Genomic DNA, 144,179 nt, shown 5'->3' with positions numbered 1-144,179 from the left:
TTGCATATGCCATCCTGCCTCTCATGAGATAGGATTTATCGTGCTCCAGGTAAGTACCCACGGTGTTCCCTATGCATCTAAAGATATTTTGGACGAGAACTGAAGTGGTAGCCCAGGTAGACAATCCCAAATATGGCCTACTCCAAGTTGTTCCCTTTCTGGATCGAAGAGGGGAGTCCACCTGTGGAGGAGCACAAGTGCCTGTTTCAGATGCCAAACCATTGAGAGTACCCAATTGGTATGCTCTACCCTGGCGAAACGAAGTGCGAACCATCCCTTGAAAAAGGTTTGGACAAATGGTGGTTCAGCCAGATGATGACCCCAGACCTCTGTTGCCCACTGCTTCAGCCTTGAGGCACTGTAGAACCGACCCCTGACTCTTCCCACCAATACTCGGTCGGTAGTGTCCATGGCTTTGCTCCAATGAAAGTCCTCGCCTAAATGTAGGAAGACCTCGATAGCCTTTGATTTCAAAACCCTCTATTTTTTTGCTTTCAAGAAGTTTTCATCAGGTAGGGTAGGCTGGGAGTCGCTCAAGGGAGGGTTTGTCATGGGAATAGGTATGTCCAAAAGGGGCTCAGATGAGAAAACACCAAAGATGGGGGGGATCTCAGTAAAATTTCTAGATGAAGGGGCCGTGAAGGGCGATGCAGAAGGATGCCCTGGTGCGATGGGAACAGGCTCGTTGGATTGTGCAGCCGATGGGACATGGGAGCTAGTGGAAGGTGGAAAAGAAGTGAGGCCTGCCGAGGAGGTTTCGTAGCTAGATTCCAGGGTTTATTCCACAAAATTTAGGATGGAAGGTGACACTGGCTGAGTAGTGAGGTCTAAAAAAGAGGGGGAGATCACCGAGAGGGTAGCCACCGAACATAAAGGCCCTGAGATCGAGGGCAATGAAGCAATGGTGTCAGAGAACTCACAGTCATAGGTGAAGACTTTTGCCAGATTTATCTGGGGAGAAGTCCAAATGGAGGTACCCACTAATGGGTCCTCTGAGTAGTCGACAAGCTCCTCCATAACCATCGCGAGTTTCCTGCGCCAGCTGCCTCAAAGACCTAGGGATGCCTGTCACTATTGTGACTGTGAGCAAGTGGTGTAGAGTCGGGGAGGAAGAGGGTAAAACTTTAGGTAGTAAAAGTGAAAGGTTAACCATGACAGCTGAACGACAATGTGAAAAGAGAAACAGGGTTGTCATACAGGTGAGCTGGGAGGTGTAGGCACAAGAGTCATGTGATGCTGCAATCTTCAGTGTCTAGTCGAAACCCTAACCCAATCCTTGTTTCTGTTCTGTCTCCTCGGACTCCATCCTCCCCAATCCATCTCATCATCATATTTTTTTTTTATAATCTAGTTTTTTTGTAATTTATTTTTTTAATTAGTTTTTGTTAATGTTTTTTTTAATTTTGTTTTTCTTTTCCAAATTCTTTTATGGTTATATATATATATATATATATATATATATATATATATATATATATAGATATATATATATATTTTACATTTTTTTTGTTTTTTTGTTTTTTTTATACACACACACATATATATATATTAAGTAATCAACATTTAAAAAAAGAAAAGAAAACAACTTGAAAATTCGTTAAGTAATCATGATTTCATAAAACATTGGACATAATAAATTTTAAAGTGTGAAAAATAAGCCCTCTAAAAAAAAAGGTATGTTGCATCAACATGTTTCAAAATCAACATGAAAATCACTAACATTTAATTTCTTTTTTTATATTTGATACATAAGAAAATTTAAAGTGTCAAAAATATGCTCCGAAAAAAAAAAAGTGTATTCTGCATCACCACTTCTCAAAATTGGGTCACTTTTTTGCTACCTCTGTTAGTGTCAGTCTTTGAAACCTTCCTCCAGTGATCAAACATGCTCTTACAAAGTGATTTTAAGGTGTCAAGGTCAAATTTTGTCATTTCATTGAGTCTTCAAGCAAAAGCTGGTCACTAGGTATTAGGTCTAGGGTTTGTTTTCACTCCTTTAAAACTTGTCCAAATGTCGGTCCATGTCACCATTCATCTGAGTGTACCATCATTCAGAGGGTTTTCATCATCATGTCAGGTTCCAATGGGTCATTTTACACCTTGTTCATGCTTCAGTTGTGCCTAAGTAAGGTTCATTTCCCTCTCCTAGGGTTTTGAAGGTAATTTCTCTTGGATGGTCAAATCATTAGCAAAACTTGTATTCTGATGTTCATAAACCTTCCCCTATCCTTAATGTACCTTATTAAACACTTCCCATCACTGATATCCCTCAAATTCCTCATTTTCGCACAAACCCTAGTTTCTTGCTACAATTTGACAATTTTCTAGGCTAGGCTTGTCTTTTGCCCTTTTGGACCCCTTCCCCTCACCAAATATTTGAAATTCCACTTTCCCCTGTTTCCTAACATCCCTCTCTACTTCCCAAAATTTTCTCAAGAATTTAGAAGCCCCTTATCCCCTTCATTTCACTTCATTTCAGCAAATCCCCTGTTCCACACATCGGGATAGGTTTTACTCCAATGATGTTTCTCAGCAAGAAAAGATGAATTTGGAAAAAATGAGAGAGGCTTTTGTCTAAAATAGGCCAAGGAAGAAAACCTCCTTCACTTTTTACACGGGTGTCATGGTTTTAGAGAAATGTCAAAAATACAGTTGCCTCAGGAGAATTGATGCACCTTTGAATTGACCTTGGGAAAATAAAGGTTTCTCCTAACTTTGTTGGCCAAATGACTTACTTGATGAGTCAAATGATAACTATACACAAAGATCTTTCCAGTGAGCTATCATGAGCTCAATTTGGGCTTGATAAAGGCCTTCACAAGTTGACTGCAACAACACTCTACATTTAGGCAGCCTCATTTTGCACATTTTTACCAGTATTGGGAGATTTGACTTTTGATAGGGAAAATGAACTCCAAATTGAAAAATTCAAGTTGTGTTGGAAATTAGACTCAATAAGATTTCCAATGAGCTATTCCACGCCCAATTTGGACATCGAGAAGGCCTCCAAAACGGGTCTGCAAAAAGTCGCAATGCACTTTTTCGTTGGCACAGCGCACCTGGGTGTTGGCGCGACGCACCTGTGTCTGGGCACAGTACACCTACCCTCCAAGCGCAAATTTCGCCCAAATACTTGCCCAAGCTTCAAAAACTTGCAGACTTCATTCCTCAAGTAAGTTAAGCATCCCAAATTTCCATTGCAAGAGTTTTCATCGTCATTCATGGTGTTCTAATAGGTTCAAAAACAAACCCTAGTTTGTTGCACAGTCCATTGAAAAAGTTGTCTAGGGTTTTGCAAAATTGTCATTTTTGCTGTTTTATCCCCTGCAATCATTTTTACATTCCCCTCCACTACATTTCCCAAGTCTCATTTCCCTTTCCCTCTCTCATTTCCACTCATCCTACCCCCCTATCCCTAAAACCCTAATACCTAATTCCTACTATCCCCAAACCCTACAAGCCCTACTCACATCACCAAACCCTATACACTCTCCCTAAAGCCATACACACTTATCCTACTCACTCCCTAAACCCTACTCACATCCCTAAATCCTGTTCACACATACATTTCCACACTCCCTTCCCCATAAACTCTGCCCATTCCATTCCTCCATCCTATTCCATACTATTATCCACAAACCATTCATATATAATCACATTTTTCAAAACCAAGGGAAAACAATGGAAAGAGACAGTGAATATGACTATGAAAAGCGGAAAAGAAAAGGTAAAGAGAAGATGCATAAGGATAATATAGATAATGAACAAGAAAGAGAACAAACAATTGGAGGATAAGCAAAGCCTAATGCAGCTAGAAATGTTGAAATTGAAGAGGCAAAATGACAAAGAGGACCATGTCACTTTGACTTTGATCCAACAAGAGATAGAGAATGAGAAGGAGTCTTGGTTGGAGAAGATGAACATGCACTTGGAGAATCTTCTAGAGAAGACCAACAAAGAGAAAAAATTGTTGAGGCATATGGCCTATCACTATTTGACGAGAAACAAGATTTGCAAAGCAAGAATAAGGACTTTGAAGGCCAAGTTGAGGAAAGCTTTGAGGAGGAAGAAAGAGAAAGACAAGCTCAAGATTTTGGCTAAGGCTTCCTCAGCCCAACATAGCACTTGATGCAAGTCACTTAGCCCAAATTTCAAGAAATTTGGCACACTTTTTGTCAATTTTGAAATTTTGAAGCAAGACACAGATTTTTCGCTTTTGCTAGGGACCTCCTCTAGAGGAAAACTCAGCATTTTTGGATTCCTCATGCAAAATTATGAATGCCCAGAAATGTATAGAATATTTTGTCAAGTTTTGAGCTTCCAAAAGGGTCAAAAACACCTCAAAAACACCCTTTCTGCCCCTTTTTGGCCACACAGGAAGTAGTGTTGGGAGAACTAACTTTTGGAGGGGAAAATGGACACCAAATTTAGAAATTCCACTTGTTCTAGAAAGTAGACAGATATACCTTTCCAACAAGCCCACTTGGAGAAAATTTTGTGCACGGGAAGGCCTCCAAAATCAGCTGCAAAAAGGTGTTATGCACAGGGACAGTGGCGCAGCACACATGATGGAAAATTGTCATTTTTGCCAAAAAACTCTGTTTTTCGCCTAGTTTTTTCTCAGTTTGACTTTTCTCTCTCTCATGGTCAAACTCATGATGTAATTTGATGTAAATTGATGGAATTTGATGTAAAAATGTTAAAAATTCACTCATGGAGGTAGATACATCATGAAAAGGTAGTTTTGAATTGAATGAATTAGTTTCCTAGGTTTTAGAGGCAAGTTGTTCCACTACCTACTTTTCAGTTCTTAGTTTAGATCTTGTTGAAACAGCTCCTAAACTCATGAATTCGACCCCTAAATCCTAGCATGAGTTGTTTTTTGCCTATATCTAGTATTTTTTCAGTCATTTGTAAAGGTTGGACTCTTGTGAATGCTTTGAGCATTATTGTACATTCATCTCTGCAGTTTGGCAAAGGAATAGACCAGGGTTTGCAGCATTTTGTGGGATTCTTGTGGCAACTTGATTTGGTATTGTTTTTCCTTCTGTAATGCAATTTTACATGTGTTTATGTATGTCATCATCTCTTTCTGTTCAGCTTAACTAAATGAATCAAGGATAAAGGTAGAATTCATTGATGTTGCAGTGCTCTACCTAGGGTTTGTTTAAGTATTCATGTTTTCAACTGTTTGAAGAGGATCCCTGACACTTTCATGCCCTCTCCAACTCCTCACCAGTCTTAAGACTCGCCATCTCACTCAATTTCGAAGTACTAAACCATTTGCCTACCTCGCCCCATAGAAACCTCTGCAAGACTATGTCCATTCCCCAGACCCAAATCTACCTTTCACATTTGAGCTAGCAAACCAAAATAAAATTCAATCAAACTCCTCTGAGCATATACCTAGCCTAAAATTAGTCTTTATATTAGTCATATCAAGCCTCATTGATCATATTTTCCTGATATTGACAAGGAAAGATCCCTCTCCCAACCTAGTAGGGCTAGCTACTAGGTTAAGCGTGGTTTGATGTTACCCTAGATCCTGCCTTTCTCAGCCTGAGGTAGATTTAGGCCATTACAACCTCTACAAAATGGGTAATCGTATCGGTTATTTAAAGTGCCAAAAACCATGCTCTAAAAAAAACATGTGTGTTCTGCATCGCCCCTTTTCAAAATTGGGTCACTTTTTTGCTATCTATATGAAACAGATAATAGTATTAGTTCCCGTTTCAAAGTTTACATTGTTGTTGTAATTGCAGGAGGTTTGAGGTTGCATATCAGGTTGCAAGTTTTCTTCAAGACCGAGAAGATGGCTTTCAATGGACTAAGGATTGAGTATGCCCTTGAGGGAAGCTCAGATTATGTTGCATGGAAGGACCAAATGGAGGTCGTACTAGAGGAAAATGGGTTGAAGGAATTCATTGATAATGATATTCTGAAACCAACAACAACTGATATCAAAATCTAGCAGATTGGAAGAAGTGTGTTGCTAAGGCGAGGAGGATCATATTGGAGGGAGTACGAGACCATATTGTCTATAATCTCCATGGGAAAGAAACTCCATATGAAATATAGGAAGGACTGAAATATTTGTTCTAGAATAGTACTGACCACAGGAAATTGGCACTCAAGGACAAGCTTTGAAATATCAAGATGCAGAGGAACACGACCATTCCATAATACCTGAGTAGCTTCACACAATGTCATGATGAACTTGGTCAAGTTGGAGTTATTGTAGAAGAGGATGATTTGGTGAGCCTAGCCCTTATAGGCCTTCCCAAGTGTTGGCACAACTACCAAGATTCAGTGAATGGGAGGGAGAAGCTACAAAATCGGGAATGCTTGTGGTCTTATTTGGTACAGGAGGAGATAAGGTAGAGCACCAGAGAGGAGTCCTCATCAAAGGGGGAGAATGAGGAGAATTGTTCCTTGGATGGAAATTCAAAGAAAGGGAAAGGGAATAAATCCCAATCCAAATCAGATTCTAGTTGAGGGCGCAAGAAGAAATAGTTTTCCAGAATCAAGTGACTTCACTATCATGAATTTAGGCACTATGCAACGAAGTGTCCACACAAGAAGTAAAGCAAGAAGACTGTAGGAGGAGAAACAAGTGAAACCTTGGCTTCATAGTTTGAAATTGATTTAACCCTCATTTCATGCATGGCTAGCAAAATGATGGGTAGTGTGTGGTATCTCGACAACGACACCTCATTCCAAATGATGGGCAACAAAAACAATTTCAGTGACTTGGAGGAGAAGGATCTCCAGATGCACATTGATATGGGAGATGATGGAAGGTATAACATGATCCATATTTGGACAGTCACTTTTCAAAGGGAGTCTAGCTCCCCTCTCAGGCTTGAAGATGTGATGTTTGTACTAGGTTTGGAGAAGAATATAGTTTCCATAGCTGTGTTAGAGGACCATGGCTACGATGTGATATTCAACAAATGGAAGGATTTCTTAAGACATATCGCCATAAGACAAGTGAATCAGATCAACTTTTGAGTGAAGAACCTCTACAAATTAGATGTGGAAGATTGTGCGACATTGAGCTCAAAAGCAGAGAAGGTGTAGAACTGAGATGTCGATGAATTATGGCATATAAGACTTGGCCATTTTCATTAGGGCGCTTTTAATATCATGCAACATATTTATATAGGCCTCCCCAAAGGAGAATTAGAGCAATGGGATACATGCAAAGAGTGTACGTTGGGGAAGTACAAAAAATCCACCTTCAATGATTGGGACATCAGGGCACATGCAGTCCTTGAAAGGATCCACTCTAATGTTTGTGGGCCTTTCTCAACAGCTTCCATTGCCAATCACAGGTATTATGTTATAGTTGTAGATGATTTCTCATGGAAGTGTCATATATAATTCATTTAGAATAAAGGCCGGATATTTTCCATATTTGTTGAGTTTAAAGCACTTGTTGAGAAAGAGACTAGCAGGAAAGTGAAGGCTCTCAGGAGCGACAATGATGGTGAGTACTTATTGAATGAGTTTAAAACGTTCTGTGCAAAGGAAGGCATTCAATGGCAGTTGGAAATACCCCATAACCCACAACAGAATGGGGTGGTTGAGAGGAAGAACAAAAGTATTGTGGGAGAAACATGGATGATGTTGCATGACCAAAACCTACCTCTACACTTGTGGGATAAAGCATGCAACACAACAATATATTTGCATAACAAGAGTCCTCACAAGATTCTTAGCATGAGTGCATAAGAGGAAGATTTTTCAGGGAAGAAACTAGATGTGTCACACTTGAGGATCTTTGGATCATCAATTTACTGTCATGTTTCCAAGGAAGCGAGGAAAAATCTAGAGCTGACAACAGAGTTGGGAATATTTGTGGGGTACAAAAATAAACCTCGCAACTATCATGTGTACTTTACATCCCTCAAGATGACAATGGTTAGAAGAGATGTGAAATTAGATGAGGAAAAGGAAATGAGGTGTTCTCTTGAGAGGGAGCTCTAGTTGCAGCCTGATCAAGAGCTTTTGGATCCAAAGGAAGAACCACATGAAGTCGTGGAGCAACCACAAGCAGAGGAGTAGATAGTGGAGATATCTATTCAAGCAGAGACATTCAGAGAAGGAAGGAAGCGAGCAATGGAAGATGATAGATTATTGTAGGATTCTAGAGAGAATGTGGGAGAACCCACATCACAACATAGGCAGAGGAGGTCATTGGATTGGTACACTGGCTACATGGCTTTGATGAGTGATATGGTAGAGACAGAGCCATCCTCATTCAAGGAAGTAGTAGAGTAACCAATATGGTTGGATGCTATAGTAGAGGGATATGATTCCATTGTTAGAAATATTTTTTGCGAAGTGGCCCCAAGACTAGTAAACAAATCAGTGGTTGGTTCGAGATGGCTTTAACAGGTAAATCATGTAATAGACAAGAGCATAAAGAAACACAAGGAAAGTTTTTTGGCCAAGGGGTTCTCTCAGGTGGAGGGAATTGAAAATGAGGAGACCTTTGCTCTAGTAGCAAGGTACTCATCCATCGGGTTAATTCTAGCATTGTCAACGTAGATGGGGTGGAAGATCCACCCGATGGATGTGAAGACAACATTCCTCAATGGAGTTATTGAGGAGGAGGTGTATATTGAGTAGCTAGAGGGGTTTGAGACCTTTGATAGAGAGTCGTATGTGTGTAGACTCAAGCAAGCATTGTATGGACTCAAGAAAGAAACTTGTGCTTGGTATACCAGGATCAATATCTATCTCACTAGTTTAGGCTTCGCCAAAATTGAAGCAGATGAAAACCTTTATCACATTATGGTAGAAGGTAAGTTATTGATTTTTTTTTATATTTTGATGACTTGATCCTTACTAGTGATGAGAAGTTGATAAGGTCTTTCAAGGAGGACCTTGCAAGAGAGTTCGATATGAAGGACATGGGACACATGCACTACTTCCTTGGTTTGGAAGTATGGAAAGGAAATGGAGAACTAATTTTCTCTCATGGAAAGTATGCCAACGAGATACCTCAGAGGTTCCGCATGGATAGGTGCAAACCCATCGAGACTCCTCTAGTAGGAAAATGGAGGAAATAGGATGCTATTACAGGTTAAGTAGTGGAAGCTACTATTTATAGGCAGCTTGTGGGTTCACTTATGTATTTGGTGAACACATGACTAAACATGTGTTTTTCAGTTAATCAGCTTAGTCAAGTAATGGTTAAGCCAACCAAATTATATTGGAAGGCAAAAAAGCATGTGTTGAGATACCTTAGAGGCACTACTCAATTTGGTGTTTGGTATAAAAGGACAGAGGGAGTGAAGATGCAAGGCTTCATAGATGCAGATTGGATGGGGAGTCCATCATACGGGAAGAACACATAAGGAGGAATTTTCAGTGTTGGGTCAACAACAATTTGTTTGTACAACAAGAAGCAGAGTTACGTGGCACTCAACTTAGCAGAAGCAAAGTACAGGGTTGTAATCCAAGCAACATGTGAGGCTGTCTGGATGAGAAATATTCTTGTTGGGTTATTTGGTCATAAGATGGATCCCACAGTGATTTATTGGGACAATCAAATTTGTATCAAAATCTTTGAGAATGTAGTATTTCATGATCAATCCAAGCATATCGACATCCGGTATCACCATCTATGAGATTGTGTGCAAAGGAAGATTATGTTGTTATGGTACATTATGACATAGGAACAAGATGCCAATATTTTTTACAAAGGCCTTGTCAAGAGGAAAATTTGAGTTCCATAGAAGCAAGATTAGGTCTAGTTTTGAATTTACCTTGGTCAAACAAGATTAAAGTTCAAATTTCAATTTCAGTAGAATAACTGGAGGTAGTTAACTGAGGTGACATGGATCTTGTCACTCAGTTAACTCAGTAAATTCAAGTTGGAGACACTTGAGTTCAGTTCTACATGATTGATTTCTAATTTGTAGCAATCTGTTTTAGTTAATTTGAGTTATTGTTAGTTTAACTAGTTCTAACTATCAGAAGAACTAGTGGAGGTCAAGTTGTGGATGTGTAACTTCAACCACATTGAGTGATCAACCAGTTAACTGATCAATCTGTTGGAAATAATACTGAGAGGGGGAGGGTGAATCATTATTATCACATCAATAAAACTTTTTCATTGCCATATTCAGATTCATATATACTACTTCCACAACTTCTTATGATTCAGTTAGTTGATCCTTAATGAGTGCATTACAACATTATCAATCATATTAACAGTAAACAGGTGCAGTAAAATAGAACAGATCATCACACATAAGCCACACACATGAACACCATGATATAAGGTGGAAACCCAATGTGGGAGAAAACCACCTGCTGCAAGTCATCTCAATCTTCTTCTTAATAAGAAAATCCTTTTACAATATTTCTATACTGGTGCAGTCTTATACCAGTACGCAGGCTTCTACCTGCAGAGAGCTACAACTCCCATAGATCTTGTACTAGCCGATCCATTTACTAGTACGCAGGCTTCTACCTGCTACAATGCTCCAAAGTTTTCAACTGCTACTAGAAGGGAGCTACCACCCCCTTAGCTCTTGTACTAGCTAAGATACTAGTACGTAGGCACTGGCCTATAATCTTCTCTCCTCCGGGTACCACGTTTCATACATTTTCAGACTGAATACACCTGAAGCACAACACATAATCTGAAAGGCCACGTTTCATCCAATTTTCATACTGGACCCATTAATATCATTGAAGCACATAATCAATCAATCTTCTGAATCACCCAATCACCAAATCAATACATATACAAGGATACTATGCGTGTCAGCAATCAGATCTAGTCCATGAGATCATATAAGGATAATTCATTATGAATCTTGATCCATTCATCCATCAATACTGAAGCTAATCATAATCATTCAATCAATCACTTCTCAGAATGTTGTTATCAGAACATAATACCAGTAACCAGACATCACTTCAAAACCCAGAACACTTCAGTAAACAACAGAAGTAGCTAAAACATATTTTAAGAAAAGTACGCAGCTTCTTCAATGGAAACCTGTGGGTATCCACTCCTGCACCATCTATTGATCCGCGGGTATCTACACCTAAATAGGCTTCTGACCTGCGAGTATCCGCAGCTTACAGTCTTCTTCTCTGTGGGCATCCGCACCTACGGCTGTGGGTTTCCTGCGCACCTCCGCACTGTACCCATCTCTGGCCTGCGATCCTCCTACAATCCTCCACACCTACACCGATCTTTGGCCTACGAACCTCCGCACCTTTTCCTCGATCTACCTTCGGATCTCCGCGCTTTCTCCTTCAGAGGCCTACAGATCTTCGTGCCTGAAATGTGTCGTACCTGCGGTCCAGTCTTCAAATACGCCACAGACTATCAGATCTACAGATCTGATCATGCGCAAAGGAGATCTCGACCCATCAGTAGATTTGCCCTATAAAGCTCAGGTTTCTCCTTGATGTAGATCTAGATATCACTCACCAACCAGAATTTCAGATCTTGCTCTCCTTAAGATATTCAACCCATAAGCATGCTCTAGCCAAATGATCTCCTTCCTCTTTTATAGCCTTAGGCCTTTCACAATACCATGGTCCAAAACCATAATAACAAAATACCATGGAACCGACAAGCATAAGATTCCCACACGTGCACTTTTCTTTGCATGAAAGTGTGTGAACTTTTAGGACCGCACCTTTTGTTCTGTTAACCTACGAATATGTCCGCACCTTCTGAACGGAGTACCTACGGACCCAGCCTATGACCGCACCTATTGCATGACGCACCTGCGAACTTCTTATTTTCTTCATTCTTTGTGGGCTGATCATCAATCTCTGCTACTGACCTGTTGTACTGTGATCTATCACCTGTATGAGTTGCCATCAAGGACAACACTTTAGCCATAATGCCAACAATCTCCCCCTTTGGACTTGATGGCAAAGCTTACTTGTCATACTAAGGACTTGTCATTTGATTCCTTTGAGCTATCCTGCATCCCATGTATTATGTCACATCTGATATCTCTTCTGTGGATTCACTTGATTGTATATAAGTGAGATGTTCTTCTATGAGTGGGTTGCCATCAAGTACAACACATGCATCATAATGCCAACAATCTCCCCCTTTGGACTTGATGGCAACAACACCAAATCACTCTCCCCCTTTGACATCAAGGGCAAAGGGCGGACCAAGATATTCTCTTCCTTTGCTGTCCATACTCCCCCTGAGTACCTGCTGAAATCTCTGAATGAGCTTCCCCTTTGTATATGCCAAGAAGTACCACTCTGTCCATGCTTCCTCTGAGTACCTGCTGAAATCTCTGAATGAGCTCCCCCTTTGTATATGCCAAGGTGTACCAATCTGTCCATGCTACATGCTGAAATCTCTGCTCTGCTGACGTGTGTTGTTCATGCTCCCCCTGACTGTAAGCAAGGTCTGCAAAAAGATGTTCTACAAGAAGAACATGACTCTATACATCATAAATGACCTTCCTATCACCAAAGATTCATACATACATCTATCTCCCATCACAATGGTGATATACCAAGAGTTTACATATGATAACATAAGAGAATAACATCATTCATCCCAGGCATAGTGGGGAAACCAACATAGGTCGTTACATGACCTGAAGAGATCTCATCAAATGACTACAATAGATAGAGACACACTATTACATCATGAGTCTTGATATGACCTTTACAGAGACCAATCACCTAAATAAGATCATGATAAACATCAGCAACGACACTGTATGATCTGCTCCATAGCATCGAATCATTCACATTCTATCATATGTGAGAAACACCATAGCCATCCAGATCTGCATGGACCAAGTATCATCAATTGGGAATATCTGCATCAATCAACACATGTACGAAACAACCTATCATCATATAGGTAAGAACTCATCATCATCATGTCTCCAACAATGCAACTTTGAATAATCATCCATGTATCCAGCCAACAATCCTCATCCATATATGTGCCAAGAACAATAGGAATCCTGCATCATAACTGTAATATATGATCTTTATGCATATGACGACAACAACATATGAGTGACTCATCAAGTAAAGAAGATGTGAATTCAAGCTATGTACTTCTCCTTATCCTTATGAAGATCACCATGTAAGCACCATTAGGGAATCATCCACAAATCTGATCTAAATATCCACTATGTAACCCCAAGAATCATCTGAACAACTCATAACCATATCATAGCAAGATGAATCATTTATCCATATAAGCATCATCACCAAGGACTATTAACCATAATGCCAACAATGCATTAAAAGCATATGCTCCCCCTAAACCTGTGCCATCTGTTAGATCTGATCATGCATATATCAGCAATAAGCATCAAGACATCATCATCATCAAGTTAGGATCAAAACACTTCTAAACATCTTACAAGTATCAAAACATTTCCACATGTCCTCAGCAGACTGTAACTATTAACCAATCAGATCCTTTTTCTGAGCCTGTCCCCACTGCTTTTCCTCAGACTGAGATATACGCGACTTTGCAGTGTCTAACTCGCGTATATACGCGACTTCCCTTTAAGAAAATTTCATATGAGATTCAAGACACTGAAGTTTTACACTTTCATCTCCCCCTAAAATTGTTATGTCTGTGTTGTGCTGTGTCTCAGTACATTGTGTTGTGCCACATCTTTCTGACTGTACTTCCTTCTTCTTCCATATCTTCAAGTGTGATGATGTTTTCTCCTTTTGGTGTGATGTTCGTCCTTTGTTCCTGCATTCCTTTGCTATATGTCCAAGCTTGTTACATTCATAACATCTGTAGGAATTTACAGGGTAAGTTCCTCAGAAAGAATACCAAAAAGACACCGCTCACAACCAGATCTCAAATCAATACACCAGTATTTTTGACGTGGTTAAAACCCTCAGAGTGCAAGGAGGGAAACAGTCCACGGCCTGTCCCAACGTGGGTACAGACAATTTATTAATCAAAGAATGAAAATTTACATAAGCTTCTCTCATGCACGGATTACCCGAACAATGACCCTCCATGCGCTTTAAATAGAACTCATGGACCAATCGGGTGTCAAGCCACGGATCAAGTGTCGATAATACCGAGGTGAGAGTGAACCGTCGGATCACTACATATCGTGACCGTCGGATTGTAAGTTACAAAATGTACAACGGTAAAGAAACACACTTTACCTAACTCTAACCTAACTCTATGCTAGACCAAGTTGAACTTAACTATATCCTATGTGTCGGAATATCCTAACATCCCCCCTTAAGAACAACTTGGGATAGGATTGAAGGATTTACAAATATGACACAATAGGAGAAGGAAGGAGGCACTAGAGCCTATCCCCCCTTAGTGACAACTTCCTGAACTCCAAGCATATATCGAAGTTTAGTGAACTTCGCCTCTGTGAGAGCCTTTGTGAAGATGTCTGCAACCTGATCATCCGTTGGACAATATTGCACTTCAAGAACATGGTCATGAATGAGCTTTCTGATGAAGTGCATGTGTAGTTCAATGTGTTTGCTGCGCTGATGCTGGACTGGATCTTTGCATAGCTGAATGGCACTTTGATTATCACACCAAAGTGTGGTTGGATGCTGCTGCTCAAAGCCAAACTCTGATAGGATCTGACGAAGCCACAAGGCTTCCTTACTAGCTTCCACGGCACCACGATACTCTGCTTCTGCTGACGAAAGAGAAATGGCAGCCTGTTTCTTACAAGCCCATGTAATAGGTCCTGAACCAAGAGTGAAGACATAACCGGCAGTAGACTTCCGATCATCAAGGTCACCAGCCCAATCAGAATCAGTGAAACCAACTAACAGAGGAGCTGCTTTGGCACTGTAATGAATCCCAAACTGTACTGTACCTCGAACATAACGAAGTATTCTTTTAGCTGCTTTCCAATGACTTTCACGGGGGTTTTGCATAAAACGAGCAACAAGGCCAACAACAAAGGAAAGATCAGGACGAGTATGGGTTAAATACAAGAGTTTTCTGACAAGTTGACGGTATAAGGTAGCATCAACTTCAGGAGAAGTACAAGAGACTGAAAGTTTGACTCCAGACTGAAAGGGAGAAGGGGCTGGCTTACAGTCTTCCATGTGAAAATGACGAAGAATATCACAAGCATACTTGGACTGGGAAAGGAAAATACCTTCTTGGGATTGCAAGACTTGAAGACCGAGAAAATAGTGTAAGTGTCCTAAGTCTGTCATTTCAAATTTCTTTTTAAGGCTGGACTTCACATGGTTTATAAGGTTGGGATCACTACCAGTAAGAATAAGATCATCAACATAAAGAACAAGGATGATAAGAGAGTTGCCCACTTTCTTGGTGTAGACAGTATTGTCAGAATGACACCTAGAAAAGCCAGATTCTAAAAGAAAGCTATCCATTTTGGCATACCAAGCCCGAGGAGCTTGCTTGAGGCCATAAAGGGATTTCTTAAGTCGACAAACGAGGCTGGAGTCTGTTTGTATGAAGCCAATGGGTTGTTCCATATAGATTTCTTCCTGCAAGTCCCCATGCAAGAAGGCAGATTTAACATCCATTTGATGGACTTCCCATTTTAAAGAGGCAGCAAGGGAAAGAACAAGGCGGATAGAGTTCATTTTGGCAACTGGAGAGAAGGTTTCAGTGTAGTCAATGCCTTCAACCTGTGAAAAGCCCTTAGCAACTAGACGAGCTTTATGTTTATCAACTTTCCCATCTGGTCCATACTTGGTTCTGTAAACCCATTTGCATCTAACAAGTTTGCGTCCCTTTGGTAGAGGAACAAGATCCCATGTATCATTTGTCATCAATGAATGATATTCTTCATTCATAGCTGCTTCCCAATGTGGATGGCCTGAAGCTTCTGCAAAAGTGTCAGGATCATGATTTACTGGAGCTTGAGCCAGTAAAGAAGAGGCTCTTTCAAACTGAGAACGTGTACGTCGCTGATCTGTAGGATCACCGGCAAGATCACCTGCTGCATCCCGAGTAGCACGGACCCATCTTGGAAGTTGAGGATCCTGAGAAGGTGGGGGAGGATTATCATCCTCGCTTTCATCATCAGAAGAAGAAATGTTTTCAAAGATAGAAGAGATAGGAAGAGGTGGCACATCCGCCGGACTAGGCTCGCAGGCCGATTTATTTTCATCAAATTTTACATCTCTTCTAATGATAACATTTTTGGACTTAAATGGAATAAGTCTATAACCTTTTACATCTTCAGAATATCCAACAAAAGTACATTTCTCACTCTTAGGTTCTAAAGCTTTATGCTTTTCATCTGGAATATGGGCCCATGCTTCACTTCCAAACACACGAAAGTGACTTACATCTGGTTTAATGGAACTCCAAGCTTCTTCTGGAGTGATATTCTCTAGAACCTTAGTAGGAGTGCGATTGATTATATAATTTGCACAATTAATTGCTTCGGCCCAAAAACTAAGACTGAGTCCTTTAGATTGCAGCATACAATTAGCCATTTCCTTTAAGGTGCGATTTTTTCTTTCAGCTACACCATTTTGTTGTGGAGTGTATGGAACAGTATGTTGCATTTGAATTCCATTTTCGGTGCAAAAGTTGATGAATGCGTTTTTAACATATTCTCCACCATTATCAGTTCTTAGCTTAAGAATTTGATGTCCAGATTGTTTTTCAACAAATGCTTTGAAGGCCAAAAAAGTGCTAAATACTTCGCTCTTGAGTTTTAAGAAGTATACCCAAGTGCGTCTAGAGAAATCATCAATGAAAGTTAAGAAGTACTTGCAGCCAGAGAATGAAGCAACAGGAAGAGGACCACATAAATCACTGTGCACAAGCTGTAAAGGGGCTGAGGCGTGCCAAGAGGCACGTTTGTCAAAACTGTCCCGATGATGTTTTCCGAGTACACATCCGGAACAAACACCATCTTTGCAAGATACCATAGGAAGACCTGTCACCATATTTTCTTTACATAGATGCTGAAGGGAGCGATAGTTTAAGTGACCAAACCGCTCATGCCAAAGTTTGCTCACTTCATCATTATGAGCAACAAATACTGAGGGAAGATGGGATGACCCAAAGTTGTGAAACTTATACAACCTTTTGGAATCATCAGCAAGACCAGTAGCTAGAATCTGTTTAGGATCTTTTAGATCCTTGATTACAACATCATGAGGTGAAAATTCAACAATTTTACCTTCACCTGAATGAGTTATCTGATAGACAGATAGAAGGTTGCAGGATAAGTTTGGAACACATAATACATCATTGAACTGACCATTGTCTAGATGAACAGTTCCAGTCCCTACAACATTAAGAGATCTATCATCACCAACATATATATTTTTGGTGTTACAATCATTTAAAGAAGAAAACATGGCTTGGTTTTTGGCCATGTGACAAGAGGCTCCAGAATCAATGAGCCACTCATGAGAATGAGAAGAAGAAGAAGATACATTTAATGCATAACCAGACTGAGATGATTGACGATGACATGCAGAAAGTGCCGTTCCGGAAGTTGAAGTTGAAGTAGGCTCCAGATGGATGTTATGTTTCTTCATTGCGGCTTCCAAGGCTTCCATCTTCTTAAAGCATTTAGATTCTAAGTGGCCATCTCGATTACAAAAGTTACAATGTCTGTCAGTCTTCTTCCATTTGTTTTTATTGGTCTTGTCATTTTGCTGAAATGATCTTTCATCTTGAGGCTGAGTTGGTTTAGGACCATTCCTTTGAGGATAAGACTTCTTAGGATTCTTTGAATTTGGTTGCTGCTGGGCGGCTAACGCTTTCGAGGAAGAGTTTCCAAGATTAAGAAGACCAAGGTGTAAGAGTTTTTCTTGTTCTCTTATTAAGGAATCACAAAAGGAGTCAAAGGAAGGGGGTTTGTAGTCTTTGCCTTGACAAATGAAAGCTTCCCTTGTAGAATGGAAAGTGGAAACAAATACAGAGTAGGCTGGTCCCAACTTAGTAAGGATGGAATAAATAAGGTTACCATCTTCTTTCTTAACTTTAACACCTTCCAAGAGATATCTAAGGGTCTTGAATTTGGACAAGAAATCTTCAATGCAAGAAAAATTATTAGGATCCAAAGTAAGCAACTCATTCTCAAGTTGATGGGCTCTAATTTCATTTTTAATCCCAAAAACTTTAGCAAGTTTTTCTAATGCTTCATGAGGAGTTTCAATTTCTGCAATGTGGAATCTAAGATCAGGAGAAACAGACATTCCTATCAAACCACGTGCTTGATCTTGTCTATTTTCCCATTTTTCGGCCTTGTCTTCATCTTTGGGTTTCTTCTCTTGGTCTGTGGCTATTCTGAAGAGACCTTTACTTCTAAGTAAATCTCCCATGTAGGCTACCCATTGGAAGTAGTTAGTGCTGTCAAGAATGACTTGGCATGGACTTTCCATTTTTTGAAAAAAAAACTGAAGCTGAAGATGCTGAAAGTAAGTGGTCCAATGGATAGATCTCGAAAAAATAGGCGGTTTTAAAAAAAACGGCTCTGAAAAAGGCTTCCGGATGAAGAAGATATGGCTTTTTGAAAAAAAATTGTTGACGTTGCCGGCAAAGTGCGCGAATGTGCGGGAATGAAAAAAATCCGCCCCCACAAAATGGAGACTTGAACCCAAGACCTCTACTCTCTTAAAAAGTCTTTGAACCAATTGATCTATACAAAATATTTGAGAGAGAGAGAGAGAGAGAGAGAGAGAGAGAGGGGGGGGGGGGGGGGGCCTCGATTTGCGTGCTTGCCTTGGGAAGGCTCTTTTCCCCTACAAAACACAAAACACAAAACCCAACACGAATATGCAAAGAAAAACGAACCTTACGGCTCAAAGTTAGCTTTAGCCAAAAAACTAGAATTTTTAAAAAAAAATCTCAAAGTTAGCTTTTAACCGAAAAACTAAATATTTTTCTCAATGTTTCTGATTTTCCAAGATCACACTAAGGTGCAGGGAAAAGAGCATACGCATGAGAAAAATCCTTTCTTTCTGTTTCTGATTTGCCCAGATCGCACAGAGTCGCAGGGCAAAGAGCATACGCAGAAATGAAAGGTATAGATCCGGGAAAAAAAAGGCTAAATAAACCGAAACCGAAATAAGCAGAGAGAAAATGACAGTAAACTGCAAAAAAAAACACTGTATACCTCCCGATCTGAAAAATGACGCAGCTAGGGCTACCGGAAACCTTTTCGCGTGAAACGAAAGGGGTTCCTCACTGAAACAGATGCTCCGAACACAACAGAGCAGTCCTCTCGGCCCGAAAGCAGTCAGAAACAGCAGATCTAGGAAACGACAGCCGCATGCAGTTCTACCGGCTTCAGATTTGGATCACCAACGGACGCGGCCCTCAAATGGCTCTGATACCATGTAGGAATTTACAGGGTAAGTTCCTCAGAAAGAATACCAAAAAGACACCGCTCACAACCAGATCTCAAATCAATACACCAGTATTTTTGACGTGGTTAAAACCCTCAGAGTGCAAGGAGGGAAACAGTCCACGGCCTGTCCCAACGTGGGTACAGACAATTTATTAATCAAAGAATGAAAATTTACATAAGCTTCTCTCATGCACGGATTACCCGAACAATGACCCTCCATGCGCTTTAAATAGAACTCATGGACCAATCGGGTGTCAAGCCACGGATCAAGTGTCGATAATACCGAGGTGAGAGTGAACCGTCGGATCACTACATATCGTGACCGTCGGATTGTAAGTTACAAAATGTACAACGGTAAAGAAACACACTTTACCTAACTCTAACCTAACTCTATGCTAGACCAAGTTGAACTTAACTATATCCTATGTGTCGGAATATCCTAACAACATCTTACATGTTTCATATTCCTCCTGTAGCAATCAACAGCTTTGTGACCAAACATATTGCAAGAAAAACAATATCCATTAAAGTACCTGGAATGTGATGATCTTTCTGTGTGATGATCTTGAACCATTCTTCTTCTACATCTAGCTGCAACATGTCCAAGATTATGACATTCACAACATTCAATATTATTCATATGAGTAAATGGCCAACTATTACTTCCATAGATAGGAGTAAAAGATTTTCTTTGAAGAATCTCTTTCCTTGATTGTTGATGGGGTTGACCTCTCATCTCTCTTATCTCCTTGTTGATCATTTTAGATTTCTCTTTAGAGTTCCTTGCCTCACCTTGTGAACTAGATTCACCTTCAACAGATTCATGAAAACCAAGACCAGTCTTGATAGCAAGAGACCTTTGACTACTAAGAATATCATCCAAGGCTTTAGTACTATCTTGAAATCGTAACAATTTATCCTTTTCTTCCAATTTACCTTTCAAGATATTTACCTCAACTTGAAGTTGTTCTTCCTTTTCTAGACATTGCTTCTTCATGTCTTCTTCAGCTTTCATTCCTTCTTCCAACTGTTGCCTTAGTTTGAGAATCTCCTTTTCTTGTTCTTCATTCAGATCCTGCTACATTTGACGAATTCTAAAGGCACATTCCAGCTGAGATTTTAAGCTGATAACTTCGTTTACCTGTTTTTCAATAGCTTTGAGTAGATCTTTATTCTGTTTCTTTGATTCTTCAAGATCTTCCTTTAGTAAGCGGATCGTGGCTTCAAGAATTTCATAGTAACTGGATCTATCTCTGAGTTTCTTGATGGTTGTGCTTCTTTCATTGACTTCATCTCTTAGTGATGTCACTTCATCCTGCAACTTTTGATATTTGTCCTTGAATAACTTCCTTACCTTGTTTCCTTCTTCTAGTTGGGCCTTTAGTTTGGTAGCTTCTTCTTTGAAGTCACATTCCCTTTCGTTCAATAGATCTTGTTGATCCCTGATTTTATCTGAAAGCCTTTTAAATTTTGCCTCTATTTGATATCTTTCTCGTTCACCCATAAGAGAAAATTCAGTTGTTTCGCTATCACTTTCATCTTTTCCAAATGGATAGATAGCTGGAACATCAAAGGATAGCAAATTCATACCTGATAGTTCATCTTCATTTTGAAATGATTCTGAATCTGAAGAGCTTCTTACACCTAATCCCCAATCGATTCTCCCACTGTCATAGTTCTTCTGACATGTCTTCTTCTTCTTAGGTGCTTTCTTCTTAACCTTCTTTCCCATTGTTCCATGGATCTCCTTCAAGCGATCAAGCTTCTACCAAAGGACCTGCTCTGATACCAATTGTTGGAAATAATACTGAGAGGGGGGGTGAATCAGTATTATCACATCAATAAAACTTTTTCATTGCCATATTCAGATTCATATATACTACTTCCACAACTTCTTATGATTCAGTTAGTTGATCCTTAATGAGTGCATTACAACATTATCAATCATATTAACAGTAAACAGGTGCAGTAAAATAGAACAGATCATCACACATAAGCAACAAACATGAACACCATGATATAAGGTGGAAACCCAATGTGGGAGAAAACCACCTGCTGCAAGTCATCTCAATCTTCTTCTTAATAAGAAAATCCTTTTACAATATTTCTATACTGGTGCAGTCTTATACCAGTACGCAGGCTTCTACCTGCTACAATGCTCCAAAGTTTTCAACTGCTACTGGAAGGGAGCTACCACCCCCTTAGCTCTTGTACTAGCTAAGATACTAGTACGTAGGTGCCGGCCTACAATCTTCTCTCCTCCGGGTACCACGTTTCATACGTTTTCAGACTGAATACACCTGAAGCACAACACATAATCTGAAAGGCCACGTTTCATCCAATTTTCATACTGGACCCATAAATATCATTGAAGCACATAATCAATCAATCTTCTGAATCACCCAATCACTAGATCAATACATATATAAGGATAGTATGTGTGTCAGCAATCAGATCTAGTCCATCATATCATATAAGGATAAGTCATTATGAACCTTGATCCATTCATCCATCAATACTGAAGCTAATCATAATCATTCAATCAATCACTTCTCAGAATGTTGTTATCAGAACATAATACCAGTAACCAGACATCACTTCAAAACCCAAAACACTTCAGTAAACAACAGAAGCAGCTAAAACATATTTTAAGAAAAGTACGCAGCTTCTTCAATGGAAACCTGCGGGTATCCGCTCCTGCACCATCTATTGATCCGCGGGTATCCGCACCTGAATAGGCTTCTGACCTGCGAGTATCCGCAGCTTACAGTCTTCTTCTCTGCGGGCATCCGCACCTACGGCTGCGGGTTGCCTGCGCACCTCCGCACTGTACCCGTCTCTGGCCTGCGATCCTCCTGCAATCCTCCGCACCTACACCGATCTCTGGCCTGCGAACCTCCGCACCTTTTCCTCGATCTACCTGCGGATCTCCGCGCTTTCTCCTTCAGAGGCCTGCGGATCTCCGCGCCTGAAACGTGTCGCACCTGCGGTCCAGTCTTCAAATATGCCACAGACTATCAGATCTACAGATCTGATCATGCGCAAAGGAGATCTCGACCCATCAGTAGATTTTCCCTATAAAGCTCAGGTTTCTCCTTGATGTAGATCTAGATATCACTCACCAACCAGAATTTCAGATCTTGCTCTCCTTAAGATATTCAACCCATAAGCATGCTCTAGCCAAATGATCTCCTTCCTCTTTTATAGCCTTAGGCCTTTCACAATACCACGGTCCAAAACCATAATAACACAATACCACGGACCTGACAACCATAAGATTCCCACACGTGTGCTTTTCTCTGCATGAAAGTGTGTGAACTTTTAGGACCGCACCTTTTGTTCTGTTAACCTGCGAATATGTCTGCACCTTCTGAATGGAGTACCTGCGGACCCAACCTATGACCGCACCTATTGCACGGTGCACCTGCGAACTTCTTATTTTCTTCATTCTTTGTGGGCTGATCATCAATCTCTGCTACTGACCTATTGTACTGTGATCTATCACCTGTATGAGTTGCCATCAAGGACAACACTTTAGCCATAATGCTAACACAATCAACCCAAAATAATTGCTGCATTAAGAGAATTTTAGTTACCTAGTTGATATTGGAGTTCAAGGGAAGTGTACTATCAGTTCTAAACTAATCCAAGTTGTACAGGTGATGCATGCAATCATAGGATTGGCCTATAGTAATTGCACAATTCCTTGGTGTGAAATTCCTAAATAATAGGGGAAATATCCCAAGAGAACAACACAAGGAAATAGGATCTTGGGAAGGATTGAAATTAGCTAAGTGTTGGCCTAGGTTTAGTCATTCAGGCAGAGAGATAGTTTATACTAGTGCAGGGTGTGCTCAGCCTTGAGCGAGCATTTTATTTATTCTCTATTCTTTGATTAATGCAATACAGATAGTGAGGGGTTTTGAGTAGTTTCTTTTCCCTAGATAAATATCTTTGTATGTGTGATATTTCCTTTTGTATGTCAATGATTCTTTTTTAGATGGTGAATTAACTTCCAAAGATAAGTAGAGTAGCTTCAAGTCTTGTGATTTATTAAATTTCATGAGAAATTAAGAATCTACATACTAATTTCTATATCTTGGTCCAATTTTGTTTTTGCATTAAAATATCAATTATATCCTTTGAGTTATTGATAAAAGGCTTTGATGGAATGGAAATATTTAAGACAAGGCAAGGGTCAAAATGTGAAAATCTTCACATAAGAGTTTAGAAAACAAGATTTAAATTTGGGCATTCCACTTGATTCACCAGAAATTGTAACAAAGTATATTGGTACTTTACATAGTTACATCATGCATTCTTTGTTGTTATTTGAGCCTACTACTATTGATATGGCTAGTGTCAAGGCCATTCACCTTGAAATCATGGGTAAGAATGACAAAGAGGATCATCCCAAAAATCATCTTTCACTAGTACAAAATGGCTAATTAATTACTAAAACAATGACTAAAATTTGCATATAAACGACCATTTTTCAATCAGTGACCAATAGTGGCTAATTTACAGTATCTTATAACCTGACCAACTTTTAATAATTTTTAGTTTAGTCATTAATTAGTTGTCTCAATTTTATCATCTAGTAGTATATTTAGTCATAAATTTGGTCACTAATTTAGTCATTGATTTAGTCATTAATTGCCACAATTAATGACCAAATACACAACAAAATATACTACTATATGATCACCCGAGAAAACCAATTAATGACCAAATAAATATGACTAAAATGTTGGTCATGTTATAAGATACTGTAAATTAGCTACTAATAGTCATATATATGCAAATTTTACTCATCATTTGAAACTAATTAATGACCAAAGAAATATGACTAAATTTTGGTCATGATTTGAAACTAATTAATGACAAAATAAATATGACTAAATTTCGGTCGTGTTATAAGATACTATAAATTAGCTACTAATAGTCATATATATGAAAAATTTAGTCGTTATTTGTAATCACAAGTTTATCATTTATAGTAGTCATATATATATATATATATATATATATATATATATATATATATATATATAGATATATATATATATAGATATATATATATATATATATATATATATATATATATATATATATAGATATTTTTAGTAGTTTCATATTCATTATATAAACGATTGATTTAATAGTTTATATTCATGTCATTTACTTTAATTAATAATCATTATAAACGGCTAATTTAGTTGTATATTCATTTTATTTGTGTTCATCGTTAATCAATACAAACTTCTAATTTAGTATTTTTAGATTGATTTTATGTGTTCATTATTAATCAACATAAATTAATTAGTATGATTTTGTGACTAAATTAAAAAATGTCATACAATGTTCACCTAATATGAAAACGAAAAGTTGCATATGTTAATTACAATATTAAATAATATCAAATACAACTATAAATAATTTCAACCACATAAATTATATTATATGAAATGTCAAATATTACAATATGAGTTTCCAACTTAATATTGGTTGGACTACAATTTACACATGAAATATTATTTCATCGCTTCAAAACATTATAATTGTGCTGCCAAAGCATTATAGGTGAATTTACCAACTCTGAAGACTTGACCATCAATATCTATGTGTGTGTCTCATGGGGGCTATTGGATTTAAAGGATCACTAGACTAGTTCTCTTCTCTCTTTTTCTGCATTTGTCGCTCCAGTGTTATTGTTCTCCTCTTTCTTCAATTCTTGCTTTTTACCATCAATACTGAGTTCCTCTTATGAAAACGAAAGAAGTAACAATGTAGAGTATAAGACATAAAATACGATGAACATTGGAATATAAACTAAAGTAAACTATAAAGGATTTATATGACATATACCTAACATCAACAATGTCAATGCCATATTTCCTGAGAAAAGCAAGAAACTCGAACAAGTTTTCTTCATTTGGGTGATAGTGGCCACTATGTGGCCAAATGACCTATATAAACAAAGAAAATAAAACATCACCATATAAAATAACACCTTAGTAACTTAGTATTCAACCTTTAGGATAATTTTAGGCACAATCATGCCAACTAAGTTACATGCTAAAAATCTTAGGTTGTAGATAACTCATGAAAATAAATAATTTGAGGTGTGATGATTAATCCTTGTCGTTTTATTCTCAATAGCATTTCATTATCTAGTGCATCAAGTGCTCAAATAACAACATGAAATTAAACATTTCTAATAGTCATGAAAATATTTTAACACAAACAACTAAAAGGATTTCACTCAATATCATGTAATACTAAGTTCATATTCAAGCTTTGGATGTTGTTTAAATTAACATGATACTGAATATTTTCTATTTCATAGTTAAAGAAAAACAAAATCAAAGGAAATGTTCAAAATAAAATCAACAATAAAGAGAGGATATCATGGAATGGACATTGCAATTATAAAAAAAAAATACCTTTCCATCGGTGTCTGGAATTCATATAACATTTGTTTTCTCAAAATAACCATGAGTTGAAAGAATCAAAACATTAAAAACCATAGCAATCCCTACTAGAAACATTTCCAAAGTTGATGGATCATATGCCTGAAGGATCTCCAACAACAAATGAATCATATCCAAGACATGTTATACATGGTCTCCCCAACCTTTTTCCAATCCCATTTCCTATAACCTACCCACACCAGAGTAAAGTAACAATCAAACATAGGCATTGACATTTGTTTTTATCTTTTATATCTATAAACTTTGAATCTGATTTGTTTCAAGGACATATTAATTCATATTTAAAGTCGTCTAGTCATGAGAAGGTATCAATCAAGTAGGACATCAGAAAAATCAACCTCAATGAGGTCCTCAAACAATTCCTACAATATCAATATTTTTCTTGCTATGATATCTTAGGTAGAAAAAAGAACATATCTGCAAAAGAAAAATCCATATATTACTTTTGTTCAAACTCATATATGGCATACTCTTAGGAAAATTTTTAAGATGTTCCTCTTCCTTTACCAAAGGAGACTGTAGCTTGGTTAAACTCTGTATACTTTCATTCAACATCAATTCCTGCAAGATAAATTTCACACATTATTCTTTCCCATTTCTCAACATGCTACAAATGATAAATTGAAAGTCACATAAAACCAAGTGCAGACCATTTTCTAACCAAAACAAACAAACAAACAGTGTCTCTAATAAAACTTCACACCTCAGAAATTACTCTGCCACATGCTTAGGCTAAAGGTGAGATTATTTGAATCATCTTTAGCTCATACTTAATGGGATATTTGTATTGTTACCTTGATGTCAATTTGGTGCTGAAATAAATATATAAATCCATGTCATTATTAGTGAAATTCATGTATAATTCAGAAAAATAACATTACAAGGTATTGGTAAATCTAGAGATGCATGCATATATTCATAATGGTAAATGAGGGTGCACACTCTCAAACTGTTGTGATCAAGTGACACTATCCATAAATAAGTTATTGGTTGTATTTAACATTTTCATTTAACCCATTTATTCTAAATATTCAATCATAGAACACACAGGCAAGGTCCTAGAATGTCCATGGGCTTGGCAAGAAACAAAGAGACATTCACTCTATGACAATTTCATTATAGAGAAAAAAAAAAATCCTAGGGCTAACCCAAAAACAATAAAACATAAAACAAATATGGAAAAATACACATACAAGTTGTGTTCCAAGTATAAGATAAGATCATTTAATTTGTGTCCACCAAATGACCACAAAAGTATGTCAAAGGAACAAAGATAGTACATCTATTGTTAGTACAAAGTGTGAGTGCTAAGGCATTTACGAATTGGATGTTAAATATCTAGCAAAATAGAGTATAAGCTAAGATATCATTACAAATATAGATGTTATAAACTAAAAAGCTCTAAAAATATCAATATTGAGCAAGAGAAGAAAGGACAACAAGCCCTGTTATAGATTACAACTGAGGATGAGTGAGGGGACCAAGAGTAAGACAAAAGAAGATATATTAAGAAATGCATCATAAAACTAATATGAATTCTATATTTTGAGAAACTTCTACACACATTATATTAAAGAAGAAAATCACTGTAGTTGGCATTTTTCCAAACAAAAAGCTAGGAAACCAATCTGTAACAAAAATCAAACATGCAGGAGTATGTCTTTCCTTTTTTATTAAATCAAAAGTTAAATTTTGAACATAAGAAGGAGCATTTAGATGGAGAAAAAATGGAAAATGACATATTGAAACTACATCTAATACCAAAATTTCATAATTAGGCATACACTAAGTTGACATACCTCACATTGATGAGCTAATACTGAATATAGTGGTTTATTAGTTGCGGATGTACAAACGTCCCATATCAACAAATGTTTATCATATCCAACAGATCAAAAATGTACATGTGCCTTAAATTCCATTCAACATCTTCCGCAACACCCTCATGGACCTACATTAACATGAGGTCATCAAACATTTTCAACAAAGATAACAAAATTGACATTGTAAAGTAAAAAATACACATAAACAGAAACTCACCAACAAATCCCATTAAATTTATACAAAAAAAAAATGATAATAAACATTAAGAATAATCTTGGCATCTTTTAATGGTCACATTTGTGGGGTTGTGAGCTCAGTTCTAACAATGTATTTACCCTTTTTTTATTCCATGCTACCATAATGTAAAACCAATGAACTTTAGGATGAAAATGGCTTTTGACACAACTTGAATAGCATGAAACATTAACAAACCTAAAGAAAATAACTTTCAAAGCCTAAAAACCTGTGTGTGTTCAATTTCATATAGAATCCTCTGCTAAGCTGCAACTAACAAACAACAAAATATGAACCAATCCTATTATATGGAAAACTCATCCAACTCATGAACTATATTCAGATTCCAACCTAATGATAATAAGAGGGAATTATGATGGGTGTATTTATTTGCAGTCAGACACAAAGTTACTTTGAATAACATCTGTCAAAATAACTCACCTTATATATTTGTTGGGCCTCAAGCACTTTGTTTTTGGTAGGTGCATTAATGTCCCACAAACAGATTTGTGTGTCATCTGAACCACTTAGAATATGGCCATGCTTAAAATGGCTTCATGATAATTACTTTTGAGGTTGAGTATCACATATTTTAATAGCCCCCTCCTTGAAATGCTTTGCTCCCAAATTAGTTGTAATTTTTGGTATTGTGGAATATTTAGACCTCACTATGTCACCTCTTCTACTGGTAGATATTTCCTCTACCCAATGGTAGTCAATGGCATAGGTCTTGGATGATACTTGCAAATTCATCAATCAACCATTGCTCCTTTAGTATTGTTATTTTTTGGGTCCTTACCCTACTATGCAAACCCTTCGTGGAATTAAACAGGAAAGTGAAACTTAGCTCATTCTTAGCAAGCTATTTGGACATTTTTTTGGTGTAATCAGGTCATTTGCACTCAGTTCTAGTCCTCTAACACTAATCAGTTGTTGTCCTTCCTCAAATTTTATGTAAAGTTCCTCCATAGTCATGTGGAATCCGCCCAAGGTCTTCAACCATTGAGCTCCAACAACAAAATCATCCCTCGTAGTTGTCCTATTTCAATTTCATCACTTTGACCATCACTTTTCACTCCATCATACTAGCATTGGCCACAGATTCTTGGAAATTATCTAACGGGACTACTTTTAGGTGCAAGAATTTACTAGCTTTGCATCAATGATGTTACGAGCACTCTAAGAATAAATGAGAGTCGTCCTAATTTACCCTTCTCTAAAGTTTTAAACATTGGATTGCATAGCATCATTTCTTATGGATTTTGCAACCAATCACATTCCTCAGGTCCTCCCTCTCAGAATGAGACATTTATCATCTTTCTTACCATTCCTAGTCCCTTCTCATCTTTATTCTTCCCGCTAATGACTACTAGGCCATTCACCTTCTCCACTCTAGCTGCCACCCTTTCTCAAATAATTTCTTCCTAGATATAATTGTACCAAATCCTCTAAAATATGGGTGTGTTCATGGGTGCAAATAATTCATACAAAGGTTCCAACATGTACAGATCTAATACCATCTAAATTTCAAAATTATTGATTAGGTCTGCACTCAAAGAATGAAACATATAGGAACTAAAGCTGAAAATTTAGTTTCCCCCTATTAAGCCTTTAGATATATATACACTAAATATTTTGTAAGGTAAATTCAAGATTGAAAGTACATAATCTTATGAGAAACTCAAAATAGTAAATAGGAAATGACTAATCTATATACATCTGCAATCAGGAAATTAGGACAACAAGCCACAACAACTAGATAAGGTATTAGAGCCTGATCTACATGACACATTGAACTGAAACATTCCAAACAACATTGCATTAACTCTGCCTTACTTAGAAATAAATAAATAAATAATTATTACTTCCACTTGGCATCACACTCAATCTCTATGTACAGCTTAAATATACCATACACATTAATTGTCACTGCTAAGCTAATGTGCCCCTTCTCCCTTTATAGACTCAGAGAGTGAAGGGAGGTCACAACTAGCTCATAAAACTCTTTGAGGAATGCACCCTCATGGAGTTCATGTCATCAAATAAGACTAAATTCCACTCATGATTGTAATCTCAACATTATATGCATAGAAGGAGTGTGTTACATGTACAAGGTGTCTTCTACCATCAATGTGCCCATGTTCAGGTGTAACCACGAGCATCTGAAAAACCCCTTGGGAAGTGCACCCTACCTAACTGATGCACAATAACTCTTGCAAACAAAAAATAATAGAGATGGTTTATAAAAAAAAATATACCCTTCGTGAAGATCTCTCTCATAAGATCACCCTCTCCCAACATTGCAATGTTTGGTCCTATAGCACACCCTTACTAAAAGGTGAACTATGTTGTTGCTTTGCCCAGGCTGAAGAAGAAGAACACCTCTGAGCAATAGGTAATATAAAATAATTGATATACATAAGACAATTAGTTTTCACAAACGTAACCATTGAAGTTGGTTGACACACCTAACCTATATTTAACTTTTTAAAGTTCAAATTAACATGTCATAAACTTAATATTTATTCCTAGCACTCACCAAGAATGTCCTAGTCATTTATTTGTAAGACTAACATTTAATGTTGAAAATATCAACACACAGTAACAATCCTAATAATCTAACCTAAACTACCTACTTAGAATCAATAAAAAACCTTAAAGTAGTATAAAAACTGTAGTCTGATTTTACTAGAAACTGGAGCACATCAAACTGAAAATTATAATAACAAATTACAATAGATGTGAAACTCAAATCATGTCACTATTTTATTACTCTTAAATACGATAAATCCAGACACCACATCCTTGGTTGTATGGGACATCCTGTAAAGAAGATAACATCTCCATACAAATATCAAGATAAGTGTTTCACATCTATCAAAGTCACACAAAAAAAATCCACGCGTCAACTTTTCAATCCTAGAATAACAAGCTCATGTTATAGGCTACAACCTATGCATGGCCATAAACAACGTATCAAAATTAAAATCACTCTCATGCACACCTCCAATCCTTTGGAAACTAAACCAACCAAGACTAGGTTAGCTTCCTCATCCCAAGAGGATTTTAAAGGAAGAGTAACATCATGGTCTACTTCCTGTGTCTGGGAGAATCCATCAACCCAGACACTTTACTCTACAATAATCCCATCAACTGAAAACTTGGGTTCAACCCCAACATCATTGTCCATCAAAGGTTCTAAACCTCTGTCCATATCATCCCATAATGCAATATCAATATATGCCTCCCCAAAGCTAGAAGGCTCATCCAACCTCTCACTGGAATGTATAAGTGCCATTGTATCAACAAGTACCCTGTAATGGTCACCCTCTCTGATCCCTCTTGCCAAAGTGTTTGAAGTATCTAGACTACAATCATTAATGGTTCATTGTTTTCCCTCAAAACAAACTCTCCACTATACATCAATCATACAAGAAACTAAAAGAAAATTCTTCTTCTAACCAAAAACAAATAAGACATTATCCAACTCAAGAACATCACCAAAAGGCATCTGAAAGGAAATGGAGACAACTTCTCTTACAGAATAAGTAGCATAATCACTAAGCTCAATGAACACGTTTCTGTATTATTCTTGAATGCTATGGAATAAATTATTGTCGTGTGATATGTCTTGAAGCTCCACTATCCACATAGCATCTAAGTTCCAACTTTCAACTGTAGACATAGAGTTAAAGGACAAGCGAGAGACCAAATCCAATTCCATCTTGGAAATTTTGCAATAAGAAGAATATCCTCCACCTATCACAAGTGAAAAACATCGACCCCTGTCAAAAAATTCAACCACCTATCACAAGTCCTCCTAGGCATCTCACCTGCTGAAAATGAAACTATGCCATCCAACAATCACATAGATCTGCCACCTCTCACTCCTTAAACAAATCGGACACCTATGGTAGGTCCTCCTAGGTATCACACCTATAAAAAATACATACATAACCATCATTAATATGGTGGATTCATCATCTCTCATCACAAGAGAAACCAGGGTTTCAACCTAGCAAAAGCATCTCATAGGTGCAAGTGCTCATCTCAAGCAACCTACAACTATTCCCTATTTTGACTAGAAGTATAAATTTTGGGTTGGGCAAGTGAAGAATGATATCAAGATTCTATTGTAGACCTATGATCATCATGTGCAGGTAGCCAATTGGATTGCAAGGATTCTCTGGATAGGGAAAAAATATTTGAAGAGGGACCCTACTTCTTCTACTCCAATGGTATCTATTTCATATGTTCATAGAATTGTTCATGATGTACTATATGCTCCCACAAGAGCATGATGTGAAAAATTCCTTCACCATTTGGTCAAGGTTGTGATAGATTCATAATACTTGAGTAATTGAGCAACCACATATTGCACAAGGACTTGAAAGTAAAAAGTATTCAAAAGTGTAATGAAGCACCCCAAAATACCTTTGAAGCAAATATTAAGGACAAAGGAAAGTAGAAGAAAGAAGGAACTACTAGCAACAACTACAAGCCTCTTGCTTCAAGATGAGTAGTATAACAATTGGAAATTGAGAAAGAAGTAGATCAATGTCACAAAACATGAAGAATAATTTATGCTTTCATTTCATCTTAAGCAAGAGATAAGTCGACAGAGTGATTCTTTGATTATGGAGCTACTAAGCATATCACTAACCACAATGATTGGTTTATTGCATTTGTAAAAGACAAAACCACTTTGTGGTGGTTCTAGGTGATAAAAAGAAGCACTCTATTGAATGGAATTGTAATGCGTAGGTCAAGGTGAGAGGTATATACCTCCATGTTGATGAATATGCTTTGTTTTCCTATTTTAAGTAAAATTTTCTTTTAGTTAGTGAAATTATAAAGCCTACTCTATTTTTCAATGTTTTGGAAAGAAATATGCTTTGTAATTGATAAGTAAAACTAGATACAAAGGAACAATGGTTGTACAAGATTATGGATGATAAATGGTGGTTGATATCCTTGATATCCATGAGAAGAAAGAATAACAAGCAAGCAACACAAACTACCCTTTGAAAGAGGGAAGGATTGAAAATCCAAAGGTGTTTTGAATCTTTCCCATGATGATATTTGTAATGTATGTGGACAACTTTAGTGGTCAGTGCAAGGTATGTCCTATTGCCTATTGCATTTATAAGGATAATATGTTGTCCCAAAAAAATTGACCACAATTCTTTTGAGGAGCAAGGTTTGGTTCTAAATGTTATTTCCAATGCCATTGGTTAAAAGCAAAGAGATATTAAGAAATAAATTTGGTCATGAAAAGGACAAATTTTATGAACATAGAGAAAGACAAATAGTTGAAAAGGGCTCCCTAGATGTACATTATCCTTTAAGGAAAATTCATAGTACAAAAGAGTTGAAAGATGGGATAGACCCAGGGTCACAAATGGATGGTGAAAAACATGCCAACATTAAAGGGGAAAAAATATTGAAGTTGCATGGAGGGAAGATCAGTTTTTTGGGACATGATGAAAAAATGTATTCTCAAATTGTAGGTGCTATGCTTGATGGAGAGTTGAACATCAAAGAATGAGATAACTCAAATTAGAGAAGTGTGCATTTTTTTAGAGTAGCGTCAGTAGATGAAGGTGCAAAAAACATTGCATATTTTCAAGAATGTTTTGGAGAAAATAGAGGATTCAAGAGTACAATGCAAAGTCAAATTCCTTTCAGCCCATGGAAAGAATATTATTTTTAGAGAGTAATTCCATTCCTCTTCCATGATAATTATGTTAATGGTGAGAAATTATTTGAAAACCAAGAATTTTAGAAAGTAGTTAATGTGTACCAATAAGGAATTAGATGAAATGGAATGAAAGGTTCTAAAAATATAGAGGAAGAAATTGATAATAAATGGGAATCCATGTAAATATTTTATAGTCAAGAAGCCTATTTTATGCAAAGTCACAAGAAGGGCCGACTTGTGTATTTTAATGATGAGAGTCTGGAATCTAGTCATCTCTGAATCCATACTTTCTAATATGGAATCTATGATGCTCCTCTACATATATAAATCTAATAGATCTAAAGTTTTTCTTTCGCAGTGTTTACTCAGAAGAATCATACAATTTTTATAGACAGAATATGGGATCATATGTGAATGGAAAGACTTATTGTGCATGTAGGAAAGAGGAAAAATAAATTTACAATCAGTAGCAATAGAGGATCAAATAAAGAGGCATATTACTAATCCTTACCTCCTATGCTCATCCAATTCACAGAATTTAATATTGGAAGATTTACAAAGGGCTACTTTCCATTCATCAATCTTCTCCTTGCCATATCTACCATTCAATTCATGTTTGTGAAATGCCGTAAGACCCCGTACACCAACAAATTTCACCAGGACTAACATACCAAAATACTGGTGGTAGCTACCACCAGTTACATGTGTGAAATGCATGTATTGTCTAACTTCGAAGAGAATAAGAGAGAAATAGAGAAGAGATAGAATGTCCCTTCTATTTAGTGTTGAGATTCCAATATACCCTAACACTATTTAAAAGAATGAAAGGGAAAAAGAATTGACGACCTTCAATATTTATCTCCAATGTCCATAATTTACAGTTAGTCATATGCTCACCTTAAACAAGAGCTTAGAAGTCTACCTCTGCCTAAATAAGCCTAAACCTAAAGCCAAGAAGATGCCCATTCAGTGAAGGGAATTAATCATAAGAACCACAGAAATATCCATCCAATAAATACCGGTTTGATGTGACCTATTCTTTCAAATCCTCAAGACTTGTAGCTTGCTAGAGAAGGTGATGGTGACCAAATCGAGTTGAGTGGAGGACCACTAAAACTGCCTGATCTTGGCCCCAGCAGTGTAACCAAGAATAAGATCGAGGTCATTGTCAACAGGTTTTCTCATGGAAGAGAGATCCCATATGAGGGCTTGCAAGTTGTCTCCGACAGTGCATATGTGGCAGGGGCTGTTGGGTGCCCAAGCAATGGCATTGAAACTATTCGGGTGCCTCTAGAGCTCTATGACAGGTAGGGTTGGATATATGATATCCAAGACTACAACCTTGGGGCTTTCCATGATGATGGTAGCCATGTATCTAGGATCTTGCTTGTTCCACCCCAATCTAACCAAGGGAGTATCGGGTTGAGAGCTCCAATAGATAATTGTAGAGTGCTCCTTGTCCCTCAAATCAAAGACCCTAACAGACCCATCTACACCGACAGAGGAAAAAACACTGGAACCCCCCAAGAAATTTCGTTGACTTCCTTATCGTGGGAAATCAACTGGGTGTTGACGAACTCCTTGTCGATGTCCTAGATGGTGCAGGTGGTATCGAAGCTGGAAATTCCAATCCTCTTGGGTTATTTCTGGAAGGGCATATAAATCAAATGAAGATGGACCCACAAGCTAACCCAATGACCATACTCCTTCACTTGGTGACAATTGAATGAGATCTTTGGGATATGGAAGATGGAGAAATCGATCAGGTAACAATCTCAATCAATAGGCATATTGAAACAAAGGTATCCTCTTGTTTCACCAATGAAATTTTCCATCTTTCAAACCTAAAAATGTATGAAACTTGATGTTATCAGGGTTCAAAACACCTACATTTATATGATTAAAAATATAAAGAGCATACAAAATAGTGCACAAACACAGAACCAAACCTTGAGCATGGTCTCACTGTTAGAAAATATATTTGTCATTTGAAGCACCAAATTGATCCAGGTGGATATTGGTGGCCACCTGCCAATACTACTTGGACCCTTACCATCGTTTCTTTCAGCTTTTTAGTTTCCTTAATTGTAGCACAATTTACTATTTTTAACAGTTTTTCGCGTCCTGAACTTCCAGTGCCGTTTTGAGGCCTTAAACGACGTTTTTTGGGAAACCTAGGAGCAACATGGGTCCATGGACTGAAGTTTCTCTTCCCAAAGTTGTAGTTCTCATATATATATTTCTAACGAGATATTATGCACGTCAACCAGAGGTCGTATGCCAAAGTTACGACCCTGAGAAGTGGATGTACCAATTTACCCAAATGAGGCCCACATCTTGGTGTTTCATCTTCTAGGGTTAGGTTTTTGGATGTTTAGGGTTTTCCATTGTTTCTCAACAATAAAGAGGCATTCGAACCTCATTGTAACACAGTTCAGAGGTAGGTAGCCGCCACATCTCTTCTTAGAGATAAGCTACCATCGCCCTAGCTAGTTTATTTCCATTTCTGTTTATAAGCATATTTCAGTATTTTACAATAATGTAATGAAGTATTATTTTTGCTGCATCTCTATATGTATGGTTATATCTGTAATTTGTTGTGTTCCTATTTAAATCCAGATCAGTGGTATCGAAGGGGTCTGCTCTTTCTCTATCTTTCTTTGCATGTCCCCAATGAGGTCGTGATATAAGGAGTTAGGGATTGAACTGGTCGAACCTTTGCAAGACCAGCCTCACAAATCTCGATGGCCTCCCATGGAGGATGAAAAGAAAGACGAGGGGGAAGGAGATCCTATCAAAATCTTGCTCGAAGAGGCCCTCGAGCGACAAAGGAACACGATGATGGACAACTTTGCCCAGATCCTTCAGCGTGATGAGCCTCATAAATGGGTAAATATATGGGCTCATTTTACCTCCTAACCTAGTCAAATCAACCATTCTCTTAGCTTATTGCATGATTTTTTGATTATATTTATGCTTATAGAGTGAGTTGAGTTAGTTATGATGCCATGAGGTCTAATATGTGTTTAATGCAGATTATTGATGATTTTTGTGGTCAAATTCAAGGATCCAGTGGACAAATGGTAGCAATAAATAGAAGTGGACAAAGGAGAGGACTTATAGGATGGAATCCCCCTCATTTATTACTCCTCACTTCTAACTTCCCTTCATTCAGCTCGGAGTACAAGCAGCCAAGTCATGCATTAGCAGGCAGCCTAGCAAAGTGGAGGATAACTGATGTTTATCTCGAGTTTTGGGAGCCAAGCCTCCCTGATTTTGAGGAAGTTGTTGGGAGCTTCATTTGTATAAGTAGAGAGGCCTAGGGCCTCACTAGGGAGTTGGTCAAATTTTTGTTGAATTTTTGCTACAGTTTTGCCTATGTAAACTCTGCTCAACTTCGAGCTTATTATTTTGACAGTTCATGTAATCTTGCTATTGTTTTGGAAATAAAGATGGAATCCTTTTTGAGTTAGCACTGAGTTACCTCAGAGGGCTGAAGCTCTTGGGTTAGGGCCCAATCCAAGTAGCCAAGCTCCTCTTTACTTGTATTTATATGTTTCATTTCAGTTTGTAGATTAGGTTGTTGTTAGATGCATTCCTTTTATGGTTAAGAATAGGTTGCTTTTGATGATTCAGTAGTTTGCTTCCATTTATGCTTTCTATAGTAGGTTAAGAAGTGATAAATAAAAGATTCAAAGGGGTAGCATCAGTGCCTTGGCCTCTCTTCCTCCCTTTGGGACAATGATTTGAGGTAAAGACCCTCTTGTTGCCCCAAAAACATAGATTTTCCTCCTTCATAGGACTTCTAGTGTTTGCAGCGTTCTAGTTGGTTCATAGTCTAGTTTACATTACTTTAGAACTTATTCATCATGTTCATTTCCTTATTTGCAACAATATTCTTTCATGCAATTGTTATCAGTGTTTTCTTCCATATATCATAGTTTACTTTGATGCAAAAACTCTATTTTTTTAGATGCACTTATTTCCATGCTTGCTTAATCTCATTGGTTGACTGTCAATTGTTTATGTAGTAGATATCTTCTAGCAGCAGTCCAACCTATTGGCCATTCCATCATCCATCTGATCCATGCCCTACTGGTTTCCCAAGTCTCCCCTCAATTCTACCTTAGTTTCATGCATTTTCCATAGACTTTCCTCTCTCTCCTTGAGAAAACCCAATCATCTTTCTCTCTCCTAATGATTCTTGGTAGACCCTAGGTGCCCTAACACTTCATTCCAACCTTCATCTACCTTCTCCACCCACTCTCACACCTTCAAAACAATGAAAACTGCTCTCGACCTCCTCTTGTAGGCCTCCTGTAGAACGTTGTTTTTCCTCCTGTAGATTTCTTGTGTCCTCCTGTAGATTTTCCTGTAGGCTTTCTTTTGAAGGCCGAGTTTGGGAAAAGCCTCTAGAAGGCCACCTGAGACCTCCTAGGACCCATCCACACCATCCTACATCCTATCAAGTCCCAAAACTGCCCTCTGTCGCCACCTATTCGCTGCCACATCCACAAACAAATAAATTACATGCATGACAAATTCACATAAAAATACATAAAAATCCAAAAAGATGTTTTTTGCTCATTTACTTTTAGAAATAGCTTAGGTAGATGTTGTTTACTTCCTTGAGTAGATAATGGCATTCTTTTCATGGTTTTCATAGTGTTTTCTGCAAAAGTAGGATTAATGGTTAACTAGGATTTCCTTAGTTTGCTTCACATTTCAGTCTTCCTTTCTGCAAGTAGAATAGCATCAGTAGAGTAATCTCTTTTTCCTTCCATCACATATAAATCTTCTTCTAGAATCCATAGAAGTTGGCTTGAGCTCCTAGTGATCTTGCGTTGGCTGACCAAGTGACAACCTGCAGTAAGAACTAGTACTTGTGCATATAGCACTGTCACTTCCAAGTTTGTTACGAACTACCAGGTTGATAAGAGTAAAGTAGGTAGCCCAAGAGTTGCAGCATTATTGCTGCAATACTGGTGCTCACCACTTTTTGGCACCATTGCCGGGGAAGCGTCAGAGTATTCTATGATTACTGCTTTCTTCTATTTTCTCTTGCAACATTCTGCTAATAGTTTATTTCAGCAAAAGTAGAATAGACATTTCCTTTCTTTCAGTTCTGCATTTCTTTTGCTTTCCTTTTCAATTCTGCAATTTTTATTTCAGCAAAAGTAGAATAGACATTTCCTTTCTTTCAGTTCTACATTTCCTTGCTTTCCTCTTCAATTCTGCAAATTTCATTTTAGCAAGTTCATTTCAGTTAGTTGCAATTTTTTTGTTCAATCAATTTCAATTTTGCAGGTACTATCAGTGTGGGGAAAAAGAAACAAAAACCAACCAAAAAGATTTCATTTCATGCCTCGTAGGAATAGAGATAATTCAGGTAAATTTTTTCCCAACACCCCCACTACTCCACACAGCCAACCTTCTCTCTTCTTCGGTGGTTGCGATCAAGAAGAACCCTTAGGTGAATAGCTCGACATATTTGAAGAACCTATAGGGGAAGAAGAAGAAGAAAACATTCCTTTAGAGCCAATGGCTGAACACAAAAATGCTAGGGGGAATGGAGAAAGAATAGAGGGTACCTTTCCCATTCGAGAGACCAATGGGGACACCAAAATGAAGAATATAAGCCCTTCCACCCTACCTCATTTCCATGGTTTGACTACAGAAGATCTTGACACCTTCTTGTTTGAGTTTGCTATTATCTGTCGAACCTATGACTATGCAGAAGATGAGAAAAAGTTGAAACTGTTCCCTTCTACTCTCAAGGATGCAGCATTGCGCTGGTTCATGGGATTACCTGGCAATAGTATCACAACTTGGGCTCAGATGCAGCAAGCCTTTAACAACAAGTATTGAGACTATTGTAGGTCAAAATATACTAAAGAAGAAATTTTTCGAATGACTATAGGAAGTGATGAGTCCCTAGAAGACTATGAGGAGAGGTTCCAGCTCAGTTACAAAAGGGCCAGGTGTACACTTGACCCTGAGTCTCTGAAGATGGTTCTGCTCAGGGGAATTTGGGAAGATCTTTTAGACACCCTCCATCTACTAGTTGGGGGAGACATCTACCAACTATCATATGAAGACATAAATACTGTTTTTAGAAACCATTCTAGAGCAGCCAGAAAGAAAGGTAGGGGGAGTCAACCCATAGCCAGTACCTCTTCCTCTAACTCATCCATCAAAGGAGAAATTGGAAACATGTTGGAAGACTTCAAGAGTGAGATGCTGCAGACTCTTGCCATGCAAATGGATACCTTGCATATCAAAAGGAAACAAGAGGAAGCAGATAGGGCTTTGGCCATCTTTTGCCCTAGATGGACTAGGAGGTATCCTAGGAATGAATGCCCATTGAACCCTATAGAGGTTTGTTTAGTCTGTGAAGAAAATAATTCGACAGATAAGTGCCCTTCCTTACCCAGACTTAAAGTTGTATATCAAGGGGCTGAGGGAGTCACTGAACAACTCTATTACATAAACCAAAGAAGGCTGCATGGACCTAGACCATACCAGCAAGGGATGCAAGGGACATCCCAGGCATACTACCACCCCAACCAAGTCACTTCCATACCTTCTTGGGCTCCCCCTACTCATCCTTCCTGGTCCACGCCTCCTCCTTGGTCCTTCACATCTCAATATCATGCCCAACTAGCCAACCATTCATTTCAATCCTATGCTCAACCATCACCTCAATGGAATGCACCTCATCAGGGGTGGAGGCCCCAAAACAACTCTCTCCCCACTCTTTTGCCTCCACCACCTTCCCAACCACAACCGTTACCTCCTGCTCCTCCAAATCAACCCCAAATGCCTACCCAGCTGAATCCAAACCCGAACAACAGACAGGCTCAGCAAGTGTATAGTGGGGAACCATCATGCCCAACTTATGTTGTGGAGATTCAGGAGATCAACCTGTGATCTGGGAAAGTTCTCCCAGATAGTTAACCTCCACCTAGGGAGGTTGAGGAAGATAAAGAGGAAAGTGAACCGAAAGCAATTCCACCCTTTCCTGAGAGACTATCCATGATAGTCCAGCCTACCCTCGAAGAAACTGAACTCCTGGGGGAATTGAAACATCTATGTGTAAAGATACCACTTCTCCAAGCCATAAAGGATGTGCCTATCTACAATAGGTTGATTAAAGAGAAGTGCTTTAGGCATCCAAGAAGGCGCAAGAGAGATGCCCCAACCATCAATGTCATAGGGAAGCTATCCGACCTGATGTTGGGGCAGGTAATCTGTCCAAAATATCTAGACCCTGGAAGCCCAGTAGTTGATGTCCACATCAATGGCACCATGATTCCACATACTTTGATTGATCTGGGAGCTACCATTAATGTGATGACAAAGGACACAATGCTCAAACTCAACCTTTAGGGCTCCTTGAGGAAGACCACAACCGTGCTACAGTTAGTAGACCACTCCACCGTGACCCCTGAGGGGATTATGGAAGATGTGATAGTCTCCATTGATTCTTGGGAGTACCCTACTGATTTCTTAGTTCTCTAGCCCAAGGCAAAGCTCACTAGGTATCCTCTCATTCTGGGAAGACCCTAGTTGGCTACCACTGATGCCTACATCAGCTGTCGAGCTGGGAACATGACCATAAAGAACGGGCATATGTCCAAGCAGTTAATCCTATATCCTCCTACCCAACCTTCATTAGAACATGATCTACCTCTCTAGTTGGAGGAGGAAGATGAGGATGAAGTTTATTCTGCACCACTTTGTACATTAGAAATCACCATGGGAGGAAAGCAACAAGATGATGATGATATGATTGAAAATCTAGTTCAAAATCCACCTCCTAGTGTATCGCCTTTAGAGGACATAGTAAGAGAAACCCAAAATAGCCCCTCAACTAATCTCTGTGCAGCTGACTCCACTTCTCTCCATGTTACGAATATAGAGTTCGGTCCAGAAAGAACCTTGAAAATCAATCCATCCCTATCCACTTCCCATGAGATGGAAATGTGTAGCCTGTTGAGAGAGCACTTAGATGCCTTCGCCTAGAGTTATAAGGGGATGAAGGGAGTGCACCCTTCAGTTTGTACTCATCATATATACATCAAGGAAGGTTGCAAGACAGTCAGGCAGCCTCAAAGGAGGATGAACCCAGCACTTAAAGATATTATTAAGGAAGAACTGCAGAAATTGCTTGATGTAGGGTTCATCTATCCCATCTCTGACAGTGAATGGGTCTCTCCTTTGGTGCTAGTGCCAAAGAAAAATGGTAAGTGGAGAATCTATGTCGACTATCAAGAATTGAACAAAGCCACTGAGAAGGACCATTTCCCTTTACCTTTCATAGATCAAGTGTTAGACAGTCTGGCAGGGAAAAAGTTTTTCTCTTTCCTAGATGGGTTTAGTGGGTACAATCAGATTCAAATCAGCCCAAAAGACCAAGATAAGACCACTTTCACTTGTCCTTGGCATACCTTTGCATACTGGGTCCTTCCTTTTGGTTTGTGTAATGCTCCAACCACTTTCCAAAGAGCGATACTGAGTATATTCTCTGAATTGGTTCATGATGCGGTAGAGATATACATGGATGACTTTACTCCTTATGGCTCTAATTTTCAAGAAGCTTTATCTAACCTGGGAAAAGTTCTAGACAATTGTATTGAGATGAACCTGTCGCTCAGTCTGGAAAAATGTGAATTTCTTATGATTGAAGGGACCGTGCTAGGGCATGCAATATCTCAACAAGGATTGCAAGTGGACCCCAACAAAATTGCCATTATCCAACGGGTCCCACCTCCTCAAAAGGTGATAGATGTCAGAAGTTTCTTAGGCTTAGCTGGGTATTACTGAAGATTCATTAAATATTTTAGAAAGCTAGCCTCTCCATTGTTGGGTATTTTGGGTAAAGATTTCAAATTAATATGGTTGGAAAATTGTCAAGAAGCCCTAGATACCTTGAAAAGCAAACTTGTGACTGCCCCAATTTTGAGAGGCCAAAACTGGGCCCTACCTTTCCACATTCACACAGATGCCTCGAACAAAGCTATAGGAGAAGCCTTGGGACAAGTCAATGAAAATTTACCTTATTCCATATACTTTATAAGCAAAAACTTGTCAAAGGCAGAGTTGAACTATACGGTAACTGAGAAGGAACTCCTAGCTGTCATACATTCCTTGAACAAATTCAGACATTATATCACAGGCTATCAAACCTTTGTGCACACTGATCATGCTGTAATTAGATATTTAATGAAAAAACTAGATGTCAATGCTTGCATTATTATATGGTTGCTTTTACTGCAGCAGTTTGATTTGACCATTATTGATAAGCCTGGTAAAGAAAATTTTGTTGCTAGCTTTTTGTCTAGAATAAATTTTCCTGCAGGTGAAGAAGGAATGGTGGATGATCAAATGCCAGATGAACACCTGTTTGCTATCTCATTACTCTCTCCATGGTTTGTTGATATAGCAAACTACTTGGTTTTAGCATAGTTCCCACCACACTTATCCTCAAAAGAGAAGAACAAGATAGTAAGGAAAAGCACCCCTTTCACCTGGATTGGGGGCAATCTCTTCAAACTTGGCCCAGATCAGATCTTGAGAAGATGTGTCAAGGAGGAGGAAGTTTTTGACATCCTCCTGACCTGTCATGATGGGCCTTGTGGAGGTCATTTTACAGCAAAAAGAACTTCCTTCAAGATACTGCAAGCAGGCTACTATTAGCCCACTCTTCATCAGGATGTGAGGAGATATACCAGCTAGTGTGATCGGTGTCAAAGGATGGGGAAACCTACTCCAAAGGATTAAATTCCCATGCGGCCTCAAGTGACGATTGAGCCATTTGAGAAGTGGGGCATGGAATTTGTGGGGCCTATCAGCCCTCCTTCAAAACAGAAGCAATACATCATTGTGTGCACGAATTACCTGACAAAGTGGGCAGAGACAAAAGAAATTAAAGCAACGACAGAGGAAAAAGTAGCCAAATTTTTGAGGGAGAACATATTCTACAAGTTCAGGTATCCAAGAGAGTTGGTCACAGATCAAGGCATCTAGTTCACTTCTAATCTGATTGAAGACCTTCTCACACATCATAGAATCAAGCATAGGAATTCCACCCCTTACCATCCACAAGCCAATAGGTAGGTGGAGGTCACTAACAGAGCACTGGAAGGGATCTTGACAAAGGTAGTGAGAAGTAGCAGAAAAGACTGGGCAGACAGATTAGTTGAGGCCACTTGGGCCTACAACACAACATGGAAGACCACTACAAGGTTCACACCCTACGAGATGGTCTATGGGAAGAAGGATTTGCTGTCAATAGAATTTGAATTCAACACCCTAAGGATGGCAGCTCAGCTGGACCTAGACCTTAGCCATGCATAGAAAGAAATATTACTCCAGCTTAATGGATTGGATGAACACAGAATGCAGGCCCTTCTCCACACAGAGGTAGTTCAGCTTCAGAGGAAGATATGGCATGACAAAAACATCAAAGAGAAGCAATTTCAAGAGGGAGATTGGGCACTCCTCTATGATTCAAGGTATAAATATTTCAAGGGCAAGCTGAGGACAAGATGGCTAGGACCCTACACTGTGGAGAAATGCAATGACAATGGTTCAGTTCTGATCAGAACCATTGATGATGAAGCCATCCCCATGCTTGTCAATGGACACCAGTTGAAAATCTACAAGAAACCCCTCTCCAAGCGAGAGTTCATTGAAGGATTGAATAAGTCAGTGATGGTAGTGGAGCATGTCTTAGCCTCCACTTCACCCACTCACTGAAGAAAAAATAAAAAAACAAAAAAATAATAAGGACTCAAGTGAAAACCTCCATGAGGCGCTTGAGTCCCATCATTGATTTGAAAACCTATACTGAGGTGCCCTGGTGGTGTCAAAAAAGAGCAGAAATAAAATAAGATCCTTGGGTGAAAACCTCCCTTGGAGGCACCCAGGGCAGGCAACTAGGGTGAAAACCTCCCTGAGGCACCCTGGTTGTTTTCAAAAAAAAAGAAAAAGAGAAGAAGAAAAAGAAAAATGAATTTCCAGTTGTATTGCAGGTTTACAGGAGGACTACAGGAAGCAGCAGCAGGTGCCAAGGGAGCTCTGAAACCAATACTAGCACCTATCCTACCTTCCCTCACCTTTCTCCATCATTCTTGACATTCTTTTCACCTCACTATGCTTCTTTTTTGAAAACTGTGTTTTCTATAGGAGGCCCTGTGTTTTCTACAGGAGGCTCCTGTAGAAATTACAGAGAGCCAGAAATGGATTTTAAAGGCAGTTTGAGGAACAGGGAAGCTTCATAAAGGATTTATAAATCCTCCTACAGTCTTCAAACCTCTCTTCCATCATTTCTAGACCTGCATCATATCCCAAGCACCATTCTTCTCCCTGCCCAGAAAAAACACAGAAAAAAACAGTTTTTTTAGGAAAAGGAAAAAAACAAAAAAATAAGAGAAAAGAACAACACCATTCACCTCACCTGAAGCCTAACCATTACCTCTCCATCTCTATCTGCATTTTTGGCATCATCCTCACAGCTCCAAGCACAAAAAAAAGCTAAAATTTCAAAGGGAGAAGCAGCTACAGGAGCTCCTGTAGGAATTCCTGTAGCAGCTGATCCCATTAAAATCTAGCATTAGCAGCATGAGGGTGCAAATCTGAAGGTTGAAGCAGACACCTGAAGATCAAATCTAGCCAGAAAGGAACCTGCACACAGCACAACCATATCTCAGCAAGCAGACAAGCATGCATCAAAAGAAATAAAGGCATGCAGCAGAAGGAAAGGCCATAGCACCTCACAGCAAATGCATTCGGATCCCAGGTAAGTGACTAACCTGCTCCTCTATTTGCATTGGTATAATGAGAGAGCATGCAACAGAAATGAGATGGTTGAGGCTGGTTGGGGTTGAGGTGGCCAGTTAACTTGGTCACCTTCACCCAGTTGACTTCACTCATCCGAAGATGTCACCACACGTGCGCTTAGTCAAACTCAAGAGAGATGTCGAGGACAGGTAGTGGAGGCGGTGGGAACTCCGATGCAATCATGAGGGGTGATTACAAGGAAAGGGAAATGATGACAAGGCAGGTGGGGACCAACGGTCCAAATGGGGCCAACATACACTTGGCCAGCTCACCCTCCATCACTAGAAATATCCATAAAAAGACATAAGTACTCCTCGCCGAAGCACTCTCACCACCTTTCTCCTTCATTCTCTCCTCGAAACTCCACTCCTGCTACCTTCTTATGCCCCTATAAGCCTCGTACCCATCATTCTCTGCTGATCTCTCCAATATCCCTGCTCTCGGCATTCTACAGGAGCACTTACAGGTTCTATAGGAGAACCTACAGGAATCCTACAGGAGGGTTGGCAGTGTTCTACAGGAGGGCCAGTAAGCTGTTTTGGAGAGGAAAAACATGGTTTTTAGCACAATTCTCGGGCTGCAGAGGTAGGTTCTTGGCATACCTCCATTGAATATCAAAATATGCTAACAATGGTTTAGTTTTTGAGGAGAAAATAGAACTGTTGGGTGGAGGAATTTCATAAAAGAATTGTTGCTTATTTCTTAAAAAAAAAACACAGTCTCTGTCTCTCTATTTCTCTTGAAAAAAAAAATGTTCTCCCCATTTCCATAGTTGGTTTTCCAAGGAAGCATAGAAAAAATGATAGGAGGTTTCATGAGGAAGGATCCAACCAACTCCTCCAGGCTCCATGCACACCCCCAAGTAGTGGACATATTCACAAGAGCCAATTGGATGAACTTTTTTGAGAAATTCTGAGGGTTTGATGAGGAAATTGCTCAGGAATTTGCCCACTCTTTGGTCCCTCACTCCAGAACACATGCCACTGTCACTTTTAGAGGCCTTTCCATGGAGTTAACCCTTGAATTTATCAGTAGGGTCACTACCCTTCCTCTTGGGTTGCCTTGGAGTAAGGATGAAAAACCAATTGGCCAGGCTGCCAAGAAGAACTTCTTCCAAAACAATGAAACCCCTATAGAAGATAAGAATGGCATAAGAAGGGCTAGCATACCATACCCTTGGGATGAAGTTAGCTATCAAATAATCAAGTATATTTCCTGTGAGGGGAGGTATAGCATTGTCTATGGTTACCACTTTAGAATCATGCATGAATTAAGGTATGGCATGGACACTCCAACCCCTCAGAAGCTCAACATCCCTTACTTCCTCTTGCAGTCCCTCATTGACTCCAATACTAAAGTAAAAGAAGGAAATCTAGACCAGCTAGCTCACCATGGGTTAATCAAAATTTTAGTGGAAGAAGCCCTCCATACATTTACAATCCCCATAGCATGGGAAATTTTCCAAAACATGACTGCTGAAGATGACATAAAGGCCCTGACCTATGATATTAGCCCCACTAGTAGTGAGGAGGAAGAGCAGCAAGAGGGAGAGGGTGGAGAAGAAATTGGTGATTTAGAGGAACAAGAAGGGAAGAAGAAAGAAACCAAAAGAGAGAAGGAGAAAACAGAGCAAACAGAGACAAAAGGAGGAAAAGGGGAAGAAAAGATAGAAGTGTCTCTTGAAACCCTAGAAAGAGAGGCAGCAACTACTCTCACTACCCTCAGCACCCCAATTAAACCAAAACAAAAGAGGAAGAGGCAGACCTCAATGTATTTCAGGGGTAGGAAAAGCATAAGGATCAAAACAGGAAAACCCCAGCCTTCTTATAAAGTGCCTATTGTTATTGAAGATTCACCCTCTGCCCAAGGAAAATAATCTCCTTCCAAGGCACCTATTACTTATGAAAGGGGGACTCCTAGATCTCCCACATGGAAAGAAAAAGTAGAACTACAGGACTCAAAAACAGTTCTACAGGAGGCACAGACTGTTCTACAGGTGACCCTGTCAAAACTACAAGAGACCGAAAAACTTGAAAAAAGGGTAGAAGGACAGCCACAGGGGAAGGAGGAAGTGACAGAGGCCCAAGAACCTGACCCCCATCCTAGTCTTGGCTCTTACTACAATCTTTTTCAGGGGGGAGAATCATTCCACAAAAAAATGCAAATTCTATTATTCTTTGAGTTGGAGAAAGAAAGAATAAGGACCCATAGGTTGATGCAAATAGCCAAATCCAAAGGAGTTGAGGATATTGGCCACATGGGGGACAAACTTAGAGAAATGGGCAGAGAGTTAAGTGCTATCAGACACAAAGAAGAAATCACAAGAAGTCACTTGGAAACTGAAAATGAATTGCTAAGAAGACAACTACAAGAGAAAGAGACCCAACTGGCATGCATGGCCATCTAGTCCATGGAGGCATTGCAATGTAGGACATCGGAAAAATCCTATGGCCTGTATCTCAAGGACCAATGGATGCAATTTCAGATCAATACTTTAGCACAAAGAGGCACAATGACTTTCCAAGATTACAGGCAGTTTATGGACTTTTGTGACCAAAGCATGTCAGAAGATGAGGCAAAGATGGCAGAATTCTATCTGCATAACATGGCCCTCATAGAGATGAATATGTGGGACCCCAATGCTAGGCTAGGGGACCTGCAACTAATGGTCATGGCCTCATGGATGAACCATGAAGAGCTAGGGCAACAAAAATAAGAAAGTTGATGATAAAGGAGCAAAACGAGCCCTTAATGATCAGAGCTGAGCCATCAGACCCCATGGCACTCATCAGCACACATAACCTGCTTACAAATAATCCTCAGATTACCCCTAGATATATCAGTGATCAGGCTCAAGACATTGCACATTTTGAGGATATGGAAAGCTTACTTGGGGATGACTGTGTGCATGCTTGTATGAGGAGATGGAACACCTTACCACACAATCTGCAGATCAGGGAGTATCACTCCCTAGTGAGGATGAAAGAGGCATTAAGGAGAGTGCCAATGTACAAGCACTCCATGCAGAGGCTGCAGGTCAATTGGATTAGCCTCAAATTGAGTCCCCCATTGCTACTAGGGATGCTAGAAGGCAGAAAAGAAGAAGAAGAGCAATAGCAGTGGGAAGAGGTAGACAGAAATGCAGGATTCTATGACAAAGAGGAGGAGACCACATCAGAAGCATGGGATGCTAGGGAGGCCACCAGGTCCATCAAAGATGAGGAGATGGACTAAGTTGCTCAGAGAATGAGCAACAATTTCAGTAGGGGGGTGATGATGAGCCTCATAAATGGGTAATTATATGGGCTCATTTTACCTCCTAACCTAGTCAAATCAACAAGTCCCTTAGCTTATTGCATTATTTTATGATTATATTTATGCTTATATAGTGAGCTGACTTAATTATGATGCCATGAGGTCTAATATGTGTTTAATGTAGATTATTGATGATTTTTGTGGTCAAATTCAAGAATCCAGTGGAAAAATGGCAGAAATAACTCGAAGTGGAAAAAGGAGAGGACTTATAGGAGGGAACCCCCCTCATTTATTACTCCTCACTTCGAACTTCCCTTCATTCAACTTAGAGTACAAGCAACCAAGTCATGCATTAGCAAGCAGCTGAGCAAAGTGGAGGATAACCGATGTTTATCTCAAGTTTTTGGAGCCAAGCCTCCCTGATTTTGAGGAAGCTATTGGGAGCTTCATTTTTATAAGTAGAAGAGGCCTAGGGCCTCACTAGGGAGTTGGTCAATTTTTTGTTGAATTTTTGCTACAGTTTTTCCTAGCAAAAATTCAACTGAGCTCCTAGCGATCTTGCGCTGGCTGACCAAGTGACAACCTGTAGTAAGAACTAGTACTTGTGCATACAACACCGTCGGTTCCAAGTTTGTTACAAACTACCAGGTTGATAAGAGTAAAGTAGGCATCCCAGGAGTTGCAACACTATTGCTGCAATATTGGTGCTCACCATAGCGGCTACCCAGGGGTGACACATCTACTTCCAGCAACTACTCTGGAAGCTCCACACCCTTTAAGGTACAAGTTAACTTTGATATTCCCATATTTGAGGGTTAGAGAGATGCAGATGCCGTAGATAAATGGTTAAATCTACTAGAAGGGTATTTTTCTGTTCATGATTTTTCCGGCTGAGAAAAGATTAATTTTTCTCTTCTCAAAGTGACCCCCACGTCAAGGACTAGTGGGAAACCTACTGTGAGCAGAAGGATGAAATTACGGCCTCACTCTTTTCATCCGTATCCACTTGGAATTCATTCCGAGCTGCCATCAAGGAGCAATACTACCCTGTCGGAAGCTATGAGGATCAATACATAAAGTGGACCATGCTGCGGTAGGGAAGGGACCAAGACGTGCCAAAGTTTACCAATATTTTCCATACCCTTCACACAAAGTTGGGTATCAAGGATTCAGAGCAACATTTGGTACTCAAATACCACGGCTGCCTGCATAGGTACATCCAGGAAAAAATAAAATTCTCGAACATCTCCTTGTTCAACATGACATAGAGATATGTCATCAAGATCGAGAAAAAGTTTAAACGGAATAAGCGAGACTTTAGATCTGTGAATCCGAAGCAAGGGAAAGGTGCCCCCAAACCGTAGAACAAAGGACAAAGCCAGAGCAGGGTAGCCCATAACAACCCGCCAAAGCTGCAGACAAAGAACAACACCACGAAGCCAAAAAAGGACACGAGAAAGTGGTGTGAGTTCCATAACAGCTCCACCCACAACACAAGTGAGTGTCAGGCCAGGCAGTCACCAGTGGCCGAGTTAAAGGTTTCAGAATCAGATGCATGTTCCGACTCTGAGTCAGAACCTAACAAGGGGAATGACAAAGGGAAGCAGATTATTGATGCAGAGCCCAACGCCACCATTGCCACCACAAAGATCCAGAAGGAGAAACCCGAAGATCCAGAGGAGGAGGAACGCCTCTTCCACTCCCAGATGTGGGTAAAGGGCTTCTCGCTAGAATTCATTGTCAATAGTAGGACCCAAAAGAACCTCATTTCAGCAGAGGTCGTGAAGCGACTGGGCTTATCGGCCACAACACATCCACAACAATACACCATCGGGTGGCTTCACCAAGGATGGGATCTTCGAATGAGCCAGTAGTGTCGCCTTCCATACAAAATCAAGCCTTTCACAGATGAGATATTGTGTGACGTTTCTCCCCTTGATGTTTTTGATGTATTATTAGGACAACCATACTTGTGGAAGTGACATGTTGTGTATGAATCAAGGCCCCGTGCTGTTATTGTTACTTTAGGAAATAAGTTGTATAAGATATCGAAGGTAGCACCACCTAGCGCCATCTCTTTGGTTACTGCAAAACAATGTCGTAATCTCATTTCCAAAACTGGGAAATTTGTTTTCCTGATGATGCACCCTCAAGGAAAGAAGAAGACAGTGGCCACGACCTCCAGATAGGACCCCTCTGCATGACAACTACAGATGGACAAGGTCGTGGAGGAGTACGAGGACATCTTCACCTGCCCCACAGGGGTTCCTATGCACTGTTAGGTCAAGCACTCCATCAATCTAACCCCAGGTGCATCACTGCCTAATCGACCAATCTATTGGTGCTCTGTTATGGAGAATGGTGAAATCAAGAGGCAAGTTCAGGAGCTGCTGCAAAAAAGGTCACATCTGTCCAATTTCATCGCCTTGTCGTGTTGGTATAGAAGAACAATGGGACTTGGAGACTCTATATTGACTATCAGGCGCTGAACAAGATCACTTTTCGTAATAGGTACCCGATCCTACAGATTGATGACCTCCTGGACCAACTGAAGGGGAAAAATATTTCAACAAAATCAATTTGAAGTCAGGATATCACTAGGTACCAATTGAACCCTCCGATGTGTGGAAGACTACCTTCAACGAAAAGGAGGGCCTTTCCAAATGGTTGGTTATGCCTTTCGGATTGACGAATGCTCCTACAACCTTCATGAGGCTAATGGATGACATATTGTGGCCATTCACCAACTCATTTGTAGTGGTATACTTAGATGACATCCTGATCTACAGCCAAAGTTGGGAAGAACACCTCCACCACATCCGACAGGTTCTCCAAACACTATGGCAACATAAGTTATGTGCCAACTTGGAGAAATGCACTTTTGGCATGATCCAGGTTCAGTATCTAGGATACATTATTAATGAACAAGGGGTCCATGTGGATCTAGTCAAGATCCAAGTCATTTAGGATTGGCCATCTCCAACCACTCTAACAGAGCTCTGCAGCTTTTTGGGTCTTGCCAACTTCTACCGCAGGTTCATGTTGGGATTTTCTCATATCACTTGGCCCTTGAGTCAAGTCACCAAGGGAGGAGGGAAAGCAAAATTATTTTGGTTTGAATCTCAACATAAGGCATTCACAGAGCTGAAATATCGTATGTGCTCAGCACCAATGCTCACATTACCAAACTTGCAACAACCATTTGAGGTCGAGAGAGATGCCTCTGACTATGATATTGGGGCAGTCCTTACTCAACACGGGAATCCAGTGGCATATCACAGTGAGACAATTTCAGACACAATCTGGAAGTATCCCACTTATGGAAAATAGATGTATTCCATTATGCAGGCCTACTGACAATGGAAGCATTACATTTCGGGGAAGGAAACGGTCATCCACATAGACCACCGGCCCCTGCAGTTCATACAAACATAAGGGAAATTGTGGAATGATCACCATCAGAAGTGGTCCACATACCAGCAACAGTTCCATTTAAATATCAAGTATAAGAAGGGCAGCACCAATAATGTTGCATATTGCCTCATTCGACCACCAATCATGGCATTAACCACCGTGCTCAACTCTTGTGGGAATGAGACTTCTGATTGGCCACTTCTCTACAAAAGCAACCCAAAATTCGACCACACATACCAAACACTCTTGGAGGGTCAGCATAATCCAATTTTTCACCTCCAAGATGCCCTGTTATTCCACCTGGGTCACCTTTGTGTTCCTTCAAGCGAGCGAGCCAAGATGATTTGGGAAGCATACTACAGTTGGGTTGCTGGGCATTTCGGGGTCGAGAAAATGGTGGCAGTACTGCAAAATTATTTCTATTGGCTGAATCTTTGACATGATGTCAGGAAGTACATCAGATCATGCACTACCTGCACCATTGCCAAACCAACCATCAAGAATCAAGGCCTCTATACCCCACTGCCTACCCCTAGTCGACCTTGGGAATCCATCTCTGTGGATTACATGTCGGGCCTTCCTTCTACTAAGCATGGAAATGACTGTGTTTTTGTGGTCGTCAACAGGTTCTCGAAGATGACCATTATGGCAGCTTGTAAGAAGAATATGACAGCAGAAGCCACTGCTAAACTCTTGTTTGAATGCATGTGGGTACACTTTGGGATCCCACAGTCTATTATCTCAAATCGGGACAGGAGGTTCCTCAGTACATTTTGGTCTAGTCTTTGGTCAATGTTGGACACCAAACTCACTAAGTCCACAGCCTTCCATCCCCAAACTTATGGCCAGATAGAGGTTGTCAACAGGATGATCGTACAGATTCTACGCATGTACAACTCAAAGCATCCATGCACATGGGATGAGAGCCTCCCCTATGTTCAACACAACAATAAATGAGCTATCCACATCTCGATTGGCCACAACCCTTTTCAGGTGGGCTTGGGATTCTAACCGCTATGTCCCATTGATGTGACCATGCCATTTGCAGCTACTCACGCAGATTCGGCTCATGTCCAGTCCAAAACAAATAAGGAAAACAACTTCGTTAAGGAAATCCAGCATATTTGCCAACAGGTCCATGACATTCTGGAGAAATAAAATGCCAACTACAATCAATGACATGATCAACATCGTGTGCCACGCAAGTTTTAGGTGGGCGACAAAGTCAGGTTTCATTTGCAAAAGGAACGCCTTAACGGAGCCTATCAAAAACTCAGACCAATCTGATATGGTCCTTACACCATTACCAAGGCTGTGGGAGACAATGCATTTGAGCTCAACATTCCCCCATTCCTGGGCCTACACCCAGTGTTCAATGTGGACCACCTTCAGCCATACTTTCCACCATTACTAGGCACATCCGAAATTGCAGAACAACTCACACCCATAGAGTTAAATCCAGATTGCATGGAACAAGCTGCAACTAATGAGATCATGGACACACAGATCAAGCACACTCGCCAGCAGAATATCCAATTGTATCGATTTGTCAAAGCAGGCCAACTCCTTCACTAGGGAAAGTGGCTCACTAGGGACAAAGTTCATCAGAAGTTTCCTCATCTCATGGAGGAACTCAACGCAATGGGGACCATTTCTTCCTAAGGGGGGAGGAATGATCCAGGTGGATATTGGTGGCCACCCGCCAATTCCAATTGGACCCCCACCATTGTTTCTTTCAGCTTTTCAGTTTCCTTAATTATAGCACAGTTTACTATTTTTAGCAATTTTTCAAGTCCTGAACTTCCACAGCTATTTTGAGGCCCTAAACGACGCTTTTTGGGAAAACTGAGAGCAAAATGGGTCCATGGCCCAGTGTTTCTCTTCCCAAAGTTGTAGTTCTCACATAGATCTTTCTAACGAAATATTGTGCGCATCAAACAGATATCATATGACAAAGTTATGACCCCGGGAAGTTGATGTACCAATTTACCCAAACGAGACCCACAACTTGGCGTTTCATTTTCTAGGGTTAGGTTTTTGGATTTTCAGGGTTTTCCATTATTTCTCAACAATAAATAGGCCTTTGAGCCTCATTGTAACAATATTGAGAGGCAGGTAGCCGCCACATCCCTTCTAAGAGATAAGCTACCATCACCCTAGCTAGTTTATTTCCATTTCTGTTTGTAAGCATATTTCAATATTTTACAGTAATGAAATGAAGTATTATTTTTGTTGCATCTCTATATGTATGGTTATATCTGTAATTTTTTGCGTCCTTGTTTAAAGCCAGATCATAGATAGACATGATTCTTCGAAGATAACATCTGCACGACGAAGTACCATAAGGTGTACATTGCCAAAACCCCAAACATCATCTACCCTGGGCCACATTGTTGTTGTTGTTGTTTCCTTCCCGTAGGAGCACCAAATTGCTTGCCTCTTTTAGGTGATGGCACGATTCTTAATAAGATTAATGAATACCACTCCTTTCAGAATTCTCAGAGTGACTCACAGATTGAAATCATTATAAACCCTGAAAAAACAATTAATTGGGTTTTGGGCAAAAGCAGGAAAAAAATAAATAAATAAATAATAATAATAATAATAAATAAATAAATAAATAAATAAAAAAAAAAAAAAAAATAATAATAATAATAATAATAATAAAAAATAAAAATAAAAAATAAAAATAAAATAAATAAATAAAAAAATCAATGGGGTTTTGGGAAAAAATATGAAAAATGAACTCAGAAGGAAGCATGGAATCGTTGTCCATCCAAGTGTGAGTCAAAAGTTAAGATGGATTTTTTGTACTTTCCACCTGTTGCAAAATCTTGCTCAAATTTATTATGCTTGGAAATATCACTTGAATTTAACGTTCTTGGAGGGATTATATTTTCCCTGATTTAATAATAATATGATGCATTTATGTTGTCATTAAAATTAAAATGGTGTAAAATAATTTTTATCTATTAACAATAGTCTTGTTGTAAATTTTTATTTATTTATTTTGAAACATGTAATCTTACAATTTGATTTCCATTTTCAAGTTAAATTTTAATAAAAATTAAATCCCATGCAAATTGATTAATTTGTATTTTTCCAATAACGTGAAACCCTATTATAACTCAATTTTCAAACTAGAAGTGAATATATCCATCTTTAGTTGCTATCTACAAATGCATCCTAACTCGCCACTATTATTCAAGGAAAACCACATCACCTGGAATGACCTGTTGGTGGTTTGTAAAGGGGTAGGCTTTCATGCTTACCAAATGCCTCTGTGTCTTCGCCCATTAACATGTTTCCTTATGTTCAACGAAGATGAGCTCTTAGCCAAGAAGAAGCAGTTTTAGGGCATACTTTAGGCCTATTCGATTAATTTATATTTCAAAGAATATATTAAAATTAATAGTTAATTTTTATTTATTTATCGAATTCTATATTAATACGAGTTGTCTTTAGTGCAAGATTGGCTAGCCTTACATTGATGAAATCAACCCCTGATTCTCTTGCTATTGCCTTTTCAAGTAATGTTTTCCTAGTTCCATAAGGGCCATACACCAAAACATCAGAGGACTAAGGAACTTGCTTTGCCCAAACAAATTAGGCCTCTGTAACAGAAGAATAACCAGCTCATAAAGTTCCTATTTAATGTATTCTAACCCTCCAATTGAGTCAAATGTTACATCAATATCATCTATATTTATAACATAACAAGCTATCTCAACATGTAAGAGAAAGGAATCGCAATTAAAAAAACAATAGTGCACAATTAAAATCACCAACATAAATGACTATTTTGTATTATTGTAGTACTTTTTAAGTAGTCATATTTTTGTTACTAAACTAAATTAGTCATTCATGTTAGTCATTTTTAGTTGCATTACTTATTATCTAGTTGTATATTTTAACCCAATACTATGTTAGTCATCTTGAGTTGGGTCACTGAAGATTGCACATTTTTTGTAGTATTTCACTTGGAAAAGTTGTGGTGACTAACGTTTTTAGTCACCTGGTCACTAATTTCATCATTTTCTACTAGTGTTTCAAACCTCATAATGGAAAGTTCAAAGGAAAAGACAAAGGAAAGGAAAATAAGGAAGCTACAACCAAGAAGGAAGGAGGAAAGCCACATTGCACACATTGCAAGAAGGAAGGCCATGATGATGAACATTGTTGGAAGTTGCATGTAGAACTGAAACCAAATAGATTTGGTGGAAAGGGCAAGTAGCATATGGTGGCAACTGTGTAGCAGGACCTTGGATTCGACTTCAGTGAAAAGACATAGATCATATTAGTGGCCGTACAAGGTAACCTTTCTCTACATGCTAATGAAAATTCTAAAATTCATGTGACTACAAGTTCTTCAAATGAGTCTCTTGTTAATGAACGAAAGATGAATGAATTGTTCCATATTAGAGTTTGATGAAAGATACTAAATTGGAAACCTTGTTTGATCCGAGCTCTCATGTAAATTTGATTTCAAAATCCTTGGTTAATAAATTAGGGTTGGAGACCAAGCCTTATCCAAAACCCCACCCTCTTGGTTGGGTGTGTGACAAAGAAAAATTGCATGCAACCAAACAATGTAGGGCTTGATTTGTGATTGCATCTAAACTTGTAGATGAGGTTGATATTGATGTTGTAGCTTTGGGTATATGTGGCATTGTATTGGGGAGTCCATATTTATATGACAAGATCAATTTTATTTCACCATGGAAACAAGTATCATTGCACAAAAGATGAGGTGGAATACATTGTTAGGGCTCATTATGTCAAGATCAATGCAAGTCTTGTAAGTGTAGTTCGGATGAAGAGATTGATAAATTATAGAAAAGGTTACATGCTCATGGTTGTGAGAAAAAAATATGTAGAGACATTTGAAGAATTTTGAGGATGTGATCCCTGTCATAAAAAAAAAATTTATGAAATTGTTTCTAACTATAATGAGGTTTTTTAGGAACCAAGAGGGTTACCTCCAAAGTGTGAGATCCAACATGCAATTCATTTGCAACAAGATGCTCCTTTACCATATATTGGTATGTATAGGTTTTCAACGATTGAAATGGAGGAGATAAAGAAACAAGTGTAGGATTTTCCAAACCAAGGAATCATAAGGTCAAGTTCTTCTCCATGCAACTCACCCATTATGTTGGTGCCAAAGAAGGATGGCACGTGGAGGATGTGTGTGGAATACAAGGCACTCAAAAAAATAATGGTGAAGAATTAATACCCTCTCCCTCGCATTGAGGATTTATTAGACCAATTGAAAATTTTTGTCTATTTCACAAAATTGGACTTCTGTAGTGGCTATCATCAGGTCAAGATTGCAGAACAGGATGTATGGAAGATTGAATTCAAGATAGAACAAGGGTTTTTTGAATGAATGGTGATGCCATTCAGACTGTGCAATGCTCCAACCACGTTCATGAGGGTAATGAATGACATTTCTAGACCTTTTGTTGATGATTTTTTACTTGTGTATCTTGATGACATTCTTGTTTTCAGTAAGACTTGGGAAGATCACGCGAGTTATGTTAAAAAGGTGGTTGATGTTTTGCAAAAAGAAAAATTGTATATAAAAATGTCTAAGTGTAAATTTGGTAAGACCTATTTCATTTACTTGGGTCACATTGTTGGAGGTGGTAAATTAAAAACAAATCCTTTTAAAGTTGATGTGATTATAAAGTGGCCTAAACCTACCAATCTTACATAGGTTCGTAGCTTTTTGGGTGCAATACAATACTGGAGAATATTCATTGCCAACTTTTTTGTCATTGCATATACCTTTCATGCTTTGACGAGTGTGAAGTAAATCTTTCGGTGGGGAGGAAAAAAATAGAAAACCTTTGATACACAGAAAGAGAAGATCAATACCACACCAATTTTAGCCTTACCTGACCTCCAACATCCTTTTAAAATTGAGACAGTTGCTAGTGGATACACCATGGGAGCCATGTTGATGCAACAAATGAAACCTGTATGTTACCATTCAAAGACATTCTACCAAGTTGTTTTGAACTATTCCACATATGACAAGGAGTTGTACACCTTAGTCCAAAGCGCGAAGAAGTGGAAACACTATTTGATTGAAAAGGAGACCATCATTCACATAGATCACCAACCCTTGTAGTACCTCCAATTGTAGACCAAGCTTCAATAGGCACATCATTTCTTATGGATCTTATGGACTTCCAAAGATCCATAAGGAAGGGGCTCCTCTGAGACCCATTATCAACATGATAGGAGGGCCGACTTTTCTTCTTGCTAAATATTTAGCAATGAAGCTTAAGTCCCTTGTAGGTAATACATATTCCTTTGTCAAAGACTCTACTTCATTTGTCAATGAGTTGAAGGATTTCAAGCTTGATCCCGATGACAAGCTTGTGAGTTTCGATGTGGTCTCCCTCTACACTAATATCCCTATCATTGAGGCCATCGAGGTCATTAAGCGTATTACGGATCCTGATACTACTAAGTTAGTTTATATCTATCTTACCTCTACCTTCTTTTCCTTCGATGGGGAATTCTATGAACAAACATGTGGTGTCGCCATGGGTTCCCCCCTCTCCCCTGTGGTGGTTAATCTATTCATGGAGATTTTGAATCAAGGGCCTTGGCCTCTTCTCACCTTCTTCCTAGGATGTGGAAGAGGTTTGTGGATGACACTTGTCATTTTTTCCCATGGAAAGGAAGAGTTGGACCTTTATTTCCTTCATCTTAATAACCAATTTAATTCCATAAAGTTCAACACAGAATTTGAAAGTAATAATAATTTACCCTTCCCTAACGTCCTCCTCTCAAGGAATGAAGATGGATCCTTTTCTTATCGAGTCTTTCGGAAGAAAAATCATACAGAGCAATATCTTCATGATAATTCTCATCATTTCCTGTCTCAAAAGCTTGGTGTTCTCAATACTTTAGTGACTAGAGCTTTAAGGGTTTCTGACGATAACCATCTCAATGAGGAGAAAGCACACCTCTTGAGTGTTTTCTTTAGTAATGGTTATAATAGACACTAGTGTACCAAGGCTTTCCTTAAAGCTGAAGAAAGTCCTAAGGCTAGGAAAGAAACGAGGGATCATTTATCTGGGATTCATCTCCCTTTTGATTGCACGGATCCTAAAGAAGCATAAGGTTCCTTCAACCTTTAGGCATCTAAATACCATCCAAAGCTCCCTACGATCCGTTAAAGACCATGTGGACCCCAAAAATATGAAAAGTGCTTATTCTATATGTTTCTCTTGTCGAACTGCCTACATTGGTGAGGCTGGTCACTCGATTAATCAAAGGATTCGTAAGCATGCAGCTAGCATCAAGCATGACAAGAGTCGCTCCTCTTCTTTGACAAAACATGCAGAAATATCTAGGCATCACATTTTCATTGAGGAAGCCCATGTCATTGCCAAGGTTAGTCATTTCCATCATCGTAAATTCACGGAGGCCTTCGAAATCGAAAAAATTCCAATAATTTAAATAGAGATTGTTATACTTCTATACTACTAGGTGTCATATTTCATGATTGACTGGTTGAGCTCTGTAATATGTTCATCCCTTTCCTGGTTGCAAAGGTTTTCCATATTATCAAAAAATCAAAAAATGTAAAAAAATGTAAAGAGGGTATGCCCTAAAAGAAAACCCAAAGGGTAAAAATAATAAAATGGTCAAAAAAGTGAAAGAAATGAACCCCAAAGAAAGAAAGACCAGGAAAGTGTGCAAGTCCAAAATGCCACTACTTTTTCATTTTCTGCAAATAAGCATTGTGTGCAGCATGTTAATTTATGCCACAATGGGTGAATGGCCAAACAACTTAATCTTGGCTAGTTCATGTTTGAATTTTTTGTTTTAGAGATAAAGAATAAAAATCTAACCAAACTGTTTAATCTTGGCAGATAAGTAGATAGGTAGAGAAGCAAAGGAGGTCAACTGTTTAATTTGAGCCCTTGAATGTAATAAGTGCAGACTTAGGTAGGCTTACTATGCAAAGAAAAGAAAAGTTGATAAGGGTTGCCAGTCTAAGTGCACCCAAAGAAAGTAAGAAAAAATGTTAGGCAAAGTAGGCAGGGTAGGTAGATTGGTGTTGTAGAATGACACTTGTGATAAGATTTTGTCTCTAAATGTGTTAATCTTATCTCTATCACAAGTACGTGGTGGACATTACACTTGATGCAACTCAAGCGAGGCAAGGTTTCATAATTAACTCCCCTTCATACTTTTCCCAAATCATTCACTAACTCCCCCAAAGGTATTAAGATCTGCTTAATATCACTCACAAGCCACTCCTTCCATTTCATAAAGCATCAAAAATTCCTCATGAAAATCTTTGTTCATCCTGAGCCTAAGTTTAAACTACAAAAGGGAACCATTTTTTTTTTACTTAGCACGCATTCATTCTATTTTCATATTTACTCTAATTTTTATTATATAAATCCCATGTAAAATGTTACCCTTCCCATAATATGTATATATAATAAAAATCCCGATATCATTACATATTCCCACCCCTGGTTGAAATATAACCATAAATGTTTTGTCGGGGATTAATAGATTTATTTGAAATTTATTAATAACCTAAACCTCCTCGCCGCGCAATAATGGAGTTAATTAACCCCCAGTTAATTAATAACCAAATTCCCCCACCCAATCAAAACAGTCCCAATATATTAGAACACAGTTTATTATAAACCGGGCTCGCTACTTAACCTCTCGCCATATTCCATGAGCACCCGCTATCATATCTCTACCCATCCATCCGACGGTCGATAATCAATATCGCGCCACCCTTCATCGCCGCTATTTAACTCGCGAGAAACAGGCGGTTTTGGCACCCATACATTGCCACATGTCGCCCATCTGGGGTGATAGCTTGCCCTCCACCCGAAACAACCCAGCCCCAAAAGCAGTGCAGGCAAAACCGCTTACCACCATCATCCGCAGACATCACCCTTTTGCTGACATCCTCCATCCTGTGCTAACATCACCCACCATGTCACTGCCACGACACCTGCCCCCGTACTCCCGCTGACGTCATCTGTACTGCTGACTTCATTCGTCCTTCAAAACAAAAAAATCCCGCCAAAACTTCATTTTGTCAAATAAAAGGGAAAAAGTCATTTTTGCTATGTTTTTCTGCATACAGCGCCCCGCGCTCTCCTGCAAAATAAAATCGACTGAGGTCGCATTTCCAGTTTCCGACCAGAAAGGCTCCATCGACGAGCTCCTCCGCCTGTCAACCGACCCTCCAGTGTACGGTGTTCCTCCTCAATTACAGGTACCCTTTCAGCTATCTCAGAAAGCCATGAATTGGTGCGCCGATCGCCGGAAACGTCTCAACAATCTCCACAAAAAGATCTAAGTGTTATGGATCAAAAGGCACAGAACAACCTCCAATGTCCCAACAACAGATGTTTATCCATAGCTGCGCTATTACCCTTGGGAAAAGGGAAATTTCGGGCTAAATATCAAACAACGATGAGCAGGGGAAAGTGCATTAAAGAGTATCAGATCAGCAATAAAGATGTCAGAGCAGCATTAAAGAAGATCAGTTCAAACTTAAAGAGCACAGTTTAGACAGGCAGCCAACACAGAGTTATCGCAGAGGATAGCTACAAGTTGAACCCTAAAGGCCTGCCTCCAGCACAACATCAGTTAGTTGTTTCTATTTTACTTGTAAAACTCTTATTAGTTAAACCTAGATATTATCTCACAGCTGTTATGAGATATAGGTTGTACATATTTTGTTGTATAAATACCCCCTCCATTAGAGTATTGGGGTGGTGTGTGGATTTCCTAGACTGTGCTGTAATACTGAAATTTTGGAATAAAGAGCTGTTGGAATCAAACTCTTGCATGGCCTACTGGATGAAGAATTGAAGCAAAGGACTTGTCACAGATTTCTTGAATCAACCTCCGAACCAATAAGTCCCCTATATCTTGTGTTTTACAGTTTTCCTTAGTTTATTATGTCATCTGTGTTTCGTAAATATGAATGATAAAGAAAAGGTTAATTTCAGAATATGCTTGACTGCACTCTGTTTTCAGTCTTTATTGTTCTCTGTGTTTTCTTTAGAATTTGGATAAGCAGTGAACTCTTAATTGCTCCTGTTTCCTGATTTTTTCATGCTGATTACTTGCTAAAGAATTCTTAACTGCTCCTTATCATTAATCATCCACTTTCCCTCTTTGAATAGGTTGAAGGATTCTTAACCGCCCTTCACCCAATTTAAGCCCATTTCATCTATTTCCAATCTCTATTTATTCCCTGTTTGACTACCTTGCTCTGTGAAACCATCCTTTGTTAAGAAACCAAATACAGAAAACCTATTTCTTTGACTCCATCATGCCCAATGGACTGAACTATTCTGTCTTATCTCTCTGTTCTATAGAATCTCACCACCCAAACTCAAACAAAACCCTTGAACTTCATAACTAGCCTAATACCTTTAAAAAACAAAGCTAAATCATAAAGAGAGAGCCCTCTCTGGATACAGATTGGCTATATTCTGTATCTAAAATATTGGTCTGTGGTTACCTCAACATCCTTCCCTTTCTTACAACTTTGGGGAAAACCTGAGTGATAATATCATTGGCGACTCCACTGGGGACCTGAATAATTGTTTGTTACTATTGTTTACTGTATAAACTACAGACAGAGCCTAAAGTTAGCCAGGTAGCCTTTGAAATGCTTTTGCTTTGCAATTGTAGAAGTAAATGAATGCTGCTTCAGTCTATCTCTAGTCTAGTTTATGGACTGAACATCTAGTTTCAAATACTTGATCAGTTCCTTTTTTCAAAAAAGCTTTATGAAAGTTCAAAACTCCCACATCTAAAATCTCCTAGAAGAGACTGTTAAAGTTGTATTGTCAAATCTATTCCAAGAAAAAACCAAAAACACACCTAGAAACTGGCTTCAGAAAAGATTCATTACACCAGATCAAATCCTGATCCTAATCCCCCACCTGTGTTTGAAAATCCTAATCTGATTCCTAGGATTCTTAGAAGACAAGGGAGCCAAGAAAATTCTGCTAGTTCTCGGCCTCTATACAGGTCAAAATCCTGTCTTGTGAGATGGATCTACCCTGAGGATGAACCTGTTGATAAATATGTTGAAAACTCTTTATTTGAGACCTTTTCAGAATCTAGGTTAACCCACACAGTTCAAAATCCAATATTCATAGAAAATTTGTAGATTGAAGTTGTCACTTCACACCTTGACAGACATTTGCAGAACTCCATTCAATCTGAGCTTACCTCTGAAAGAACACCAAACCTTTCTGTGATTACTACAGCTTCTCCAAGTTCACCATCAGCACCTCCAACTACCCTTTCCACTCCTCCATCTACAACACACATTCCCATTGTTATCCCTATTCCTCTAGTTGTCACATCTATTTCTAAAACCATGGCAAACCGATATACTCCCCTAAACTTATCTGCCAATCCAGGGGCTATGCCTCAAGACTATCAAAGTAAAATCCCTTCTTTTGAAGGTACTGGAACTTACATAGCTCAACAACATACCAATAAAATGACCAAATATTTTGAAAGTTATGAGATTGATGATGATGATGTTAGAATGAGAGTATTTGTTCAAAGTTTAACTGGAGATGTTAGAACCTGGTTTAGAGCCCTCCCTGCAAACAGTATCAATGACTCGCAAGCTCTCTACCAAACCTTCTTAAATAGATGGGAAAATAAGAAAGATCCTCTCCACATTTTATCAAAGTATGAAAACCTAAGAAGAGGCACACAAGAAACTGTCCAAGATTACTGTACCAGATTCAATAATGTCTACAATGCTATTCCTCAAAATCTTAGACCTCCTCCAGATTTGGCCTTGATTAAATTCCCTGATGCATTTGATTCTGATATGGCATACCAACTTAGGGAAAGAGCTCCTCGAAACTTATAAGAGATTCAGAGTATAGCTATTAGCGTTGAGGCCAACCTGATGTCTAAACGATCTAGAGCCAGAGCTGAAAGGAGAACACCTTTCAGAGAAGAACCTTCTGCCTTTGAACAGAATTTAGATGCCATTATTAAAGAAATGGATAGACTTGGAGATAGAATAGAAACAATCGAGAGAAAATCCCCTTGGGATGGTCAACCAAGCAATACTGGGAGAAATCCAAATTTCAGGAAAAACTAAAATCCTAACACTAGAAAGACAGGGCCTGACCAAAATATTAGGCCCCCATTTCAAGAAAATTATGCTGAAGCCTCAACTTCTAATGAACCAGCAGAAGACACTCACATTAATATGATGGGCCTCAACAATGAACAACAAGTTTTCTTGACCCAAGAGGATCAAGAAGCTCACATCCTTTAACAATTCCAAACTCAGTCAGGTGAAACCTTTGACTTTAGGGAGGGATATGGTACAGCCATTTATGAAGTCCACAAACAATACAATCTGAGGAGCATAAGAGTAGATGTCCCTGAAACCAGTAAATAGAAAGATACCAAGCAGTCTAACAAAGGTAAGATCAGTACCCTCCCTGTACATATTCTTTCTAAAATAGATCTTAACCCTAATAACCCAATCGTTGAAGATATATCAGACAATCAGCCACCTAACAGACAACCTTCCATTGCTATCCCTTCTAAAGGAAAAGTAGGAGAGCCTCTAGAACTTGATTTGGAAACAACTTCAGCCCATAAATCCACTCCTGAATAGGAGAGAAATGCAAAAAATTCAACTGTCCAAAATACAAGAACTCAGACCAAAAAACCTTTCAATCTTGAGACAGAAGTAGGCAAACTAAAGATAGCTGTTCCATTATCAGAATTAGCTAAACATGATGTCTACAGAAATCAAATAAGCAAATCACTCAAAATTTCTGTGAATGAAAATTCAGTAAATGTTTTTGATGACCAGCCTAAATTGATATTTGACCCTGGAGTAAATGGAAAAACAGTAGAGGGAGAAGTTCCTCCTTTCTATGTGGGTTTAAACATACATGATAAAATACTTCATAATGCTATGTTTGATTTAGGTGCTTCTCATAACTTAATGCCTAAATCTATAATGGAGAGACTTGACCTTGACATCACCAAGCCATATAAGGACCTTTTCTCTTTTGATTCAAGTCAGGTCAAATGTTTAGGTTTAATCAAAGACTTATGTATGTCACTAGTCCAATATCCTGCCAAAACCATCTTAATGGACATAGTAGTAGCTGATATTCCACCAAAGTATGGCATGTTATTGTCTAGATCTTTGGGTGCAAAGCTTCAAGGATTTCTACAATTAGAGATGTCTTACGCTACTATTTCAGTGTTTGGTCAACCCAAGAGACTATACAGAGAAACCTTAATGAAGTATGTAGTAAGTAGTCAAGAGAAACCTCAAAATTTCCCTATCTACTCAGTACATTTAGATATGGATTCTTTTATCCTTTACAATGCTGAAATTGCCCCCCACATACAATAAAAGTTCTAGCAGATGAAACAAAAAAAATTGCAAATGAGAGGTCTAGGGTCCGAATCCAAGAAATTTTTGAAAATCATGAAACATCATATAAACCAGAAGAAACTGAAAAACCAGATCTCCTGGTTGAACAGATCCTTGAAACTCCAGATACTAATTATGAACACGAAATCATTTGGTACTTAGAATTTGATGGTTCTGTGAACAAATTAGGATCAGAATTTGATGGTTCTGTGAACAAATTAGGATCGAGAGCAGGAGTCTGGGTGCACAATCTTGAAAACAATCATGCTGAAGGCCATGCCTACAGGTTAAACTTTAGGTGCACCAATAATATGGATGAATATGAAGCTCTATTGCTAGGTCTTAAACTGGTCAAAAAATTGGGAGCAACTAGAGTGTCAGTCCTGGGAGATTCTGATTTAATCATTCAACAGATAAAAGGGAGGTTCTTAACAAATGATCCCAAATTAAGAGAGTACAGAGGAACAACTATAGAGATCCTTAATACATTTCTAGAAACTCAGCTTGCCAAAATCCCAAGAAAACATAACTTACAATCTCACAGCTTAGCAATGTTTGCCAACATCTATAAGTTACCATTTGAACCAAATCATCAATTCCCAGCTGAAATTAGACACAGGTCAGCCATACCTGATAATGTGAAGAACTGGCAAGTGTTTGACAATGATAATTAGATCAACAATTTTTTAGCCCTAGAAGAAGAATTTTCCAGCGCTAACATAGATGGAGATACGGTTAGTGAGTTTGATCCAACAAATCAGATAGAAACAGACATTTCAATAGAAAATGCAACTCAAATGCTTCATCCAATGAAATTTACCAAAAAGGAAATACAAGACCTTGAATAAACAAATGTTGATGAGATTATTGAAGGAGAATATGAAATTATCAGTTTGAAACACAATCATTTGCCTAAAGGATTAACTCCTTTGAAAGATCTCTTTGATTTCAACAATATTCCAAAGAAACCCCAGATGGAACCTCTAAAAACAGACATTGAAGACTACAACATAGGAACTAAAGAGAATCCAAAAATGGTAAAATTGTCCAAATCGTTGCTCCCTCATCAAAAACTTAAGTATGTTGAACTGACCAAAGAATTCCAAGATGTTTTTGCCTGGAGCTATGAAGACCTGAAATCTTATGACACCTCTGTAATTCAACATACAATACGCCTCAAGGAAAATCAAAAACCATTCAAACAAAAGCTCAGAAGAATCAACCCTGTACTGTTTCCTTTAATTGAAAAATAAATTAAATGAATGCATGATGCAGGGATAATTGCTCCAATCATATTTGTAGAGTGGGTATCTAATTTAGTGCGTACCAGGAAGAAAACAGGGGAAATCAGATTATGTGTTGACTTAAGAATTGTAAACAAGGTTTCTTGAAACACAATTACCCTTTACCTAAGATGGATCATATCTTACAGAGAGTAGTAGGTGCTTCTAAGATTTCACTTTTGGATGGATTTTCAGGTTTTAATCAGATTCTGGTTCATCCTGATGACCAAGAAAAGACTGCATTTACAACGCCATGGAGTACATTCAAATATGTTAAAATTCCATTCGGACTTAAGAATGCAGGGGTAACCTTTCAGTGAGCAATGGACATAGCTTTTGCAAAAGAAATTCATGATTTTCTGGTTGTATATCTAGATGACCTCACTGTGTTTTCTAGATCAGATTAGCAACATTTAGATCATTTGAGACAAGTGTTTTTAAAATGCAGAAAGTATGGTATTTCATTAAATCCTAAAAAATCTTTGTTTGGTCTAGAAGAAGGCAAACTGTTAGGCCATATCATCTCCAAAGATGGCATCAGAATTGATCCTGCTAGAATAGAAGCTATTCTGCGAATACCCCACCCTAGAAATGTCAAAGAACTTCAAGCTTTCTTAGGGAAGATTAACTTTTTGAGAAGATTCATATCTAATTTGGCTGAATTAATTAGATTGTTGAACAAAATGTTAAAAAAGGATTCAAAATTTAAATGGACAGTAGAAGCCAAACAAGAATTTGAAGAAATTAAAACAGCTTTGACCAGAACACCAGTCCTCACAAGTCCAAAGTTCGATAAAGACTTCATAATTTTCTCATTTGCATCAGAACACACTATAGCAGCTATTTTACTGCAAAAGGATGATCAAGGATGTGAAAAAACCATAGCCTTTTTCAGTAAAGCACTTAGAGATGCACCTCTGAATTACAAAATCATGGAAACGTAGGCTTTTGCACTTGTGAAAGCTATTCAATACTTCAGAGTCTATATATTGTACTCCCATGTAGTAGCTTATGTACCAAATGCTGTTATCAAAGACATCCTGACTCAGGATGGAATTGAAGGAAAACAAGGTAAATGGATAGCTAAAATATTGGAGTATGACATTGAAATAAAACCTACAAAGCTGATAAAAGGACAGGGACTGGCTAAACTCATGACTGAAACAAACTTTCAAGCCCTGGATATTAATGAACTGGATAATGAACAGGAGATGGCGACTCCAAAAATCAGCCAGGCCTTCTTAGAATCACCTTGGTATGCTGATATAACTCATGTATTATTAAACCTGTAGGCTCCTCCAGGGTTATCTAGAACAAATAAAAGGTTTTTAAAGATGAAAGCTTCAAAATTTTGTATTTTAGATAATGCTCTTTTTTGGAAAAATCATGAAGGTATTCTATTGAATTGTTTAATAAAAGAAGACGCTGACAAAGTTCTCAAAGAATTTCATGCAAGGGATTGCGGTGGACACCTTTACTGGAAATCAATTGCAGACAAAATCTTAAGGGCTGGATTTTACTGGCCAACCTTGTTCGCTGATGTAGAGAAGTTTGTCACTGCTTGCCACAAATGCCCAATTTTTGAAGGCAAAAGGAAACTGTTACCCCTACCCTTGAGACCAATTTCCACTAAAAAGCCTTTTCAACAATGGGGTTTGGACTTCATTGGAGAAATACACCCTCCCTCTTCTGGCCAACATAAATGGATCCTTACTGCCACAGACTATTTCACCAAATGGATAGAAACCATTCCTTCTAGACTAGCCAATGATACAGTGATTATAGGATTCTTAGAGACCAACATCTTGTCTAGGTTTGGCTGTCCTGAAAAGATCATAACCAACAATGTTGTTGCCTTCAAGTCCAAGAAAATGATAAACTTCTGTAACAAATACTATATCACTTTAGGCCATTCCATAACCTATTACCCTCAAGGTAATGGTCTAGTTGAGTCTTCCAATAAAAGCCTGATTAATATTATTAAGAAATTGTTGGAAGAGAACAAAAAAAACTGGCATAAGAAACTTACAAATGCACTATGGGCAGACAGACTTACTACAAAGAGATCTATTGGAACTAGCCCTTATGAGTTAGTTTATGGCATGGAGGCTGTGTTTCCTTCATCTTTAAGAGTTCCTGTAATGAAATTACTGCAAGAAGCTCAGGTGGAACCCAATGACATTCAAAGGAGAATAAATCAGACCATCCATTTGCAGCAGACCAGAGAAGAAGTGCACCAAATATCCCAAGTGTTACAAGAAAAACTCAAGAAAATATTTGATAAAAGGACCAAAGCAGAAGACTTCTACATTGGAGACAAAGTTCTAAGGTGGGATTCCAGGAGAGAAGACAAAGGAAAGCATGGGAAGTTTGACTTCCTGTGGAAAGGGCCATTTATCATCCAAGTATTGCAAGGGAACAATACTTACTTTCTGAAGAGCCTGGATGGTACAGAAACGGAAGAAGGACCAATGAATGGTCGAATGTTGAAACATTACTTTGATCCAGGTTTTTAAATGTATTATGACTCTAACATGTACATACTATATCCTTGATAATGTCACAGTTTGGATTGGATAGTAACTTGCTGCAGTTGAAGCCCGAAGAGAAGGCCCTAAGCTTCGAAAGTGTGCTGTCATATATACAATAAATCAACCAGCTGAAGGAGATTTCAAAACACAGTAAAAGTTACTCATAAGACTCTCTGACCTGTTGTTCTTGACTTTCCACCAGGGAAAGCCATCCCCAAGTGGAGCCATTGTTATACTCCAATACCAATAGGTGTCATATTTTATGATTGACTGGTTGAGCTCTATAATATGTTCATCCCTTTCCTGGTTGCAAAGGTTTTCCATATTATCAAAAAATAAAAAAATGTAAAAAAATGTAAAGAGGGTATGCCCTAAAAGAAAAATCAAAGGCTAAAAAGAACAAAATGGTCAAAAAAGTGAAAGAAATGAACCCCAAACAAAGAAAGACTAGGAAAGTGTGCAAGTCCAAAATGCCACTACTTTTTCATTTTCTGCAAATAAGCATTGTGTGCAGCTTGTTAATTTATGCCACAATGGGTGAATGGCCAAACAGCTTAATCTTGGCTAGTTCATGTTTGAATTTTCTATTTTAGAGATAGAGAATAAAAATCTAACCAAACTGTTTAATCTTGGCAGATAAGTAGATAGGTAGAGAATCAAAGGAGCTCAACTGTTTAATCTGAACCCTTGGATGTAATAAGTGTAGACTTAGGTAGGCTTACTATGCAAAGAAAAGAAAAGTTGATAAGGGTTGCCAGTCTATGTACACCCAAAGAAAGTAAGAAAAAATGCTAGGCAAAGTAGGCAGGGTAGGTATATTTTTGTCTCTAAATGTGTTAATCTTATCTCTATCATAAGTACGCGGCGGACATTACACTTGATGCAGCTCAAGCGAGGCAAGGTTTCATAACTAACTCCCCTTCATACTTTTCCAAAATCGTTCACTAACTCCCCCAAAGGTATTAAGATCTGCTTAATATCACTCACAAGCCACTCCTTCCATTTCATAAAGCATCACCTAAGTAAAACCCTGTTTTACTTAGGAAAAATGGCAAAAAATTCCTCATGAAAATCCTTGTTCATCCTGAGCCTAAGTTTAAACTACGAACTTAGGGAACTGTTTTTTTTTAACTTAGCGCGCATTCATTCTATTTTCATATTTACTCTAATTTTTATTATATAAATCCCATGTAAAATGTTACCCTTCCCATAATATGTATATATAATAAAAATCCCGATATCATTACATATTCCCGCCCCTGGTTGAAATATAACCATAAACGTTTTGTCGGGGATTAATAAATTGATTTTTGAGATCTGTGGCTTGAATCTTTTGAATCATTGACCGGAGAATCCACAGTTTTATCATTTTTGTACCAATGTTTCAAATCCCAAATGGGATCCATCTTCAGGATATGAGAAATGATGAAGATGGATCCCATTTCTCATATCCTGAAGATGGATCCCATTTGGGATTTGAAACGTTGGTACAAAAATGATAAAACTGTGGATTCTCCGGTCAATGATTCAAAAGATTAATAAATTTATTTGAAATTTATTAATAACCTAAACCTCCTCGCCACGCAACAATGGAGTTAATTAACCCCCAGTTAATTAATAACCAAATCCCCCTGCCCAATCAAAACAGTCCCGATATATTAAAACACAGTTTATTATAAACCGGCCCTGCTGCTTAACCTCCCGCCATATTCCATGAGCGCCCGCCTTCAGATCTCTACCCATCCATCCGACGGTCGATAATCAATATCGTGCCACCCTTCATTACTGATGTTTAACTCGCAGGGAACCGACGGTTTTGGCACCCGTACGTTGCCACGCGTCGCCCATCCGGGGTGATCGCTTGCCCTCCACCCGAAACCGCCCAGCCCCAAAAGCAGTGCGGGCAAAAGTGCTTACCACCGTCATCCGCTGACGTCACCCTTTTGCTGACGTCCTTCATCCTGTGCTGACATCACCGGCCACGTCACCGCCATGTTACCTGCGCCCATACTCCCGTTGACGTCATCCGTACTGCTGACGTCATCCATCCTTCAAAACAAAAAATCTCGCCAAAACTTCATTTTTGTCAAATAAAAGGGAAAAACTCATTTTTGCTGTGTTTTTCTGCATACAGCGCCTCGCGCTCTCCTGCAAAATAAAATTGATTGAGGTCGCATTTCCAGTTTCCAACCAGAAAGGCTCCATCGACGAGCTCCTCCGCCTGTCAACTAACCCTCCAGTGTACGGTGTTCCTCCTCAATTACAGGTACCCTTTCAACTATCTCAGAAAGCCATGAATTGGTGCGCTGATCGCCTGAAACGTCTCAGCAATCTCCACAGAAAGATCTAAGTGTTATGGATCAAAAGGCGCAGAACAGCCTCCAATGTCCCAACAACAGGTGTTTATCCATAGCTGCGCTGTTACCCTTGGGAAAAGGGAAATTTCGGGCTAAATATCAAACAGCGATGAGTAGGGGAAAGCGCATTAAAGAGTATAAGATCAGCGATAAAGATGTCAGAGCATAATTAAAGGAGATCAGTTCAGAATTAAAGAGCACAGTTAAGGCAGGCAGCTGGCGCAGAGTTATCGCACAGGAAAGCTGCAAGCCAAACCCTGAAGGCCTGCCTCCAGCACAACATCAGTTAGTTGTTTCTATTTTACTTGTAAAACTCTTATTAGTTAAACCTAGATATTATCTCACAACTGTTATGAGATATAGGCTGTACACATTTTGTTGTATAAATACCCCCTCCATTAGAGTATTGGGGTGGTGTGTGGATTTCCTAAACTGTGCTGTAATACTGAAATTTTGGAATAAAGCGTTGTTGGAATCAAACTCTTGCATCGCCTACTAGATGAAGAATTGAAGAAGAGGACTTGTCACAGATTTCTTGAATCAACCTCTGGACCAATAAGTCCCCTATACCTTGTGTTTTACAGTTTTCCTTAGTTTATTATATCATCCGTATGTCATAAATCTGAATGATAAAGAAAAGGTTAATTTCAGAATATGCTTGACTGCACTCTGTTTTCGGTATTTATTGTTCTCTGTGTTTTCTTCAGAATTTGGATAAGCAGTGAACTCTTAATTGCTCTTGTTTCCTGATTCTTTCATGTTGATTACTTGCTAAATAATTCTTAACTGCTCCTTATCAATAATCATCCACTTTCCCTCTTTGAATAGGTTGAAAGATTTTTAACCGCCCTTCACCCAATTTAAGCCCATTTCATCTGTTTCCAATCTCTATTTGTTCCTTGTTTGACTACCTTACTCCTTGAAACCATCCTCTATTAAGAAATCAAATCCAGAAAGCCTGTTTCTTTCACTCCATCATGCCCAATGGACTGAACTATTCTGTCTTATATCTTTACTCTATAGAATCTCACCACCCAAACTCAAACAAAACCCTTAAACTTCATAACTGGCCTAATACCTTTAAGAAAGAAAGCTAAATCATAAAGAGAGAGCCCTCTCTGGATACAGATTGGCTAGATTCTATATCTAAAAGATTGGTTTGTGGTTACCTCGGCATCCTTTCCTTTCTTACAACCTTGGGGAAAACCTGAGTGATAACAGAGACGATGGTTGGAATATTAGTAGAAGATGGGTCCCTATCCTGTCCTCTTAGTTTGTTTATGTTTGCGGATTTTTTTTTTTTTTAGGGTTTGATGTTTCTATTTATGAATTTTTTGTTTGTATATAGGTATTTTTATTTAATGTTAATATTCTTTTGATCCGTTTTCTCACCTTTAAAAAAAATTCCCTCCCTTTTGTTTGGTTTGTTTTAAATTTAGTCTCATTTAATTATTATTTTTGTTATAGCATCTTTACTCATTAATCAGGCCTTGACTCCTATATATATATATATATATATATATATATATATATATATGTATTTGTTTATTTATCTATTTAATTTTTTTTCGGACTCTATTCTTTGTCTTTGGTTGACTTGGATTGTTTGTTTCTTATTAATGTTTACGTTTTTCGATATATATATATATAGTTCTTAAATTAGCAGTTATATGAATATTATTTGATCTTAATAATCATTATTAAAATGTTATTTTTCATAAACTAGTCGTTCTAATAATAATAATAATTTTACCTTTCCTTTTGATTGCTTTGTTTTAATTTTAGTCTCCTTTAATTATTATTTTTGTTATAGGATCTTGACTCATTAATAGGTCTTGACTCCTATTTATTTATTTATTTTATTTTATTTATTTATTTATTTTTGACTCAGTTCCTTGTATTTGGTTGACTTGGATTGTTTGTTTCTTATTAATGTTTGTTTTTCAATCTTTCTTAATTATTATTATTATTATTATTGGTGTTAATTATCATTATAAATTATAATATTATTATTCTTAAACTAACTGTTATATTAGCCATTAATGGAATATTATTTGATCTTAATAATCATTATTAAAAGATTAATTTTCATAAATTATTCGTTATATGATTTTTTGGTCTCTACATCGCCCTCTATTTAAGCCTGTGGCATAATCTGCATCTTCATATGGTCCTGATAATGAACCACACTAGCTGGTTCGAAAGACGTCGAAAAAAATTCTCCTTTGTGATTTCTACCGAAAAGACTCTTCTTAATGTAATATGGATCACAAAAGCCTGAATTCAGAAAGAAAATAACACACAAAAATATTCACAATAGTACACATGATTTACATGGTAAAACTCTGCCAACTCATCAAGGAAACATCCACGGGAAAGGCAATTAGGTTCTATTCTTTAGGAGAACTATTAGATTTAGGCTTACTTTACAACCTCCAAATCTCTCAGAACATATATGAAGTAGGCTTCGTTATGATACTTTTGGTAACTATATTTTAGTTCATAAAATTGAATAACTAGAGCAACATTTACTTGAGTAACCTTAAATTTACATTTACATATTTTAACAGAAATGTCCATATTTCAAGTGTGTGATGAAATTCTAGCTTGCTTAGAGTTCGAAAAACACACTTGCAATCCAAGTGTTAAACAAATTTCCTACCCCCAAGTACCTGTGGAAATTGCTATTATAGAAGAACAATATTAGTAAATGGTAAAGTCTCTCATTGATAATACCATACTTTTGTTGGTGAATTCAAATGGTTCACTAGCTGTTTTAAATCAACAATTAGAGTTCTTACATGAAGTTCTTTTGGACAATCAACTTCTCAATTTTTAGGGGAGGCAATTGGAAGATCAATCTTTATTGTATGAATATATCTTATGCAAAGATTAAACTATCCATTTGGTCTTGTGATTATGAGAAAGAGTGGTGGGTTCAAGAATGCATTTAGGTACCAAACATGTGTCATGTAAGAATGTAGTAAAAAAAAATTCTACCAATTCAAATACTTCAGAGCCTTCTCCCGTTCATAGTGCTTATATAGTGGTTCATAGTGCTTATATAGTGGATCACGATGGAAGGGTGCTAGTGGTGGAAATCAGAACAAAGGTAACCCATCTACATTCACTATATGAAAAAAATTTGATTATTCACAGAGTTAATCGATATTGACCTCCTACATTAACATTATTAACATTGTTTCAATGGATTCATTCAATTTGGACAAAGAAATGCGATATTTCTCTATGTTCCAAGAGTATTTTAATTAATTATTTATATGATCATATTGATTATTAATAAATGTTTAAAGAGGGTTCATGTTTTTTAGGGAAGTCTCAAACTTTTTATAACTCAGTTACTTGAATTTGATCATAATATTATGTTAGTTGCTAGTTTGGATTTGATCCTAATATTATGTTAATTGCTAAAATAGTAGTTTGGATTTGCCTTAGTTAGTACATATTTTTGTATTTATCAACTTTTAAAGTTTTTAGTACTTATCAACTTTTAAAGTTATTAGGAATGCCTTGTAGGCTTAGATTAAATCAGATATTGAAATAATTATAGTGGATTTATGCACACCTATTGAAACAAACCTTCATAAATATTTTAGAAACCAAATGATTCTCACATAGAAGAAGAATTTCAGAAGTTCATCCTTTGAAAAAGAGTTATGGAAAAAGGAAAAAAAATACAATTCGACCATTCTGATCCTGTCACAATAACCACCAACGCTTCTCCTGCAAGTAATATTTTCATACAGAAAAACATACTGTCAGCTGCCACCCAGGCTTATGGAAAGAGGAAAAAAAAAAATACAATTTGACCATTCTGATCCTATCACAATAACCACCAACGCTTCTCCTGCACGTAATATTTTCATACAGAAAAACATACTGTCAACTGCCACCCAGGCTGACGTTCACTGCAGTGGATGTCGGTTTTTCTGGCTATGAAGATCTAAGAAATAAATCATCGTCGATATTAAAAAAATCTTATCAAACTTGAAGCGTAGATTCGAACATTGTCTGCATTGAAGCCATGTTTTTGTGTCAAGAATCATGCAAATTAAATTTTTTGGAAATTTGTGTTAGAGTTAAGTTTGAGGATTTTTGATATTCAAGGATATTTTATGGCATTGAATTTATTTTTACCATTAGAAAAATGATTCTAACATTTATGAAAAAAAACTTCAGATTCTATTTAGGAATGACAGTATAGACAGAATTATTGCCTCAATAAAACAAGGCTATAACAGAAATATGCAGAGGGAAGACAAATGTTTCTCATTAAAATAAGTCTCATTGTAGATGCCACCATCATTGTGTTGGAATAATGTCTAAATGACGAGTCTAGATAGATTTGTCATGAGTTGTGTCTTCCTAGGTTGTGTTGTGAGTTGGTGAACCCAATTATTTGGATCTAGATTATTCTAAAAATTGTCTATGTGTGTCTATATAATGTATTGACAGTGTGATTAATAAAAAATAGTTTTATTCATCTCTAAGTAAGTTACAAGGTGTTATTTTAGAAATCATTGATTCTAATATAAATAAGTTGTAGCTGAGTAAGAAACTATTATCTTCCATGTTATTATATCGAGTCTAGTAATCTCATTATTATATATATTAGAGTATAGTGATTCCATTCTTATATAATGAAACATATTTTGATGTATTTGGACAACATATTTAAACTTTTAAACTTGAATATTTTTTTAAATGTTCCCTTCTTCTTTTTTTATTTTTTCTAATATGTATTTGGACAACATACTTAAACTTTTAAACTTGAATATTTTTTTAAATGTTCCCTTCTTCTTTTTTTATTTTTTCTAATTCATTCACTTCTATTATTTGTCCAAGTGTGGATGCTTTGTGGCCCAGGCTCGATCTTCTTTCAATAATTCAACTCTGAATTTCTGCTGCGATTGGGGCATATCAATTATGATGGCTCTGTTCTCTGTTGTCACTTTTCGGCTTTCTCCATGATATACTTTGATAGAATATTGCTTTTTATATAATGTTTTGCAAGTTTTTTTTATAGTTAAAAATTATGGTAGGGGCTATGCTGGTAGTCCAAAGAATTAGTGTGAAGTTCCAAAGATTAAGAAGGAAGTAATTCGGAAAATCACTGCTGTAATTTTTCCAATTGAAAAAGAAAAATATTCTAATCATCAACGTGGGAAATAATATTAGAAAACACGGAGTATGTTTAAAAAAGATTCAAGTGTGGAGGCAAATTCGTATCGATGACGGGGTAACTTTTGGAGTAAACCAAAAATGACCATTTAAAAACTTCGAATTTGACTGGATTATCTAAGCACTGCCAATCCAATTATAATTGTACAAATAATTGTATATATTTATGTAGTATATACAAGTTTTCAACTTACCATTACATTTACACATATAATTTTATATGTAAAAGTTTTGAAAGACATTAACCTTTATAGAAATAATTATATATTGTTAAGTATATAAAAGTTCTCAAAGGTATCAACAATGGCGTAAAGTAATTAATATTTATGTATTTATTAAATTCAAATGTGATTAGAAAAAACCATTAAATTTCATAGATGATGAAGATAGTTGTTAATTGTGGTTAATTTTGGTGGTTGGGTGGACTGATTATTAGCTTGCCTAAGTTTAATTTTTCGCTAGCGATATGATGACCTATAATGTTGTGAAATATATTGTGTAATGATTTCAAGTCTTGTGAATTCTTGAGTAAGTATATTTTTGGGTTGGCCTATTAACAATGACCTCACTCTAGTACATATAATGTAAGGATAACCAATCTAGAAAGTAGACAAAGAGACATCCATTGATATGAGTGACTTGTGGGTTGACCTAGTACCAACGACCTCACTCTAGTACATAAAATGTAAGGGTAATCAATCTCAAAAGTTGTTATGAAACCAGCTCACAAAAAGATAGAAAAGATAGATCAACGTCTTAGAATTTAGCCTCTTCGAGGGGGCAACCTCCTTTACATTACATAAATGAACAATTCTTGGATGATACAAATGAAAAGACCTCCTTTCTATATATAGGAGTCTAAGGGATCATAATATAATCAGAGCCGACATAAAAATAATAATGTAAGGGCAAAATAATAACAATAGTAGGCTTCTATGGGGCACAATAGTAACAATATGGGCACTACATGGGTACATCAATATAATAAGGGGGTTGTACTAATAACAATAAAGGGTTATACTAGTAGAATAGGGGCCTAACATGCCCCTCTCCTTCAAAAAGTGTTGTCCTCAACACTTGAGTAGTTCTTGATGCTTCTGTATAAAATTCTTGTCCTCCCATGTGGAATCTTCAACGGGTAAGTTTCTCCACTTGATGAGATACTCTAAAATTGATCAATTTCATAGCTGTCGGGTTCTTGTTTCTGTGACTGCTCCAAGTTCCAATATGATTTTTCCTTCCTCTTCAATTTCTGGCAATATTGTTTGAATTGGAATCTTTTGCAACTTTTGAATAAGTGGCCATACTTCTTCGTCCTTCTTCCATTCATCCCTTGCTTCGTTTATCCAATCTAGTTGGATAATAGAAATAGCACAAAACAATGCTTCCACATCCTCATCCTTTTTTGAGAGTGCATCTGCAACAAAATTTTGCTTCCATTTTCTATAGATGATGTCAAAGTCATAACCCAACATATTTGTGACACATTTTTTCTGTTCTTCTAAAGATAATAGTTGTTCTAAAAAGTATTTAAGACTATCATGATCCATTTTTACCTTGAAGTGTCTTCCCATTCGGTAAGGTCACCATTTCTTAAGTGCATGTAGTATTACCAACATTTTCTTCTCATAAATAGCTTGCTTGAGATGTAGCAGTAAAAATATTCATTCACCTACATCAAAACATGTTTCACTACGATGTTGATCTACCTGTTGTTTCATTCGATTTTGCACCAAAGTAGTGTTATCCTTTAAAAGTTGGAGAACTTGTTGTTGATGCTCGATGTGATCTTTCACTGCTTGAACCTTTTTCTTCTTGATATGTCCTTCTATCCTTAGATTTTGAGGAGTGGTAATTTCTTCCAATCCTTTACAAGATATGGTCGGATTCATTTCTTGATGCTCGATGTGATCTTTCACTTCTTGAATATTTTTCTTCTTGATATGTCCTTCTATCTTGATAGTTTGAGGAGTGGTAATTCCGACCAATGAATTACAAGATATGGTTGGATTCATTTCTTCTTTCTCGATGTGGTCATTCACTTCTTGCACCTTTTTATTCTTGATATGTCCTTCTATCTTGAGAGTTTGAGGAGTGGTAATTTTTGTCAATGCTTTACAAGATATGGTCTGATTCATTTCTTTTTTCTCTGGGGTTGGTTCTTGGCATATATCCTCTTATTTTGATGTTTCTTGATCCTTTTCTTCCTCCTCTTCATACTCTATGTAAAATAATTTCTTCTCAGCACACTTACGACCTTTAGTGCATTTGCTATCACAATTGTAACAAAGCCCTTTTTCTCTTTTTTCTTCCAATTGTTGTGGTGTAACCCTTGTAGGTTGTGGAAGGCTAGGAGAAACAACACTTCCATCTTTATAGTTGTGAGGGGTAGACTTCCTTGTTGCCATAATTTTACTTTCCACTATGTAACAAAACCCTTTTACTCTTTCCAATTGTTGTGGTGTTGCTCTAAAGCAGGTGTTGCTCTTTGTATCCTCATAATGTGCTATCATTTCCTCCGTGAAAATTGACCACGTAACAAGTTGTTTATGAGAACAATGCCCTTTATACCATAAAAATTGATCCGGTTCTAAATATGAAGATGCAATACATACCTTTTGTAACAGTGGTACACCATGTAGATCAAAATATTGCTCCATCTGAAGTATCCAATTTACTGGATCCTTGCCATCAAACTTCCTCATATCGCCTTTTCTTGATTTTAGGAGCTCGATCTTGAAATGACTATAACTCTGTAATTTCGATTCTTCCAGTTCTGAAATTGTGACCTGCAGTAGCCCTCTACATCCTCTTTCTAATGCCACCAGTCTGATCAAATTTAGATTCTCCAAAAAGAGTTATGAACAATCTCCTAAGATGACCTAATTATATACCTTTTAAGAAGATCAAACTTGTATGAAGTGCCACGTGTCACTGTGTCAACCTTAGGATTTGAAAAATATATACAAGAAACTATAGTCTGTTTTCTTTTTGTAACTTCTTACGAAATTTCAATTCGATGCTCAAAACAAAAGTTATGACGATTTTCCCCAGGTCACCTATTTGGAATGTAATTCAGGAGTCTGCAAAAATACCAACTTCCTCAAGTCATATCTCCGCAAATATAGCGCAAAAAGCTCTGAAATTTGAACTCGAGTTTCGGCGCGATTTCTTCTCAAATGGGGTTTTTTGTTCACTTCTGAAACATCATAGAAAAAAAGTCATAGTGAAAATGCCATGATGACCAATTTGGAGCAACGAAACCCTAGAATCCAAAGCTTTAATACCAAATGTTATGAAACCAGCTCACAAAAAAATAGAAAAGATAGATCAACGCCTTAGAATTCAGCCTCTTCGAGGGGGAAACCTCCTTTACATTACATAAATGAACAATTCTTGGATGATACAAATGAAAAGACCTCCTTTCTATATATAGGAGTCTAAGGGGTCATAATATAATCGGAGCCGACATAATAATAATAATGTAAGGGCACAATAATACCAACAGTGGGATTCTATGGGGCACAATAGTAACAATATGGGCACTACATGGGTACATCAATATAATAAGGGGGTTGTACTAATAACAATAAGGGGTTATACTAGTAATATAGGGGCCTAACAAAAGTAGACAAAGAGACATCCACTAATATGAGTGAATCAAATAAATTTTTGGAAGCCAAAATTATAGATAAAGTGGCAACTAAAACTTAAAATATCTTCATTTTAGCAGTAAAAAAACATCTATAAATTAAGATCAAGAAATAATTCAATGACAAGTAGACATCTACAAATTTGATTATAGTTGAAGATCCATTAATCTCTTATCATGAAACCATATTTTAGGCAAAGGATGTTGACATATTAGTGAATGACATGATGACATTAATAAATGATGAAAGTATTAATTATAAGATTATGTTAAGTACTAAAGTTTTGATAGATCCAAGAATGATATAGACATGCATTTTTATTAATACAAGACCCTCAAGGTAGGACACCATCTTATAATTTATTATTTTATGGAAGGAACACATGTTTCTTCACTTGGCTCTTTGAGAGGGAAATCTCTTAATGAAATAATGCTCCAATTACAATAATCTTCCACACACATCCCATAAGGAGTTCTCCATCCTTATTTATAAGTATGTAGCAAAATCTAGAGAATTCTAATCATAACAAACTCCTAACTATTTTTCGGACCTTCTTAAATGAAACCTCGTTATATTTATTCACTACTAACTTACACTGTGGGCCTTATATAATGATATAGTGGATATAGTCCACCTTACATTGAATGAGCAGCACTATCAGTATTCTACTATCACTCCCATTGGATACTTCCATAGACACCTCGTATTAACCCCTTGGGTATACTACATTATTATATTATTATTCCACTTAGGTAGCTCCCTAAACACTCCATATTACCCCTTGAGTATAATGCAAATTAAGAAAGATCAACTTATCAAAGTACTAGATAACATTGTCCAATCTACATAAATAGTAGCACACAAGAATTAAAATACCATTATCCACCATTACCTAACCAAAGTCAATAGTTTACTTAACCGTAAATCATTCAAAGATTAATACAATTCGAAGTACTAAGTAAGGTATCAAAAATCTTATCAACTTAGAGTTACAGAAAGAATCCATCTACGATGGATTGATACTTTTTGGGTGTGAGAATATAAGGCTTTGAAAATATTATTTCTTTGTGTCTTCTACCATAAGTAAAAGTTATAAAAATATGGATCATTCTCTTAGAAACAATGTTCTTTGTGCATGCTTTATGAACAAAGTTTTTTAAGGCAGAGGACTTGTAATACACTTAAGGAATATGACCACCACTATTAGAATGTTATAAACACTTATTATGTAATTATAATATGGGGATATGATGTACAATGGTTATATTGTAATAATTATAAGTCACTCCAACTTGTATTTATATTCACACCAACCAAATTTATTTTATCAAATTCCATATAGTCTCTATTCATATTGATTGTCTCTTTAAGCATAATTATTTCATGAAGTGAACCATCATAATTTATCTAGTATTGAATGTGTGAAGTTTTCATTTCATTCCCGGTGAGCAAATAAGTGATTAAAATCCACCTTCTTGTTATCCTTAAAACCCAACAATAATTTTTATGATTTTTTGCAAGTGAGTGGGACCATTGTTAATTTCAAGGACATTAGAAATTAAGCTTTTGTTGGGGCATTAACCACAATGGAAACAATGAAACTAGGATCTAGTGGTTTACCAAGGAATAGAACTGCCAAGAGACATAATCATGGAATTGATTGGAGTAACTATGGATTTGACAATTGTCATGTGAACCTTACAAAGGGGAATCACCCCTTCCTCCACTCCTCCCATCCCCTTGCTTGGATCTTTCAGGAATATGATTTGTAAGGAGTTAAAGAAATAACTTTATTTCAAGTCAAAAGGCAACTCAATTGACTAGAAGTGGTTTGGAAAGTGCAAAATCACATAAATTAAATTGTGTATGGCTTGGAAAATACAAGCTCAAATAAAATATATCACTAATTGGTTATCATGATTAATAATTAATAAGTCTCCACAACCTTCCCCTACGCATGATGTTGCTAGAAAGGCCATATAAAATGACAATCAAGAGACTGGTATGCCTAAATAATGAAATTAAATTGGGATCCCTCTGTAAAGTATGCAATGCATTCTCTTATAAATATTGTAACTTAGGTGAAATTCTTGAGAGGTTCACCCTCTTAGCATTCATGTTGTAACAACCCCTCGTAGATTTTTCATGTAAATAAAAATAAAACCAAGGTTGGGATACATATTCCAAGCTAAATGTTGGGAAAAAAATAGTGATGGGGTATCACTAGTGATTAATTAATGGCTATGGAAATTGACAAAGGCAAAGTGGCATTTATTTATGAAAATAATGGAAAATAGGAGAAAAGGGAGATGAAAGGTCATGGATTTTCGTGAGGAGGAAATTGAAGGAAAAATAGAGGAAAATGAAGAAAATAGAGGCATTAATGATAAAAATGCTTATGAGGATCAGTTCATATCTTTTTTTCTTTAGTTTTAGCTTGGATCTCTCTTCTACTCTCTCATTATCTCATACTCATGCACACTTAGAGAAATCTTGGAACACTCTATATTTTACTTAGATTGGAGAAAGAAGGAAAGGGAAAGCTAGAAAGCACAAGGGAATAGGTGGATCAACAACTATAGCAGAATGGCTTGCAGGTAACTGGTTGCATGTGTGATTTCCTTATTGGTTTATGGATGCGTGATTATGCATGTGATTTTCTGCTTATGTGTTGTTATTGGCATGTAGGATTTCCTAGATTGATAATGGTTTTAGCCTTGCCTTGCAATTTCCTGGATAGCCATGGTGTTGTGGGTTTATTCCACTTGATTGTTAATGGTTGGCGCTCATAATTCCTAATGGCCATGGGTTGGAACAAATGCTTTGGAAGCCTTGGAACAACTTGGGTTGAGTTATTAGTCCTGGAGCCCAGGTTGGAAAAATGCTTTGGAGCCCTTGGTGGGTCGAGTTACTAGTCCTAGAGGTGGGTTGGACAAACACTCTAGAGCCCTGGAAGGTTGTGGGTTGAGTTATTATTTCCTCGAGCCCTAGAAAACTTGGGTAGAGACCGATCTGGTTGGTGATAGTGAAGTTCGAATGTGAAGTGGAATCACTAGTTCAGGGTTGAGGTGGTTTGGCCTTTGGAATCCATGGTTTGGTTTTGCTTGGTTTATTCCATGAGATCCCACATTCATGCTTGGAATATGGCACAGGGGTGATTGGCTGAAAGAGATATTAGTGAAGCCCAATATATGGTCAAGTGTTACATGGAAGTACTTGACTTGGTTGATATCTTCATATGTTAATAAGAGTTATTCTTCTATTGTGGTTCATGCATATTTCTATAGATTATGTGGGTGATATTATGGTTGGGTTTCCATGGTTTATATGTTAGTTATTTTATAGTTATATGTTGTTCATATGATGTGTATCTTCTATGGATCTTATCATGGATTATTTAGGCATTGATCAGTTAATGAATGTATGGGCTAAGAATTGTTGTTGCATCTATGTTGAGAGGACATATGGCCTTCTTGGTGATTCTCATATGTATATTAGACTTTTATGATGAGATATGCATTCATGACTTGTAACTTACATGTTTTCCATGTGTTTGACAAAATGTTTGTTATGTTCTATGCAGCTTAAGTCAATTTCCACCTTCAAATTTTTATGTTTAGCATTGTTGTCATGTCATTTTTTATTCTGAGAAGTTTTAGGAAGTTTTGGGTAGTGGTCTAGAGGTTGGCTTGGAATTTAGGCTCATATCTCAGGACCACACCCTTTGAACTGGACAATTTGGGTCACAACCACACCCAGGAAAGCTTGTGTGTATGGTTGGAGACCTATAAACACATGGAGGCCTTGTCATCCATGCGGTTGGGGGTTAAAGTGTGTGAAATGCAACCCCAACATAAGGTTTTGTCACCCAGGGTAGTTCTTTGGCCCCTGAGTGTCATATAGCCCTAAGGGATAATGTGAGATGTCAATTTGTCATCAGTTATCAGCCATAATTTTGTAGTTGAAGCTTGGAGATTAGGTCATGTCATAGTAACTCTTCCTCTCATGTTCACCTTTGTAGGCCTATGAACCTAGGTAAATTTGGTAGAGGTGGTTATACATTGGTATCAGAGCTCCCAGGTTCAAGCACTTGGATTGGATGGGAGGAATGTGATTGTCATTCATGCATGTCAGTGTCTATGTGGTATTTATGCATGCATTGCCATGGTTATGGTTGTTTTGCATGACGTCATTGTATGCAGTTTGTGTTATAATGCATGATGTAAATATATTGATATGATTATGTATATACATGTATCATGCTAATCTGGATTGATTTTGAAGATGGGATAGCTCCCCCTGAACTTCACTAATGTATGTTGATTATGTTTATATTGGCTTATCTGACATGGTATGTTTGTAAGAAGTAGATGATAAAATATGACAAGAAAAATGGTGGACTATAGTTCATGTGACTCTCATGAAATGTGTAGAAATTAACATCATGAAACAATTCAATGACAAGTAGACATCTACAAATTTGATGATAGTTGAAAGTCCATTAATCACTTATCGTGAAACCATATGTTGGGCAAACAATGTTGACATATTAGTGAATAACATGATGACATGAATAAATGATGAACATATTAATTATAAGACTATGTTAAGTACCAAAGATTTGATAGATCGAAGAATGATATAGAAATGCATTTTTATTTATATGAAATTCTTAAGGTAGGACACATATTAAAATTTATCATTTTATGAAAGGAATCCATTTTTCTTCACTTGCCTTTTTGAGAGGGAAATATCTTAATGAACTATTGCTCCAATTACAATGATATTCCACACATGTCCCTTAAGGAGTTCTCCATCCTAATTTATAATTATGTAGTGAAATCTAGAGAATTCTAATCATAACTAATCCATGAGAATCCTAAAAGGCCAAAATTTCAAAGTTCTCAAAATGAAGCGAAACCAATCTCAAATTGAATAATTCGTCTTTATGAATCCAACGACATGAATGACACCTCAATCCCACATCATATGATAAAGTTATGGCCTACTAAATTTTTTGTGAAACAACTACAATTATTGTAGGCATGACCCACAGGAAGACATGTGGCATGAATGTCAGCAGTATGGACGCTGACATCATCTATAAAGATGATGACATCAACATGATGACTTGGCAGTATGGTCAGCAAGGGGCCAATCAAGAGGTGATACTTAGTAGGTGTTATCAACATGACTATGCGCCACATGGTGCCTAGTTAGCAGTTGCCAATTTTTATTAAGGTGGTGACATTTTGCACCATTATGGTGGTCAGTGGCAACAAAATTGTCGCATGATTAATTTTTCTAGTGACCCTAAAAATGTGATGGGAAAATAAATGGTCGGTGGGCCTATTATAATAATAATAAATAAATAAAAACTGATCGTCGACCAGTAACCAGTCAAACCCTGTCGTCTGGCCTGGGTCAGTGCCATATATTATGTACAAACAATAGGGTTAAAACTACGGTGGTTAGAAGATCAAAACCACTTGCCCCGCAGTTAAACTATTTTCACACATAAAATAATATTGATAGATGAGTTTGGTCGGTTGAACCCAAGACCTCCAACCTGCCATTCCTTAATCGTGGGTGTTGTAACCACCGTGCCCAATGAGTGCCTTGTTAAATCCTCCCATGCACATATATTTAAACCATGAATTTCTTGTCGAATAGGGAAGCAGAAATCTGACACCACGAAACCGAGAACGTGCGGAACTCTACCCAAGTGGAACCCTGTGGCATGCCATATGAGGAGAATATTCCTAGTATATTTCAAGAATATCCCTAGAATATTCTTGTAGGGGAATCTTGTATGGAATCTAAAAGATTCACTAGAGCTCTAGATGTCACCAACATAGAACATGGTCAACTTTATAGTCATTTTTCATGATTTTTCGCGAGGAATTCAACTTTGCAATCAGTTTCTTTAGAAAAGGTGTACATTTTCAAGCCATCCCCAGAAGTGGAGGTATAAGCTGTCACTTTGTAATTGCATCTAATTTGAGGAAGAGCGAAATTATCGTAAGATCTTCTTCACCATGGCATAAAAAGTGGAATTTTTTTTGCAGAATATGAAAAGACAATAGCGAAGCTAGAGAAGAAAGAGCCAGATGAACATGCTATAGTAAATCGAGGAGGAGGAGGACAACCTCCTAAACCTCCCTCTCCATCTTCTGGTGAATTATTCTTCCTCATCTTCTCATCATTCTAACAGGAATCATAGGAATGCATATAAAAAGCCATTTTTTAAGTTTGATGTAAAGTTCAATTTGCCCACATATAATGGAGAATGCAATGCAGAAAAATTGAACAATTGGATCAGACAGATTGAGGTCTATTTCCATATTAAACATATTGATGAAAATGAGGCCCAGATCCAATTAACATCTCTTCATTTTAGTGGCACCGATCTTGTCTGGTGGGACAGAAAGTTGTAGAAAGGTAGAAAAAGCTTGGGTAATCTCCTTTTTTCTTATGTTGAAAATGCACCAAGAAAATATAGTTTTAACTTTTCCTTGTTCTACTAGATTAAAATTTCAATTTCAATTTTAGTAGAATACTTGGAGGTCGTTAACTAAGGTTGTATGGCTCTTGTCACTCAATTAACTCAGTAAATGCGAGTTGGAGACACTTGAGTTGAGTTCTACATGATTAATTTCTAATTTGTAGCAATCTATTTCAGTTAACTTGAGTTATTGTCAGTTTAACTAGTTCTGACTGTCTGAAGAGCTAGTGGAGGTCAAGATGTGGATGTATAACTCCAACCACACTGAGTGATCAACCAATTAACTAATCAATCAACCCAAAATAATTATTGCATGCAGAGAAGTTGAGTTACCCAGTTGAGATTGAAGTTCAAGGGCAATGTACTATCACTTGTAAACTAAACTAGGTTGTACATGTGGTACATGTAGTCAGAGGATTGGCCTATGGTAATTGCACAATTCCTTGGTGTGAAATTCCTAAATAATAGGGTAAATTTCTCAAGGGAACAACATAAGGAAATAGGAGCTTGGGAAGGCTTGAAATTGGCTAAGTCTTGGGCTTTAGTTAATCATGAAGAGAGATAGTCTATACTAGTGCATCTTGTGCTCAGGCTTGAGTAAGCATTGTATTTCTTCTCTATTCTTTGACTAGTGCAATACATATAGTAAGGGGTTTTAAGCAGTTTCTTTCCCCCATATAAATATTTGTGTATGTGTGATGTTTCCTTTTGCATGTCAATGATTATTGTTTTAGATGGTGAATTAACTTCTACAGATCAGTAGAGTAGCTTCAAGTCTTGTGATTTAGTAAATTTCCTGATAAGTTTTGAATCTATACATTACTTTCTACATGGTATTAGAGTTGGAATCATTGTAGAGCAGATATTTAAAAGTTGTAATTGCAAGAGGTTCAAGGTTGCATATCAAGTTGCAGGTTTTCTTCAGGACTGAGAAGATCGATTTCAATGGACTAAGGCTTGAGTATTCCCTTAAGGGAAGCTCAAATTATGTTTCATGGAAAGAGTAGATGGAGGTAGAGGATAACGGGTTGAAGGAATTCATTGATAATGATATTCCGAAACCAACAACAGTTGATGCTCAAGTCTAGCAGATTGGAAGAAGTGTGTTGCTAAGGTGAGGATGATCATATTAGAGGGAGTACAATACCATATTGTCTATAATCTACATGGGAATGAGACTCCATATGCAATGTTGAAAGAACTGAAATATTTGTTCTATAATAATAGTGACCAAACGAAATTGGCACTCAAGGACAAGCTTCGAAATATCAAGATGCAGAGGAACAAGACCATTCCACAGTACTTGAGCAGGTTCACACAGTGTTGTGATGAACTTGGTCAAGTTGGTGTTACTGTAGCAGAGGATTATTTGGTGATCCTAGCCCTTCTAGGCCTTCCCAAGAGTTGGCACAACTACCAAGATTCGGTGAATGGGAGGGAGAAGCTACCAAATTGGGAACGCTTGTGGTCTGATTTGGTACAGGAGGAGATAAGGCAGAGCACTAGAGACGAGACATCATCCAAGGGAGAGGATGAAGAGAACTATGCCTTGGATGGAAATTCAAACAAAGGGAAAGGGAAGAAATCCCAATCCAAAGAAAATTCAAGACAAGGGGGCAAGAAGAAATCCTTTTCTAGAATCAACTACATTCACTATCATGAATTTGGGCAATATGCAATGATGTGGCCACACAAGAAAGAAAGCAAGAAGACCATAGGATGAGTAACGAGTGAAGTCTTGGCTTCACAGTTTGAACTTGATTTAACCCTCATTGTATGCATGGCTAGCATAGTGATGGTTAGTGTGTGGTATCTCGACAATGACACCTCATTCCACATGATGGCCAACAAATAATTTTTCAGTGACTTGGAGGAGAAGGGTCTCCAGATGCACATTGAGATGGGAGATGATGGAAGGTAGAACATTACCAATATTGGTACAGTCACTTTTCAGAGGGAATGTAGCTCCCCTCTCAAGCTCAAGGATGTGATGTTTGTATCAGGTCTGAAGAATAATCTAGTTTCCATAGTTGTGTTGGAGGACCATGGCTACGATGTGATATTCAACAAAGGGAAGGATTTATTGAGACATATAGCCACGAGACAAGTGAAGTAGATCACGGTTCGAGTGAAGAACCTCTACAAATTAGATGTGGACGACTTTGAAACATTGAGCTCAAAATAAGAGAAGGTGTAGACCCGAGATGTCGACAAATTATGGCATAGAAGACCTGGCCATTTGCGTCATGGTGCTTTGAAGATCATAAAACATATTTATATAGGCCTCCCCAAAGGAGCACTAGAGCAACGAGATACATGCAAAGAGTGTACATTGGGGAAGTACACAAAATCCATCTTCAATGATTGGGACATGAGGGCACATGCAGTCCTAGAAAGGATCCACTCCGATGTCCATGGGCCTTTCTTGACAGCTTCCACTTCCAAGCATAGGTATTATGTTATATTTGTAGATGATTTCTCACGAAAGTGTTGGATCTACTTCATGCAAAATAAAGGCCGAACATTCTCCAAATTTGTTGAGCTTAAAGCACTTGTTGAGAAAGAGATTGGCAGGAAAGTGAAGGCTCTTAGTAGTGATAATGATGGCAAGTACGTGTTGAATGAGTTTAAAAAATTCTATGCAAAGGAAGCCATTCAACGGGAGTTGACAGTACCCCATAACCCACAATAGAATGGGGTGGCTGAGAGGAAGAACAAAAGTATTGTAGGAGCAACATAGCCAATGTTTCATGACCAAAACCTACTTGTGCACTTGTGGGATGAGGCATGCAACACAATGAGGTATTTACAGAACAAGAGTCCTTATAGGATTCTTGGCATGAGTACACTAGTGGAAGCTTTTTCAGGGAAGAAACTAGATGTGTCATACTTCAGGATCTTTGGATCATCAGTTTACTGTCATGTTTCCAAGGAAGCAAGGAAAAATCTAGAGCTGACAGTAGAGTTGGGAATATTTGTGGGGAACAAAAATACACCTCACAACTATTATGTGTACTTTCCATCCCTCAGGTTGACAGTGGTCAGGTGAGATGTGAAATTTGATTAGGAGAAGGAAATGAGGTGTTCTCTTGAGAGGGAGCTTTAGTTGCAGTCTAATCAGGAGATTTGGCTCCAAAGGAAGAAGCATAGGAAGTATTGGAGCAACCACAAGCAGAGGAGTAGAGAGTGGAGACATCCACTCAGGCAAAGACATCCAAAGAAGGAAGGAAGTGAACTAGGGAAGCTAATAAATTATTGTAGGATGCTAAAGAGAATGTGGGAGCACCCACATCACAACGCAGGTAGAGGAGGTCATCGGATTGGTACACTGGCTACATGGATTTGATGAGTGAGATTGTAGAGACAGAGCCATCCTCATTCAAGGAAGTTTTAAAGTAACCAATATGGGTTGATGCTATGGTAGAGGAATATGATTCCATTGTCATAAATAGTGTTTGGGAAGTGGTCCCAAGACTAGTAGACAAATCAGTGGTTGGCTCCAGATGGATTTACAAGGTAAAGCATGCTGTAGATGGGAGCATAAAGAAACACAAGGCCAAATTTATCGCCAAGGGGTTCTCTCAGGTGGAGGGAATTTACTATGAGGAGACCTTTGCTCCAGTAACAAGGTACTCATCCATCATGTCAATTCTAGCATTGTTAGCATAGATGGGGTGGAAGATCCACCAGATGGATGTGAAGACAACATTCCTCAATGGAGCTATTTAGGAGGAGGTGTATATTGAGTAGCCAGAGGGTTTTGAGACCTTTGACAGAGAGTCACATGTGTGTAGACTTAAGCAAGTGTTGTATGGACTCAAGAAAGCACCCTGTGCTTGGTATATTAGGATCGATAACTATCTCACAGGTTTGGACTTCACCAAAAGTGAAGTAGATGCAAACCTTTATCACATTACGGTAGAAGGTAAATTATGGATTATTGTTTTATATGTCGATGACTTGATCCTTGTTGGTGATGAGAAGTTGATCAGATATTTCAAGGAGGACCTTGCAAGAGAGTTTGAGATGAAGGACATGGGCCTCATGCACTACTTCCTTGGTTTGGAAGTATGGCAAGGAGACGGAGAACTGTTTTTCTCTCAAGGAAAGTATGCCAATGAGATACTTCAGAGGTTCTGCATGGATAGGTGCAAACCCATGGAGAATCCTCTAGCAAGAAATTGGAGGAAAGAGGATGCTACTTCAGGTGAAGTAGTGGAAGCTACCATTTATAGGAAGCTTGTGGTTTCACCTATGTATTTGGTGAACACAAAACCAGACATGTGTTATGCAGTTAACCAGCTTAGCCAAGTAATGGTTAATCCAACCAAACTGTATTGGAAGGAAACAACGCACATGTTGAGATACCTTAGAGGCACTACTCAGTTTGGTCTTTGGTACAAACGGATAAAGGGAGTGAAGATGCAAGGCTTCACAAATCCATATTGGATTGGGAGTCCATCATACATGAAGCACACATAACGAGGAATTTTTAGTGTTGGGTCAACAACAATTTCTTGGTACAATAAGAAGCAGAGTTCTGTGGCACTCAACTTAGCAAAAGCTGAGTACAAGGCTACAAGCCAAGCAACATGTGAGGCTATTTGGATCAGAAAGATTCTTGTTCGTTTATTTGGTCATAATATGGATAATACATTGATTTACTGTGACAATAAAATTTGTATAAAACTCTTAGAGAATCTAGTATTTGATGATCGATCTAAGCATATCGACATCTGGTATCACCATCTACAAGATTGTGTGCAAAGGAAGATTATGTTGTTGCAGTACATTCCGAATGAGGAACAAGATGCAAATATTTTTTACAAAGGCCTTGTCAAGAGGAAAATTCGAGTTCCATAGAAGAAGGATTGGGGTATTTGATAATCCCTTTCTTGCTGAGAGGGGGTGTTGAAAATGCAGTAGGAAAAACTAGTTTTGACTTTGCCTTGGGCAAGCTAGATTAAAGTTCAAATTTCAATTTCAAGAGAATACTTGGAGGTAGTTAACTGAGGTGACATGGTTCTTGTCACTTAGTTAACTCAGTAAATTCAAGTTGGAGACACTTGAGTTCAGTCCTACATGATTTATTTCTAATTTGTAGCAATATATTTTAGTTAATTTGAGTTATTGTTAGTTTAACTAGTTCTAACTATTAGACGAACTAGTGGAGGTCAAGGTGTGGATGTGTAACTTCAAACACATTGAGTGATTAACTAGTTAATTAATTAATCAGCCCAAAATAATTGTTTCATTCATAGAATTCGAGTTACCGAGTTGATATTGGATTTCAAGGGAAGTGTACTATAAGTTATAAACTAATCCAAGTTGTACCGATGGTGCATGCAATCATAGGATTGGCCTATGGTAATTGCACAATTCCTTGGTGTGAAATTCCTAAATAATAGAGAAATTTCCCAAGGGAACAACACAAGGAAATAAGAGCTTGGGAAGGATTAAAATTGGCCAAGTGTTGGGCCAGGTTTAGTCATTCAGGTAGAGAGAGAGTTTATACTAGTGCAGGGTGTGCTCAGGCTTGATAAAGCATTGTATTTATTCCTTATCCTTTGATTAATGCAATACATATAGTAAGGGGTTTTGAGCAGTTTCTTTTCCCTAGATAAATATCTTTGTATGTGCGATATTTCCTTTTGTATGTCAATGATTCTTGTTTTAGATGGTGAATTAACTTCCACAGATAAGTAGAGTAGCTTCAAGTCTTGTGATTTAGTAAATTTCATGAGGAGTTTTGAATCTACACATTAATTTCAACATCTTGGTCCAATTTGGTTCTGCATTAAAATATCAATTCTATCCTTTGGGTTAAAGATAAAATGATTTAATGGAATGGCAATATTTAAGACAAGGTAAGGGTGAAAATGTGGAAATCTTCACATAAGAGTTTAGAAAACAAGCTTTAAATTTGGGCATTCCACTTGATTCACCAGAAACTATAACAAAGTATATTGGTGCTTTACATAGTAACATCAGACACTCTTTGTTGTTATTTGAACCTATTACTATTGATATGGTCAGTGTGAAGGCCGTTCACCTTGAAATCAGGGGCAAGAATGACAAAGAGGATCATCCCAACAAATCATCTTTCAAACCTCATAGTGGCAAGTTCAAAGGAAAAGGCAAGGGAAAGGAAAATAATGTAGATACAACCAAGAAGGAAAAAGGAGGAAATACATATTTCACACATTTAAAGAAGGAAGGCCATGATGATGAACATTGTTTGAAGTTGCATCTAGAAATAAAAGCAAAGAGATTTGGTGGAAAGGGCAAGTAGAAGACGGTGCCAACCATGTAGCAGGACCTTGGGCCCAACTTTGGTGACGAAACACAAATCATAGTAGTGGGCATACAAGATAACCTTTCTCTCCATGCTAATGAAAAATTTGAAATGCATGTGAGTACAAGTTCTTCAAATTAGTCTCTTGTTAATGAATGAAAGAGGAATGAATTGTTCCATATTAGAGTTTTGATGAAAAATACTAAAGTGGAAAACTTGTTTGATCCTAGTTCTCAGGTAAATTTGATTTTAGAATCCTTGATTAAGAAACTAGGGTTGGAGACCAAGCCTTATCCAAAACCCTACCCTCTTGGTTGGGTGCGTTTCAAAGAAAAATTGCATGTATCCAAACAATGTAGAGCTCAATTTGTGATTGTATCCAAACTTGTAGATGAGGTTGATCTTGATGTTGTACCTTTGGACATATGTGGCATTGTATTGGGGAGTCCATATTTTTATGACAGGAAATAAAGTTTCTTTCGCCATGAAAATAAGTATCACCGCACAAAAGATGAGGTGGAATACATTGTTAGGGCTCATTGTGCCAAGATTAGTGCAAGCCTTGTAAATGTAGTTCAGATGAAGAGATTTATCAATTCCAGCAAAGGTTCCATGCTCATGGTTGTGAGAGAAAAATATGTGGAGACATCTGAAGACTTTCAAGGTTGTGATCCCACTCATAAAAAATAATTTTATGAAAATGTTTCTATCTATAATGAGGGTTTTCAGGAACCAAGCTGGTTTCCTCCAAAGTGTGAGATCCAACATGAAATTCATTTGCAACAGGATGCTCCTTTACCATATATTGGTATGTACAGGTTGTTAGCCATTGAAATAGAGGAGATAAAGAAATACGTGTAGGATTTGGTAAACCAAGGAGTCATAAGGCCAAGTTATTTTCCATCTAGCTCACCCATCGTTTTGGTGCCAAAGAAGGATGACATGTGGAGGATGTGTGTGGACTATAGGGCACTCGACAAAATAACGGTGAAGAATTGATACCCTCTCCCTCGCAATGAGGATTTATTAGACCAATTGAAAAATGTTTTCTATTTCACAAAACTGGACTTGTGTAGTGGTTATCATCAGGTCATGATTGTAGAACAAGATGTATGGAAGACTAAATTCAAGATAAAACAAGGGTTGTTTGAATGAATGGTGATGTCATTCAGACTATGCAATGTTTTGACCACATTCATGAGGGTGATGACTGACATTTTCACACCTTTTGTTGATGGAGTTTTACTTGTGTATCTTGATGACATTCTTGTTTTCAGTAAAACTTGGGAATATCACGTAAGTCATGTTAAAAAGGTGCTTGATGTTTTGCAAAAGGAAAAATTGTATGTCAAAGTGTCTAAGTATGAATTTGGTAAGACCTATTTGGTTGACTTGGGTCACATTGTTGGAGGCGGGAAATTAAAAATAGATCCTTCAAAATTTGATGTGATTATAAAGTGGCCTAAACCCACCAATGTTACATAGGTTCGTAGCTTTTTGGGTGCAGTACAGTACTAGAGAAGATTCATTGCCAACTTCTCCATCATTACATATACCTTGCATGCTTTGCGAGTGTAAAGCAAACCTTTTAGTGGGAAGGAAAACAATAGAAAGCCTTCGATACACTGAAATAGAAGATTAGTACCACACCAATTTTGTCCTTACATGACCTCCAAGAACCTTTTGAAATTGAGACAGATGCTAGTGGATACACCATGGGAGCCATGTTGATGCAGTAAAGGAAACCTGTATGCTACCATTCAGAGACATTATACCAAGTTGTTGTGAACTATTCCACACATGAAAAGGAGTTGTATGCCTTGGTCCAAAGTGTGAAGAAGTGGAAACACTATTTGATTGGAAAGGAGACCATCATTCACATAGATCACCAACCCTTGTAGTACCTCTAGTTGTAGACCAAGCCTCAATAGGCATATCATTCATATAGATGGGGTTTCTTCAGTAGCTTCATCTAGTGATAAAATACAAGAAGGGAAATAACAACAAAGTGGCATATATGCTCTCCCATCCTCCTATTATTGCATCTATGTTTTACAAAATTCTTCATTACCTTTTGAAAGCTATGTTGTTGATGAATCATTTAGGGAGATTTATGCAAAACTAACTTATCGATCACACATAGACAATTACCATTTTCATGGAAAACTATTGTACCACCTTGGAAAACTTTGTATCCCCATTAGTGAAAGAACACATGTAATCAGAGAGGCACATACCTCTCTTGTGTTGGGCATTTCGGTGTAGGGAAAATTTTGTGTCATTTTCATAGGTTCTATTATTAGCCTCACATGAAAAATATTGTAACAATATATGTAAAGGGATATGTGTTGTGTTCAGTTTGCAATCCCACTAATAGAAAATTGGAGCTCTAGACACCACTCCCTGTTCCGATTATCCATGGGAAAGTGTGTCAATGTATTTCGTTGGCAGTTTTCCTTTGTCTAGGAGAGTTCATGACTGTTTGTATGTCATTATGGATCGATCTAGTAAAATGTGTGTCTTAATGCCTTGTAAAAAGCATATCACTGCAAAGAAAATTTCTCATCTCTTCTTCCAATTTATATGGGTCCACTTTGGGTTGCCCACATCTATTGTTTTTGATCGAGACTCTCAATTCCTTGGAGGGTTCTAGATGAGTTTGTGGAGAATGATAGACACTAAGTTGAAGAGGAGTATGACATTTAATCCATAGACTGACTGGAAAACAAAGGTTGTCAATTGCATAATGATAAATTTACTCCAAGGCTATTGTGGCAAGCATCCCAAGTTGTGGGATGAACATCTTCCTTATGTACAAAATACATACAACAAGGCTATGCATTCATCCACTCAGAGCTCACTGTTTGAGACATGCTTTATATATTTGCCAAAGGATCCTTTATACATTGTCTTTGGGAGAGATGAAGATTCCAGTGAGAAAAATGACAGGGACAAGGCATGAAATTTCATTCAACGGATTTAGATGATTCAGTAGGAAGTGCAAAAGAAATTGAAGAAAAGTTAAGCTCAATACAAGGCTCGACGTGACAAGCACTAGGTTGATCACCAATTTCAGGTTGGAGATGGGGTGTGACTCCATATCACAAAATACATAATGAAAGGGGAAGGAAATAAGTTGAGACAAATCCTATATGGTCCTTTCACCATATTAGAGAAGATTAGAGACAATGATTTTCGCTTCAATTTTCCATCATACATGAAGATGTACTTGGTGGTGAATGTTGAAAAAATGAAGCTTTATGAGCCTCCTTTGACCATGGACAACAAAGAGGTTGGAAAGCTTCCTACAATCGATGACTTTTCACCTGAATACATGGACAAGCTACCTGAAGATATCATTCTTGATAGGAGAACTAGGACTTTAGGATGGGGAGATGTGGAGTACTTTCATAATGTTTTCAAGGGAATGCATCCAAGTAAGGCCCATTGGATTTAAAAAGAGAAAGTGAGGGATAAATTCCTTCACTTGCCAATTGATTGACAAGGATTTTGGCAGCCAAAAAGCTCATTAGTGGGGAGGAATGATCCAAGAGGATCCTAAAAGGCCAAAATTTCAAAGTCCTCAAAACACATCAAAACCAATCTCAAATCGAATAGCTCGTCATTTTGAATTCAAAGGTGTGAACGATACCTCAATGCAACATCATATGAGAAAGTTATGGCCCACTGAAGTTTTTGTGAAACAACTAAAATTTTTGTAAGCAGGACCCACATGAGGACACATGGAACTGACATCAATAGTATGGATGTTGATGTCATATGTACAAATGCTAATGTCAGCATGATGAATTGGTGGTATGGTCAGTAGGGGGCCAATCAGGAGGCAACATGTGGCAGGTGATGTCAGCATGACATCAACAACCCAGTCAGTAGCCCAGTCGATGGTATAAACGAACCATAATGCACCACATGATGCCCAGTCAGTAGCTACCAGTTTTTCTTAAGGAGGTGAAATTTTTCACCTTGTTGTTGGGTTGTGTTATATTCTTTCCATGACTAGCTCACCTAGTTAACTAAGGGGTTGGGGGGTGGGGGGGGGGGGGCGCGGAGCCCCTCCTTCATTGCACAACGGGGGGGTCATAGGGGGGGCAGTAGCCCCCCCTATCTAGGGGATTTGAGGGGGGCGGGTAGCCCCCTCTACAAGGTTTAGGGCAGCGCCCCAAGGAAAATTTTTTTGGACCCTATATTAGGTTGGGTGGACCTACCTATGGTATTGTGCATGATTTTTGCACACGGTTTTGGGCGCGATGGTTTTTGGCCCATGGTATTGGATGCTTCGGCATGTATAAATATGTATTGTAACATTGAAAGGAATATAATGAAAAATCAATCTGGTAGTCCCGGTTTTGGGATCTAGGGGAAAATCTCTGTGTATATGTGTTTTATGTGTTCTTCTCTCGCATTGTTTATTTTTTGTGTTTTAGAATTCGTATGCAGGTAATTTCTGTACAGGGTTAAAACCTACACTTGCGGCAGTCGATGACGGCAAAATTATCCCCTAATTAATTTGTCTAGTGACCTTAAAAATGTGGCAGGAAAAGAAATGGTTGGTGGGTATATTATAAAAAAAAGGAAAAAAAAGACTGCCAACAGACCCCTGCCGATACCATATATTATATACAAATGACAGGATTGAAACCATGATGGTTAGAAGACTAGAACTGCCCACCTAGTGGTTAAAGTATTTTCACACATAAAATAACATTGACGAACGGGCCCAATGGGTTGAAACCGAGACTTCTCGCCCACCATTCCTTAACCATGAGTGTTGTAACCACTGCACCCAATGGGTACCTTGTTAAATCTGTCAATTCACATATATTTAAACCATGAATTCGTGCCAAATGGGGAGGTATAACTCCAACACCATGGAACCAGGCACACGTGGAACTCTACCTAGGCAGATCCCTATGGCACACCGTATGAGGAGAATATTCCTGGTAAATTCTAGGAATATTCCTAGAATATTCCTTCAAAGGAATATTGCAAGGAATCTAAAATATTCCCTAGAGTTCCATAGGTCACCAATACAAAACAAGGTCGACTTTATAGTAATTTTCCTGATTTTTCACTAGGAATTCAATCATGTATTATGTTTTCTCAAGAGAGGTCTACATTTTCAGGCCATCCCTAGAAGTGGAGGCATAAGGTGTCATTTTGTAATTGCATGTAATTTTATTTCACTGAATATTAATGAAAGAGGCCTCCCCACATTGAACAAGACCTGGAGACATAGCCCACACTGAGTGAACTCTGTTATCAACTTGTTTTTGTGCCTTTGTTCTCATGATTTCTTTTAATTTTTCACTTCATTTATGTGTATGCTTCACATGGTTACATGGTCTTAAAAATTAAATTCAGGGTGCATCCTTGAAGTAAAATATCTAGATCAATAACAAACTCCTAACCACCTAATGGGCATTTTTTAATGAGGCCCCACTATATTTATTTACTACTAACTAGCATAAGCATAGAGGGCATTATATAATGATATAGTGGATGTGGTCCACCTTACATTGAATGAGATCCACAAATAATTTTCTACCATCAATCCCATTGGATACTTTCATAGACACCTCATATTACCCCTTGGGTACACTACATTATTATACTATTATTCAACTTAGATACCTCCCTGGGCACCCTATATTATCCCATGAATACACTGCATATTAAAAAGTATCAACTTATCAAATTACCATAACATTATCCAAATTACATAAATAATAACACACCAAAATTAAAATACCATTGTCCACCATTACCTAACCAAAGTCAATAGTTTATTTACATGCATAATCATTCAAAGATTAATACAATTCAAAGTACCAATTAAGGAAGATGGAATTAAGAATACTATCAACATAGATTTATAAAAAAAATCCACCTACAATGGAGTGATATTTTTTTGGATGTGAGAATATAAGGCTTGGAAAATATTATTGCCTCGTGTCTTCAACTAGAAGTAAAAGTTATAAAAATATGTTCCATTCTCTTAGAAACAATGTTCCTTTCCCATGCTTCGTGAATAAAGTATTTTAAGGCAAAAGACTTGTAATACACTTAGGGCATATGACCACCACTATTAGAATAATATAAACATTTATTATGTAATTATAATATGAGTTCATGGTAGTATTATAATATGAGTCCATGATGTATAGTGACTATATTGTAATAATTATAAGTCACTCCAACTTGTATTTATATACACACCAATCCAATTTCATTTATCAAATCTCATATAATCTCTATTCATATTGATTGTCTTTTTTAAGCATGAAGATTCCATGAAGTAAGCCATTATAATTTCTTTAGTAGTGACTGAATGTGTGATGTTTTCTTTCCATTCCTTGTAATCATATAAATGATAAAACCCACCCTCGTGTTATCCTTAAAACCAAATAATATTTTTTATATTTTTTGGGGAGTGACAAGGACCAAAATATAATTTGAAGGACATTAGAAACGAAACTTTTGTTGGGGCATTAACCACACTAGAAACAACGAAACAAGGATCTAATTTCTTATCAAGGAATATAAGTACAAGGAGACATAAGTATGGAATTGATGTTTGTAACTTCAAATTCCACAATCATCATGTGAATATTACACAGGGAAAATACCCCTTCCGCACTCCCCCATCCCCTTGCTTGGGTATGTCATGTAGAAGGAATTTTCTTTGTAGGGATTTAAAAAAAATAACATTATTTCAATTCAAACGGAAACTCAATTTACTACAAATGGTTTGGAAAATGAAAATCACATAAATTAAATTATGGATGGCTTAAAAAATGCAAGCTCAAATAAAATATATCACCAATTAGTTATCATGATTAATGATTAAGAAGTCTCCACAACCTTGCCTTATGCATGATGGTGACAGAAACATCATATAACATATACAATATTTATAACATATAAAGCTCTTTTGTCCTTGATGATGGATGGAGTAACCATCCAAAAAGTTGGATGGATCAAATCCATTACAGATTTTACTTCCAGAAATCTCCAAAAGTCATATAACATGCTAATCAAAATCTTGGTATGACTAAATAATAAAATTAAATTGGGATCCCTTTGTAAGTATGAAATGCATTCCTTTATAAATCTTGTAACTTAGGTGACAACCTTGAGAATTTCACCCTCTCAACGTTCATGTCTGTTGATGGGAAAAGTGTCTACTCAGAACGCCCCTATCCCACTAAGGTGTGACAATGCCTTAGCAACAAACAAGGAAAACTACTTTCGTATTCTTCTTTATGAACTGTAAATGAAGAGGAATAGGATGAACTAACCTGTGTCTTGCGCTAGTCCTTTGATCCAATCTCTCTCCTCTTTGACAGCTTCCAGCTACCTACTCCTTCACTTGCCCAACTTCACCAAGTTCCTGCAAGATCACAGAAGAGGAAAACTACAGAAAGACATGGATTTACATTCATAAATAGCTTAGGATCAGATTTAAGCTAAACATGCAAATATAACAAAACATCATTGATACACAAGCATGTAGGAGAAACTCAAATAGTTTTATTGATATAACAAGAAGGTCCAGGAGGAGTTACAACCGATGATTCCTGATCCAGCATCAACCCCACAACAAAGGAATCCCCTCTTCACCTCCAACAAAGCATAAATCACCCAATGCACTGACCTCTATCTCAAAACCAACAACAATTCTCTGCAAAGTACAAAATTCCAGCCTCTGGATCTCTGGGGTGAGGGATCCATATATAGATGTATGCAAAGAGGATGAGTCAGTTTATGATTTGACTTGTGGCTTCTCTCTGTCAGTTCTTGCTTCCACTTGGAGACTAAGAGCCTCTTACTCATCCTTGGTCGAACTCAGTGTGGCAAGTGTCATTGGGGAAGATTCTGGAAGCTTCCATTGTCTGTCCACCTCGCGGAATGACACTGCCATTTGTCATTTCCCGCTCAGCGCACCTTGGTAGTGCATTTAGGTGCATTGCAACGCACCTGGCTAGTGTACTGGGGTGCTATTCAACGCAACTAGCTAGTGGAGCAGCTGAAATGATCCTGACTTGACTGATTCTGAGCAGTTTCTGGTGGAGAACTTCTGGGAGAAGCTGTAATTGGTTGACCTTGTTCCTCTAGGGGTAGGAACAACACTTTTAGGGACTTAGGATCCCTTGGTTTATGGACATTTCATGCTTAGAGCTGTAAGGCACAAAAATGTCTATAACAGTTGGCCCCTAAAGTATGAGGCCGTTTATTGGGTGAAATGCTTTATTAGGAGGATCCGAAGTTCTTTCAATGCTGGGAGGAGACCTGTAATAAGATACAATACAATACATTATCTTCATACTGTTTTCATGATCTAGCTAAGGCGGGAATTCCCATGCTCAGATTTATAAATTCATTTTTATGTACACAGGACAGACAATCGTCTGATGGTAGACTGATGATTTTGATGAAGTCATCATCCTTTTGGTAGGATGATTATCTGTGCTGCAATGCTGTACATGTCAATGTCTTTATTTTTCCTGAATATATATCGCAGCCCGGATGGATGAAACTAGATCTGGGGTCTTCAATCTCGTCCGATCTTCACTCGAAGTACAAGTCGATCCATGTGAAAAATGTTTTGAAGTCGAACATGGAAAGACACCGCTTGATTACCAGTCAATGATGTAAATTGTTAACAAGCGCGAGAGGAATCACCGATAATGATGATGACCCTCAAGGTACTGCAGTACAATTCACGTGGTGTGAATAAAGGACTTGGCGTCGAACACCACGCAAAATCTTTCGGTCGAAGGTCGTTGATGTATACCCATCGCCGGAAGTGAGAAACTTGCCATTGAGGCATGCAAGCTTCAAAGTACTGGATGGGGTGTTCCTAGATCAACTTCTTGGATAATGAGCTGGTGTCGACAAGAAGCGACCCGTCAAAGGAGGGCCTTAATGAATCCCACATCAATGACACGGAACAGAGCAAATGATTTTGATGGAGGCGAAAACGATCTGATGATATATGGTTCAGGATGGCGGTCATGAAGGAATGAAGTATAATGTATGGTAGTGGATGGAACACGGGTGACTTCTCTGGATGACTTCTCTTGAACATGTCGGCGACACTTATGTGATGGATTGGTAGCATTTACCCCAAATGTGGATGGTATGGCGTGACCATGGTGATGCGACCGATGAATGAAACAACCCAACCCGACTCAGGCATGGAGTGGAAGTGTCATGTTCAAGAGCGACTGGCTACCAATAGAGATTCTTTGAGTTTCTTCCCAATTTTCCCCAATCATTGCTGACCAGTACCTCTTTAGTTTTGTCAAGCTTGAGGAGGATAACATATGCGTGTTCTATAATTTGCCCTTCGGGCAAACCCATTGCTATGTTTTAACGAGCCTAGCGATAGTGAAACTCGTTCTCGTCTAAAGACAAGTTTGTCGCTATTAATCATTTTAACGAGTTTAACGACAAAGATAACTCGGTCCTTTTCATTTTTAGAGAGTCTGAAAAGGTACGTAAAGTTAACTCCGGAATTCCTTTTTCATCATCTAATCCCTTAAGTCCGAAAAAGTATAAAACAATACAGAAGGGATGAATTTTCGATAGTTTTAACGAGCCGAACAACACAAGCGCTCGATCTTTTTGTGCAATAATCCCTCAGGTCCAAAAAGATTAAAATCTAGAGGACGGATAGCACTTCCGGTCGCTTTAATGAGCTGGAAGGCCAAAACTCGGCAATCTTTTCATATTTTACGAGTCAGATGAAAAGAGCTTAAAGAAGACTCGTCTTTTGAGGAACGAGTGATAAAATGGGCAGCAGCTGATTCCATGTAAGGTTTGGAATTTTCTAATCACGGCAGTGTTACAAGGATGGCTAGTGAAATCACTCTTCGCAGTTGTTCCTCAAAATGGGTAAACAATCAAATGGAGGTGAATGATCGGCCAATGAAAAGTGGAGGTGACGGTGCAAACACGACCAAGGCTTTAATGGCTGATAATGCTACATTCACGGTGGTTATTTACCGGAGGATAGTTCATTTTTTAACGAGCTTAAATGCGGATTGAAACACTTGCTCGGTCTTATGTTTATTTTTTAACGAGCTTGAACTATGTGCTAAAACTGCTCGATAATCCAGTCATATGATAAGAATGTCTCATATAAAACGGCAACATTTATATTTTTGCCCCACATCCTTTCTTTATGCAAGTTAGGAAACGACTAATCCTACGAGTTTAAAGGGTTAGCCTACGGGTTTAAAGGGAGGACCTAAAAATTTAAAAAATAAATAGCCGCCCCTTGCTTGCATTCCAAAAGGTTTGCATGCCCCCAGGTATAAAATATGGTTTCAAGGTTACCCCTCAATTTGCAGACAAAACATTTGTTCTATCAGAAAAGGCCTACCTCTTACAGGTTACCAAAGATTGCTCTATTCGCGGTGCAAAAAAAACATTTCCTCGGCGATGTCTACCGAGATAAACAAAGGTGAGCAACAACGAGTGCCACTCACATAACTTTGACAAGAGAATATTTTTCTAGAATAACCCCTCTTCCACTGACGGACAAGGTACAGACTAGTCATATTCTCCCGCGGAAACCTACCCTATACCCAAAGTTTTCCTGCCGAAGCAGACCAGGACGCATGCCCCCTGGGTTTCAGTCATATCCCTCTGAATTACTCGCGCTCATCGGGAGGACGGACTGGGGGTTGAGACATTTCTTGCGTGAAGAGACCATTTGGGGATGGTATATGACTATTTGCTATGCGTGATCTGGGAAATGAAAGCTGGTCTACGAGCTTGACCACTCTTCCTTCGTGCGGAAAACACGTTACTCTAAAGAGTGAGGAGACGATGGCTCCCATGCAATAAATATAGTCTTGCCCAAGGAGTAGATTGTAATCTAAGGGTCCTTGGACTACCATTACGTTCATTTGAACTATCTTCCCTCTCAATATTATGGGCACATTGGGAAGGATCCCTAAAGGCCGACTGGTTCCTTTATCAAAGCCTGTCAGATTTCTCATCTCAGGCGAAAGCGGTGGCGAACCAAGCGATTTCCAAGCAATAGAGGAAAGGATACTCACAGAAGCCCCCTCATCTATGATTGTACCAGCCATGACCATTCTATATATTTGGACGATAATTCGGAATGGTACACTTGCTAGTAGGCGGGGTCTGCCTAGTTGATTCCAGTCGAAGGAGACAACTAGGTTGCTTGGAGGTGGGACCGAGTAGACGGCCAGGTATGGCTCTGACGAGCTTCCTTCCTACGGTAAAGGAACGGGTAAATTGCCCCCATGTTCGTCGGAGTCTATGTTTATGAAGAGAATTTGGACGGTGTCATCTTTGCTCTCTCCCGTGACGGTATCATCTGAGGATAAAACCTCTGAAGGCAATACCGGGTCAACTGTCGTCTCGACCTTTTGACTTTCGTTTGGTATGGATTCAAACGGTTTATCTTCAATGATAGGTTCTTTGGCTGACCACCTGAGCGGGGCAGCCGGGTTTTCAACTAGTGACGGACTCGGCAAGAGTTTTTTATATCCAGGAGGAAGTCGCAACGGTGAAACCGGACGATCTTCCAAAACTCTTTTAGCCTCGTCTAAGAAGGGACAACGATGGACGGCATGATCACCTTCGCACAGTTTACAGGGAAATATAGCTTTCCCTTTTTGTCCTGTGGCTTCACTTTCACTAGTTGACGGTGTGCTGTCAACATGGCCATCAGAGGTTGACGACACCGGATTGTGCAAATGGGGAGACCAGTCCCTTAGTATCTGAGGGATGCAAGGACAATCTCTGTGAAAGTGGTCTCCCTTGCAAATGACACATGGCGATTTAGGCCTGGTCAATGCAGTGTGTGGATTTTCGATAGACGACACTCGTTTGCCACCATTCGCTTTTGGCTCCTTCTTCTTCTTCTCTTTCTTCTTCTTTTCCTTCTTCTCCTTAGGAACTTGACTTTTGGCTTTGCCAGCCCCATCAAGCGAAGAGGAAGGAGGAGAGGAAGAATTAGAGGAAGTAGAAGGTTGGTGGGTAACTCTAGACTGGTCTAACTGCTGATTCGATTGTTCAGGAATAGTGGTGTTCTGAACGACATTGGTTAAGAAGAGACATACTGGCAAGCCAATTGTTAGTCCTGGAAGCGACAAGGTGGCCATATGGGGTGCACCAACATCTCCCCAAGAGGAGAAGGGACTAGGATTTCCACCAAGGGGAATTCCTTGGTTGGTAGACTCCATTTTATCAACCCAAGATCAATGTAGGAAAGGGGTAATGAATATTCCGTTTAAAATAAATTTTTAGACGCTTTAGACACAACTTGTTTTTTCAGTTTTTAAGAGTCGAGAAAAAACAAAAGATGACTCTAGTCTCCTTCGATTTTTAATGAGCCTGAAGTGACAAGTGCTCAGATGGACCTTTTCCGTTAAGGAGTCTAAAAAGGAACGAAAGGGACTGCTCTGGAGATCTAGGTAGAGGGAGTACCAAACCAATCACAAAACTGCAGAATACATTTTACGGTGCGGCAGTCAATCTTCCCGAATGCTGTGTTCGGTGCATTGCGATCAGTAGGGCGGCCGACACGGCTTCCTATGGATAAAAGGTTTTAAGCCTATAGGGGTCTCCCAATATATACTCGACGGTACGTGGGAGCACAAGTCCGTACTGGCACTTATCGTCTCACAGTGGAGGAATCACCCAACCATCAGTAAGGACAACAGTTACCAGGCTTTACGACACCGGAATACATCTCTAGCCTAGACCTCTATGTTGTGCGTTAAGTTCCAAAGCGTTGTTAGATTCATTCAATTTATTTTAAGTTGATCTTTCTTATGAAGTTTGCCTTTTGGGTTCACCACGAGATGTAGATGTAATTCCTAAATGCAATCTAAAGATGATAAGCAAATCTTTTATCTCTTTTCAACAATGAAAATCCTAGCTACAAGGGGAAAAGAAAGACACAATCTTTTCTCAAAGAGCAAAGAGCACACTGTAAATGCACTTTTTCCTAAATCAAGCCAAACAGACTATCAATATGCAAATGCACATATGCATGTATTTGTTTTCACTTTCTTAATATTGATGCCTAAAAAGAAAGTTGATGTACAAATCTGAATTTGCTTTCAAGTGAAAAACACAAACAAGCTTCTTTTCGAAATCAAAAGGTAGAGAAGATTACGACACTCTATGATTTTGAAATAAACACTCGTTTCGACACTAGAAAGTGACAAATTCAAACCAAAGGTAAAAGTAAAAGTATAATCAACTGTCAACAGCAAACAAACTTTCTCCTAAGATCAAAATCGACACTTACGACAGATCTAAATCCAAGGACGACAGTATGACTATTCTACTCTTTCAATGGAAAACTGTAAATGATGTAACAAACACACAAAGAACATCTACAGTCTTTTTGTACAAAGGAGGCGGAATTAAGGCAAAGAAAAGGGGTTTTTAAACAGACACACACTGATCACAGGCTGCAAAAATCAGAGACAAAACTGGACAAAATGAAGCAAAGAACCTCAGCTGCACAGGGCAAGGCTGATCAGCGCACCTGTTGTACAGAGAAACTGAATTGCAGCATAGGTAGCCCTCTCGGGAGCCTGCGCTGGGGCAGAAACGAGACTTCTATCCGGGTTCTGGGTCACAGTTTGCAGTTTAATCTATGGTTTTCGGCCGAGTAAAAGCAATCAGTAAGGTACAATCAGAGGGATGATTTAAAAGAGGTCTAAGAGCTATCACAAAGGGTAATCAGATCATTTGTGAATCAGCTGTTCAAATCATAAACAAATCCAATGAATGGATTGAAGTAGCAGGTGTCTACTTTGCATTTGATAATGGAAAATGCAGTTCGATTGCTACTTCTGTGTTTATGAAACAAACAACAAGAGAAACACAAACAAACTAACTAAATGTTATAGACATTTTTGTGCCTTACAACTATAAGCATGAAATGTCCATAATCTAAGGGATCCAAAGTCCCTAAACATGTTTTTCCTACCCCTAGAGGAACAAGGCTAACAAACCACAGCAATTCACAGAAGTTCTCCACCAGAAACTGCTCAAAAACAAGTCAATTCAGGATCAATTCAGAGGCTCCACTAGCTGTCTGCACTGAAATGCAAAGTCTGCACTGGCTACCTGCACTGCAACGCAGGTAGAAGCACTACCAGGGTGCGCTGAGCGGGAATTGACAAATGGCAAGTTCATTCAACAAGGTGTCAAGACCCTGGAAGCTTCCAGAATCTTCCCCAATGACACTTGCCTCAGTGAATTTGACTAGTGATGAGTAAGAGGTTCTCAATCTCCAAGTGGAAGCAAGAACCTCCAAGTGGAAGCAAGAACTGACAGAGGGAGAGGACACTAGTCAGATCTCAAGCTGACTCATCCTCTCTCCAAACATCTATATATAGATCTCTCATCCCAGAGATCCAGAGGTTAGAGGCTGGAATTTTGTTATTGCAAAGAATTGTTGTTGGTTTGAGATTGGAATCATTGGGTGCTTAATGCTTTGAAGGGGGTGAAGATAGGAATTCCATTTGTTGGGAAGGAGATGCTGGATTGGAGCCCTCTGGGTTGTATCTCTTCCTGAACCTTGTTATTCATCAATAAAGCTATCTTGGTTTCTCCTATATACTGATGTATCTTTGATGTATGATTGCATTAGTATGTTTAGTTTATTTCTAATCCTGAACTAGTTATGAATATGAATCCATGTCTTGTGTAGTGTTCTCTTCTTGTGATCTTGCAGAAACCTCTTGAAGATGGGCGAGCAAGAAGGCAAGTAGCTGGGAACCCTCAAAGAGAAGAGAGACCGGATCGAGGGACAAACGGAAGACACCGGTTAGTCCATCTATCTCTCTTTTATTCTTAATTCATAAAGGAAGAATACTAGAATAGTTGTCTCTGTTTGTTGCTAAGGCATTGTCACACCTTAGGTGGATAGGATCGTCCTGCATAGGCATTTTTCCCCACAACAAATTGGCGACTCCATTGGGGAGATCTGTTTAGTCATTTTATTTGTGTTTCTATCATTGTTTGTTTCATAGACTCGACAGCAACAATCGAACTGCATCTGCTATTCCCAGATGCAAAGTAGACAGTTGCTGCTTTGATCCAACAACTGGACTTGTCTATGATCTGAACAATGGACTCACAAATGATTTGATGATCCTTTGTGATAGATCTTAGTACTCCCTCAAAGCATCCCTTTGATTGCACCTTGCTTGTTGCTTTTATTTGGCCTAAAACAGTAGATTAATCAGCAATCTGTAACCCAGAACCCAGTGAGAAACTCTCGTTTCTCCTTCAGCGCGACCCCTGTGAAGAGGTTCTGCATTTCAACGCAGGTCCCATGAAGGCTACCTACGCTGAATGTCAAAACCCCTGTGTTGAGGTTGCGCTGATCCAGTTAGGCCTTGTGCAGCTGGGGTTCTCTGCTTTGTTTTGCCTTGTTTTGATCTCTGATTTTTGTAGCCTGTAACCAGCATAGGTACCAGTCTGATAACTCCTTTTCTCTGCTTAAATTCCGCCTCCTTTTGTACAAAAAGACTGTGAGTGTTTTTATGTGTTTGTGGCGTCATTTACAGTTTTCCTTTGCAAGAGTGAAATAGTCATCCTGTAGCCCTTGATTCAGATCTGTTGATTGTGATCTCAGGAGAGAGTTCATTGGCTATTTACAGTTGATTATACATTCATTTTTTGCTTTTGGTTTGAGTTTGTCTCTTTTAAGTGTCGAAACAAGTATTCATTTCAAAAATCGTTAAGTGTTGTAATCTCTTCTACCCTCTCTGATTTCGAAAAAGTAAACTTGTTTGTATTGGTCATTTAAAAGCAAATTCAAAGTTGTACAAAAAGCTTTCTTTGTAGGCATCAATACTAAGAAAGCGGAAAACAAACACCTGCATTGTGCATTTTCATCTGGATAGTTTGCATGTTTGATTTAGGAAAAGTGCATTAGAGTGTGCTGATTTCTCTTTGAGAAAAGATGATGTCTTTCTTTTCCCTTAGTAGCTAGGATTTTCAAAGTTGAAAAGATATAAAGCTTGCTTATCATCTTTAGACTGCATTTAGGAATTGTATCATACATCTCGTGGTGAACCTCAAAAGGCAAACTTCTAAAAAGATCAACCTAAAATAAATTGAATGAACTTAACAACGCTTTGCAACATAGCGCACAACATAGAGGTCTAGGCTAGAGACGTGTTCCGGCGTCGTAAAGCCTGGTGACTGTCGATCTCGTTGATGGTGGGTGATTCCTCCTGAGGGACGATAGCGCCAATACGGATTGTGCTCCCACGTACCGTCGCGTATATATTGGGAGACCCCTATAGGCATAAAACCTTTATCCTGAGGAAGCCGTGTCGGCCGCCCTACTGATCGCAATGCACTGAACACAGCATTCAGGAAGATCGACCACCCGTACCTTAAAAAGTATTCTGCGGTTTTGTGAAAATTTTGGCACACCCTCTACCTAGATCTCCAGAGCAGTTCCTTTTGGCCTTTTTCAGACTCTATAACGGAAAAAGTCCATCCGAGCATTTGTCACTTCGGGCTCGTTAAAACATCGAAGGAGACTAGAGTCATCTTTTGCTTTTTCTCGACTCTTTAAAATTGAAAAAGCAGGTTGTGTATAAGCGTCGTTAAAATTTATTTTAAACGGAATAATCATCACCATTCCCTCGTTGATCTTCGAAGTTAGTCTCTTTTCATCGTAAGTTCTTGTAGAATCGCTAGAAAATCTTTTGGATAGACTAGATATGTCTGAACAACCGTCGACATCCAGGACTGTGTCATCCGACACAGCAACGGCAGAGCCTCTTGCTGCTACCCCAACGATGTTCGATGGTATACCATCTGTCCCGACAAGTTATCAACAACAAGCCGGAGTCCCATCAGGGACTGCTTTGACGACATGGTTAGTTCCTATTTCTTCATCCGGATTATCATCTGGTATTTCTTATGTTGAAACTCAACAAATTGATCCAATGTGTCTTCAAAGGCCAATCTACCCTTTAAGTACCGGATTGCCACCATATGGAGGGCAGTATGCCTTTTCATTGTTCCCTCCCGGAGAACAACCATATGGGAGTTTACAACAAAGTTCAGGTCAAACTGGAATTACATCCAGTGGTTGGGTACCAATACTGCTTCAGCAACGAAGGGTTGTATATTCAATGCAACCAGTCCACCCTGTGTCGAATATTCCCACTATACCTGCTATGGTTACTGCGTCGCAAGTACAAGCGCTACCTGTTGTATGTCAACCCCAATAGCCTCAGGTTGCAATACAACAGCCTCTTGTCTCAACGACTCAATCACAACCTCAGGTTAGTGCCTCCTTATCTGGAGCGACTCAGGATCAAACAAGTACTGTGACTCCTCATCTTGGTCAATCATCTAGTATTGGTCAACAGCAAATGGTTAAACAACCAGAGCTGGTTCAAACTCAACAACCCCCATTCCAGCAATCATATCAAGGACCTGAGCAACAAGTCTTTGTAAGTAATGGGAAATCGCATTTCCAAAGCGGTTATCAACAACCATATTATAATGGTTATGCCCATCAACCTTGTCAAAGTTGCCAGCATCAAATACATTATGCTGGTATGCAAAGACCCACTCCTCAGGCGATTCCATCTTATCCTGGGTATGATTCGCCTAACCTGAATCAATAGTTGCCCTTTGTAGCAACTCTAGAATTACCAAATCTAAACCGGCTGACGAATGATCCAATTGCTTATGCCCCTTGGTGTTCAGCGATTCCGCATAAACTTCCGTCAGATATTCCTAAATTTAATGGAAATCCGGGTGAAGATCCGTCGAATCATGTGATGACATTTCATCTGTGGTGTTCATCAAACACCCTAAACTATGATTCGATTAGGCTTCACCTTTTTCAGAGGACGTTAACTGGTCCAGCGGCAAAATGGTATATTGAATTGCCTAGAGCTTTATTCGACAACTTCAGTACCTTAGCCACGACTTTCTTAACCCATTTTCAATTACCGATAAGGTATGAAACGGGAACAGAACTCCTAACCAACTTCAAACAGACAACGGCCACTCACATATCTGATCATATACATGAGTGGCGACGTCGTCGTAGGATGGTAAAAACGTACGTTCCCGATCAGCTATTAGCTGAATGGTTTATCAAATCCTTACTTCCTACCATCACGGAAGATGTGGAAAAAGGGGGAGTCGTAACGGAAGAGCAAGTTATCACTTGTGCGAAATATCTGGACTTGGTCTATACCCAGTCTGGCACGCTCTACGACAAAATACCTGACGCCCCTAGATTGGAATTCTTAATTCCTCCTCCTCCTAAATCAAACAATGACTCTCACGCTGGCGATGGTGTGATTGGCACGACAAACGCGAAATCGAAAAAGGCTACTTCCAAGAAAGCCCGTAATATTTCAGATCAAAATGCAAAAGACGAACTTCTTGCCTCGGAAGTAAATGTCGCGTCGATTGACAAGGGCAAACAACTGAAGCAACCAGGGGGCAAGAAGAAAAAGAAAGGGAGAAAAAGGAAACCCCCTGCGGGGTGTCATATATGCGATGAGGATCATTGGACGAGAGATTGTCCACATATACCTGAAGTTAAGAAACTCTTTAAGAGTTCAAAAACCTCAGCAGTATTGACTGATCCGTTTCCAAACCCGGGAACCAAACTGGTTGCTAGTCAAAATGCTTCCCGATCCCAAGTGCTTATGTTGTCTATCTCAAAGCAGCAAAATGATGCTTTGACAAGGAATAAAGATTACGGGAATCCACAGGTGTCGAATAACAAGGCTAATGAACAACCTAGTAGTTCGACAACAACTTTGACCAAAGTTGTGCCACCCACCATTCCTGAACAAATGATAAAGTCGCCAAAGGGAGTAGTGTACAAGTCGACATTTAATCCTCGTGCAAAAATAGCACAGAATTATAATATAATAGAGGACCTGGCCCAATCGCCGTCCGCTATGTCGACGCTTGAGGTACCGTAAAATTGCCTCTCCCAAGAGCAAGCTTTACTATTAGAAATAGGTGAAATTGACCCAATGGACTCCAATCTTGTGGCCTTTGATCATAAAGGATATGACCCTCAGTTACCAGCTCAACTAGCTTTCCTTATTCAAGTGAAAGCCCTCAACAAAACTGTTCATCGAACAATTATTGATGAGGGGGCATCTACGTGTATTATGTCGATGAGTTGCTGGAAGAATTTAGGCTCACCACCCTTGTCGAGATCGTCAACGATGTTAAAAGCATTTGATGGACGATCATACACTCCATACGGGATTTTAACTAACTTGCAAGTTGAACTAGGGGGAAAAACAGTAGGAATTGATGTTGAAGTAATTGATGGGAACCTCGATTACAACATCCTACTGGGAAGGCCCTCGATATATGCCATGGCCGCAGTTGTGTCGACCTACTTCAGGAAGATTGCATTTCCCTTTCAAGGAGGAATTACAGTCATCGACCAACAAACTTTCCTCCCCGACAGTTCACAAGTTACGGGAAGCATTCCAATGATCCATGGAAGCAATCATTCATTTCAAAATATTGGAGTAGGTGTCCTAAAAGACCCTGCCTTAATGGGTACTTTTGCCCTACTGCCTGCAAGTAATCTGGCGGAAGTGGCCACAGTGGAAACCTACAATATGAAATCTTCTATATCTAATGGATTCAGAAGATTCCTAAACATTTTGTCAGCGTGGATCATCGCCCTAATAGAAATACTGTAAATACGGTGAGCTCTGAGGACGGTTCTTATCTCGTGTCAACCTCGTTAAAAAATGAAACAAGGAGTCATGAGGACAGTTCTTTTACTGTGTCAACCTCATTAAAAAATGAAACAATCCCCTTTCCAAATCTCAAAGGAAAACCTTCATTCCAACCACCAAGTTGAATGCAATGAAGCTTTGGGGGCATGCACCTCGATTTGCGTTATTATGCTGGGGGCATGCAAACTTACCACGAGCAGTGTAACTGCAAGGTTCAAGCTCGTTAAAAAATAAACCCGCCACGAGCAGTGTTACTGCAGGGTTCAAGCTTGTTAAAAAATAAACCCGCATCGAGCAGTTTTAGCACACAGTTCATGCTCGTTAAAAAATAAACGCAAGATCGAGCAGTTTTAGCACACAGTTCATGCTCGTTAAAAAATAAATGCAAGATCCGAGCAGTTTTAGCACATAGTTCATGCTCGTTAAAAAATAAACATAAGATCAAGCAAATGTTTCCACCCGCGTTTAAGCTCGTTAAAAAATGAACTATCTCGGTAAATAACCACAGTGAATGTAATATCATCAGCCATTAAAGCCTTGGTCGTGTTTGCCCGTCACCTCCACTTTTCCATTGGCCGATCGTTCACCTCCATATGTTTGTTTACCCATTTTGAGGAACCGCTGCGAAGAGTGATTTCACTAGCCATCCTTGTGACACTGCCGTGACTGGAAAATTCCAACCCGTACCTGGAATGAGCTGCTAACCCGTTTTATCACTCGTTCCTCAAAAGACGAGTCTTCTTTAAGCTCTTTTCATCTGACTCATAAGATATGAAAAGATTGCCGAGTTTTGGCCTTCCAGCTCGTTAAAGCGACCGGAAGAGCTATCCCTCCTCTAGATTTTAATCGTTTTGGACCTGAGGGATTATTGCACAAAAAGATCGAGCGCTTGTGTTGTTCGGCTCGTTAAAACTATCGAAAACTCATCCCTTCTGTATTGTTTTATACTTTTTCGGACTTAAGGGATTAGATGACGAAAAAGGACTTTCGGAGTTGAATTTACGTACCTTTTTAGACTCTCTAGAAATGAAAAGGACCGAGTTATCTTTGTCGTTAGACTCGTTAAAAGCATTAAATAGCGACAAACTTGTCTTTAGACGAGAACGAGTTTCACTATCGCTAGGCTCGTTAAAACATAGCGATGGGCTTGCCCGAAGGGCAAGTTATAGAACAAGCATATGTTATCCTCCTCAATCTTGACAAAAATAAAGAGGTACTGGTCAGCAATGACTGGGGAAAAATTGGGAGAAACTCAAGAAAACTTTGATGGTAGCAAGTCGCTCTTGAACATGACACTTTTCCTCCGTACCATAGTCGGGTTGGGTTGTTTCATTCACCGGTCACATCACCATGGTCTCGCCATACCATCCATATTTGGGGTAATGCTACCGATCCATCGCATAAGTGTCGCCATATGTTCAAGAGAAGTCATTTAGAGGAGTCAACCGTGTCCCATCCACTGCCATACATTATCCTTCATCCTTTCATGACCGCCACCCTGAATCATATGTCATCAGATCGTTTTCACCTCCATCAAAATCATTTGCTCCGTTCCGTGTCACTGATGTGGGATTCATTAAGGCCCTCCTTTGACGGATCGCTTCTTGTCGACATCAGCTCATTATCCAAGAAGTTGATCTAGGAACAACCCCTTCAGTACTTTGAAGCTTGCATGCCTCAATGGCAAGTTTCTCACTTCCGGCGACAGGTATACATCAATGACCTTCAACCGAAAGATTTTGTGTGGTGTTCAACGCCAAGTCCTTTATTCACACCACGTGAATTGTACTGCAGTACCTTGAGGGTCATTATCATTATCGGTGATTCCTCTCGCGCTTGTTAACGGTTTACCTCATTGACCGGTAATCAAGCGATGTCTTTCCATGTTCGACTTCAGAACATTTCTCACATGGATCGACTTGTACTTAGAGTGAAGATCGAACGAGTTTGAAGACCCCGGATCTAGTTTCATCCATCCGGGCTGCGATATATATTCAGGAAAGATAAAGACATTGACATGTACATCATTGCAGCAGATAATCATCCTACCCAAAGGATGATAATTTCATCAAAATTATCAGTCTACCATCAGACGATTGTCTGTTCTATGTACAGAAAAATGAATTTATAAAGCTGAGCATGGGAATGCCCGCCTCAGCTAGATCATGAAAGCAGTATGAAAAATAATGTATTGTATTGTATCTTATTATAGGTCTCCTCCTAGCATTGGATGAACTTCGGATCCTCCTGATAAAGAATTTCACCCGATAAACGGCCTCATACTTTAGGGGGCAACTGTTATAGACATTTTTGTGCCTTACAGCTATAAGCATGAAATTTCCATAATCTAAGGGATCCAAAGTCCCTAAACATGTTGTTCCTACCCCTAGAGGAACAAGGCTAACAAACCACAGCAATTCACAGAAGTTCTCCACCAGAAACTGCTCAAAAACAAGTCAATTCAGGATCAATTCAGAGGCTCCACTAGCTGTCTACGCTGAAATGCAAAGTCTGCACTGGCTACCTGCACTGCAATGCAGGTCGAAGCACTACCAGGGTGCGCTGAGTGGGAATTGACAAATGGCAAGTTCATTCAACAAGGTGTCAAGACCCTGGAAGCTTCCAGAATCTTCCTCAATGACACTTGCCTCAGTGAATTCGACTAGTGATGAGTAAGAGGTTCTCAATCTCCAAGTGGAAGCAAGAACCTCCAAGTGGAAGCAAGAACTGACAAAGGGAGAGGACACTAGTCAGATCTCAAGCTGACTCATCCTCTCTCCAAACATCTATATATAGATCTCTCATCCCAGAGATCCATAGGTTAGAGGCTGGAATTTTGTTATTGCAAAGAATTGTTGTTGGTTTGAGATTGGAATCATTGGGTGCTTAATGCTTTGAAGGGAGTGAAGATAGGAATTCCATTTGCTGGGAAGGAGATGCTGGATTGGAGCCCTCTGGGTTGTATCTCTTCCTGAACCTTGTTATTCATCAATAAAGTTATCTTGGTTTCTCCTATATACTGATGTATCTTTGATGTATGATTGCATTAGTATGTTTAGTTTATTTCTAATCCTGAACTAGTTATGAATATGAATCCATGTCTTGTGTAGTGTTCTCTTCGTGTGATCTTGCAGAAACCTCTTGAAGATGGGCGAGCGAGAAGGCAAGTAGCTGGGAACCCTCAAAGAAAAGAGAGACCAGATCGAGGGACAAACGGAAGACACCGGTTAGTCCATCTATCTCTCTTTTATTCTTAATTCATAAAGGAAGAATACTAGAATAGATGTCTCTGTTTGTTGCTAAGGCACTGTCACACCTTAGCTGGATAGGATCGTCTTGCATAGGCATTTTTCCCCACAACACTAGACACGATCCCCAGCGGAGTCTCCATTTTGTTGATGGGAAAAGTGTCTACTCAAAACGCCCCTATCCCACTAAGGTGTGATAGTGCCTTACCAACAAACAAGGAAAACTACTTTCGTATTCTTCTTTATCAACTGTAAATGAAGAGGAATAGGATGAACTAACCCGTGTCTTGCGCTAGTCCTTTGATCCAATCTCTCTCCTCTTTGACAGCTTCCAGCTACCTGCTCTTTCACTTGCCCAACTTCACCAAGTTCCTACAAGATCACAGAAGAGGAAAACTACAAAAAGACATGGATTTACATTCATAAATAGCTTAGGATCAGATTTAAGCTAAACATGCAAATATAACAAAACATCATTGATACACAAGCATGTAGGAGAAACTCAAATAGTTTTATTGATATAACAAGAAGGTCCAGGAGGAGTTACAACCGATGATTCCTGATCCAGCATCAACCCCCCAGCAAAGGAATCCCCTCTTCACCTCCAACAAAGCATAAATCACCCAATGCACTGACCTCTATCTCAAAACCAATAGCAATTCTCTGCAAAGTACAAAATTCCAGCCTCTGGATCTCTGGGATGAGGGAACCATATATAGATGTATGCAAAGAGGATGAGTCAGCTTATGATTTGACTTGTGGCTTCTCTCTGTCAGTTCTTGCTTCCACATGGAGACTGAGAGCCTCTTACTCATCCTTGGTCGAACTCAGTGAGGAAAGTGTCATTGGGGAAGATTCTGGAAGCTTCCATTGTCTGTCCACCTCGCGGAATGACACTGCCATTTGTCATTTCCTGCTCAACGCACCTTGGTAGTGCATTTAGGTGGATTGCAATGCACCTAGCTAGTGTACTGGGGTGCTATGCAACACAACTAGCTAGTGGAGCACCTGAAATGATCCTGACTTGACTGATTCTGAGCAGTTTCTGGTGGAGAACTTCTGGGAGAAGCTGTAATTGGTTGACCTTGTTCCTCTAGGGGTAGGAACAACACTTTTAGGGACTTAGGATCCCTTGGTTTATGGACATTTCATGCTTAGAGCTGTAAGGCACAAAAATGTCTATAACAATGTCATATTGGAGGCTAAATCAACTAGTTAGTAGCATGCCAAGAAAAGTATGGAGGAGATTGACCAATTAGTTAGGTATCCCTTGCAATTATTTCCTACTCTCTTTCCACCATGGGTAAAGGAATATACCTTCATACTTCTAATTAAATGCATATCTCTCCTCTCGCTTCCTTTCATTGGATCTTCTAGCCATGATACATATCTCCCCATATCATTTCATCTATATTTTTCATTGGTGGCTTTGTCTCTTTCATGAATTTCTCTCAAATCATTTGTTTTTCTTCTTTCATGACTTTCTGTCAAAGCATACCTCATTTCTATTTGATTTTATCATTTCAAATTGTCTCCATTTTCTATTAGTAGTCTTAACACTGGAACTCTTAGTATGCTATTAGGGTTTAATAATGAATAGTTTCACTTGATATTGAACATCCCTTGGAGATGTGTGTGTTGTTTTGTTAGGTCCCTATACTACTAGTGTAGCCCCATTTTGTTATTAGTGTAGCCCCCCTTATTGTATTTTTGTGCCCATGTAGTCCCCATATTATTATTATTGTGCCCCATAGAAGGTCACTATTGTTATTGTTGTGCCCTTACAATATTATTGTTATGTAGACTCTGATTATATTGGGACCCCTTAAGACTCCTATATATAGAAACGAGGTCTTGTCATTTGTGTCATCCAAGAATTGTTCATTTATGTCATGTAAAGGAGGTTTTCCCCTCGAATAGGTTTATTTTGAAGTCATTGATCTATCTCTTCTTCTATTTTGTGGGCTAGTTTCATAACATTTGGTATCAGAGCTTTGGATTCTAAGGTTTCACCGCTTCAAACGATCATCGTGGAATTTTAAATATACATGTTCTTATACAAAGTTTCAGAAGCTGAAATTAAAACCCATTGGAGTTGAAATATTTCTGAACCTCGTGTTTGAATTTCAGATCTTGTACCACTATAATTTAGGAGATATGGGCTGAAGAAGTTAGGGTGTTTGCAGGCTCCCAAATTTCATCTCAAACATGTGACCTTGGGAAAATATTCATAACGTTTTCTCTAAGCATCAGATTCAAATTTTGTAAAAAGTGACAGAAAGAGGATGGACTTTAGATTTTTTGGTATCGTTTTTAGGTACGAAGGTCGAAACACTGACACATGGCACTTCGTACAAGTTTTCTCTACTGAACTAGTCTATAATTAGGTCATCGTGGGAGACTGGGAATAATACTTTCTTGGAGAATCCAACCTCAATCCGACTTATGGGGTTCAAAAGAGGACTCATAGGTATACCAAAAGATGAAAATTTAGAACTTGGAGATCCGAAATGATAGAGTTACAGTCGTTTCAAGATCGAGCTCCGAAAAGTAAGAAAAAGAGATATGAGAAAGTTTGATGGCAATGATCTGGTAACTTGGATACTACAGATAGATAAATATTTTGATCTATATGATGTGAAAATGTTACAAAAGGTACATATTGCATCTTTATATTTAGAACCAAATCAATTTGTATGGTATAGGGGGCTTTGTTCTCGTAAAACACTTGTCACCTAGCAATTTTCACAGAGGAAATGATAGCACATTATGAGGATACAAAGAGAAACACCTTCTTTAGCCAACTGGTAAATCTCAAATAAAAGGGTTCAATGGCAGAGCACATTAAGGACTTCCAAAAATTGAATATAAGGGTAAACGATATTCAAGAGAAGCAGAGGATTGGTTTCTTCATAGAGACTTTAAAGGATAACGTTCAACATGAGGTTCGTCTTTGGGAACCTGATTCATTGGAGAAGGCATTCAGGTTGGCAAGAAAAATTGAAAGAAAAATTATGGAAACAAGGAATCCTACCACTCACAGCTATAAATATGGAAGTGTTGTTGCTCCTAGCCTTCCACAACCTACAAGGTTGACACCAGAACAATTGGAAGAGAAAAGAGAAAACGAGCTTTGTTACAGTTGTGATAGTAAATACACTAAAGGTCATAAGTGTGTTGAGAATAAATTATTTTACATATATGTGAAGAGGAGAAAGAAAAGGATCAAGAAACATCAAAAGGAGATGATATACACCAGGAACCAACCCCAAAGAAAGAATAAATGAATCCAACCACATCTTGTAGTGCATTGGCAGGAATTTCCACTCCTTAAACTCTCAAGATAGATGGACAAACAAAGATAGTGTAAAAATGTTTAGAAGTATATCTTTGTTGCTTTGTATCTAATAAACAAACACAATGGGTCAAGTCGTTATCTTTTTTTGAATGGTGGTATAAAACTTCAACAAAAATTACCCCATTTATGGCACTTTATGGATATTATACAACACCCATCACATCATCTTTAAGAGAAAATTATAAGGTTAAAGCAATAGAAGATCACACCAAGCATCAACAACAAGTTCAACTCTTAAAGGATAACCTCAATTTGGTGTAGAATCAAATGAAACAACATGAAGATCGACATTGCAATGAAAGAAGTTTTGATGTAGGTGACTAGATATTTTTACAGCTACAACCATACAAACAAATGTCCCTCAAGCAAACTAAGAAGGATAATAAATTATCACCAAAGTAATATGGTCCTTATAAGGTGTTGAAAAATATTAGTACTATGGTAGACAAATTGGAGCTTTCTGCATCTTCCTGAGTGCACCCAATTTTCCATGTTTCATGCTTAAAGAAGTTTATAGGTGACAAGCTCCCAGTTCAAACAATATTACCGGAACTTGACGAGGAAGGAAAAATCATATCGGAACATGAAGCATTCATGGAAATAAGAACTTGACAGCTACGAAATCGATCAATTTCAGAGTATCTCATTAAGTGGAAGAACTTAACCACTGAAGGTTCCACATGGGAGGATGAGAATTTTATACAAAAGAATCCATAACTACTCAACCGTTCAGGACAACACTTTTTGAAGGAGAGGGGCATGTTAGGTCCCTAAAAGAGTGTAGCCCCTTATTGCTATTAGTGCAGCGACCCTTATTATATTTTTGTGCCCATGTAGTCCCCATATTGTTATTATTGTGCCCCATAGTAGCCCACTATTATTATTGTTGTGCCCTTACAGTATTATTGTTATGTAGGTTCTGATTATATTGGGACCCCATAGAATCCTATATATAGAATTGAGGTCTTGTCATTTGTATCATCCAAGAATTGTTCATTTGTGTAATGTAAGGGAGGTTCCCCCCTCGAAGAGGCTTATTTTGAAGTCATTGATCTATCTCTTCTTCTATCTTGTGGGTTGGTTTCATAACATATTTACTAGTGTGTAAGCCCAGGTGGCATCCCTATAAAATGATCTAACATCCAAAATTTATAGAGACAATACTTGGAAAAGGTTCATCAAGGTCATCTTTGTGAAAGTTAGTCACTGAAGAGGTTGCTTGGGTTTGGAATTTTTTAAAGATAGAGATGCGAGAAAAAAATTATAACGTTGAGATTATCCACCTTTTATTTCCACTAAATAGGGTGGAAATAACTTGTGTACCTTATCGTGATAATATTTCCATCATTTCAATTTATGTGAATAATTAACTCCAAGTCCTTGTTGTGAAGAACTCATCCAACCACTTGACTGTGGATGACACACATAAAGGAATAAAACTAGCATATTCCCTAAGAGGGTGAATGGGAATGTAGAAGTTATTTTCGAATCTTTCCATATTAATGCTATTAATTGAAATCATAAATATATTGCAATTAAAATGATCCAATTCAAAGTTTGTTCAGTATTTTGATGATTTCCTCCTATAATAATTCTCAAATTAATGATATTCTATTGGGCTTTGATCCATTTATAAGTGCATAGATAGGGTTATATGGTTAACCACTAAAGAAAACATAAACTTTGAGCCACTTATAACTATGTCAATGGTAAATTAACCACTAAATTTCATCAAAAATTGACATTTTAATACATTTAAGAATCTTCATAGAATTACTTAATCAATGATTAAAAATCATTAACCTCTCTCTATTCTAAGAAAATTATAAGTCATTAAAGGAAAAAGTAGAACCTTAATGAAAGGGAAGAAAAACATCACCTCTTATCATGAAAGAGAAGGTCAATATGGGTTTTAATTCATTTTACTTGTATTCTTAAGGACAAATTCAATTTCAAAATATTTTCGTAATTATTTCACAAAAATTAAAATAAAATTTATAATCATAAAAATTATTCTAAAACATCATAAAATAAGTATATTTTATTATTAGCCCCGGGGTTAGCCCAAATTGTCGAGTCCCCATTGTTAAAACACCTTTGCTTTTAAGAGGTCATAGGTTCAATTCACTCGATACTCTTAAGGTCGGGTTCTGTGGTTGAGACGACAAGTAGTGATCCCTTCAGGTGGACCTATTTGGTACAAATATTCCATGGATGTAGCAAATGTTGATCTCTAGAGTCCGTGAAGCACACAAAATTAAAATACAAAGAAAACAAAAAAGAAAAAGAGGAAAAAAAGAGAAAAGAAAGAGAAATAGTAAGAAAACATATATTTTATTATTATTGAAATATAGTTGAAAATAATCATCCTAGAAATGAAACTTTATCTTATAAAAAATAATTCATAAATTTATTAAGAGTTATCCTAATAAGGCTAAGATGAGGCATCCATTCCACACTTAAAAGATTGATGTCAAAGATCAAAAATAAGACCAAAAAGGACCACTAACAATATCCAAGTAGAAAAGCCAATAGAGTGGAGGAAATTCTAATGAATCATATACAAAAAAGGAGAAATACTATGAAAAACTAGAGTAAGAAATTGTGTCTCTAAGAAAAGATCTAGAAAAGACTAAAATTCAACTTACTCCAAACCTAAAATTTGTGAAGGGATCTAAAAATTTAGATAACATCATCAACAAATAGTGATCCCCATAAATCAAAATAGGAATTGGTTACAAAGAATGATCCAAGGGATCAATTTAGTGCTCAAAGATCAAAGTGTGTGACAAAGCTCAAAACCTAAATGAATGGATAGATCTCATTGATTTGAATCCAATCCAACTTGTTTCAATCAAAACAGATATCGTATGCTCTTAATATCATATTCTGATTGAAATATCAAAAAGCTAAAATTTGGAAAAATTAACAGGTGTCTGGACATTTTGGGCCCGTGTCTGGCTACCACATGGCCTCTCCTGATTTGTCCAAAGATTCAAATTTTATTGGCCAATGGGTTTTTTCCATTTGTCCTTTTTTGATTGGCTCAAAAATTATTTTGTTATATAATGGGCTAACTATGGATTTTACGTGGACCAATGTGGGAGTGCCACATGGGACAATAATTGTGTTGAGAATAAATTATTTTAGATAGATTGTGAAGAGGAGGAATAAAAGGATCAAGAAACATCAAAAGAAGATGATATACACCCGGAACCAACCCAAGAGAAAGAAGAAATGAATCCTACCATATCTTATAGTGCATTGGCAGGAATTACCACTCCTCAAACTCTCAAGATAAATGGAAAAATGAATATAATGAACAAATGTTTGGAATTATATTTTTTTTGCTTTTGTATCTAATAAACAAACATAGTGGGTCAATTGGCTACCTTTGGTTGAATGGTGGTATAACACTTAAACAAAAATGACCCCATTTATGGCACTTTATGGATATCATACAACACGCATCACATCATCTTTAAGAGAAAAGTATAAGGTTCAAGTAATAGAAGATCACATCAAGCATCAACAATAAGTTCTCCAACTCTTAAAGGATAACCTCACTTTGGCGCGGAATCAAACGAAACAACAAGAATATCAACATCGCAATGAAATAAGTTTTGATGTAGGCGTGGGTATTTTTAGGGCTAAAACCATACAAACAAATGTCCTTCAAGAAAGCTAAGAAGGATAATAAATTATCACCAAAGTATTATGGTCTCTATAAGGTGTTACAAAATATTAGTACTGTGGCATACAAATTGAAGCTTCCTGCATCTTCCCAAGTGCACCCAGTTTTTCATGTTTCATGCTTAAAGAAGGTTATAGGTGACTAGCTCCTAATTTAAACAATATTGCCAGAACTTGACGAGGAAGGAAAAACCATATCGGAACCTGAATCAGTCATGGAAATAAGAATCTGATAGCTATGAAATTGATCAATTTCAAAGTATCTCATTAAGTGGAAGAACTTAACCACTGAAGATTCCACATGGGAGGATGAGAATATTATACAAAAGCATCCATAACTACTCAAGCATTGAGGACACCACATTTTGAAGGAGAGGGGCATGTTAGGTCCCTATACTACTAGTGTATCCCCTTATTATTATTAGTGCAATGCCCCTTATTGTATTTTTCTGCCCATGTAGTCCCCATATTGTTATTATTGTGCCCCATAGAAGCCCACTATTGCTATTTTTATGCCCTTACAATATTATTGTTATGTAAGCTCTGATTATATTCAGACCACTTAGACTCCTATATATAGAAATGAGGTCTTGTCATTTGTATCATCCAAAAATTGTTCATTTGTGTAATGTAAGGGATATTGCCCCCTCGAAGAGGATTATTTTGAAGTCGTTGATCTATCTCTTCTTCTATTTTGTGGGTTGGTTGCATAAAATGTTTAATAGTGTGTAAGCCTAGGTGGCATCCCTATAAAATGATCTAAGATCAAAAATTTATAGAGACGATACTTGGGAAAGGTTCATCAAGGTAAGCTTTGTGAAAGTTGGCCACTCAAGAGGTTCACTTGGGTGTGGAATTTGTTAAACTTAGATATGCAAGAAAAAAATATAATGTTGAGATTACCCACCTTTTACTTCCAGTAAATAGGGTGGAAATAACTTGTGTATCTAATCGTGATAATATTTCCATCATTTCGATTTATGTATATTTAACTCCAAGCCCTTGCTGCGAAGAACTCATCCAGACACTTGAGTGTGGATGACACTCATTAAGTAATAAAACTAGCATATTCCCTAAGAGGGTGAATGGGAATGTCAAAGTAATTTGAGGGAGCTATCCATATAAATGTTATTAATTGAAATCATAAATATATTGCAATTAAAATTATCCTATTCAAGGTTGGTTCAATATTTGATGATGTCCTCCTATACTAATTCTCAAATTAGTGATATTCTATTGGGTTTTGATCCATTTATAAGTGTATAGATAGGGTTATATGGTCAACCACTAAAGAAAACATAAACTTTGAGCCACTTGTAACTATGTCAATGGTAAATTAACCACTAAATTTCATAAAAAATTGACATTTTAATACATTTAAGAATCTTCATAGAATTACTTAATCAATGATAAAAAAAATCAGTAACCTCTCTCTATTCTAAGAAAATTGTAATCCATTAAAGGGAAAAAGTAGAACCTTTATCAAACGGAAGAAAATCATCACCTTTTATCATGAAAGAGAATGTCAATAAGCCCCAAGAGTTAGCTCAATCGGTCAAGTGAGTGCCTCGCCAATCGGGAGGTCACAGGGTCAATTCCCAAAAGCTCTTGGGGTCAGGTCAATAAATAGGATGAGGAGTGTGACCCCCTTCGGGTGGGGTTCACCCTAGCATTGAACAACCCTGGACGTAGCAGACCCACTAACCATGGGTATCCGTGAACCAGAAGTGAAAAAAAGAAAAGAAAGAGAATGTCAACATGGGTTTTAATTAATTTTACATGTATTCTTAAAGACAAATTCATTCATTAATTTCAAAATATTTTCATAATTATTTCACAACAAATAAAATAAAATTTATAATCATAACAATCATTCTAAAATATCATAAAATAAGTATATTTTATTATTAACCCTAGGGGTTATCTCAATTGGTCAAGTCCCCATTGTTAAAACACCTTTGCTATTAAGAGGGCACAAGTTCAATTCACTTGATATTCTTAAGGTCAAGCTTTGTGGTTGAGCCAAAAAGTAGTGATCCCTTCAGCCTTCAGGTGGACCTATCTGGTACAAATATTTTGTGGATGTAGCAGACTCTGATCTCCAAAGTCCATGAAGAACACAAAAATAAAATACGAAGAAAAAGAAAAAGGAAAAGAGGGAAAAAAAGAGAAAAGAAAGAAAAAGAAAGAGAAATAGTAAGAAAGTATATATTTTATTATTATTGAAATATAGCTGAAAATAATCATCTGAGAAATAAAACTTTATCTTATAAAAAACAATTCATAAATTTATTATCCTTAAATATTAAAATTATTAAAAATAATATATAGAATATGTTTTAAATGGAAAATCACCATAATAGTATAAGAGTTATCCTAGTAAGGCTAATATGAGGCATCCATCCCACACTTAAAAGATCGATGTCAAGGATCACAAGTAAGACCAAAAAGGACCACTAACAATATCCGAGTAGAAAAGCCAATAGAGCAGAGGAAATTCTAATGAATCATATGCGAAAAAGGAGAAATACTACAAAAAACTAGAGTAAGAAATTGTGTCTCTCAGAAAAGATCTGGAAAAGAATAAAATTCAACTTACTCCAAACCTAAAATTTGTGAAGGGATCTACAAATTTAGATAACATTGTTAACAAATAACGATCCCCATAAATCAAAATAGGAATTAGTTACAAAGAATGATCGAGGGGATAAATTTAGTGCTCAAAATTCAAAGTGTGTGACAGAGCTCGAAACTTGAATGAATGGATAAATCTCATTGATTTGAATCCAATGCAACTCGTTTAACTAAAAACCGATATCGTATGCTCCTGATAGTGTATTCTGATTGAAATACCACAAAGGTAAAATTTGGCAAAATTGACAGGTGATTAGACATTTTGGGCTAGTGTCTGGCTACCACTTGGTCTCTCCTAATTGGTTCAAAATCGAAATTTTATTGGCCAATGGGTTTTCGCCATTTGTCCTTTTTTTATTGGCTCAAAAATTATTTTGTTATATAATGGGCTCACTATGTATTTGACGTGGACCAATGTGGGAGTGCCACATGGGCCAATAAGTGCGTCAGAAGAAATTATTTTACATAGATTGTGAAGAGGAGGAAGACAATGATCAGGAAAGATCAAAAGAAGATGATATACACCAGGAACCAACCCCAGAGAAAGAAGAAATGAATCCGACCATATCTTGTAGTGCATTAGCAATAATTACCACTCCTAAAACTCTTAAGATAGATGGACAAACAAAGATAGTGAACAAATGTTTGGAATTATATATTCATTTCTTTGTATCTAAACAAACACAATGGGTCAAATGGTTACCTTTGGTTGAATGTTGGTATAACATGTTGGGTGTGGAGCCTAATTATATTCTTTATTTAGAGGTATCGCCACATTGGATCCCAGTTCGTAATGTGGTGGCAACGCTGCCTGTAAAATGTATGCTGCAAGGGAGTGCGATACGATCTTTGGGAGCACCGCCCGCGAGGGATCAGGGCAGTGCCCCTGAAGCTAAAAATAGATGTAAAATTGCCTTGTAAAATGTTGTAATTTTGTAGTCAATCTGGGCCGTTCATTAGGCAGAGATCTAACGGTAGAAGCTATCTTTAAATTAGGGATTTTTTGCCCTAGAAGACAACCCCTCACTATATATGAGGGAATTGTATTTTATCTATGTAGATCTGTATTTTGAGCGAGAAAGAGAGGATATTGTGTGAGAGAAAAGAGGGAATTACAGTGGATCTGTTGTAGGTTGTATCTCTTCAGTTTGCTAGATAATATAAAAGGAAGGATTAGTTGTTTCTCCATGGACGTAGCCCAAATTGGGTGAACCACGCATGTTTGTGTCTCTCTTGTTTTATGTGTTTTCTGTGTTTATATTTCGGCAATATATTTTATGTGCTCCATTTCTCTATAATATATAATTTTCTAACATAACACTTCAACAAAAATGACCCTATTTATGGCACTTTATGGATATCATAACCCCCATCACATCATCTTCAAGAGAAAATTATAAGGTTCAAGCAATAGAATATCACAACAAGTTCTCCAACTCTTAAAGGATAACCTCACTTTTGGCGTAGAATCAAACGAAATAACAAGAAGATCAACATCGCAATGAAAGAAGTTTTGATGTAGGTGACTCGTTATTTTTACAGCTAAAACCATACAAACAAATGTCCCTCAAGAAAGATAAGAAGGATAATAAATTATCACCAAAGTACTATGGTCCTTATAAGGTGTTGAAAAATATTAGTACTATGGCATACAAATTGGATCTTCCTGCACCTTCCCAAGTGCACCTAATTTTCCACGTTTCATGCTTAAAGAAGGTTATAGGTGACCAACTCCCAGTTCAAACAATATTTGCGGAACTTGAAAAGGAAGGAAAAATCATATTAGAACCTGAAGTAGTCATGGAAATAAGAAACCCATAGCTACGAAATCGATCAATTTCAAAGTATCTCATTAAGTGGAAGAACTTAACTGCTGAAGATTCCACATGGGAGGATGGGAATTTCATACAAAAGGATCCAGAAAAACTCAAGTGCTGAGGACAACACTTTTTGAAGGAGAGGGGCGTGTTAGGTCCCTATACTACTAGTATAGCCCCTTATTGTTATTAGTGCAGCACCCCTTATTGTATTTTTGTGCTCATGTAGTCCCCATATTGTTATTATTGTGCCCCATAAAATCCCACTATTGTTATTTTTGTGCCCTTACAATATTATTGTTATGTAGGCTCTAATTATATTGGGACCTCTTAGGCTCCTATATATGGAAATGAGGTCTTGTCATTTGTATCATCCAAGAATTGTTCATTTGTTTAATGTAAGGGAGGTTGCCCCCTCGAAGAGGCTTATAAGAGGCTTATTTTGAAGTTGTTGATCTATCTCTTCTTCTATTTTGTGGGTTGGTTTCATAACATGTTTACTAGTGTGTAAGCCCGGGTGGCATCCCTATAATATGATCTAACATCCAAAATTTATAGAGACAATACTTGGAAAAGGTTCATCAAGGTCATCTTTGTGAAAGTTGGCCACTCAAGAGGCCGCTTGGGTGTGGAATTTGTTAAAGATAGAGATGCGAGAAAAAAACTATAACGTTGAGATTATCCACCTTTTATTTGCACTAAATAGGGTGGAAATAACTAGTGTATCTAATCGTGATAATATTTCCATCATTTTGATTTATGTGAATAATTAACTCCAAGCCCTTGTTGTGAAGAACTCATCCAACCACTTGAGTGTGGATGACACACATAAAGAAATAAAACTAGCATATTCTCTAAGAGGGTGAATGGGAATTGTGAAGTGATTTGAGGGAGCTTACCATAGTAATGCTATTAATTGAAATCATAAATATATTGCAATTAAAGTGATCCTGTTCAAAGTTGGTTCAGTGTTTTGATGATGTCCTCCTATAATAATTCTCAAATTAATGATATTCTATTGGGCTTTGATCCATTTGTAAGTGTATAGATAGGGTTATATGGTCAACCACTAAAGAAAACAGAAACTTTGAGCCACTTATAACTATGTCAATGGTAAATTAACCACTAAATTTCTTCAAAAATTGACATTTTAATACATTTAAGAATCTTCATAGAATTACTTAATCAATGATAAAAAATCATTAACCTCTCTCTATTCTAAGAAAATTATAACTCATTAAAGGGAAAAAGTAGAACCTTAATCAAAGGGAATAAAATCATCACCTTCTATCATGAAAGAGAAGGTAAATATGGGTTTTCAATCATTTTACATGTATTCTTAAAGACAAATTCATTCATTAATTTCAAAAATATTTTGATAATTATTTCACAAAAAATAAAATAAAATTTATAATCATAACAATTATTCTAAAATATCATAAAATAAGTATATTTTATTATTATCCCAGGGGGTTAGCTCAATTGGTCGAGTGCCCATTGTTAAACACCTTTGCTATTAAGAGGTCAGAGGTTCAATCCACAAGATACTCTTAAGGTTAGGCTCTATGGTTGAGCCGACAGGTAGTGATGCCTTTAGGTGGACCTATCTGGTACAAATATTCTATGGATGTAGCAAACACTGATCTCTAGAGTCTATGAAGCACACAAAAATAAAATACAAAGAAAAAAAAAAAAAGAGAAAAGAAAGAAAAAGAAAGGAAATAGTAAGAAAGTATATATTTTATTATTATTGAAATATACTTGAAAGTAATCATCCAAGAAATAAAACTTTATCTTATAAAAAATAATTCATACATTTATTATCCTTAAATATTAAAATTATTAATAATAATATATAGAATATGCTTTAAATTGAAAATCAACATAACAGTATAAGAGTTATCCTAATAAGGCTAAATTTAGGCATCCATTCCACACTTAAAATATCAATGTCAAAGATCACAAGTAAGACCAAAAAGGACCACTGACAATATCCAAGTAGAAAAGCCAATAGAATGGAGGAAATTCTAATGAACCATCTACAACAAGAGGAGAAATACCATGAAAAACTAGAGTAAGAAATTGTGTCTCTGAGTAAAGATCTATAAAAGACCAAAATTTAACTTACTCCAAACCTAAAATTTGTGAAGGGATTTGAAACATTAAATAACATCATCAAAAAATATCGATCCCCATAAATCAAAATAGGAATTAGTTACAAAGAATGATCCAAGCGATCAATTTAGTGCTCAAAATTAAAAGTGTGTGACAGAGCTCGTAACCTGAACAACTGGATAGATCTCATCGATCTGAATCCAATGCAACTCATTTAACTCAAAACCGATATTGTATGCTCCTGATATCGTGTTCTGATTGAAATATCAAAAAGGTAAAATTTGCCAAAATTGATAGGTGACTGGACATTTTGGGCCAGTGTCTGGCTACCACATGGCCTCTCCTAACTGGTCCAAAAATTCAAATTTTATTGGCTAATGGGTTTTCTCTATTTGTCCTTTTGTGATTGGCTCAAAAATTATTTTATTATATAATGGGCTCACTGTGTATTTGATGTGGGCCAATGTGGGAGTGCCACATGGGCCAATAGGAGGCAGCCACGTGGCCTCCAAGGGTTGGAACCAAATTTTGTTATGGATCGAGCCAACCAACCACCAGAGTCAAATTGGCTACCTCTGCAAAGAAACCACAGGTATCAACCACTATGCCACCACCATTCCACTTAACATACAAAGGTTGCAGCTTTTATTTAAACATTAATGATGGTGCATTTGGAGGTTGGGGCCAGGGCATTTGGAGGCAAGAGGGAAAAATGTTTCTGAAGAAAATAATGAGAAGTAATTCAAGTATGGATAAAAAGGAAAAGGGAAATTTAAAGACAAGGATAAAAAGAATGTTGTGGTCAAGAAAGAAGGAGAAAAGATCACATGTAAACATTGTTCTAAAGAAGGACATGATGAAGACCACTATTGGCAATTTCATCCTGAGATGAGACCCAAAAAGTTTAATAACAAGGAGAAAGAAAATATTGATGCAACTACACAACAAGATCTAGGATCTGATTTCGGAGATGAAACACAAATCATAGCCATGGGATTGAAAGGTAAATATTAAATTGTAAGCACTATTTATTTTAGCAAACCCATTGAAACTCAAAATGAAAGAGAAATAATAGAGTTGTTCAATAATAGAATCATCAAAAAACATAACAAGGTAGATACCTTGTTTGATAGTGGTTCAAAAGCAAATCTCATTTCAGAGGACATTGTCAAGAAATTAAATTTGGAAACCATTCCTCATCCTAAAACGTATCCTTTGGGTTGGGTATGTGACAATTCCAAGTTGCAAGTGACAAGACAATTCATACTCAGATTTACCATCACTGCAAATTTTATTGATGAGGTAGAACTTGATGTGGTACCACTTGACATTTGTGGGATTGTTTTGGGAAGCTGTTGGGCATGGAATCCCCCCAAGGCATGTTTTGTGACTTAAAGCCCAAGTTTTGACCAAATATTTTTGTAAAAACTCCGCGAATTTTGGGCACAGGGCACGAAAGTATGATAGAGTCACAGGATTGTCCACCCTAGTTTTTGTAATGTAATGTCAGCTAGATAGACCTACCCATGGTCCATGGACCATTGGATTGTATAAATAGAGTAAGACTCTAAGTGTAAAAGATAACAAATAGAAGGGAATCTAAGAGGAGCTTCGCTGATGCCTCCACATCGGGAAGCAAAGATAGACTGGAGCTGGAAATGGACCCATTGATGCTCACTACGCTCTTGGAGACATGCATGAATCTATTGCGTGACAACAAGGCTATAAAGGGGCTACAAGAACTCATAACTAGATGTGATAGGACCACAACAGGAGAACCGTGTGTAGTCCGGAAGCTCAGGAAGCACATGACGCTAACAGGAAAGGAAATGAGATTGACTGCATAGATCGGGGAATATGAGATGGACCAAGTGATTCTGGATCTAGTATCGAGCGCGAATGTCCTCCCAAAATAGACATGGGAGCGCATGGGCAGGCCTGCACTGTAATGGTCTCTGATTTAACTATGGATGGTGAACCAGCAAAATATCCTCCCTATAGGGAGATTGCAAGGAATCATAGTAGATATCGAAGGAGCAACCGTGCTAGCAGATTTCAAAGTAATAGAGATTGTTGATGACAAAAAATCCCTACCCCGTGCTATTAGGAATAGATTGGGCCATTGACATGAATGGAGTGATAAATCTAAAGAAGCGCAAGATGATCTTTGAGAAAAAGTCTCTACACGTAGTGGTAGCTTTAGACCCTGCAGAGGGATCGCGCTACATGGAGCCAATGCATGACTATGATAGCGATGATGACTTGGACTGCATCTACAAGATAATCGCGCAGGAGCAAGACTAGGTAAATCCAACAGTGGATGGCTGAGATCCACTGAATCTCATGGGAGCGCGAAAGCTCCTACACATCCGATTCTGATGAGGAGATAGAACGATGGCAGAACCGATTACACGAGATAACCACGCTCAACTGTAACATGGTGAGAAGGTCGCTATACTGCGTAGCAACAAATGTAAGAGATCTGCCTACGTATGACGGGTTAGGTGAGTTGGATGACTTCTTGAAAAAAATTGAAAGAGAAGTACCAGAACATCAGTGTTTTGATGCTCTAATATGGGTACTACGAGCTACACCAGCAAGATGGTGGGGTACGCAACAAAGAAGTTTTGAGGACTGGTGCGAATGCAAAAGGATGATGTGCATGCAATTTGGGAAGCCTCAGATGAAATTGAAAGCCAAGTATGATAAACAAACCAACCCGCACACCCACCTATCCAGGTGGATACAGGCATATGGTGCGAAACCTGCACGAATGCACACCATCCTCGTAATAGGAGACTCAATCAGTAAGCAGGTGCAGGTAAGGCAATGGCACGAACGACCCCTCTGGTTGGGACCATGAAGTATGGAAAGATCGAGTGCGAAGAAGAATATCCACGTAGGAGCTTTTAACAAAGTATGTGAAGCGTTGAACAAGGTCTACAATGTAAAGCAGACTGACTGGGACCTGTGCATACCAGCGGTCCTCTGTGCTTATAGGACCGCATGCAAAAACGTGACCGTGCAGGCACCACCAAGACTGGAGTATCAAGCAACCGTAGTAAGCCCTATAGTACTTAGAGAGCTTAGAATGCACATGATAGCACCAGTAGATACGACGGTTCGTGAAACCTTAGAAGCAGAAATCCAGCAGGGAAATTTTAGACTCCAAGAACTTGAAGAAGAAAGGGTATGAATAAGGAAGAAAATCGCTCTGGTGGATGTGGAAGTCAAGAAGCTAGAGGACGAGACAAAGGAAGATTTTCTCGGAAAAAAGATCAGGGTGATAAGGCAGGATACGTATGATTGCAATGACAGGTTTAAGGCCTATCACCATGAATTGATCAGTCTGATGCCTTGGCTTGGACTACACATTGCTAAGCGTATTGACCAGGGTAGCGCGTTACAGATGGTAAAGCACGTGATGTTGACTGTAACAATAAAAGGTGGGTATTCTCTAGGAAACATGATGGATGACAGGATGAAACTTCACATGGGTGGTGCGACCACCTGACTAGCCGAAGGAAGTATAGTCTTAGTGCTCCAGGAAATTGAGAGGAAGTGCGGGACTATAAACTATTCTGCTCGGGAGTTGTGCGATGTTGGAGCTGCGCGAAGAAGCAAAGAGTCACAAGGTCTGTGACTGCACACAGGGGGCTGTGCTGTTGTGTGGGATGGCCAAAAAGTGACTGTTGAAGTCACTATTCATGATGAGATGCTCGACTTGAGACCAAATGGAGCGGGTGGTAGGCATTTAAGATGCGATTTATGGGCAAGATTTGGGAAAATATTCTGCCAAGGGAGCATTAATGAAACAGATTTGGGGAGAATGGTTGAATTCAAATTCAAAAAGTGCTATAAACTACAAATGGTTTCCCAGCAAACAACACTTGGTCATTTGCGAATTGAGCTATTAAGCAAAGCCTTGATTGTTGTGTGCCGAGCATTGATTGAGCCCCTGAGTTCGCGAGTGTTAGATTTCTGGACGGACATGATGGAAACAGTTGAGGACATTATGGAGATAACAGAACTGACCGTCGAAGAAGCCACATAGGCCGTGACTGAGGTGGATGTTCCGAAAGGTGCCGAGATTGTGGCAAAAATCCTGAAATCATAGCGCATGTCAAGACCCAAGAAGAACAAACAAGTAATGGTTCACATACGTGTGTCCTTGCGGAACCCGCTGCACACCAAATTGTCAATGGAGGAGAAGGGGAAAGTCGTGACCATAGAGACTGACGAATAAGAGGAAGACTTGGAGGACGTAATCATCGCAGAAGATGAGGATGAAGACATGGAGGAGGAAATTGAGTGTGCACACCCCTCGACAAAGGCGGCAAGACCTCGAGGACCTAATCATCACAGAAGACGAGTACGAAGACATGGAGGAGGAAACTGAGTGTGTGCACCCCCCGAAAAAGCTGGCTGCCTATGTCCCCTCGCAGAAAGTAAAGGGTAGAGTGCCCAAGGACCTTAACAAGACCAAGTGTTGGCTTATTGGGGCCTGACCCAGGTTCAGAAGTGTTTTAGCCAAACAAATCCAGAAACTACTAGCCCTTTCAGCAATAGTCCATGGAGTGCGGACTAAGGTCTCACCTGAGGTAGTATGGGGGGTGCTGGAACTAGGTTTCCGCACCCTAGGGATGTCTTGATGAGGTCTGGAATGGTCACGAACCAATCCTGTACACTAACGCTGCTCCGCGCAACTGTCTGACCTTCGCGTAGCTCTGTACAGAGTGTGACAAGGCGCAACCTAGATGCATTACCCTTTCATGTTATTATTATAGATCTGGCTTAATTTTGTGGGCCCAATATTCTTATTTACTCAATTAACCTTTATAATTAGTGTGCGCAATCATAAACTATAACAAGATGCATAAACATATAACAGAAGAATAAACATACAGATCTGCGAATAGATGCACAATATTTTAGGAACAACTTATCTTTTATTAACTTCTGCTCTATTACAACCTTAACTCTGCCCCGCGCACTCAGCTGCAGGGGTCCGCGCACACAGCTGCGGACTTTACCAGGCTTCTGTGCACATAGTTGCAGAGCCTCTTACTACTATTATGACCCAAGACTCGGACTTACAGACTCAGAATGAAGCACATTCAAAAACTCATAATATTTTTCATAAGAACCAAAAAACCTACCTTCTACCCTTAGAGCCTCGCTCTATTTATACACTCCCATGGTCCATGGACCATGGGTAGGCCGACACATTCTAGATTAAATTACAATATTTTAGGGTGGAAAACCCTAGACTCTCGCACTTCGTGCCTGCATTTTGTGGAGTCTTTACATTACATTGACCAAACTCGGACTCTAAGCCCCAAAACTATGCTTATGGGGGGATCCACTGCCCAACAGGCCCCCAACACAATCAACGTGACTCGTCCTGAGTCACTCAGCTAGTGGGGTGATCTTTGTTCGGAGTCCATCCAACAACTTCTACGCTTCGTGGACGTCTGCCACACATTCCTTCATGGTCCACTGTATCAATTGTGTGTGACTCTCTGATGAATCATTTTCATAGGCACCCTTTTCTCTTTGCACATAGGTATCCTGCATCTGGGCCAGTGTTACCTCAATCGTGGTGGTAACCGTGAATGCTTCCTCGAGCCAAGGCTAGATGCATTCTTTAAGCATTGCTTCTCTCTGACGCGCGGTGTCCACTTGTGCCTTTAGAGCCTGGACCTCCCTCATTTTGGCTAGTCATTGAGTAAGGGCGATCGTAAGCGTGGTTCCCTGGACATTGTCATAGGCCTGCTACAATTCTCGCACTTCTGTCTCTAACCTTTGTAGCATTGGGTCTTCCTGCAGTGAAGTGAGCGTGAAGAGGGACTAGTCCAACAATCCTGTGCAATCATGTACAACATGCTCTATCTCTTGCAACCCTGATTGAATGGCACGGTGGTGCTAGTCTCTAACATCTAGGGGTGTAGAGGGTTGTGCCTTCAGTCGCAGCTCTGCGATCTACAATTTCAGCTCCAACTGGACCTTCGCTACCTCCTCTTGATTCCTACAGATGACAGCTACTAGTTGGTGAATCTTTTCCCCAGTGGGGAGTTTCGCCAGCACTACCAACTCCGAAATGCTGCTACAAGCCTCCTCCACTGCCTATTCTAATCCCTAGTTTTGGGCGACCAGGTTGTCGCGCTACAGGCTGAGCTAGTATAAATTTATCTTCTGCTCGCTCAAGCCTTGGAGAGTGCAACCCTCCCTGACGCGAAGCTTAGCAGTTACCCCATCTTGTAGCTAGTATAAGGTTTCTCTAGTAAGGGCGGCCAAATTCAACCCCCAGCCCCTTTTGTCACCCTCAGCTTCTGCTACGATGATGCCTTCTGGTAACACCAGAGTGTTCGTTGTGTGGGCGTGCACCATCTGCTCAGCTTCGGCTGCACCTTCTGCGAGATGCGATGTCATCACTCCTGGGGGTCGCACCTGTAGTGCCTGCAACTGTGCTCTAAGCAACCCCAACACAGTGGTCTACTCTGTCATCAACTCTTATAGAGCATCCATAGTGACATTGTGTACTCTTTCACCATTGTCAAGAAAGGCTCCCTCAAAGGTCTTCATTGTCTTTGTCTTCTTTCATGTAGTTGGCTTTTCCTAGCCTCGCGGCCTCTTGAGTTGGGTCGCTATTGTTGTATGTTCCTCTGTCTCATCCTCCCCCTATATGTCCTGCTCCGCGGACATATCCTAACCTTCCTCGGTCTCTGTGGTGGGTTCGATTGTGGGTTCTACCATTTGTGCTGTCACTGCTGCCTCATCCGCTTTCCACAAAAGTGGCCGCTTCCTATTCCTGGAGCTATCTATCCGTCAACTTCGCGATGTGCAGCTTGGTCTCCCTCTTCCATTGTTGTCCTCCGATCTTTTCCATTCCTTCAAGTCTGGAGCATGCCACTCCTGAGACCATGCTGCCATTACCTCAAAAATTGCATCGTCCGTTGCAATGAACGAAAGCTTCACCCACATTCAGGCTAGATCTTTTCACGCCCATATATATAGATTATGCATATCCGCCTTGAATTCTACCGCGCTTTGCAAAATGTTGTATACTGTCAAGGACAACTGCAGCCTGTGGTTGATCCAAGTCTAGATGCTTGCCTCCATGAATGTCCAAAACACCTTGATCCCATGAACCCTTGTTGCGTTTTCGTCACCCAGAGCGAGGTGTACCTCACGACTTTGGGTAGCTCCCTCTCAATGGTGGGAAATTGACTGTCCTTTGGTAGCTCCCTTGCAACCAATAGGATGGACAAGAGAAACCACGCATAGTGGAAGGTCTTACCCTACTCCTGAGCCTCCCGACAATTTGTCAAAAATTCATCGCAGAGAAATTGCATCCAGTTGAACTGGACCCCTTCTGCACACTGCTCCACCAACAAAATCACAGATGCTGGTATCTCATCTGCATGAAATTTCCTCATGAGCTTTCCAGCTAGTATCTGGGTGGTGATGCGCACCCCTTTTTCCTTGATGCTTGCTATTACATACCCTCACTTCCTCTTCTCCAGCTTATATTTGGCCTTGATTGCTTCTGCAAGGGCCAAGTCGTCGCTCTCTCATTTTATAGTTGTGGGATCGTTTCCTTTGGTAGGAAGTCAAGAAATCTGGTGAATTAAGTCGATCGTGATGGGAATTGGCTCCTCTAGCCAGAGATACCCATCATGTACTAGACACAGTAGCTGTCAAATGACAAAGATCGTGACAGACGCATGGTGGTAGTGGGGTATCCACCGCAGATGTAGTAACCCGACCTTCTCCACATCACTTAACCATTTCTGCTACAATAATTGCTCCGCGGCTAGCTATGGGAACTTCTCGCCATCCACAACGTCCCAGTCTTCGAACTTAATATTAGGCACCCATCCCAGCAGTAAACCTTTAAACCTTAGTTCATCTGGAAGAAGCGGGGTTTGGAGCACACTCTTCGTGGCCTCCAGGTCCTTCGGTATCTTGGTTGTCCCTTTCCATGGGGGGATGTAGGAGGGTAATGTTATTGCCAAAAGTACTTGGCAAACATTCTCTGCCTCGTCGTCTTGAGCTTCAATTTGGGTGATCAGAGCTTGCAAATCTTCCTCCTCCTCTTCTGTTTCAACGGTGACAGCTTTTCCCTTCTTTGTCATTGACAATTTACTAAAGCATGGGTTCCATGGTGATACCCAGACTGGCCCCATTGGTTTCTTGTTTTTCTGTGGTCACGACATGCATAGGGACTTTGGAACCTCTGGTGCATCTGCTACCTCTCTAGGCTCCTCCTGAGTCACCCAAGGTTCTGGGGTAACTTCTGTGAATCACACTCTGGTTCTCGCAGCTGTCATCATTTCTACAATGGATTGGTTGAGTCGTGTATTCACAGATGGTAGGGTAGCTTGGTGCGCAATGCTCTGTACCGGCTTAAATCTCAAACAACCAAGTTTTTCCTCGAGGCTACCCCAAGGGATTTTATAGTACCAGTTGAATTCGAATTCGACCCTTCCCTCCATTTATGTGTCATTAATACCTTTTTCGTGGCAAATCGTCCCAAATCTAGCTCTTAATTCTTGTCTTAATGGCCTGCCACCCACTCCTTTCTGCCTTAAATTGGACCTCTTGTCATGAACAGTGACATCAATGGTCACCTCCCAGCCTACCCGTGCAACAGCGCAGCCCCGTATGTGTGAGTGTGATCTTTGTGACATACCGGCCTTGTGCGGAACCGCCTTCTCGCGCAGCTCTCCTGCAAACTTGTTTATAGTCTTGCGCCTTCTTTCAATTGCTTAGAGCACTGAGACTATGCTTCCTATAGATAGTTAGGCATTCACACCCCCGGTGCGAAGCTTCAATTTAACTGTTAGCCAGGGCCATGGGCACCCTTCAAATACCCTTGCATCCGTTAGTGCATCCTGTTCATATTTGTATGGTACATTCCCCTGTTTAGTAAAGTGTTGTCACGGCCAAGTTAGCAGGGTCGCAACTCCTTCTAATGCAGTAGTAGAGATGGCTAAACTAGGCCCCATCGTGCTTAGTTTCTCATGGCCTGCTTTCCCGACTTCAATGTCTAGTTCGCTGATTTCTTCATCCAATGTCATGGTTTTCTTCCTCAGAGATGCCCAATCTTCATCGAGTTTGCGAAGTTTCAATCTTCCTTACCGAATGGCTTCCTATAACTGCCTAATTCCTTTACCCAGATCCTTGCATCCTGCCCCAATTGTGGGAGCTGTGGTCTAGGGATCCTTTGCTGCTCTTCTGGTTTCCTCTCTTCTTTCCAGTGTTGCGGTCATTTCCACACTCCAATTTTTGTTCAGGGTCCTATAGGCCCATCGAACCACTGGTACACGCAGGTCCCAGTCAGTTCGTCTCGCCTGGTGAACTCTGTTCATGACTTTGCATAGCTTTGTAGTGGATCTAGCATGGAATGTTGGTCGCTCTTTCTGTTGCCGTGTCAAGTCCTGATTTTCAATCCTCAGTCTAGGACGTGCTTTCACAGCACATGAATACACCCATCGACCCAGGTGGCCATGCAGACTATTTTGTCCTAGCTGCCCGGCTCACTTTCAATGCTGGGGACTTCCAACCTGTAAGCATATCTGTCTTCTACCTTTGTGCTAGTTCCCCATAGTCTTTCGATGTGTAGTCCTCCATCGTGCGGGTGTCGCATGCAATGCCGAGTCCATCACACCGTAACACTGTTGTTCCAGTACTACCCTATCACATTTGTCAGAGAATTCATCTACTCCCGTTTCCCCCTCATATGTTGGCAGTTCCCTTGCTTCAATCGTCACGCACCACAGTGATTTAATCATCATGTTGCAACTCAGTGTTGTTACCTAGTGCAACCGATTCTGCCAGCATTCTATCTCCTCATCTGAATCCGAAGTACAAGAACTATCACGTTCCCATGAGATTCTCCCATCTATTGTTGGGTTTACCTAATCCTTGTCTTGTGTCGTTATCTGGTAAATACAATCCAGTTCATCATCGTGTACAGGTTCGGTGTAGCGTGCACCTTCGGCCAGATCTAGTGGAACTATTAGGCGAAGGGATTTTTTCTCAAATATCATCTTCATCTTCTTTAGATTGATGACTCCATTCATATCCATCACCCAATCTATTCCTAACAATGCGGGATAAGGATTGTTGTCATCGATAATTTCTATCACTTCAAAATCCGTTTGTGTGATCACGCCATTGATATCAACTGTCACTTGCAATCCTCCCATGGGCATGATCTTTTATTGGTTCACCATCCGTAATTGAATAGGGGACCACTGCAACGTGGGCCTACCCATGCATTCCTACATTTTCTTAGGTAACACATTCACATCCGACCCTAGGTCTAGGATAACCTGATCCATTTAGTATTCACCAATCTGCGCTGTCAATCTCGTCTCTCTCCCCGTGTGCAATGTATGCCTTCCCAACTTCTGGACTATGCATGGTTCACCCGATCCCACGCATCGCATGATCAACTCTTGTAATCCTTTAACTTCCTTATTATCGCGCAACAACTTCATGCAGGTCTCCAAAAAGGTAGTAAGCATGGACAGATCCATCCCCAACTCTGGTCGGTCCTTACTGCCTGAAGTGGAGGCTTCCGTGAAGCTCTTCATAGCTTCCATAAACATCTCCTTTGCTCATTCCAAATCAAACTCAGGTTCCTTTGTAGGAGCCTTGTGAACCCATGTATCTTCCTCAGGTTGTTTTCTCTTATCCTCCCCTGTGGTCGCGCCACTTCTAAGAATCATGTTCATGTTGGGGTCATCATTGCGGGGTTTAGATTTCATCATCTGGATGTTCTGGGTCTGAGGAGGCTGGAGTACTCCTTTTTCACGCATTTGTGTGATTAGCGTAGGACAATCCACCTGTTCATGATCAAACTGCTGGCAATATGAACAAGACATTCTCATCGAGCTAGTACAACCACGGGCGTAGTGTCCCGGTCCATTGCAATTGTAACAGATTAACTATTCTTGGCCCCTTCCTAGCCCCATTCCTCATCCTTGACCTCGCCCTTGAAATCCTTCACGTGCCATCCCTGCAGCTGGGTTAAGGCCTCGTGTTTCTGTTTGCATTCTATATGCTAGGGTCCACTCCATCATTAACTCATAGTTGTGACAAGTACATTCGTCGTGTCCCACTGAGCTGTAGAACTTACAAAACAATTGTTGTGGGCCCTGTGTATACTTCTGCAACAAATGACAGTTGTCCATCATGTGTTTTCCTCCCACCTAACAGATTGCACACCAGAGCACAGGTGCCGTACTTGGCCCTACCTGTGCCTTTGGTCTCAACACATTGGCTCCCCTCTTGCCAAATAGTTCACAAATACGGGACAATGATCCTTATCATGGCCCTAGCCTTTGAATTTTATACACCATATTTCTTCACGTGCCTCTGGTTGCGGTGCCCTATCTTGCTTCAGACATTGCATCTCCAAGCATAGGTTTTGTAGTTGCAAGTGGATTTGTTGAACTCCCAACCCAGGATCCTGTATCGGAGTTTCATGCAACCTCATCTCTATCTCCAATGCTTCAGCTTGGGTTGAAAGCTTATGTTGTGACAACGCCATCCTTAGGTGTGGTGTCAGGGATGCCACAAACCATGTGCGGTGCTATGCATCTGAGAGCGTCATATTAGCCTCATAGATCGTACTCTTTAGTCACTGATCTAGATCCCAGGGGGTCTCGCCTGGAAGCATAATGATCTCCTTAAATTTGATGATTGACTGCATCTCTGATTTCGGCCGGCTGAATTCTGTGTTCAATGCATCCTGGATCTCCGCTATTCCTACATTTATGTGATCACTAGAGTTCTTTATATACCACGTCAACGCGCTATCCTGCAGTGTGCTCACTAATGTAGCCTTCTTGATGTTATCATCCATAACCCCTTGTGCTTCCCATACTGCCCTTACCATGAACCAAAACTAATCTGGGTCCTCATTTCCTACTCCTCTGAATACAGGTAACTTGATCACACTCACCATACTAAACCCTAGGGGTGGTGGAGGTGGGGTGGGTGAAGATGGGGTTGAAGTAGGTGAAGTGGGTGATGGTGTAAGTGGAGATGATAACTGCAGAATGCATTGGCTTATCAAACTGACCGCACTTCTAAGAGAAACCCGAGCGTGCTCCTCGCTCTCTCGCAAAGGTGAAATTAAAGGACTATTCCCTAAACCTTCGATCCATTTTTAGATATTTCCGCTCCATGTTATTCCAAACATCAATGGATTCACATAACCCTCTTTTCACATAACAACATCTTAATCCAGGTATTCAAGGATTTAATGTACTTACCTCACGGTCCTTTGAGAAATCGTCATTCTGCTTTGTTGTAGCTCATGGTTGTGTCTATCGTGAACTCAGTGATGAATCCCCCTATTATCTGGTCGAGAAAATGGTCCATGGCCCGCGCGATCTTATCCTCTGATGCCTTTAACCTGCGCACCAAATCCGAAGTCCACACTATCGGTTTGTCGAGCTTATATCTTCCTTGGCTGTCGGCTAATCTCACGATCCAATCATATAGTTTAGAAGAGAAGGACGCGAAGGAGATCTCGTGGATTTCCATATATACGTAGCGATCTAGCCACCTCTTCTCAAATATCTGTGAAGTTTTGTTTTCTTGTACCACGAATTCGTGAAGCTTCTGATCTAACCACTCTTCAATTTCCTTCTTCGTAGGGTTCAATTGTTCAGACATCAGACATCCCTTAAGCAAATCTCGGTCCCAGCAATGGAACCATTTGTTGGCTTATTGGGGCCTGACCTAGGTTTATAAGTGTTTTAGCCAAACAAATCCTGAAACTACCAGCCCTTTCGGAAACAGTCTACGGAGCGCGGATTGAGGTCTCAGCCGAGGTAGTATGGGAGGGTGCGGGGACCAGGTTTCTGCACCCTAGGGATGTCTTGATGAGGTCTAGAATGGTCACGAACCAATCCTGAGTGTTGGTGTTTCTTCGCGTAGATGTCTGACCTTCACATAGCTCTGTACAAAGCGTGACAAGGAGCGGCCTAGATCCGTTACCCTTTCATGTTATTATTATAGATCTGGCTTAATTTTGTGGGCCAAGTATTCATATTTACTCAACTAACCTTTATAATCAGTGTGCGCAATCATAAACTATAACAAGATGCATAAACATATAACAGAGGCATAAACATACAGATCTGCGAATAGATGTGCAATATTTCAGAATCAACTTATCTTTTATTAACTTTTGTTCTTTTACAACCTTAACTCCACCGCACTCAGCTGCAGGGTTCCACGCACACAGCTGCGGACTCTACTAGGCTTCTATGCACACAGCTGCAGATCCTCTTACTATTGTTACGACCCAAGACTTGGACTTACAGACTCAGAACAAAGATTGCATTCAAAAACCCATAATATTTTTCATCAGAACCAAAAAAACTGCCTTCTACCCTTAGAGCCTCACTCTATTTATACACTCCCACGGTCCGCAGACCATGGGTAGGTCGACACATTCTAAATTAAATTACAATATTTTAGGGTGGAAAACCCTAGACTCTCGCGCTTCGCGCTGACATTTTGCGGAGTCTTTACATACATTGACCAAACTTCGACTCTAAGCCCCAAAACTCCTCTTATGGGGGGGTCCACTGCCCAACACCAAGAGCTCGCTCCAGACCCCACTCCTCCCACAGAACATTATTTTTGAGGGCATGCACCTGGGACAGGTGCCAAGCCTAAAATTCGAATATTGGAACCTCGCTGACCACGAGAAGTTATCTCACCTTGAGACCTCACACCTCATGAAGCCAAAGCATAACACTGCGGTGGGGGCTACAGAATTAGATCTGCGAAATTGGTTGCATGGAGTGGAAAAGGCTGGGCTACTGAACTTGCCTTGGGTGCAGAATTTCCACCACACCCCAATAACCATTTTCGTCATCAGGAAGCTACTCTATCTAGTGCATGATGGGTGTTTATGGCTGGAGGAGCCCATCCCCATCATGGTAGAATTGATTCACCACATTTCACGACTTCCATGCAAAGGAGAGGACCCCGTGGACATCCCAAAGGGGAAGAGCAGTGACTTGGCCATCACGGAGGCCATGAAAAAAAAATACAAGTTGGCGAAGAAGAAAAGGGGCTACTCCATATCCAGCATCAGTGACAAAGCAA

At 38.7% G+C, this 144,179-nt stretch overlaps 1 pseudogene; it reads right to left on the bottom strand.

Annotated features, from left to right (window-relative positions):
- Positions 1-34,625: 34,625 nt before the first annotated feature.
- LOC149202825 (WD repeat-containing protein LWD1 pseudogene) lies at positions 34,626-138,226 on the bottom strand (annotated as a pseudogene).
- Between the last annotated feature and the right edge of the window lie 5,953 nt (positions 138,227-144,179).

Source organism: Pinus tabuliformis, chromosome 2_1 (assembly GCF_031772625.1).
Source record: "Pinus tabuliformis cultivar Carrire ecotype Pingquan chromosome 2_1, CPIR1, whole genome shotgun sequence".
NCBI lineage: Eukaryota > Viridiplantae > Streptophyta > Pinopsida > Pinales > Pinaceae > Pinus > Pinus tabuliformis.
The sequence above is the reverse complement of the archived record's forward strand: the minus strand, read 5'-3'. Positions and strand labels throughout refer to the sequence as shown.